Source organism: Nesoenas mayeri (assembly GCF_963082525.1).
Source record: "Nesoenas mayeri genome assembly, chromosome: 21".
Classification (NCBI taxonomy): domain Eukaryota; kingdom Metazoa; phylum Chordata; class Aves; order Columbiformes; family Columbidae; genus Nesoenas; species Nesoenas mayeri.
In genome coordinates, this window is record NC_137571.1 from 6,343,296 (window position 1) to 6,484,852 (window position 141,557).

A 141,557-nucleotide genomic window follows, 5' to 3' on the forward strand; every position below is an offset into this window, starting at 1 on the left:
GCCACATGTCCCCCATGTGCCCAGCTCATGGATACGTGATGTGGGTGAGACCAGCACAACTCAGTGCCCACATGGAGAGGAGATCCAGAGCTCTGCCAGCCCTTCTTGTCCGCTCTCTGCAGGAGGGCAGGATGTCTGCTCACCCTGGACTCCCATGCAGGATGCTTGTGCATCCACCCACCTTGTCACCTGCCCCCTTCCCTGCAAGACAGACCCACAGACACCCCACACTGCAGAACTGTGGATCCTGGCCTCAACACCTGCTGCCTGGGGCAACTGTTCCATGCAGCCGCACACATTCCCTCGCTGGTGCTGTTATTTCCCTCGTTCTTTTTTTACTTTTTTCCCCTTGGTTTCTTTCTTGATATTTTTTCCTTGTTGCCCTAATTTTATATTTTTTTTTTTTTTTCACCTATAATTTTCTCCATTGACTTTAATTAAGCTCTCCCCAGGCTCGCTCTGTAGGCAGGCTTCCCCGGGTCTAATTAGACTCTCATCATAAGTAATCTACATGGAAAGCAAACATGTGTGTGTGTGTGAGAGCCAGCGAGATTTATAGAGAGCATGCAGGGAGCAGATGGGTGCGTAAAACACTACAAATAATTCTGGTGCAGATGCAGAAAAGGCAGACGCTATGGTGGGGACTGGAGTCTTCCCCACATGCTCCCATAAGTCAAATCTCTGTCTCTCTCTCTCTAGGTATCACCACATTTCCCACAATAAAATCAATAGTGCAGATCAGAGTAAATCATCTTTGACTGGGAAAGCAGGACTCGTTGATAGCAACGATTCCCAGATGAGACTTAAGGAGATGTCTCACAATGATCTGTTTCTAACCATGTACTTAAGACCCAAGGTGTATGCTGAAGCAATTACCAGGGATAGGCTGCCCATCGTGAGAGCTCCGTGCTGTTTGCTCAGGGGTGGAGAATGGTTTGGGATGGGGGGCTGAGGTGCCCGGCACAGCCTCACACACCTCCTGACTGCCCTAAGGGGGAAAGGAGCTTGGAAACATGCAGGTTTGAGGCTCAAGAAGGGAGATAAAATACCCACCAGCTGGAGGGTCAGGAGTTGGAACCACCCTGGGATGTGCTCTGTGCCCCAGGGGCTGGCCACGCAGCTCTCTGGTGTGCTCCATGAGCTGGGCTCACTCTTTTCCCACTCTCAGTGTGACAATCCTTTCTTCCTTAGCATCCTCATCATCACTGCTAAGAGATTGCAGTGCTGGCAGACCTTCCAAAACCTCTTAAAAATCTAGACACCAAAACCACATCCAACCTTCCAGTATGTGCCTCAGCAACACTTTTTCGCGTGGTGTATAATTAGACTGCGAAACTCATTGCCACACTACGTCATGAAGACCAGAAATGTAAATATCTGGAGGGGAAGGTTAGACAAATTCCTGGATGATAGGGCCACCGAGGGACCTACTGGACTGACCCAAATACAACGTGCAGCTCTGGGAGGCGAAGCCCAGAGAAACACCGTGGGAAAGGATGGCTCAGTGCTGGTCTTGCATCTCTGAGCACCTGCTGCTGACCTGGTTGGAGATGGCCCAGGGGTTGGATGGGGCTTGGGTCCAGCACAGTCCAGCCACTCTTAATGTCACTGGGTGTACGGAAAGAAAGGTGAGACTTCAAACAGCCAAACACCAGCTCCTCCCAGGCAGATGGGTCTCTTGGGCTGCTCATCCCAGGCTCTTCTGCAGACACTAGAGACAAAAGGGCATTTCCAGGACATTAATTAGCTTGTCCTGAGCTACTCGCATGCAGCAGGACATGTGGCAGCTGGGCACTCGGGTATGAACTTCCCTGAGCTTGCAAACAGCTGCTGACACATCTCGCACTTCGGGAGCATGAGTATGTGGATATTTAACAGAAGAAGACTTTTTTCTTTTAAAACTGACCATGTTGAGAGGATACAAAACCAAAATCCACCTTAGGTGGAGTGGAATAAGTTATTGCAGGTGAAGTCAGAATATTTCACTATCATGGAAAAACAACAGGAAGTTTCTTATTTGATTTAAGACTAACCATTTATCTTTAGTTTTGCCTTTTGGTCCCAAACGGAACATTATAGGGTGGTGACTTTCTGTAGGGACTTGAGACATCCCAGATTGCTGACGATGCCCCAAGACACCTCTGCAAGGAGGGATATTCCCATCTCCAGCATCTCTTGGGTCTCAGCCTTCACTCCCTCCATGGTGCAGGACAGTCCCTGCCTGGTCCACACACAGATGGGGAAGGACTCAGGGTGAAGGACACAACCCCAAAGCCTCTCATGTCACCTGTACCCATCAGCTGCAGGGCCCATCCATCCCAACTGCACCAGCCTCTCCTGTGTCGGTCTGATAAACCACACATTGAATATTTGTTTCAGATATTTAAATACATCTCAGGGTTCAGATCACAGCTTCTCAACAGCAGTTAAATAAGTAACACATTCATATTTTGTAAACTGTTTCTCACAGCTTGTTTATTTAGGGTTATAACTCGATTTGGGCTCCTTATGGAAGTGTGACTCATTGTTTAATGTGTCAGCTCATTAGCAATACTTGTTTTTGCCTTATATTTCTGTGCTACCACTAATTGCTGAGCCCACTGTGAGCTTCAGCTTCCAATGACACTGTGGAAAATGCAAGAAAATAGATCAGTTACTGGATAAAAGGCAACAGAAATAAACAAACTCATGAACCTGCAGAGGAAGCTTTTTAGCTGCTGTGATTTTAATGCAAGGAGAGACCTACCTTGGTTGGGAAATTGATACCACCAGCTCCTGGGCTCTTCTGTCAGGAGGATTTCAGCAAGGCCAAGCTAAGGAGCACCACATGTAAAGAAAATGCATCAGGGACACTTTTCCACATCAGCACAAGTGGGCTGGACACCCACAGCTCCAGAACCACCAACCTCGGTGCCCTGGGAAAGGAGAAATCCATGGGCTGGAGGTTGAGCATTTCCTTAGTGCAATTTTATGTCTTCAACACACAGTCCTCAAGGGCTGGGAACTTCCCTTTGGCAAGAAGACAAGGTGGCCCAAGGAATATCTATCAAGGTCCTTCAGAGTCTTGTGCGAACAGCAAACCATCCTGACCAAAGCGTCCTCTCCAGAGACGCTGCAGGCAAAGCTGGGAGCAGCCCAACCGCTGGAAAAGGCATCGCAGCAGGAGAACAACCACTCCAGGGCTGCATGCACAGGCTCAGCATCTCCTCCTCCATGCCGATCCCCCTGGAAAAGTGCATTGGCCACCGGAGCGGTGGTTTCCACCTCACATTCTCCTGCTCAGAGTCTGTAGTAATTGACAATTGGAGATAGAAGAGCCTATTTTTGTCATTTAGATTTCATGGGCTTTCTGGAACAAGCCTAGAAAATGCTGATGTTCATGGTCAAACTGTCTCTAGCAAAGCAAATGTTCTGGACACATGAAACCAGCCCTCCTTGTTTGCTTCCCAGCTCGTTTCCTTGCTTTCTTTATTCCTTCATTTTCTCTGCATCACTCAAGCAAGACTTTTTTTTTTTTTCAATTTTCTGGCACAAGCTTCTTTTTGAGAAGAAAACTGCTTCTAGTTTCCTACATAATTTTATGAGTTTTCATGAAGGATAAACAGCCACTGAATGAAAAGCATTTTATGGAGGAGAGAAGGAGGGGAAAAAACCCACAAAACTGGAGAGGTCAGTGCTGATGACAAAGAAAGGGGAGAAGAGCCAGACTTGTCTGATTAATGTGTTTAACTTTTTCCTCTTTGCCTCCGGGGAGCGTTGCTGGGAAGGGGTTGCTGGAAGGGGCTGGTCGGGTCCGTGAAGGGTTCAGGCTGGAAGTGATGCTCCCTGGTCCATCCTCCCACTCCATCCTGCAGCCCCAGCATCTCTCGTCCCTGCCAGGAGGATGGAGCCCTCGCAGACAGCTCCTTCCCCGCTGGCACAGCACGGTCGGTCACCCAGCCGGCCCCTGGTGGCACTGGTGGCCCTTGCTGTGTGTCACCAGCGAGCGCCGGGTCCAGATTTGCCATGGGTGGCTGTAAGGTGGTCGCAGGCAGAGGAGACACCAGCACAACGTGATTGGCCTCAGGAGCAGCATTTCAATTAATAACAGGAAGGCCAGGGAAGGCTAAGTAAACTCAGCCTTTCCAAAGAATGTTGCGGGAGCCAAAGCTCCAGGGTTGTATTTCTGGCCAGAAGAGCTGCAGGTTTGGAAAACGTCTCCGTTGGAGCTGGGGAACATCCAGCCTGGGGGTGTTTTGGGGCTGGTTTCAGCGTTTGTAAGAGCTGCTCCTGGTGGAATCAGTGAAGAATCGGACCCTCTCCTCTTGAAGTGCTGTGCCCAAAGTTGGCCAACACCCCCCCAGCAGCACCAATGCTTATCTGCTCGGTTTGGGATATGCCATGGCTGCATGAGGTCTTTCAACACCACTGAAAAATGTGGTTTTAAATACAATTGGGAAGCTCCCTGCTACCTTCCCAGAGCAAAATCCATCTCACCAAGTGCCTGTGCTAAAGCCTGACCGCCCAGCTGCCGGGACAGCGCGCCCAGTGCTCCTCTGGCTCCGCAGGACAGACAGAGGGACACCCAAACCACCTCCCCCAAGACACGCTACCTCTGTCTCTGCTCAACACACCAGAGAGAGAGAGAAAAATTCATTGTTTGCTAGATGTAACAGGGCAGAATTGCATTTCCCAGCTCTGAGGAGGGCTTTGCAAACAATGGAGATTAAAAAATAAATAAAAGCTATAAAAAGTGCTTGACAATGTCCTTTCACATTATTTTTTTTTTCTGAAAATATGCAATAAATCCTATGCAAGAGTCATAAAGGTACCTGAAATGCTCTTAGAAAGATTTATGGGCATCTTACCACTAGTCTCAATAAAGTGAATATGCTGCTTCCAAGATAATTTCTCATCACCCATACTTCAGATTCCTGAACTCCTTTCAGTCAGCCTATCCCAAGAAATACTGTAACGTCAGGCTGTCTGAATTCTGAATTACATCTTCTTAGAAATAACCGTTGTATCTGATTTATACGTGCAAGCTGGGATCTTTCTCCTTCATCCACGTTACTGAATCCAGTACTTTTTAGCTTTGAGCAAGTGCCAATGAATTGTCCCTGTAACTTTTCCAGAAGGTTTGTCATCCCCAAATAATCTAATTGTTACCTCAAAGTGGCTTGGAAACTCTGCTTTTGAGATGATCCCTCCTGATACGGAGAAGTAACGGGTTTCTAAAACATGCATGAAAGATGTTTGCCAAGAGAGGTGCCCAGGAGAAGGTGGGGAACAGCCTTTCTCTCATTACGGAAATGAAGGTGTCTTCACTAGATGGGTCCAACCACGTGCACAAAGAGGGATCCTGTTCCCAGGACCACCTGCCATATAAATGGAGGTCATCCCATCACCTTGTTTCTTTGCCCACAGTCCTTTTTGCTGCTTTTCTAATGTGAGAAGGTTTGCGAAATTAAGCATTAGCAAGGGGAAAATTACCAAAGAAACACCTAAGGAACAAGGCAGATCCCATTTGTCCTGTGGTAACCAGAGCCTGACACAGGGACGTGGAAAATAGCAATCCGCTAAAGCCTCCTGAAAATGGAAAAAAGATGGGAAATGATCATTTGAACAACAACAAAGGTAAAATTAAAGAAAAACACAGTCATGGGGGTTTTGGTGAAATGATGAATTCTTGATAAAGGATAATTTTTGTAAATTTCTTGGCACAAAAGTGTTGTTCTCATAGGCATCCGGAGAAAACGGTACCACGTCTCCTGGTTCGGCAGCAAAACCTTTTTGGGAAGATTTACCTTCAAGTCAGTGGGGTCCATCCCCACCAGGACAACATGAATCTCGCTGCTGACTTTGTTGTGCAATTTACTGCCGACATGTAGCGGCACAACGCAAGGTCGATAACTCAAAACGCGGAGGCAACCTCACACGGAGACAGCAGGTGAGAACTCCACCATCCGTCATTCAGTAAGTTCATCATTTGATAATGAGTTACCTTCTTGCTTTGAAAGATGCTGTTGTCTTGGATCTCTGTTGCTGAAGCATGCACAAAAACACACATGTGCATGCATGTATGCTGCAAATTGAGTTCCCGCCAGCTGATTGCCATTGTAGGAGCAGCTGGAGAGGAGTGCATGGGTGTGAATTTCCTTGCAGATGCCTTTGACAGAAGCGGGGAAGGCTGTGACGAGCACAGCATAGCCCCATTGCCACCGGGAGCACCAGGAGATGAGGGTGTCTGTCCCAGTTAGACCAAGCCCAGAGCTCCTTATGCTCCAAGCAGCCCCTGCCCAGCCCCACCATCTATCAATAAGCCTGGTCCAGGTCTGATCTCAGGGTACCCCCGACCTGATCCTGCCCTCACCCTGAGACTCGACTCGATTCATCTCTAGGAAGCCTGGAGAGTCCTCTGCTTTCTGCTGGCGTGCCCGGAAAATCAGCCAGTGCCCACTCAGAATGTAAATTCTCAGAAAAGTAAATAATAAAAATAATAACCTCATTGTACTTTCACATGTTTCAGATTGCCTTTTTTTTATTCTTTAATGGCAACTACAAAGTTGGAAACAATGAGGCAGAGCCAGGCCTGGGTGTCAGTGTCACACAGAGATGGGGAAGGAAGATGGTCCTTGCTGCATCTCCAGCTGAGGCTGCATCTGAGCCTGTGTCTCCTGTCAACATCTGGGCAGGGGTGAGGGCACAAAGGACACAGGGGTGAGGGCACAAGGGACACGGGAGTGAGGGACACAAGGGACACAGGGGTGAGGGGCGCATGGGACACATATTCACCTCCTGGCTGGAGAGTCTGCCAAAGGCACAAACATCCTCCTTGCCCAAAAAGCTGATGACAGCCTCAGAAATCAGCCTTTTCAGCACTGACCAAATATCTCGGTATTGCAAGCATTGAGAAATGTACCCTCCAATTTGGGGACATTCTCAGATGTCCAGTCACACATTTCAGTGGCGCGATTTGGGCGTTTGCTTTTTGCATTGGCGAATAAATCCTTCCCTACAAACATGTTTATTCATCTCTAGTGATGCCTTTGTGAGAGCCCCAGATCCGTCTCTCAGCCCCTGCAGGAGCCCACATGAGTGCCCTGTGCTGCTCCAGGGGGGTCTGCTCTGAACCAGTTCATCCCATGTGCACCAGACAAGCTTCCCAAGATGATGCTGCGGTCACCCTGGGGCCAGAGCCCCGGCCTGGACAGGGCTCGCCTTGACCTTGAAGCACTGGTGCTGGATCTGGGGAGCGATTTTCCAGCTGGTCGCCCACGGCTGCTGCAGCCGGTGCTGGAGCTGACCTGCAGCGGGAGCTGCCAGGGTGATGCTTGGCTGGTGCTTGCAGAGACTAAACACAGAAATAACCAGGGAGGAAAAACCCAGTGTGGAGATGAGATGAAGGACGGTAGCACATGGTCTCTGTTTTGATAAGAGGGAGGGAAAATCAAGGATTCAAATGCTTCTGGCAATTAATTGGTAGTGTGATGGGAAGCATGCACTGACTGCAAAAGCGTCGCTGCACTGGATCGTGTGGCTGGAAGCACAGACACTCGTGTTTGCACAGCAGTGATGGTGGGTTGCTCTCACAGGATTTCTTGATGCTGTGATCATTTTTCTGCAACATTGGTCTACCTTAAGGACACCCAGCTGCCCCACATCTTATCTAATTGCACCTCCAGACCCACTGCTACAAGAGCATCCTTTGAGCTCTGCCCAGCTGCTGAGGGACCGGCACCTGCTCAGCCTCACACCCCATCCCTCACAAGGGCAAGCTGTGCCCTTTAGTGTGGAAGTATATAGCATAAAAAGAGGAGAAAAAGTCAGTTGGGATGCTTGATGCTGAACAAGCTGGTGGGGTGAGGGCTGACTGCCACCTTTTCCCTGCATCCCTGCCTTGCTCCCCGTCCGATGGTGAGGAAACGTGACTGCTGCCAGCGCCAGGACAGAGGCTGTGAGTGCTGCGGAGAGAGACTCTGGTGTCCGCCGTGGTCCCTCGGGGATCCATGTCTCTAAGAATAAGTGTCTGTGTCTCCATGGCCTCCGGAAAGCCAATCAACAACACTCGTTAGCTGCCATTTGGGCTCCCAGTGTCTCCAGCCTATAATTCAGTGGCTTGCATGCATTAATTGTCAAGCTTGGAGTGCTACAAAGATGCCCAGCCTGGCTTTCTTGTGGTTTGTACTGGCGCCTCTCAGCACAGGCTCGCAATCCTTCAGCTCAGCTATTTGGCAGAGCAGCTTGGGCCTGGGGCTTTGCTCTCCGAGTTCTGTCTGTGCTCCTGACCTCGGTGCTCTGGCCCCAGCCAGCTGGGATGTCTCTGGTCTGCTCGGACCAACCGCCCTGGTGATGTTCTCACCCTTCTCACCTCTCTCTCAGCCTTCCATGCAGGTCTGCAGAGATTCATCCATGACCAGGGACCTATCCAGTCCCCTTTGAGAGCAAAGCTTTAACTTCCTGATGTCCTGTGGTGCTCCCAGCTGGTGTCTCTGCGCTTCTGTACATCAGTTGCGGGATCGTCCAGTTGCAAAATGCTATGTTGTGTTTTGTTCTTTGGTCCTCTCATTTCGCTTGCCTTTTGGACCATCACTGAGCCTTGTACCGATGGTTTTGTTGCACTCTCTGTGGTGCTTCCCTCAGTAATATGAGCTAATTTAGAGTCCATCCTTGCACAGATCTTTGCAGCCTTGTCCTTCCCCATGCGCGTTGCCTTGTATTCAATTCCGCTGGATTTAATCTGTGGTTTTATTTCCCAGCTACTCATTGTTGGATTCACCTCTCCAAACTGCAGCCACACATGTGGTACCTGGTCACCCAGGTTTACCCAAGAAAGAACAAGACAGCAGCACGTCTAAAGCTCAACTCATCTCATCCAGAGAGAAGCACCTAGAACACGGCAGCAGCTGTTCCGCCCCAGGGGCCGAAGGTTAATGACCAGCTTGGGTAGAGGTTGTTCTGGCCGGGGATGCGGGTAGGTGGCTGGTAACACAGTCACACAGGTCTGTACGACACCAGGCTCAGGGTGGATGTAAAAACCAGACCATTGCAGTTCAGGAGTTCAACTGGATTCTCAGATCTCCAGAGTTAAACCCACCTCATTCTGGTGATTTGTTCCTGTTTCTGATTGATGTTTCAGTTTGAAATACTTCCCAAATCCCCATCCCCAAAGCACCGCTCTGGCACAGGGATCTCGTGCAGATCTCCCTGAGAACGATGATGCAGATAATTCATCTGTGTGACCTTTTCCTTGTAGAGTGTTTCTCTTACATCTTCACCATCTCTTGGCCCTGCAGTCTTTTTGGCAGGCTCTTTGCTTCTGATATATTTGAAAAAGCTTTTATTACCAGCTTTTACACCATTAGCAAGCTGCTCTTCCAAGTCTTTCCTGGCTTGATCTGCCAGGGTTTAATATTTAGCTCACTTGCCTTTGTGCCACTCCATTACATGCACATGCTGGGGGAGGCTGGTCACCTGCCTCCTGTCCCCACACACCCCCCAGGCTCTTGCATTCCCAGAGCAAAAACGCTGGGCAAAACCAGGGATGGTGACTGCAGCACTGCCCTGGGCAGCCTGTTCCAATGCCCCACAGCCCTTTGGGGAAGAAATTGTTCCTAAATCCAACCTCAACCTCCCCTGGCTGCTCCCATCACACTTGTGCTCCAGCCCCTTCCCCAGCTCCGTTCCCTTCTCTCAATCGCTCCAGCACCTCAAGGGCTTTCCTATAGTGAGGAGCCCAAAACTTCCCCCAGGATTCAAGGTTTGGCCTCACCGGTGGCTGCTCAGACAAGTGGCGATAGGTCCACAACTTGCCAGTGGCAGAGGGTCCCCTTCATGTCACCTACAGGGGACAAATTGCTCTGGTTTGGTGTGCAATGAAACAAGCATCTCTCCTCCATGCTCTGCACACTCACCCACACACCCTATGAAGGAGAAAGGCTGGTGAGGTGACAGGGGAGACGTAGGGTCTCATCTGGATGTTAGCAGGATGCAAAGGCTGATGACAAGATGCTCGAGCCAGGTGCTGGCAGGACCTGCCACAGGCGTTCGGCAGCACTAGTGTGACGCTGCACAGAGCCACTGATTACACACAAGCCCTTCAGTGGGGAGGCACATTACAATCAATAAGCAACTCTGGATATTATTTAAGAAGTCAACAGTACCAGCTTCAGGACTCTCTCATCAGATAATGGAACAGCTGGGGGAAATTCAGATAACACCACTGTGGGAAGAGCAGGTTAAGAGGCGCAGTTGTCTCCGAGCAGCGCAGACTGTGTGTTATCTACTGAGGTGCTACCACATTTCTCCGCCAGGTTTTGAAGCTTTTAATGATACAGCTTGAAAAATGAAAATAACTTCTTTAAAATAATATTTGGTGGCCTTTTCAGTCTTAGAATCTATCTTTCCAGTACTAGCTGAATGTCTGCTTCCATGATGCTCTCCATACCTAACTCTGATTGACCTCCCATTCCCTCCTGCCTTGCCCACCTATAATTCTGCCTTTTTCTCCAGCCCAGGACCCTCTTCAGCCCGATGGGGAGGTCATACCTTGCAGCCACCCACCAGTCCTGCAGATGTCTTGGGTACGGCATTACCCACACACCACGGGGACCTGCCTGCACCAACCCAGGGTGATGCCCGGGCTTCAGATTTCATCAGGATGGAAAGGGAAGCAAGATGGCACAAGCAGGTGTTGTGCAACCACGTAGTTACTCATGGTCAGATGCAGCACCCAGAACCTGCTTTTCATGCGGAACTTGACTTGCTAATGAGCTTGAATCTGGGTCAGGCATTTCCCACACTGGGGATGGGTGGACCCGGGCATCGGCACCCGACCAGGGAACCTGGAGACACGAGGCAGAGCAGCTGGCTTGTCTCTGGCTGTGACTGCCACGGGTGGATTTTTGCAAGGAGCCCTTTGGCTCCCGTCTCCTGCCAGTTTCAGCAGGCTGGGGTGTGTGTCTGCGCGGGCTGAGAGCAGCCACTGTTGTGAATCTGGCCCTGAGATCATCACAGAAACTTGGCTCTTAACTGAAGCAGCCTGATGCACCGTGGGTGCAAGTCCCTTCAGGTCCTGGCTGCTCCTGGCACACACTGAAGGTCACAGCCGCCCCTCTCCTCAGAGCAAAGCAAAAGGTGCTTTGGAGACAATGCATTATTTTCTTTAATGCAAGACAGGTCAGCTAGATTAGGTGCTGCCCTTCGTGAGGTTTTCCTGGGGTGACCAAAGCTGTGTACCTGCGACACAAACGCAGGTGCTGCCCCAGCTGAGCGGAGCAGATGCGGTCACTGCAGCGCCTGTTCGATGCTCTCCAGCTGCTGGGGTGACAGAGACTTTCCCTGACACCTGCTTGATGGTTGCTCATGAGGATCCTGCTGTCCCATGAGGTGCTCCAGCACCGGGCAGATTTTCTGAGTCCCCAGGGCTGCATCACCCCAACCATGGGGAAAAATCCCCAAGGGACGGTCTTCCCTCTGCTCCTTGTCCTGTGTTTTATTTCAGTGATGCTCTGCTCTATACCAAAATTTCAAAAATTAGGCACAGCAGCCTGTTTCATTCGTATGCGTGCCTGGGCATTGGATTTGAATATGAAAATGGTGCATTAAACAGGGGTTAAAGTACAGGAAAGTGGCTAATCAGATCTTTATATTCCATGTACTGACTGGGATGCCCTCGCCTGATTTGGAGGTTACTCTTACCTTGTAGTCCTTTAATTCCTTGATCCAGGCAGCACATTCAGTGAAAATCAATGTAAATAGCGCTCCTGCGGTTCTGCCTCTCCCCATCAGAGCCAAGGACCTGAATCAGATGGACCAAAAACTGCTCTCAGCCACTTATTTATTTTTTAAAACCAATCCAGCCTAGAGCAGGATTATGTGGATTAGCAGCTGAGCATTCCCCTGCCTACAAAACACACACAGCCAGCCAGCCAGATATTCGCTGATGAGAACTCTGTCCTCCAAGCATGACATGTATTTACATGGCCTCTTGGCTGCTCGCATCCGAGCCATCTGTTTGGCTGGTTTGGGGTCTGCCCGTCCTCCTGGGCTGCTTGGACCGCTGCCCCGGGGCGCGGGTGCCAGCCAGGCTGGTGCGGGCAGAAGATGCTGCGGGTTCTCTGTCTGCAGGGAAGTTCTCACTGACAGCATGCTGAGACAAAGCGGGTTGTGGAGCAAAACAGGACATCTGCTCAGGGCAGGGGTGCAGGGAGACGAGGGACCCAGCGCATGTCAGCAAAGCAGGTAGCATTTTTTAGCGGACCCTTCCTGCTGAGCTGCCTGCAGGTTTGGGGAGGAGGAAGCGTGGCCAGAAGTTATTGAAACAAAACCCAAGGATGTATCTGGCTGCAAAAGCACTGGTGCTTTGTCAGACCTCAGAAGGCACCTGAGCACCTTGTGTGGGAGCATCGCTGGGACATGGTGTCCAGCTCGTGAGGCTGCAGAAATGGGTGGGAGATCTCCCACCCGCAAAGAAATATCCCAGTGGGTCCTGCATGGAAGAAAACACCCCAGCTGCTGTCTTACCAACTCACTGATGAGCAAGGGAAGGATTTTTTCCCAAGCCTGAGCAGCCTGAAGGCCACACGGAGCAGCACAGAGAAGGAGCTGGAGACCACAGAGGGTCACCCATAGGTGCAGAACCATGTCCCCAGGGAAGGACATGTCTTCCAGTTTGGCACTGGGGGCTGGCATGTGGTTCTGAGTGCCCAGCCAGGTCAGCAGTGAGCTCTGTGAGTTATGGTGATACTGGGAGCCCCCTTGTCACAGGACCAGCGCGTGTGGCTCCGCATGGGGTGGTGCAGGCAGGACAGGCAGCGCGTGGGCAGGATGGCAGGAGATCCAGGAGTGTGAGCTCTTTGGAAGGGATTTGCGCTTCCTCCGCCTTTGCTGCTGGGAGGACGCTGAGCTCTAGAACACCCTTGACATCTGTGGCAGAGCCCGCTGGGCTGCCAGGTCCCCTGCGCCCTGTCCCTGTGTGGGGACCCGCACAGCCCTGAGCGCTGATCCTGCAGCTCCGCCGTGCCAGCTCTGCTCTGCTCCCTGCCCGCCTGGCATGGGGTACGAACCGCGGCACAACGGGAGCTGCCCAGACCTGGCCCCTGCGCCAGGGAAACCCGCTTGGCTAAACAAGTTTTCACTGACACCTTTTTATTTATATATTTCTTTTTCTTCAATGGAAGCCTTCCAACGATTTTCAGATTGCTGAGCGGGGCCACCTCCGTGCTGGAAGCAGACAGCTGGCTCCTGCCCCGCGCTGGCCCCCAGGCTGGGTGCCAAGCAGGCAGGACACGGGTCCCAGGCTCTTGCACGGTGGCACGGCCAGCGGTGCCCGCGCAGCTGCCCAGGGCTGGCATGGCTGCTCCAGCCCGGGCTCTGAACACAGACAGGGCTGCACTGGGAATCCCAGCCGGGACACGCGGGGTCTGGCTCAGAGCCCCGGCTGCAGCCCCCGCGGTCCCCAGCTGCCAGCACAGGGTCTGCCCAAGGGGCGGCACCGTCAGCCAGATGGCAGCGGCAGGTGGCACAGGAGCCAGGGACCTCCATCCTCTCTGGTGATGTCTTGGTGCAGGCTGCCTGGGGGCTGCATCCCCCCCACACTGCCACACGCACTTGAGGATGGACTTTTTGGCACAGCCTGTTGCGATAGGACAAGGGGTGATGGTTTTAAACTAAAGGAGGGAGATTCAGGCTGGACATGAGGAAGGAATTGTTGGCCCTGAGGGTGGTGAGAGCCTGGCCCAGGTACCCAGAGAGGTGGTGGATGAACCATCCCTGAGACACCCCAGGCCAGGCTGGACGGGCTCTGAGCACCCTGAGCTGGTGACGATGTCCCTGTCATGGCAGGGGGGGCACTGGGGGGGCTGGGAAGGTCCTTTCAACCCAAACTGTTCTGCGATTCTATGATTTTATAAATGCTCCTAAAGGAGCTTCCCAGGACCTACCCTTGGGACTGGGGAATAATTTCCTAGAGGAAGATGGGTGGATGGAGTAGAGGTGAGACGATCAGAGATGGCTGGATGGAGGAAGGCAGAAATAACCCTGCCACGTTTGGCGGTGTCTCTTGTTAATGCGTTGCTGGTGGTTCCTGTCTTGCTCCCAGCAGGGGTGACACAAGCCCCTTCCACCTTGATCAGCACAAGGCTCGGACATGAACAAGCCTGTGATTCACAGAACAAGCACCGAGGCAAAGAAACTATTGAGCAGCTGTGTCATTCAAGATGCATCACCCCTCCTTCACCAAACAAGGCAGGAGCACGTGCTAATAATCTGGGATCTCATAATTAAATACCCCGCAGCCTGAATACGTATAAGAAGGCATGGCTGTGGTTTCATGGGCTATCTCACTTATGGCATTTCTGTGGGTTGGAGTTGCTTTGCTTTGCAACTTCAGTGCTCGTGCAGGGCTTGCTGTATGTGGCACACTATCAATCACAGGTGTGAAAAATCCCCCAAGCAGCCAGAAAATGGAAACAATCTTGAGTGCTCATGAAGTGAAAGCAGAAAGCCATTCCCTAGACATTCCTTCAACAGTGAAATGGCTTTTTAAGGAATCCAGAGAGAAGATGTAATAAGGGAAAGGCTGTACAGAAAAAGAAATCCCCATTACCTGCAGCAACGCAGTATGATAGGAAAATTCAGGATGGACAGGACTCTGGAGGTCTGACCAGCCTGATCTGGGTGAAGATGTCCCTGCTCATGGCAGGAGGCCGGACTAGATGACCTTTGAAGGTCCCTTCCAACCCAAACTATTCTATGATACTATGATTCTACTGATGTCCATTGGGAGATCCATGACCAGATGAGGTATCTAGCTGCAGTCTAATGCACGTTGAGGGAGGTCCAAACACTTCAGCTCCTTTATAAGCACCTCCGACAGTGTGGTTGCATCTCCAAGCATGTCCTTTTCCGCCAAGACAGAGATGTGCACATGGGGAGGTGGCCACAGGGGGTTGTGTGGGAGATCCTGAGGACAACATCTGAAAACCCTGGTAGGAGAGAGCTGAAAGCATCATCCTCAGGCTGGCTGGACACACCAGCAACCAAAGATACCAACGCCATTTCCAAAGAAGCTGACAATCCAGGGAGATGATTTGTCCCCTCTGGGACCGCACCAAAACCACAGCACCTGCCAGCCCTCCAAAAGACTCCCCGGGGAAGCGGGAGGAGATGACACCAGTCAGGGTGGAGATGCTCGGTGTGGGGAAATCGTCTTGGCGGCAGCCGCTCCGTGGAAGGGAGAAAGTGCAGCACCACCCGCCCGGGCGCGGGGCCAGCGCGTCTCCGCACGAACAGGCAGATGGAGTTTGCTGCAGGGACACTGCCGAAGCATTTTAAGAGCTCCTCAGCCCTTTTGGGCTGCCTGGGACGTGTCTGCCCACTCAGGTGTACAAACCGTTGCACCAAAGGGACCTTGCCACTGTGATGGCCATGGGCTCAAACCCCTAATATTTGTGCTTGAGTAGTGATTGCTACATCTTTCCTTGGGTGCTCACACAGCTCTGCTTGCACCAGCTGTGATGACACTATCCAGGGTGCCTTTGATGTAAACTTTTGGGTAATGCTGAGATTTTTTTGCAGAAAGAAGTGCTTAATTCCCACCCCGATGCAATACATCCATCTTTCTTACAGGAGCAACAGTGAGAACATCCCCCTAAACCAGTACAAACTGGGGCTCCCGTAACTCTGCTCCGTGTGTGGGGAAACATCTGGGAGGCTGACGGCAGCTGTGCCGCTGGGGGGGGTCTGTGTAGATGAAACACAGTGCAGTGCTGTCGTCATCCCTGTCTAGGGGGTTACACACCACCTGCAGCACATACAACCCACTGGTGTTTTCTTCTCTGGTGTCCTCCCACACCTGCTGAAGGCTGTAACTATCTGCTGAGCTTCCTCGTTGCTCTCCCTCATGCCCCTCTCTGTGCTGCCTGTAGCTCTCAGCATGATGAAGATCATCCGGAGGACCCTTTGCTCCCAGTTTTCCTGATTTCTGTTTGGAGCCATCAGCTGGGAACCACATGCTGCGATCTCCTGGCAATTAGGGAGCAGGTGACCGCATCCATCAGGCTCCTCCGTGCAGGGTGGAACCTCCCACACTGGGACCCAAAGGCCGGGGACGTGCTGTTTGTTTGCAGAGCTGCTGCAGAGGAGCTGGCAGATGAGCACAGCCCCGTGTCAGCAGGGGTGGGGGGGCCAGGCTTGCGAAAGGATGGGTTTGTCTTCCGGGTGTCATGGGGCAGGTGCCTTGTGCATGGCTAAGCAACCAGAGCAGGAGATGCTCCCTGCTTTGGGGCATCCTGGGAGCTCTTGGAAAGCCCGGTGATTCCTCCTCCCCGCGGGCAGGGGCGGGGAACTGGATGTCCTCTCCTGTCCGACCTCTCCTGCCGGGTCAGCAGGTCCCCGCTGGCCCCAGCCACAGGAATGCTGGCGCACAGGCCATTTGGATGCTGCTAAACTTCAGCCCGAGTGCTGTGCTCGTTTAAAAATATCCTCTGACCAATACCTGCACAAACAGGGGGAAAAAACAAAACTAACCAAAACAAACACCTAACCCTTTTTTTTTTTTAAAGGCATCTGTAGTTTTCCACAGGAGGGACACATTATTCATCCTCCCTGCCCGGGGGCTGTTCTGGGTCCCTTGCCCACCTCCAGCCGGTGGGGCCTCTCCACGAACGGGGCCGAGCGGGGATGCCGGGGCGGGAGGGAGCGCTGCCAGCCCGGGGTGAGGCTCGCAGAGACGCCAGCACCCGCCTAAGGCTTCCCGGCAGCCTCTGGCACAGCGAGCGGGGAGCGGGTCCTGCGCTGACCCGCTCGGCCGCACCCTCCTCCCCGCCTCGCATCGGCTGTTCTCTGCTCGGGGTTGCTCCCCGTGCTCCAGCCGCTCTGGCAAAGCTTCCACGGGTGCTCAGCATCCAGCCGCCCTCCCACGCGGGCGCAGGTACCGCCCGGGCAGCAGCCGCGCTCCCGTGGGAAAGGGCCGCGATGAGCTCCTGGCCAAAGGGGGATGCCTGACCCCAGCTGGGGATTTGGCAAGTGAGGGCTGTTCTCAGGCATGAGCCTCAAGTCCAGGTGTGTGGTTTGGAGGTGAGAAATGCCTCTCAGACCCATTTCTGCCTGCTAAACCCCTGGCTGGGTGTTGTGGCACTTGGGCATGTGGGTGAGAGAGGTGGTGGATGAACCAACCCTGGAGACATCCCAGGCTGGACGGGGCTCTGAGCAACCTGCGCTGGTGAAGATGTCCCTGTCATGGCAGGGGTGGCACTTGGGGAGCTGGGGAGGGCCCTTCCAACCCAAAATATTTTACAGACACATGCTCCTGCTCTCTCCTTTGGAAATGCAGGTATTCATATGTGAAAAATGGAAGCGTGCTCATTGACCTTCAAAACCATCCAGCAAATTCAGCTTGGACCGCGAGCCCAGCCAGATGGCCCTTCTCAAACACCCTGGCCGTGCAAACTGGGGTTTCACTCTCGATTCCTGCTCCCGCTCCAAGGCAGGCTCGCGAAGCAGCAGATTCAGTATGTGCTCTGGGAAGGCAGCCACGCAGCCCCGCTCCGAGGAGGAGGCGGCGGGGACCGTGCCAAGCCGGGATGGGGAGGGACGATGCAGCCGTGGGCCAGCGACCGAGAGCCTTTGAGGTTTGTAATTGAAATGTGAAGCGCAGAGTTGCGTTTGGGGGATCCCAAACCAGAGGGAAGGGGCTGCATGTGGGTGGTTGTGGCTGCCGGCGCCGTTTCCAGGCAGGGCAGCCTCTGGGCGTGCGAGCAAGGCGGAGGGTGGTGGGAGACATCTCTGATAATGGTGGAGAGGAGCCTGCAGGGACCATGGGAACATGGGGCAAGGCCAGCATGAGTCCTGAACCCCAGGAGAGGAGAGAGCAAATCAAATAACATCACCTAGCAGAAGGGTTAAAAGACCTGTCAGAGCTGAGCCTCTCTGGAAACATGGGAGACAGCTGGAAAAGATTTAAATAACTCCTTGCTGTGTGTCTGCAAGCTGTGGGTGCCAGTGAAAGGTAGTCTTATTTCTGATAATATCTGGTCTGACACACTCAATGTGTTTAACAGTTTTCGGTTCACTCAGGCAGATGAGACTAACGAGGAAGCGATCATGCAGGGATTCCTGGATGCTGCATTAGCATGCAACCTTTGAGAGGAATGTTTTCGCTTCTAAATGCAAAAAGAGGCTGAAGCTGTTGAAGAAGCTGTGACTGATCTTCATCTGAGGAATTGATACTGCAGGTTCAGGGGCAACCGAGCCCCCGGCATGGAGGACGTTGTGCAGGGTGAAGCCCAACAGGGACACTGGGGACCCCCCTGGTGTGGTGCCTGGGGAGGTGCTGGAGCTGGGGTGTCCTTTTGCTTCCAAAACCGTCCTTGCTTAAATGCTGGGGGACTCTGCCTGGGGACACTGTGACAAGAGCCTGTGGGCTGTCAGGGTGATGCTGAGCCCAGAGGAACCAACACAAACTGTTGATGTGGAGACAGGGAACAGTGTCTTGGGCTGGAGAGGTTTTACTACCTTTGTGCTTGGCCACAGCAGCTGTGCCAGGAGGTGAGATTAGAGGGTTCATGAACTTGTTGCGTGACATACACTGATTTCTATTGAGCAAAAGTATATTTAATCACATGGAATTAGCATTGAAAACTGTTATTAAGCATTACTATTATTAAAGAGCAGATTTTTCCCTAAGCACTTCTCTGGAGCAAAATGTAATACTGACAGTGTACACCAGTGGTTGGTCAGAAATTTTCCACTCAACTCATATCACATAAGAAATGAAGCTATCGATCTACGCGAGACTATTCCTGAAGTGGCTTCTTGGATTTTCAGCAAAACTCCAGCCTTTCAAAATGCAACGATTTTGGTTTCAAACTGATAAAAAAAAAAACAAAACCCAAAACATTCTTGAATTTTCCCAAATAAAAGTATGAAAATTTAGTCCCATTACGATGCACTTGGTTTGATGTGATCATTAGCACGAACATGGCCATGAAGGAGGGGACGAACCCTGCTGCCGTTGGATGGCCTGTGCCCCTTTCCCAGACTAAGGGTTCAGCATCAGCCCTTGTGAGACACTGGAGAATCCAGCCCTGAGGTGCATGGGGGTTTGTCTGTCCCTCCCCATCCCTTTCCCAGCAGGATGGAGACAGATTTCCCTCCCCAGGACATGACTCGTGCGCCTGGCAAGCGGGTGACCCAGCTCTCTCCCGAAAACCTGCTCTGTGCTGGAAGAAAACATGGCCTGGAATGGTTTTCCATCAGAAAACAGAGGTTTATTGAAACCAGATCTTTCCCTGGGAACTTGTCGATTTTGCTGCCATTTTCTCCAGGAAGAAGCCTAGCAGAATCACTTTGACTTTCTTGTTTCAGCAGTGTCAAAATGTTTATTCCGATCATGTCAAAACACCAAGCTCATTTCGGGAAAGTAAGAATATTTCATTTTGACTTTATCATTTCATTCGCTTAACTTCCACTTTATGTTCCGTGAAAGTATTTTTTAATACGCTCCGCTTGAGCTCCTTTTGCACCGCAGCACCCAGGCGCTCTGCGAGGAGATGCCGCCGGATCGTCACACGCGGCGTTTCAAAGGCCCGAATTTGCATTTTGGGTGAATTTTCATTTCACAGGACGTGCTGCGCACGAGGCTTCGCCTCTCAATGCGGAACAGGCGCCTTGTGCGCTGCTGGGATTTGCTTGGTGCTCGTCCCCCCGGCTCCCTGCACCCCATGGGGAAACCTGTCTGCTGATCCCCGTTGGGATCGGGGGGTGGTGGGGTGGCCCGAGGGGACAGTGACGGGCTGTGGGGTGGGATGGGCACCCAGGAGCTCCTCCCCATCCCTGGCTGCTGCTCCTCCGGCCAGGCTGCAGTGCCATGGAGCTCCCTCGCAGTCGGGTACCCTGCATTGCGATGCTGAAAGCTGGTTTTTATCCTTGGCAGCGAGACAAATCGGTCACAAATGCAGTCCTTGGAGCCTGCTGGTGGTTTTTTGCGTGGGCACATATCACCATCTGCCTTCCAGTGGGGCAATGCCCAGCGTGGTCCCTCCTCAGCTCCCACAGCTCCATCCCCACCCCTGGGGCTCTGCGCTGGACCCTGGAGTGTCCCCCAGCAGGGATGGGGAAGGAGATGTGGGCTTCAAACATCCCTCGGGTGTAAATCTGGGGAGGAAGAGGGCAGAGGGGGATGTCATGGGTATCAGGTGGAAGAAAGATGGAGGTTTTGCTGGGCTGGTGGAACAGGAGGAGACACCAGCACCAGGCAAGGACAATCAAGGCCTGGCTGTGCCCAGAGCTGCAGAGGAGATGGTGGAGCAGGGGCTTGGGCTGCACCACCCTGCCCAGGATCCAGTCAGTGAGGAGATGCCCGGAGCAGCAGCCCTTCTCCTCCTCCTCCTCCTCATCCCACAACCAGCAGCAGGAACCAGGGGACACCCCGGGGTGTTGGGGAGAGGGGAGGCAGCTCAGTAACCCCAGATCTGCTGCCTCTTACCATAAAGTGACGGATGAGCAGCAGCGCCTGCTGCTTCACAGGGACAGTGGTGGCAGCCTGCAGCTGGTTAACAGAGATGCTCCTGCCTGCTGCCAGGCAGTTAAGTGATAATTAACCAGGTGCTCAGGAAGGTGATGCTGGAAGCCAGCCCCACGCTGCTGGTAGAGGGCTGAACACACACCTCTGTGTGCCCCACACCTGTAGGTGCTTTGGCTGGGGCCACATGCACCCAGAAACATGCTGCTCTGCACCCTCAGGCCAAGCAAGGAGAGCAGGGATGAGACCCTGGGTAAGCAGGGATGGGAGTATCGGGCAGCTTTGGTTGCTTTTAGGTGCAAGGAGCTGTGAAGTCATCCAACACCTGCCTGGCAGCTTCACCACAAGCAGCCACCCTTGTCTGCAAGGGTAAATACTGTTCTACAGGTGGGGAAACTGAGGCACCAAGTGAGCAAGACCAGCACGTTTCTGCAGAATTAGGTATTGATAAAGCACTGTGGAGACCTGGCAGTGCGGGCAGGGAGGTCTGAGTGCTGTCACACAAGGGGTGAGGTGGCTCAGGGTGATGGTGAGGAGATGCACCCACTGCAGCAGAGGAGGAGGAATGGTCAGGAGAAACCCATGGGAGCAGCACAGGGAGGGTTGTGCAGGCTGGGACCTCCCTGCTCGGTTTAGCACAGGGGAGCTGAGCCTGGGCTGGAACAACAAGGCTGGAAGAGCAGGTGAGAAATGTGGGAGGGCTTTACTAATAAAGACAAGACTGAGGGAAGAAATGCTGCTGAGCTCCAAGTGGGCAAAAAGGCTGCAGAGAGAGAAGGGAATAATCCTGCCTTGCAGGCCCTCAGGGATGGGGAAAGAGACCATGGGTGTAAAAGGGAATGTGGGATAGATCCCAGCAGAAATGCTCCAGGGAGGAGGCAGCACAGGGAGAGCTGGAGGCTGGTTCCACCCTGGGGTCTGGAGGGTCAGGGTGGCTTGGCGCTCAGCTCTGTTCCCAGGGCTACTCCTGCATCTCACACCCTGTGTGGCCACAGCCAGGCTGGCCAGGGCACACCTGGCACCCCAGGCACATCAGCCCAGCCCAGCAGAACAAGTAGATGTGGTGCTTGGTCAGCAGGTCCCCATTCATGTGGGACCTGAGCCCCCAGCCAGCCGGGATGTGTCTCCAGGGGCATCTGCAGCCAGTGCTACCGCTCGCAGGCTGTCTGAGACAGAGCGCGTGTCAAGTCCCTCCTGTATATTGTATTATATTTATGGTATTATATTATATTTATTAGATTATATTATACTTTATTATATTATTAGAGCTGTCAGGGCAAGCACTTCGAGGCTGGAACTGTCAGCTCATAGTTGCTTGGGTAACCTTAGCCCGTCCCCTTGGACAATGAATGGGGCTGCAGGAACAGTATCACATGTGACTGTGGCATTAGAGACACTGCTATGGGCACAATGGGTGGCAGCAAGGGTGACAAAGGCCCAGAGCGAGCCAAGGTGCTCGGTGACAGTGTCCCCAGGGCCAGCGAGGCACAGTGGAACCAGTTTGCAGTGGGAACCATCAGAGGGGGAAGCGTGGGGCAGACAGGGGCTGGTCACTGGAGGGGCTGCAGGGGAGACAGCCTGGGTACGTGGTGGGTAGGGGACACAGCTGCTCCTGCCACCCTTGTCCCCTGTGGGTGCAGGGGCGGGTGTGTCCCCAGTGGGCGCAGGGTGACACGTGTCTGTGCATACAGAGACGTTTGCACCCCCGTGGGTGTGAGGGGAGGTCGTGTCACCACCAGGGTGCAGAGGGTGCCTGTAGGGTGGCACCCCCAGCGTGTGTGGGGCCGGAGCTGCGAGCGCAGGGCAAGGCCAGGCAGACCCCCGAACTGCCCGTGGGCGCAGACCCCGCGGCGTGGGCGGGGCCTCGGGCTCAGGGCGGGGCTTTCTCGGAGCGGGCGTGTCCTCCGGGCAGGGGGCGGAGCCAGCTTGCGAGGGGCTCCCAGAGAGGGCGTGGCCTGTAGTAAAGGGGCGTGTCCGTCCGGCGTTGCCCGGGGTGACGCGCGGATGCAGCCGGCACCCCTGACGTCACCAGCGGGGCGGATCCGTTTCCCCCTTCCCTCTCTTTCCCTCCCCTTCGCGGAGCGTCCCGCCGGCGCCGAGCCAATAGGCGGGCGCGGGGGGCGTGTCCGTCGGGCACCTCCCGCCAATGAGGCGGCGGCGGCGGCTCGGGGCAACAATGGGGGGCGCCCGGGGCGCACGTGGGGCCGCCGCCGCCGCCGGGGGTTCGCGGCCCGGGGGCGCAGCGCGGAGCCGGGAACGCGGTGCCGGGCCGCTCCGCTCCGTCCCGCCCCGCCGCTGCCCCGCGCGGCGCTGGGGCACTCCCCTCTCCCGCCCTCCCCCCGCCCCTCCGGGCCCTCCCCCTGTGTCACGGCGGCGCCCGCATTCGGGGACGGGCACGGCGGAGGGAGGGAAGGAGGGAGCGGACGAACGAACGAGCGAGCGAACGAACGAGCGGCGGCCGCCCCAGCATGTGGCCTGCCCGCGCCGTGGCGGCAGCGCGGCGGCGGCGGCGTCGGCGGGCAGGTGCGCGGCCGCTGAAACGGAGCGGGGGGGCGTAGGGGCGGGGAGCCGCCCGCCGCCCGCCCCGCCGCCGCCCTCGCCCGGCGCTGTCAGGTGCGTGCCGCCCGCCAGCATGGCTCCGCTGCGCCGCCGGACTTAGCGCCGGGCCGCCCGCCGCGGCCCCGAGCCGCCCCGGGGGGAGGCTGAGCGCCCGCCGTGCCAAAGGCTCCCGCCCCCCTCCCCCCCCAACTCCATCCCGCTTCTCCCCGCCCAGGTGCCCCGCCGCCCGGCTCCGGAGTACGCCGGTTCCCGGTCGAGGATGCAGCCCGCCGCCGGTCGCTCCGATTCATCTGTTGCTGCCTGACCGCGCCGCCAGCCCGGTGCAGCCTCCGCCGATGGATGCGGCAGCCCCCGCGCCCTGCCCGCCCGCAGCCGCTCCGCTGCCTATTGTGCCGGGAACGACTTCGGAGCTCTGCGGCTGGTAAAAAAAAAAAAAAGAAAAAAAGAAAGAAAAAAGAACCCAAACCAAAAACCCCCCGCGTCCGGCCCGGGCCAGAGAGGCCACCGATGAATATGCAGCATCCCCACCGGCTCGTCTCTCCCGTTAGCCTCCGGTTTCCCGACGCGGAGCCGGGCAGAGCCGCCTCCTAGAGCTCCGCCGGACTTCGGGCTGCACCCCAGGACCCGGGCGCACGGAGCGGCTCCTCCTTCCCTTCACCCCCTCCATCCGAGCTTGGAGCCCTTCTTCGCACTCCTTTCCCTCCCGTGTTTTGTTTTTTTGGTTGTTGTTTTGCTTTTTTTCCTTTTTTTTTTTTTTTCTTTTTTTCGGTGGAAACCGACCGTAACTCCGGGGAGGAGGTTGTTGGTGGGGAGGGGAGCGGCGGGAAGGGGACCATGGAAGAAAAGCTCCAGGCGCATCAGGTGGAGATCGACCCGGATTTCGAGCCGCAGAGCCGGCCCCGGTCCTGCACTTGGCCTCTCCCCCACCCCGACTTCGCGGCGGAGGAGGAGGATGGGGGCGCGGCGGGGGGACCCCCGGCGCTGGCGGCCGGTGGCGGGGACGGAGCCGAGAACGCGGCGGCCCCGGCGGAGCGCAGAGCGGCCGCCGCCGCCTCCCTGCCGCCCCCCGGCGCGGACGTCGGGCAGCTCCGCAAGGCCAAGACCTCCCGGAGGAACGCCTGGGGCAACCTCTCCTACGCCGACCTCATCACCAAAGCCATCGAGAGCTCGCCGGAGAAGCGCCTCACCCTCTCGCAGATCTACGACTGGATGGTGCGATACGTCCCCTACTTTAAGGATAAAGGAGACAGCAACAGCTCCGCTGGCTGGAAGGTACCTGACTCCCCCGACCCGAACCCCAATGCAACTTTCCCCCCAGCTCCCAAAGGTGCACTGATGCTGGGATGCTTCCCCCTGGCTGGGGCCTGGGGGAATTCCTGCGTTCCTCACGGTTGGGGGGATAACGGCTTGGTCAAGTTTTAGGGAGAGCCGGTGCGTCGCGGTGCTGTGTGTTGGAACTGGGGGTGGTCTTGTCCCCAGCTGGCCTCGGGCTGGGTGGCACGGCAGAGCTGGAGCGCGGTGCCGCCATCCTCCCCGGGGAGGTCAAGGAGAGGGGGGTTGCGGCGGGGTGGGTGGTCGTGGTGTGTGAGCACTAGGGTACAGGGAACGGCAACTACGCTGCCATGGCTCCGCCTGTCCCTGCCTGCGGGTACCCCAGCGGTGTCAGGTCCCTGAGCGCCGCTGGCACATCAGGGAGGACAGCTGGAGGGAGAGCTGTCCCCAAACAGGTGTCTCCGGGCTGGCTTCTACCCAATTCTGGATAAAAAGATGCACTTTTAATCCAGTGCGTCTCCTCTGGCTCAGCCCTTGCCTTCCCCGGGGCCGCGTCTCCCTCCTGGGGGCCACGCAGGCAGCACACAGCCCCCACGGCTCCGCGGTTCCCCAGCTCTGCTCCCGCCTGGCACCGTGGGCTTGTTAGAAATCCCTGGTGCGGGCAGTAATCCCCTTCTTGCTCGGTGTGAGCTGGGGATGCATCGCATCAACCATCCCAGCACGGAGGATGCCGGGTCCTGGGGGGTCACAGCAGCCCCTGCCCCTCCGGCTGACGCTCACCCAGCTCCGCACTGGGAGGGGGAAGAGATCGCCCATGTCCAGATGGTGTCAGTAAAAAGGAGATGGTTTCTCTTAAGCCCTCCCCTAAGCCCTGTCACCTCCAGTGTGATTAGTGTGTAACGAGGCTTCGGGGGCTCTAACATAGCCTGTGCCCCTGGCACCATGTGCCCTGGCTCCAGTGTGTCCTGGCTCCGTCGGAGGTGGCCAGACCTGGTCTTCTTGGTTGCAAACAGGGCATTTTTGGGGCAGGGAGGCTGGACTTCGTCTGTGGCACCTGCGGTTGTGGGTGCTGGTGTTGCATGGAGGCTGGGCGTCCTCTCCGCCTTGTCCCGCTTGCGATGGGGTGAGCAGGGGACAGCCGGTGTCCCCCTGGTGCGGAGACTCACTGGGGGAGGTGTCAGGGGCTGCAGAGGTGGCGTTTGCGTGGGTGCTGATCAAACCTCCACCCGGGGTGAGACCTGTGTGGCCTTGGGTGTGCGCTGGGGGAGAAGGGTTTCCCCAAGGCTTGCGCCCATTGGGGACAGTGGGGAACATGCACTGGTGGGGTCTGGGGAGATGTTGGGGAGGTTTGTCAGTGCTCCAGGACAGTGGCCGGGAGGGCCGGGATGAGAAGCGAAGGGATTCCCAGGCAGTGTGTGTGTTGGGGGTGTGTGGGATGCTGGGGGATCCCCAGCTCAGTGTCCCTGAAGGGCAGTGAGGGGTACGGAGCCGTGTGCAGTCTGTGTGCCCAGCCGTACCGGGCATGAGCGGGGAAGGAGGATGCTCGTGTCTCATGGCGCTGGCACACGAGCCAAAGCCATGGAGCAAAGACCTCCCCGGGTGGAAGGATCCCAGCTGGGGACAGTGGGACCCGCAGCCGTCCTTGTCACAGATGGTGCTGGGGTTGGATCCACCTGCAGCTTGTGTGGGATGGAGGAGTGACCTGTGTCCTCTCTGGGCATGTCAGGGCGTGCACAGGGGACAGTGGCAACACGCGGGTGTGTCTGTGCGGGTGTGCAAGGTGGCACAGGCTTCACGTCCCGCCTACGGCAGCACCGGCTTTGGGCCCCTGGGTGAGGACAGGCTGTGGAGGCAGCGTTGTCTGCCTGCATCAGTCCTGGCAGAGGTGACTCTCGAGGGCGTCCTCCTGGGAAAGCAGGAGTGGCCTTTCTCAGTGTCATCTGTCACCCGGGGGTCTCTGATGTGTCCCAGAGCCACGGTTGGGCCAACACCTCCTGGCGAGGCCTCCACCAGAGAGCGTGTGGGAGCAATGCGGGTTGTTCAGCCCTGTCCCTTGCCACCATGCCCTTCCTAGTGTCCCTTGGGGTGTAGGAATGGTGTGTGGTCTGTGTCCCCAACCTACACTTCCTGGGGTGCTACCAGTGGAGCCCGTCACGCTGTGCGGGGTTTGGTGGTTTTCTCGAGGGGGCTGCCTCCCCGGATGCTGTGATGCGCAAGGGAGGACGTCGGGCTCGGGGTCCGGCTGCTGTTGGGCACGACGGGGCATTTGCAGGAGCTGCTGGCTGGGGTGGGCTCTCCGGGTGCACCCTGGGATGGGATGCTCCGCACCCCCCTGGGCTGTCCCTGGCTCCGGGCAGCTCCGCCGTGGCTCTGCCGATCTTCCCTGGGCTCCGCTGCCCAGGCTGCAGCGCTGCTCTTGCTCTCTGACCACATCGGGCAGGGCACCCTGGGGCCTGTCCTGATGCTGCAGGTGCCCAATCCCCAGCTGGGATGTGAAGGGGTGTGCGGGGACCCCGTTTGCTTGGCTGCCTCATCAGACACCAGTGTATCAGGGGTTAAGCATCTTCCCCACAGCCCCATGTCCCTCCTGGCTGTCCCCTGCCCCGGACCCCCTGGTAGCTCCCCACATCCCTCCCTGGGGCAGGCTGGCACTCCCAGTGCCGAGGGAGCACCCAGAGTGCTGGGCAGTCAATTTTGTGGTAACGAGCTGCTGGTGGCTTATTAAAGAGCCCCTGGAGATGCCACGTCCCTCCTGCCCCAGGCCTGGGAAAAGCATGGCGGATTTAAAGTGTTTCATTACCCAGCACAGCAGTGTCAGAGGGGAGTCTCGGGTAATGGGCTGCTCCTTTAATTAGCTCCTTTGCAGCCTCCCTGTGCCGGGGAGAGCAGGACGGTGGAGGTCCGGGACCACGACATCCCCACGGTGCGATGGCCGCGCTGCTGGTGGTCTGGCAGGACTTGTCCAACCCTCCCGCCTTGCTCCAGCACCGCGGGGACTTTCCCAGCAAGACCCCTTCCCGCATCCAACCGGCCGTGGGGATGCTGCACCCGCACCCGGCCGTGGTGTCCGGCATGACCAACACATCCCAGGCTGCTTATTTATCTCTCGGAGGGAAGGATACCGGCACGGGGCGCATTATGGGGTCAGGCCTCTCCTTCCCCACCAAGCTGTGGGTTGTATTACATGGTTTTAGGGCGAGGTAAACTGAGGCACAGTGTTGAAACACTGTGGCCGTGCTCAGCACCGGGACCAGGACCCAGCGCTGTCTAATGGGGAGCGGGGGATGCGCTGGCCGCTGCTCCCCGGGATGTGCACCCCCCGTACTGCAGCAGGCTCGGCCGGTACATTGGGCTTGTGCACCCGGACCTGCTGCTTCCCGATGCAGGGCAGCAGGCGCCTCTTGACTGACAGTTCTGCTTAATTAGGGAGTTGTTATTTTATCAATTCCAAAGCGCTTGAAGTTTTCTGCTCCAGCTCACGCTTTCCACTTGTTAATGGGAAACCAACACCCTCCGTCAAAAAGGCAGCGGCACTGATGCATTTTAAAGGTTTCTGCTTGCTCTGGTTTGACATCCAAAATATAACAATCAAGCAATCAGCTGGTGGATGCCTGTTTGATGTGACTCTGACAGTGCTGAAAACCTTAATTTCCCAGCCCTCCCCTTCACCTCCTCCTCTTTTATGTTGCTGGGTCGGTGGCGCGGCGGCTGCTCCCGGAGTGGGGGAGCGGGACTGTCGGGTCCCGCTGGCCCCGGAGAGCTGGGAACACTCGGGGCTGTCACACGGAGAAACCCCCCTCACCAAGTGCCACCTTCCCCTTGCAGGGCAGGATGGAAATGAATTAGGGAGAAAAAGGGCTGGAAAGGGTGTTTGGGTGGGAGCGTGTTCTGAGTGCCCCTTGCTGCCCAAGGGTTTGGGGTGCACTGGGGTGTGCTGCCTCCCCGTGGGGCATGGAGACCCCTGAGCTGTGGCCTTGGGGACAGAGCTGTGTCCTGGAGCACAACTGCACTGGATGCAGCAAGAGCATCCCGCTGGCTCTGCGTGCGCTGTCACTGATGCCACCGAACGCCTGCCCTTCCCCTCTTGGATCTGGGATGTTGCCCAGTGTGGCTGGAGAGGCTCGAAACCAGCGCCTGGGACTAACGGGGATGACACTCCCCGTGCAGAGGGCAGCGGGTGCCAGCGAGGAGCGGGTGGCGCCGCGGCGGTTGGCACAGCGGTGACGGAGGGAGCTGGGGAGGATGGCGTGACATGGCTCTGGGGTGACGTGACTCTGGGGACGCGCAGCAGGCTCGGTTCCGTTTGTGCTGGGATTAGCAGCGTGCTTGCCAGCCGGCCGGGGGGGCACAGCCCCAGGGCATTGGGCTGAGTGTGGTGCTGCCCACTCAGGGCTCCCATTGGGGCAGTTCGGCTCCGCTCACGTATCCCCATCTTCCCCTTATATGGAGATTTTTCCAGCAGCACGGAGAGCCTGGTGCTCCCCAGAGAGCTGCCTGGGGCCGGGAGAGCTCGGCTGGTTCCATTACCTCGGGGAAACTTGCCTGCTCCATCCCCAAACACCCCTGGATATCCACCGCAGCTCTCCTGTGCCCACAGGTGCAACGTCCCTGGTGTCCCCGGGATGCGAGGGAACCTCTGACCCTTCCCCGCAGCACAGGCTGGATCCCCGGGGATGCTGGGCTGTGGTACCCGACCCTTCAGCATCCCAGTGTGGAGCAGGGGACTCCTCGCCCTGTTCCCAACTCCATGCAGGGACGGGGAACCGCTCGCTCCCCCGTGAGCTGCCGTGATGTGCTGCTGGCTCTGAGGAATCCCCCGGGCTCCTCTCCTTCCTGCCTCATTTTTCTCTCTCATTTTCGAGTTTTTCATCTTCCTTCTAATTTTTTTTCCCCCCCTTCTTGTGGAATCGCTTTTCATGCGGCGCTAACTGCTGAAGTAACACAAACCTGCTAAATGGTCCAGCTTTATGATAGCATAAAAATGATACTACAGCAGTGAGTGGGGCTTTATTAAACCCAAGGGAAAGGCTCCAAATGAACAGCTTGCTCTGCTCTTAGCTTTCCTCCCCACACCCCCCCTTTATTTTTAATAACCACTGGAATATAAACTGCAGTTAAGATCCTGTGGACTAGAAGGGCGCTCGCAGCCCGCCGTTGTCTCCATCAATCCCCGCGCCCCGGTCCCTATGCACATCTATCCCTGTTTGCCCGGTGCTGTGATGGGGGGACCAGCATCCTGGGCTGGGAAACAAATTTCCTGGTGTTTGGCTTTGTGCTTAAAAAGCCTCATAAATATTTTGCAGGGATGCTGTTTCCCCCGTGGGTCAGGACAGGTGGGACACGGGAAAGAGCTGGAGCTTCCCGTCCCAGTGGGATCCTCACTAGGATGCTGCTGGCACTGGGATGTCCCCTGGCCTTTGTCACCACCATGTCCTTGCAGAGGAGCGCACGAGGAGGGGATGACTCTCCCCTCCCCATGGCCACAGCAGGGTCCAGGCACAGTCAGACCCCTCGCTCCATCCCCAGGGTCCACCCCAAGCCGTGGTGACACTGTGCCCTTGGGTCCCCCATGGGGATGCTGTGGAGCTGAGTGTGGGGTCTCCCGTTTGTCACCCCACTGCACCCTGTCCCTGCCTACAGGGACACAGCCGCCATCCCCCCTGCCGTCCCACACCCCTGGGCAGTGGGCTCGCTGCTCCCCTATCGCGGTGCTTTTAATTAGCCCAACGCTTCCCATCGGCTCCTCTCTCCCGCTGAAGGTGCCTGACGAGTGCGGAGGTGAAAGGCACTTTGGGTTACGGAAGGACACGCGGAGTGGCTCGCCTGTCTGCCGCTGAAGCTCATTTTGGACAGCATCTGTTCATTATTATGTGGTGCCTTGGCCGGGCGCCAGCCAGGAGAACTGAAAGCCCCGGCACAAAGCTCGCTTTCACCCGCTGCCGCGAGGAGGAGGAGGAGGAGGCAGCCAGCGCTGGGAGCGGGGCACGGGGACCCCCAAACGGGGCTGGTGCTATTCCTCCAGGACATTGGAGCATCTGAGCTGTCACTGGTTTCAGCCATGGGGTATCTGACCCTCCAGGACTGTGATATGGGGGGCAGCAGCGGGGGGCTGCCCTAGAGGGAGTAGCAGCAGTATGGGGTGATATTGGGGTCTGCATGGTTGGTGCCTACTTTTTTCGGTGTGGGGCTCATTCCTCCTCTCCCCAGCACCCGCTGGGCCGTGCAGGGGACTTGGCAGTGGGGATGCTCCTGGGGTCTGGTGCCCACTGGGGCACAGGGACCGGGGTTGGTGGCATTTTGTCCCTGGGGCCTTCAGGAAGGTTTCCCAAACAGCCCTGGGTGCTGGTGACAGGGGCACGCGAGGGGGTGGCTCTGCCAGCGGGGTGCCCGCTGCGGGCAAACCGCTGCCTGTGCCTGCCCGCGGGGCCGGGCAGAGCAGGGCGCCCACGGGCAGCGATACTGCAGGGCGGCCGCCGCCTGTGCACGCACGTCTGGGTTTGCACATGTTCCCTCACAGGCTTGTGCTCGTGCATTCGGGGTGTAGTGCGGGCACACGCGACACACGTGCACACGCAACACACGTGCATGGGGCTCGCCACGTGTGCTCCCACGCGTGCTCGTGCCTGCGTGCTGCAGTGAGATGTGCATTGGGCGTGCAAGGGCAGCGCAGGGAAGGACCCTTGAACATGCCTTGGGCTGGCTTGTGCCACTGCACGGGCTGGTGGCAGTGTCCCCATTCCCGGGTGAGCAGGGGACAACATGGCTTTGCCATGGTGTGGTGGGTACCACGGGCCTGGGCGCTTTTGAAGATGCAGGTGATGAGGAGCCCAAGCCAAGACATGGAGCAGCCACCTTTGATTTGCTGGGAAGGAGGGAGGGGAAAAAAAAACCAAAACCCCCCCAAAATGAAGAAAAAATACCAAGCTCAAGCCAGAGAAGAGTGGCGAGGGTTGTTGGGGCCGCCTGCCACCTGGCGCCATGCCAGCGCGGGGACGCTCCAGAGCAGACATGCCAAGCTGTAATTGCAGACAGGCTCATTTCGAGAGACGAGACGGTTATTTTTAACTCGCGTTAAGGTAATGCACTGATCTCCTGCCTGCTGGTTCAAAAGTTCAACCCCCCCCACCTCCCCAGGCCCCCCTTTGCTCGCCCACCCCATGCTGGCCGGGCTCCGGGTGCCCCCGCGCAGGCGCATCCCTGCAGCCCCGCGTTGGGCGCCTGGTGCTGCCAGACACCCTCACCCTCCCGGGCAGCCTTAGTGTCTCCCGGGGAGTCTGGCTGCTCTCCCGCGGGACTGGGAGGACGCTGCAGCCGGGGGCAGCCCCGAGGTGCGGAGGAGACGGGTGCTGGCGGGGCTGTGCAGCTCCGTGCCCAGCCTTGGCACTGCCGAGGTCCTCGAGGGACGGGGTGGGTGCTGCGTGCCAGGGTGCCACAGTGTCCGGTGCTCAGTGTCCGGTGAGAAAGCCTGGCGATGCCATAAGTGGTGGCACTGCTCGCTCTCTGAGGTCCCCAAACACTTTCTAGTGGCTGTTTCACGTGCTGTTGGCCGTGCTGCCCTGGGGACCAGTGGCATCTCCTCCAGCAGCCAGGCTGGCAGGGATGGTGGGATGCGGGGATGGTGGGATGCGGGGATGGTGGGATGCGGGGATGGTGGGATGCAGGGATGCAGGTCCACCCTCCTCAGGCTCCTGTTCTTTTTTTTCATAAAACTCACTGCAAAGCGCCAGGAGGGCTTGGGTGCTTTCTGCTCCTCGAGGAGCAGCTTTGCTACTCTGAGATGTCACTGGTTGCATGGGAACAAGCTGGGGAGCATGGAGACGAGCCTGGCACCTGCTCCCTGATCCGCTGCTCAAATCAGCCAAAGCGAAAGTGGAGCAGAAATGCTCCATGACATGTCAGGTTTGGACCTGGAGTAGCTGCAATTAATCCTTTGCCCCCCATGAGCTCAGCCACTGGGAGCCGGTGGGAACGAAGCCCGGGGTGCTCGTGAGCAGGAGCAATGTGTCCGTCCCCCTGTCCCCAAACGCCCTCTCGCCCTGGTTCGTGGCGTCAGCAGTTTGCCAGACAGCCGGGGACTCCCTGTGTGGCTGAGATGCCTTTTGTCCTCGGCCGTGGCGCGGCTGGGACCGCCAGCTGCAGGTGCCTTGCTGCTCCCGCTTCCCGCAGCCCCGGCTCTGCATTTCCCTCCCGTTGGATGAAGCCGCTTTTGGCAGGAGCGCTGGGGTTCAAGGTTTGGGGGCTGAGACCCAACTGGCTGCATTTCGTGGCGTTTTGCCACTCGCCCAAGCTCATCGCTGGCCCCGTAGCAGCGCATCGTCCGCCGGAGCCGATAAATCAGGGGGAGTAGCCCAGCTGCGTCAGCGGTGAATTGTGGGGCCATTATCTGTAATGAGTTCAACAAGGACGGCACAGTGCGAGCCGGGGGAGCCTCTCCGGGATTATTCCTGCAATGAGACCCTGGCAAAGCGGGGATCATCTCCCAGCCAGTGGGACGGCCGTCTCCATGGGTGTTACACAGAGGTGCAATTCGCTGCTCTGCTGTGCAAACCCGTGCGATGGGAAGGGCCGTGCACGCAGGGATGGGAGCAGAGGGTGACCGGGGTGTCGGGTGGCTCCACACAGGTGTCTGTCACTGCTGGCAGGGGTGGGCACCACGTCGGTGTGTGCTGAGGTTTCGAGCATCCCTGGAGCCTGCGCAGGCTCTCAGGTGTGTTAGTAGTGCAGGATCGGAAACATCTCATGCAGCGTGCAAGGGTGGGAGAGCTGCGGAGGCCACAAGTGGGACTGTGCTTGGGACCACACTTGGGACCTCTGTTAGCAGCAGGTCCTCTGGCTCCTTCCCCCTGTGGCTGCAGGGCCATGGGAACCATCCCATCTCTGCACAGCCGGAGCTGCCGACAGCTGCTAGCTTTGAGGAGGATGAGGATGAGGATGAGGATGAGGATGAGGATGAGGAAGGTCGAGTTCCATCTTTGCAGCATGGCCTCGAAGGGTCCCCACTGTCACCTCCTGCCTGCTGCTCGCCTGGTGGCACCCGTGCACCCTCCCTGCCCCAGGTGCAGGGCGCATGCAGAGATGCAGGGAAGGAATTAACAAGCTTGCAGAGCAACAGACTCATAAATTTTGGCTTTCTTTTTTCTTTTGAGGCTGTCAAACCTATGCCTGTCCCAGGGATGTAAGACAGCGTTTTATTGCTGCCTGCTTGATGGTTGTTCCCTTCTCCTCCGCGGCTATGATTTATTTCTGCACTTTGCGCTGATTGGATTAGAAGTTTAAATGCTAAGGGTGCATAACAATATATTTTTCTTATTAATATTAAAAAATCATTATTGGATTTTTTATAGTTCTGTTTTGAATTGAATCCCCTTGCTTGATTTATTCTCTCTCCCAGAGTAGAATTTAATGCTAATAGGAACAATCATTGCTTTGTTTTGAATCTTTGACTGTTTGGAAAACTTTCCCCGCAAAGGGAAATTACAGCATTATTAAGAGTCCATTAAAAGAGGATTTGCCCATTGCTGGCTATTACCTGCGAGCTGGAGAGAAAACAAAAAGCAAAGACAAAGAGTCTCTTTTGCAGGGATTTCTGCTGACACCCTTCCCTAGGTGTAATGCAATTATTGTGCCAGTTGTTATAATTGGCTCTATTCTATCACAGGTATTAATTGCAGGGCCCATTGGTTCAATTTCTTGGTGAACTCGTCTGCAGTCACCTGTGCCCGGGCACAAGGCAGGGGCGATGGGACCACGGGGCTGCTCTGCTTTGCGCTGAATTTCACCATTTTAGGGCAAAAATGTTAAGGCTGAGGGAGCTGGGGGGTTCAGCTGGAGAACAGGAGCTGAGGGGAGACCTTCTGATCTCTGAACTGCCTGAAAGGAGCTTGGAGCCAGGGGGGTCGGGCTCTGCTCCCCAGGAACAAGCGCCAGGAGCAGAGGAAACGGCCTCAAGTTGCGCCAGGGGAGGTTGAGGTTGCATTTAGGAACAATTTCTTCCCCAAAGGGCTGTGGGGCATTGAACAGGCTGCCCAGGGCAGTGCTGGAGTCACCATCCCTGCAGGGCTGGACATGGAATGAGGGTCTCAGGACATGGGGCAGTGCCAGGGGTGGGTTATGGTTGGACTCGATGATCTTGAGGATCTTTTCCAACCAGAATGATTCCATGAGAAGCAAATGGCAGCTCCCGGCTGGTGCCTTTCGTGTGTGTCCATGGGGCTCTGGGTACCAAGCAGTGGGATGGAGGATGCTGAATTTCCCCCCCGTGATGCCGGGAGGTCCTGTTGCAGCGGCTGAACGGTGTGTCTGCCCGCACGTGGGGACCAACCATCACCCACCCAGCGCTGTGCCAGCCCTGGGACCCACCATGTCTTTGCAGTTGCTGCCTTCAGGCAGCTGCCCGCAGCAGGCAGGGCTGGGCTTGTGCCCCACGGGCAGCCCCGGGGAACAGGGAATGGGAACAGGCAGCTGGGAATGGGGCAGGGCCCGGGGAGGGTCACGATGCCAGGCAGCTTGAGACGTGCCCGGGCTCCGCGCGGCGCTGGGGCGGGTGCAGCCGCGATGGGAGCTGTGCCAGGCTTGGCACGGGGCCGGCGCGGCTGGAGGGGAGCGCAGCCTGCCCGGGCACGGAGCGGAGGCGGCTGGGCTGGGGGGCAGCTGCTGGGGTGTAGGTGGGAGCGGCAGGAATGTCAGCCCGAGGCGCACGGGGTCCCACATCAGCCTGTACCTCCTGTAGCCCAAAACATGCACCTCAGAATCTGCGCCCTGCAGCCCAAAACCTGCATCCTGAACCCCACACTCTGATCCCAAAACCTTGCACCCCAAAACCTGCACCTTGCAGCTCAGAACCTGCACCCTGCACCCCAAAACCTGCATCCAGAACCTGCACCCCAAAACCTGGACCTAAAACCTGCATCCTGAACCCCAAAACTTGCACCCTAGAACCTGCTCCTTGCACCCCAAAACCTCCACCCTGTACCGCAAAACCAACACCCTGCATGCCACAATCTGGTCCCCAAACCCCACTGACCACCCTGTATCCCAGAAGCTGTACCCTGCATTGTGCACCCCACACCCCCAAATCCTGCCACTCTGCACCCCACCTACCCAGATGTTGCATTGCAAACCCGTACCCACACCCACCCTGCACCCTATCCCTTTTCCCCCCTGTGCACCCTCTACCCTGAACCCACACACCCAGAAACCCACCTGAGCTTGTGGGGACACCCCTCTGCAGTGATGGGGTGTGCGGGTCCCCAGCACACTGGCCCACGTGGGTGTGATGGATGTTGGGAGAGCACTCCCGCTCACCCCGCTTTCCCACCACGCTGCCAAGCCTGCAAAATAGGGTTTTTTCCAGCACTGTGGCAAAACATCAGCTCAGTGTAATGAGAAAATGCCAGACGGGTGCGTCAGAGGGGAGATAACTCGGACACGCCGTGGGGCCTGGCTCACCCCACGGAGGTGCCGCCTCGGACCCCTCTGGCGCTGCAGGATGGGGCCCCTCTGTGCGCGCTGTGAGGGGAGATATTAACACTGGCTCAGAGGTGGTCCAGCCAGCTCCCCGCTGCCGCTGGGACAGCACCGCAGGGCACACACGTGTCCCCTGCTCGCCCTGTGCTGACCCAGGGCTGCTGGTACCCACGCAGCATCCCCGGCTCCCAGGTGGCGTGTCCTCAGGTGTCCTCCTGCGTGCCAGGACTGTCTGGCCGGGGTTTCTCGTGCCCGTTAAGGGCCAGGCGGTGCTGGGATCCCAGCGGTAGGATCCGCTCGCCCTCTGTGTGTAGTTTTTGGCTGACCCTCCTCTTGTTTTTTCTCCATCCCGGAGCCAGCGTGCGCCAGCCAAGGAGCGGCTGTGCGGGGGGGCTGCGAGGCCAGAGGGTTTGCGGCAGTATCAGCCCCGTGTTGGGCTTGCAGTGGCGGCTGTGGGTTCAGAGGTGGGGGCCTGGCGTGGGGGGATGCAGGGGGTACCCCAGGATGCTCAGCAGGGTCCTGGCAGGTACCTCTGTGCCCATCCTGCTGCTGGTCCCCAGGAGGCAGGGACATGTGTCTGTGACCATACAGGGCTCGGGGGACCCCCAGCACTGGGGTTTGAGGAGCAAGATGGGGAGATGTGGGGCACAGTGCTGTGGGGAGACCGGGGTGCAGTGCTGGGAGATTTGGGGTGCGGGACTGTGCAACATGGGATGCAGGGCTGGAAAGTGTGTGGTGCTGCAGCCACCATGGGGCAGGGAGGGGAGACATGGGGTGGGCAGTGCTGGCCGTGGGGCCAGCCTGGCTCCCCAGTGCTCCCAGTTTAACCAGCAAGGTACCCAGCTGCAGAGGTCCAGGGTGGGATCCCATGCCCCCCACCAGCCAAGACTCACAGGTGGCTCCACAGCAGGGGGGCAGGATGGCCGGGATCCCCCATGGTGGCACAGCCCCAGGGACCTTGGTCCCCAAGATCCCTCTCCATGTCCCCAGCCCTCTCCGTGGCACGAATCCTCCTCCTGCCTGCATGAACAGAACCAGGGGGCTCCTGTAATTATCACTGCGCTCTGAATAATTAATCGCAACTTTACTCCAGCAAAGCCTCCCCCCACCCTGGCTCCCCACCGCAGCACCTGGCAAGCACCGGCTTTGGGGGTACCGTAAAGGGACAGGCTGGCGAGGGACAGAGGGGTGTCTGTCACCTGCCACCTGCTGCCAGGGGTCGGGGTGGCACAGGTGAGGGATGGAGGAGCAGGTTGGTGTCCCCAGTCCTCCCCACTGCTCCCCCACACTGCGTGCCTCAGTTTCCTCCTTGTCACGGTTCAGGGATGCTTGGATGAGCAGGACTGGCAAGTGGGTTTCACTGCCTGGCTCAGGACACCCCAGGCTTTAGGGGGGGTCCCTGCACAAGCACCCAGCACCCCGATCCCTCTGGCCATTCCTGCAGGGCTGGATTTGCCCCAAGGGGGTTAACACCCCATCCAGCTGGGATTGGGCTGCAGGGCCGGAAGCAGCAAGGGGTTAAACGCAATAAAGCTGGTGTGAAACTTTTGTCTGGGGAGCTGCAGGCAGAAAGTGCGTTTGTAGCCGCAAGTGGCCGCCTTGAAGAGGATCCAGCTCTGTCTGGGAGCCGTCTGCTGCTCAAACCCTCTGATCCACTTAGGCCTCCCCGGGGAGCTCCCTGCAGCGCTGCTGCCGCGGCCCCCGCGGCGACAAGGGCTGAGCTGCCAGACGGAGGCACAGACCCCCCACCCGCTGCGGGGGGAGAGCAGCCGTGGAAACAAAAAGGAGCTTTGGGACACCGGAGCGATGCCGCCAGTGGGGTGATGCGGGCTGGGAGCAGGTTTGGTTGTGCCTGGGCTGGATGTGAGGGATGCAGTGATGGATGGGGGGGTCACCGGATGATTGTCATGATTCTGGGGCAGGGGGGCTGGGTCACCGGATGATTGCCATGATTCTGAGGCAGGGGGGCTGGGTCACCGGATGATTGCCATGATTCTGGGGCAGGGGGGCTATGGTGCTGTCATGCAGATGGTTCATATCACCGATGGGTCTGCAAATCTGGGGGCTCCCAGCCCCGTGGCCAACCACCCTAGTGCACGGCTCAGCGTGAGGATGTACCCCACTCGACAGCCAGACCCACTGGTGATTTTGGGGGTGATGAGGGTCCAGAACAGCTCTACTCGGGCAATTGTGTCCTTTCTGCCTCCCTGCCAAGCCCCGGGAGCCGGTCGTGCCCTCCCAGGGCTGGGAAGGCAGCGGTGGCACATGGGGCTGCAGGGATGCTCTTGGGCACGTGGTTCCTACTCATCCTCACCCCGTACAGCCCCACAGCCCGGCTTTGTGGGGCAGGAGGTCCGGCCTCATGCCCAGCTGCACCCAAGCATTTGGGGTTCATTCCTATGTGTATTTGTACCTGTTCCCAGCGTGTGCGGTGTCGGGGTCGCTGTGCCGGCTGTGCTGTGCCAAGGCAGCGGGCATGGGGACGGCTCTTGGGGCTGGCGAAGGTTTGGGGCACGGGGAGCTGGGTTTTGAGTCAGTTGAGCAGTGTTGTCTGGTGAGGAGGTGTTTTCCACAAAGGAAAAGCAAATTTGGGTCAACCGGCCCGGATTGCAAATCGGCTGAAAGGGAAAGGCAGGAAAAGCAGCAGCACTGGGCAGCCAGGACACAACTCTCGCGGGGTTAAATGACATCTCGGCAGTTTGGGTTCGCTGGATTACTTTGGTTTTACTACAGGAATGTTTCAAGATCGAGAATCTGAAATAAGCTGCTGTACTGGACCTCAGATACCCATTTTCCTGTGGGTGTGAGGACTCGAAGTTCCCCTGCAAGGGGAAATGTCCCCGGGGACTGTACCCTGCGCCCCACATGCGGGCGAGTTAGGGATGGACCCATTAACCATGGGCTGTGCGTGGAGCAGGATGAGGCCGCGGGCAGGAGAAGGTGCAAAACATCCTTGTCCCTCCTGGGGATGCATTTGGGAGCTGCTGCTTTGGCAGGTACCCGATGCTGCCTGTGGTTTCGGAGATGCTGGGTTGTCCTGCCAGCAGGACGGCAGCTCCTCGGCCGCTGCCAGCAGCCCTGGCCGGGCTCGCGGGGAACGAAAAAGCCATTGAGGCAGCAATGAAGCCGTGGGAGAGGCCAGGGGACGGTCACGGCCGGGGACGGTCACGGCCGGGTCTGAGGGCACATGGAGGGGCCGAAAGGGTGGGCCGGAGGTGTGAAAGGAGGCGAGCGGGGAGCGAACAAAAGCCGCATTGAGCGGCCGCGCTGGCCGCCCCGCCGCCAGCCCAGCAGGAGCCCGGCCAGGAAAAACAGGGCCTGGAGCGGGGAGCACATCGTGTCCCTGGCTGGGGCCGCGGGGCCCTCGGTACATTCTGTAGCGGAGGAAGCTGGCGCGGGGACGGGCTGGCTCGCCGGCCGCCGCTGACCCCGCTGGGAGAGGCGCGGGGGCTCCCCACAGGTGCTGCAGCCTCTGACCGCATCGCTCGCTGGGGCTCATTTGTGTAACGAGCCCCGCTGAGACCGGCCAGACCCCCCTCCCAGCTGGGGGGGTCGGAGGCTCCGCTATTCTGGGTCAGCGCTGGGGGAGGAGGTGGTGGGGGTGCGGGGGGGACGGGGGCTGGCTCGCAGACAGCGAGCGGGCGCCGTGCCCAGGAATTCGAGGATGGTTTGCAGGCTGCTCTGCCCAGGCAGCAGCGTCTAATTCAATTAAAGCTCAGTGTCACGAAGCCGGGAGGCCGGCAGCGCGGGGGAGCGGGCGGGGGCCATCTGAAGGGCTGCCAGCTCCCCCGGGGAAGCAGCCCCTGCGTCACCGCGCTGGGGTGTCCTGTCCCACAACCTCTTCTGACAGCACCGACACACCGAGCGTGGGGTCCGGCCCGGGCTGGCACCGGGTAGGTGCCCACGGCCCCATGGAGCTGCCGGGGGTGTCACCGTCCACCCCATTCGGAGATTTTGGGCCATGATCCTGCGTGCTCAGAGCCCGAGGGTGGGCGTGCAGCTGGCAGGAGTTGGGAGCAGGTGTCTTGCTGCAGCGCCAGGGCTCCCACTGCTTCCACACCTGCAGCTCCCTCCCCGGCACCACCCCATCCACTCATCCCCCCAGCAAAAACTGAAAATCAACGACCGGAGGGGCTGTGGATGGGTTCAAAGCCTGCGGTGCAGGCGCAGAGCATCCTCTCCCTGCATCCAGAGCCCATTTGTCCCTGGTGGTGTGGGTGCTAGTTCCTCCAGCCCTTTTTTGGACATTTTGTGACCTCCCCCTCTCACTGGACACCCTCTTTTTGGGTGGTTTTGTTCCCAAGCATCTGATCCCTCCAGCTGAAAGCCAGGACCCTGCTGGCAGCATGGACCCAAGGAGGCTGAGCGGACGGATTGCAGCCAGGGCCAGTTTTTAGGGTCTCTTGCTCCGGAGAAAACCGTCAGCACTAAAAACCAGCCCTGAGGATGCTGCACAGCCTGACCTGGAGCATTCCCACCCTCCTCCCGGTCCCGCTGGCAGGAGAGGACGCATCCCTCATAGCCCAGTCTCAGGTGTCCCCGTGGGGCTGTGACAGCGCTGGGGTTGATCCAGCTCCTCCCTCCAGCAGCACCCAGACCAGCTGCTCTGGCTGATGTAATTTCTGCCGTTACAGGTAAAACTGCTCGGCCTCAGGTGGCGAACTCCTCCGAGATGGGCAGGAGGGGGATTGTTGTGTTGCTGTTGCTTTGCAGCACCCCGCAGGGAACGCGCTGCCTCCCCAGCTGTGGCTGAGGAGCCTCCTCCTCGGGCTGCCTGCGGTTGCTGAGTCATTTTTGGAGCGGTGCTGGGGGGGCAGAGGCTGCATTTCCCCCCTAGCAGCCCCCGGTGTGGCTCCACCAACTCTTGCCCCTGGCCTTGCTGGGTTTATACCTGCTCTAGACACATCCCCACAGCCCACCCGTTGCCTGCAGCTGATGCGTGTGCAAGCACAGCCCAGAAACCACCACGCTGAGCTGCGGCTGTGGCTTTCCTGGCACCCTGTGGGATCAAACAGGACTTGGGGCAGGGGGTGACACCCTGCCGGGGGTGATGGTGCATCCCTGGTGGGGGCGAGCAGCTGAGATTTACAGCTGGGAAAGTTTGGGTTATCAGGGGAAATCTTGGGGTATCCCCAGTGACTCTGAGCCCTCGAAGGGAAAAGCAGAGACTGTGATTAATGCAAAGGCAACCGGGAAGTGCTGCCCCTACCCGGGCTGGGGTTCCTGCCAGACCCCCGGCAGAGCTCTGAGGGATGGGCTGGCACTGGGGAGCTGCGGGCAGGGAAATGTGTCCCTGGGCATCGCTGTGTCCCTAGGTGTCCTTGGCATCACTGTGTCCCCAGGCATCGCTGTGAGCAGGCAAAACGAGCAGGCAGTGGTGGGGGACAGCAGGCAGTGTCGGGGGGACAGCAGGCAGTGTTGGGGGACAGCAGGCAGTGTCGGGGGGACAGCAGGCAGTGGTGGGGGGACAGCAGGCAGCAAAGCACTCAGGCAGAGATGGGGAGCAGCAGCTCCTCTTTCCGTGCTGCAGAACAGCCCCAGGTGGGGTGACAATGTCTCCAAGGGGGAAGCCCCCTCATCATCACCCTGCCAGCACCCCTGGGGGGCAGTGAGGTGCGGGCTGAGCCCACCAGGCTCCCCCAGGGCACGTGCCCACCCGGCGCAGGGCAGAGACCCCCTTGCAGGACGAGAAGGGAGACGAAGCCGGGGTGCATCACCGGGCCTCCCGCTTCCTTCCCCGCCATCGCTTACCTGCGGGATGTCACCGTCGTTTCCCTGGCAACGGCGATGGCATCCCGAACACCTCGGGCAGAGTTTCCCTGCCTCCCCTGCGATGTCATCCGCCGTTTCCCGGGTAACCCAGCATCCCGAGCCGGCTCTGGCAGGCAGGTAGGGGAGGACCTCAGCCCACCCACCACCTTCTGCTGTGCCCAGCTGTTCCCCACCCGAAAGCAGAGCACCGGTGGAAGGGCTGTGCCTGTGCGGTGGCCTGTGGTGGCTTTGGGTGGCTGTGACCAAGCGGTGGGCACAGGCTGGCAGGCCCCAGGGTTGCTCTTTGCAGACCCAGGGAAGCGGCCCAGCAGCCTTGGAGGAGCTTTGGCTTTGGCTGCATCACCTCGGACGGGGTCTGACTTGCTGTCCCCTTGCCCATGCTGCCTGCACCGAGGCCATCCCACAGCCCCATTCTGCTGAGCCCCAGGGCAGAGGGATGTCCTGGAGGGGGGATCCCCCTTTCCAAACCCGCAGTGTGCAAGCGCATGGATGCAACTGTGTATACGAGCGAGTGTGTCGGTGCGGGGTGACAGCAGGAGTCCGTAGGCTGCCCTGTGCCTTGTTTGGTGGCGGTGCAGGAGTTGCAGGGCTGTGACCCAAAAAGGCTCCACGGGTGCAGGGTCCTGGCTGCCTGTGCCCGCCATATGTGGGGAGTGTTGGGGTGTAGGAGCCTCCTGCCATGGAAGGTTTTATCCTGCGATGAACAGCACAAGCCCCCACGCTCACAGGGGCACAGGGGTGGCTGGTGAGCCCCCAGAGCTGATGTGAAAGGGGGGGCCTCCCCTCCTCCCGCCTCCCCGCACCGTGAGTCAGCGCAGGCTGGCGAGACCCCGGCACGAGGAGCGGCGGGGGCGGCGGGGGGGCCGTAATTAGCAGGTGCAAAGCAAGCTGCTGCCGGGCGGGTCAGCTGAGTCACCGCGCAGCCGGCGTGCGTGCCGGCCCGGGCGCCCGAGCGCGCGGGCGTGGGCGACGTGGGGCGCGGGGGGCGCGTGGGTATCGTGGGGAGGTGTTGGTGGGGGTGCACATGTGTGAGGTGGGTGCGCGCTGTGCCGCTGACGTGTGACGGGCGAGCTGTGTGACACCCCGCTGCGAGCTGGTGACATCCGCGATATCCTGCAGCCCTGGGCTGGTGGCTGCTCCTTCTCTGCCCTGGGAAGATGGAGCTTTTGCCATCTCCCCTCCAAGAACACGTTTGCTTTTGTTCTGTGTGCTGTTCTGGTGACCCTTGAGAGCATCTCCCTTGGGGAGACACGCAGGACCCCTGCCCCAGTGCCGTCACCCCCCTGGCCATCTCCGTGGGTCCTGCGAGCTGAGGGTCAGGACATGATGTCTGGGGAGGGCTGGGCTGGTCCTGGGGCACCAGCTGGGGCTCTGGGACACGGAGGTGGCAGATGGCTGGGACAGAGCCAACTCCTGGAGCAGTGACTGTGGAGCAGCTCTGCCAGCGGCTCCCTCTGCCACAGCCCGCTCGGTGCCTCAGTTTCCTCTGCTGCAGGGGGGCAGCATCATCCCTCCTTCCCGCAGCCGATGGGGCTGGAGCTGCAGAAGCGTCCCCAGGGTCCTGCAGTGACCTTGTTCTGATTGCGTGACTTTGGCTCGCGAGCGTGTGCTGGGGGATTCACAATGCGATGAGCACGTCATGTGGGATGCTCGGGGCGAGGGGTCTCCGGTTGCCCCCCCAGTGTCTCGCTGTCTCTCCTGACAGGGTCTGCGTGCGGCTGGGGACCACACGGTGCAGCCCCGGGCACAGACCGAGATATTTCGGCTGCATTACAGGCACGGCGGGCTCAGCCCTGCCAGGAGCTCCGTCCCGACGCGTCTCGCCCCGGGGTCCATGTGTGCATGTGAGCACACGGGCGGGCAGCCGAGCTCCTGCCTGCGTGGGACAAACAGGCAGCAGTTCTGTTGTCACCAGCACCCGCCTGCTCTGTGTGACCTGGGGGACAGGGATGTTTTGGAGGTGCTTGATGTCTCTCTGTTCCCCACAGCAGATGGTACCACACTTGGTGACATCTCAGCCATGCCAGCATCTCCAGGTTGTCTTTCCCTTAGCGGGGACATAGCGCACAGATCAGGACCTGGTGCCTTTGGGCTTACCTGGGCCAGGAGAGACACCAGCATGAGGACGTTTCCCGCTGTGTTTCTGGCCATGCAGGGACATGGTGACAGTTGTGACAGCAGCTCATACCCCTGCCTCCCTGTCCCCGTCCTCACAGGGTGCACCAGCGATGGCGCATTCAGCCCTGCCAGCTGGGCGACCACGGGGATCTCAGCTCCCTGCAGTGGCCAGTCCTGCCTGTCCCGGGTGGGCTGTGCCGGTGACACGGGGCTTTGTGCCTTCTGTGCCACATGCATACACAAAAATAACAAGTTGGAAGTGGAAAAAAGCGAGTTGTGTGGGTTTGGGAGGGATTCTGTGCTGCAGCATGTGCCGGCGCGGTGCTCTGTCTGGTGTGGGGTCGGCTGGTGCTGGTGGGGGGACAAACCAGCCCCTCGTGTCCAAGGGCTGCCTTGAGCTGTGTGTGTCTGCCCAGGGTTTGCTGCCTGTGCGGGGGAGTTTGCAGAGCCTGGGGAGCCCGTCGCAGCTCGAGCAGCCAGCACAGGGCTGCGGGGGTCCCGGAAGGGACACAGTGTTAGAAAGAGTTTGGCTTTGCTCCAGTGACCCATGACCAGAGCTGGAGGACTCGGAGCAGAGGGACCCGCTGCTCCTCCAAGCATTCCCGCCGTGCTGGTCCCCACGGGTGACGTGGGGCGACGGGGCAGGCGGGGAAGACCTGGGGCAAAGCGAGCCCTCAGGGGACATGTGTGCCCCTGTGCCTGGCTCCGTGCCCAGCTCTCCATGCCTGTTTGGGTACAGTCCAGCTCTGCTGTGCGTCTCAGGCTCAAAAGCAGGGCAGCCGTGACCGAGCAGACAGGGGAGAGGACGAGGCTGGATGTGAAACCCTCTGGAGTCTGGGGTTTCTGCTGCTGCTCAGCTCAGCGTGGTGCTGCACGAGGTCGGTGCATTCGGACAGCACGGTGGTACAAGGGTGACGTGTGACTGGGACCCGCAATCTCTCCCAGGTGGCCAAGTGACCCACAGACGGTGTTTGGTGGCACCTTGCAGGACGGTTGTCTCCCACGGGTGCTGTGCAAAGTGGGACGGTGCAGGTTGAGTCCCACCGCTTCCCTCATCTTCTTCCTGCAGGCGATGAAGAGGAGGCGGGTGGTTCCTCTCCTGGGAAAAACCATCTCCTCTGCCCGGCGGGGTTTGGACCTCCCCATGGGGGTTCAGCATCCTGCTTGGGGCACCTTCTGCATCCCTCCTGGGTGCTGAGTCTCCCTGGGGTCCCTCAATGCCGTTTGATCTGCCTTGCCTTTGGATCAGGAGCAGCTCTTATTTGCTCTGGGTGTGCTCAGTGCGGGTACAGGGTGCTGGGGCACACGTCCCCAACCAGGGACAGCCCCAGTACCGGGCAGTGGGGGGGGGCAGCCAGCGGGGAGTTAAAATGGTACCCGAGGAACAGGGAGCACGGCTGCTTTAATTATTTGGCTGCGGTGAGAACTTGGTGTGGAGGAAATTGAACCCAGGGGAAAAAATACTGTAATTTCATGCAAAAATTACATGGCAGCTCCGAGTGATTTACTGCAGCTATTTTGGTGGCCAGCTCTGGGGTGTAATTAGAGTATTATGGGATAAGTGGCTGATGGTGCAGAGGGTCTTTCCAAGGCATCTCACCTGGTCTCGCAGGTTGGAGAGGGGCCCAGGAGGGCTGGGAATGGAGTGCTGGGTGGGAGCGTGTTGTGTCCCCAAAGACAGGAGGGCTTGATGGTTCTCGGCTGGATGTCGGCACCTTGCAGAGCATCCTGGCTGCACTGGCACCTTGCAGCTCGCCAGCCCCCTTGGGACCCTTGAGGGAGGCTTCAGGTCTAATCCAGCTCTGGGGTGGCTTGTGCAGGCGGACGGCACGATCTCGCTGTGGGGGTCTCCTGTGGAAGGGGCTGTGTGGGCTCAGCTCAGCAGGACCCCGTTGTGCAGAGCCAGCCCCATCACCTTGGCATCGGGACACGCGGCAGCACCCACCCAGCTCTGCCTGTGCCGTGTCTCTGCGTGGCACTGGGTGCCGAGGCGAGCTGGGCGCTGCACCCACCACTGCAGCTCCTGCGGGGAGAAAGGCTGGGCTCCCCCAAAACCTCCCTGGCCAGGCTCAGCCCCATGCTCTGCACCCCAAAAGTGCAGCCCGTGCCTTTAGCAAAGAAAGGGGACTGTGGGGACAGTGACACCCTACCAGAGCAGGAGGGTCCCTGAGCTCCCCAGCCCTGCCTGCTCCCTGCCTGCTCTCTGCTCGTTATCTGCAGCCACCCTGGTGTGATCTAATGAGCCCTTTAGGGAGTGCATGAGGGGGGCAGGCGATGCTTGCAGGATTCACAGAGATGGTGGTTCTGCCAGGGATGCAGAGGGATTTACTGCATTACACCCCATCCCCAGGGCTCCTCCATTGCCCCTGCGGCCCCCTTGGTCCCCCCGGCAGAGCCCGGGAGCACCGAGGATGGACGGTCCCGGCAGGGGAGGCAGCAGGGGAGGCAGCAGGGGAGGCAGCAGGGGAGGCAGCAGGGTCCCCTCGGGGCGATGGCTTGGGACAGACACCACAGGGTGAAGGGACACCTTCTGAGGCTCTTCTGACCTCTCCTGTCCCAACCCAGCATGGGGAGGGCCATGGCTGGAGCAGGATGTGTCACTCTGAGCCCCAGCAAAGTCACAGCAGGTTTTGGGGCTGTGCTGGCCTCACCAGGAGAAAGCCAAGGCTTCGGCCAAGGGAGAAGCAAGCTGGAGCAGGGACTGTCTTTATGCAGGTGGAGGGAGCTGAATTTAACATCCAGGTGCCCCCCCAGCGCTTAAATCACCTGGTGCCAGGTGCTGTCCCCAACCACCCATCCCCTTCCCCCTCAGCTGGGGTGACCCATCCCCTGAGCCACCTCACTGGGCCCCAGTGGCTGAGCTGGTGTGAGCCTCACCAGCCATAGGGCAAAGTGGGGAAGGTGCTGGTGCTGCGTCCGTCTCCCAGGGCAGCGGGGAGAGGCCGTCTGTCCCATGGGGAGCAGGTGCTGTGGGTGGTCCCTGGGCTCTCAGCGAGGTGCCTGAGGATGGGGACAAGGCAGGACCCGCTGGGGTAGGGAGGATGCTCCTGGTTTTGAAGGGGACATGGAGTGATGGCAGCTGGCTAAAATAAACCGGCTGCCATGGCAACCGCAACACTCCCATTGCAGAACGTGGCAGCAACCAGCTGTTTGGCAGCAGCGGTAACCAGGGCTGGGAGAGGGATGCTCGGCCACGCCTGCCACCTCTGCTTTGGTGGCACCTCTGCTCCAGCACTGCCCTGGGCAGCCTGTTCCAATGCCCCACAGCCCTTTGGGGAAGAAATTGTTCCCCAGATCCAACCTCAATCTCCCCTGGCACAACTTGAAGCCGTTTCCTCTCAACCTGTTGCTCCACTCCTGCAGAGCATGAGGCTGGCCTGGAGCCCTCCTTTGCCCCATGGCACGGTGGATCCATGGGGCAGGACAAGCCTGGACCCCCTGCCCGGTCCCTGCTGGGCTCTGCCCCATGGGGTGGGCAGGGAAGTGCTGTGCAGGGTGGGGGCAGCCGCAGTATGGGGTCCCCCATTAGCCCCAGCTGCTCGTCTCCCCCCGCCCCAGCGCACGCCTTGATTAGCGGCTCCTAATGAGACGCCGGCTGGGCTTCACGCTGGCCGTGCGCCCGAGGAGGCGGGCGATGCTCTGGCCCGGCCACGCTGAGCAGCCTCCAGCTCCTTGCGTGTCAGCCACCTGCGATGGGGGCCTGGGCCGGACACGGCCCGTCACGCCGCTAATGGGCATTTGGTTCAATTAGCAGCACGTCAGAGCGGCTCTGCTCAGCAACGCGCTGACCCGAATACTCTCGCCTCCGCTCGGCAGCCGCCGGCGAGACCCCCGCGGCGGGGAGGCGGGTGCCCTCCCTCTGCCCCCAACGTGCCCTTCCCGGAGGCTGGGGCAGCCCCTGCGGCCCCCCCTGCATCCATGTCCTGGGAAGGATGTGCTGGGGAGGGGGCACAGCCCCAGCTCCCCAAGGGGGAGATGATGACAGGCTGAGAGTTGGGGTGTTCAATTGGAGAAGAGAAGCTCCAGGGAGACCTTATTGCAGCTTTTTCAGACTTAAAAGGGGACGATAAGAAAGATGGGGACAGACTTTTGAGCAGGGCTTGTTGTGGTAGGACAAGGGGTGATGGAAATTGTGGGGGATGCTCACAGCCCCCCTGAGCCTGGTGTGCAGCTGGTGCCAGGCTGTGTCCTGTCCTTGGGGAGCCCAGTGCAAAGCCAGAGGAACCTTCTCACGGATTTAGAGCCATCCAGCTGTCCCTCCTCAGTTTCTGGCGCCGGTGCTGGGCTCATCCACCCATGGAGGGCTGCGGTGGGTGCAGCTGATAGGGTGGTGGGGGTCTCATCCCACTCCCTGCCCCTGGCACGGCGTGGGGGTGCAGGTCCGTCCTGGTCGCGGGAGGTGCTGCGAGCATCTGGGGCACTTGGCATCCCTGTGCCGCGGCGTGCCAGCTGCCATCTGCTCGCAGGCAGGCGTGGGCCGTGCTCAGGATGTGGCACTCGGTGCCAGGGCTGGTGGGCAGGATGGTGACGCCACTGGTGGGGAGTAGGGCTGGCCATCCCCCGGGGACGGTGCCAGGAGGCCGCGGTGATGGCTGACCTGCACTTAAGCGCTGGTGCATGTGGGCAGCACCATTTCTTGGGTGAATATGATGTCTTCAGGGGTGTCACCAGTGACTGTCATTTGCCACTGCCACACCGGGATGGCATCCCCCATGATGGGGAACCACTGGGGCTACCAGCAGCCTCTGCCTCCTGGAATCTTTCCTCCAGCACCGGCAATTTTTATGTGCGAAAAGTGAATAAGCATCAATTAACCCCCGGAGCCATCCTCATGCTGCCGGAGAGCAGCCGGCAGAGCGCTCGTTAGTGGCCCTTTGCTGCTTCCTCCTGTTAACCACCCTGCAAACCTGCCAGGTAACGGGCTCATTAGCTGGATGGACCAGCCCCCGGACAGACGGACAGACCCCGACGTGGGGCTGGGACTCGCCGGGAGTGCGTGGGGTCTCTGCGAGCATGACCGGGCTGTGCTGCTGTGGGGAGGGGTGGGGTGTGCGACAAGGAGGATGGAGTCTGGGGGTTTGTTCAGAAAAAAATACAAGCGGCACGGGGACAGCAGGCAGGGGTGTCAGCCAAGGGACAGGGATGGGGACAACAGATCCCGCTCTCACTTGGGTTTGTTTCCCCCTGCCGTGCCCTCCTTGGGACAGGCAGGTGTCCAGTAAGATGCACCCTGAAACCCGCGGGCACCCCAAGGCTGGAGGAGCGGCCACTGGAGCGCTGCGGGCGGTGGGATCAGCAGGGTGCTCAGGTGTCACCTCTGTGCCTGGTGTCCATGGCCATCTCAGGTGTCCCCATGCACCCCACCGCTGTGCCAGGCACACCCTCACCAGACAGTGCCCGTCTGGTCAGAGGGACGCGGGAAACGCTCCCAGCGCAGCAGCATCATCACCATCATCACTGCCAGATGCAAATTTATAGTCAAGTCACTCATCCAAACAATGGGTCCGGCTAATCCTTTTACAATGGGACTAATTGCTAATCAGACCGATTTCACACTGGCTGTTCCCCTGACAATGAGGCTCCGTGGAGAAGGGCTCCTGGGGGGGTGAGGAGGCTCTGTGGGTGCCCACGGCTCCCACTGGCCCCCCACCCCCGTGCCAGGCGCTGCAGCAGGGGCAGCCCCCGGCAGATGGGCACCGGGATGGCACCAGGGTCTGCCAGGTTGGCAAAGCCTCCAGCAGCCGGTAGCCAGGGGCTGGCACGGGCTCCAGCCTCTCACCCTCCTCTTGGTGTTGACCAGAATTGAGCTGGGCTTGGATCCAGCTGCAACAACTGGCAGCCCTGGTCACCCAGTGCCACGCCTGCCATGAGCAGGGACATCTTCACCAGCTCAGGTTGCTCAGAGCCCCGTCCAGCCTGGCCTCTTTCTTATCAGCCCCTTTTAAGTCCAGAAAAGCTGCAATAAGATCTCCTGGAGCTTCTCTTCTCCAGGCTGAACACCCCAGCTCTCAGCCTGTGGTTGCTGTGAGAATTGGTGCAGGGCTTTGGGTCACAGGGTGCAGAGCAGTGCTGGAGGCATCGTGGGGACCCTGGACTGACACCAGCCTTCGCTCCCTCTGCACCCTGCCAAAATCCACCAGCCCCTGGGCCACACACCCCTGCCAGGCAGCCGCTGCTGGGGATGTTCTGCCAGCCCTGGTGTCCCCTGAATGTCACTGGCTGGGAGCTGAGCCCCACGTTTTGGGGTGTGCAATCCTGCGCTGCTCCCTGCCACCCCAAGTGCTGGGGGGCTCCTGGGGCTACTGGGGCAGTGATGGGTGAAGTGGGTCCCTGCCTGTCTGGTGTTAATAAGCTCCTGGTCCGCCCCTGTGCAGCCCCCTGCCCTGCGCCTGCACCCCCAGCCACCGGCCAGCCGAGCACGTCGGGGTGCTAATGAGGAGAGAGCCGGGCTCGACGCGCCTTGCGTTTAATTGCTGCTGTCTTTTGGCTCTTAATGAAGCTCTGCTGCGGAAGAAGCAGCAGCCTCCCCTTCCCTCCTCTCCCTTGGGCAGCCTGACCCCTCCAGGCTCCCCCCGCCAGCCCGGCCCTGGGTCCAAGGGTGACGCTGGGTGCCCTGCGCTGGGGCTGCGAAGCGGGAGGGAGTGGCGGCGGAGGAGGTGAGCGCCATACTGAATGTCACCCTCCTCCAGCCCTGCTGTTCCCAAACCCCCGAACACCGGCCCCTCTCTCCATTTTCGATCCCAGCTGTGGAGAGCTGCAGCATCTCCTGCCTGCCAGGCTGAGCAGACCCGGGGAGTGCTGGCAGTGGGGACAGGGCTGTAAAGGGGGTCCCCAATCGTGCGAAGGGCCCAGCAGCAGCTGAGCATCCCCCCAGCAAGCCCTGCTGGAGCATCCCCGGGTGATGCCTTAGCATGTGGGCTGGACTAGGTGATCTCCAGGGGTCCCTTCCAACTCCAACCATTTTGTGATTCTATGCGTCCAGTTCTGGGCTCCCCAGTTTAAGAAGGACAAGGAATCACTGGAGAGAGTCCAGGGAGGGACACAGAGATGCTGAGGGGTCTGGAGCATCTTTGTGATGAGGAGACACTGAGAGTTGGGGCTGTTGAGCTGGAGAAGAGAAGCTGAGAGGGATGTGATCAATGGATTAGTATCTCAGGGTGGGTGTCAGAGGATGGACCAGACTCTGCTCAGTGGTGCCCAATGCCAGGGTGAGGGGGAACGGGCACAGACTGGAACACAGGAGGCTCCATCTGAACATGAGCAGAAACTTGTTTGCTGGGAGGTGCTGGAGCCTGGCCCAGGCTGCCCAGAGCGGCTGTGGAGTCTCCTGCTCTGGGACATTCAGACCCCTGGGATCCTGCGTGATCCTCCGGTGACCCTGCGTGAGCAGGGGTTGGACTGGATGATCTCCAGAGGTCCCTTCAACCCAGCCAGGCTGTGATTCTGTGACTGATCTGGTGATTCTGTGATTCTGTGTGTGGGTGCCACGGGGTTGGTGCCACAGGGCTGAACTGGCTGGTGGCTCTGGCTCTGCAAGGGCGGTGATGGCCACGGGCTCTGCTTCAGTCCCCTGCTGCCTGCACCGCGACTCAGTCACAGGGAAGGGAACTTGGGTCATCCCATGGCTCAGGAGAGAGGAGTTTGGGAGTTGATGGCGATGAGCTTCGGCACAGGCAGCACGTGTCCCAGCCTGTTCCCTGAGCCTATCCCCTCGCCAGCTGTCCAGGAAGGGGTTAACGGCTAGCCCATACCTGCAGTTGCATTTTAAAGATGTGAAATTAAAGCCCGTAATTTATTCTCCCCACACACGAAGGAGCAATTAGTTCTAAACACGGCTTAATCAGTCAGCGCGAGATTGATTTCTGTAGACTTGGATTTGGTGGCTGCTGGCGAGGAGCCAGCCTGGGAGCAATCTCCAAATAAATGAAGTGCAGAGAAGTAAGCCATTACATAATATGATAGATGAGGCTGGAGCTCACTCGCCTCTTCATTAGTATTCCACTGTACGCCGGCAACGGCACCAAACTTTCTCCCCGGCACCGTGGTTTCTTCCTCCCCCTCGTCGCTCACCCTCTCCTGCAGATCACTGGGCACAGGAGGAGCCGCTGCCCTCGTGGCAGCTCCTGCTGAGCCCTGAGCCCGTGGGCAGTGCTGGAGCGAGGGTCTCTGCACCATGGACCAGAACCTCTTGGGATGCTCTTCCCTGGGCTCTGTGTCTCGCCTTTCCCCTCTGGACTGTGGGGAAACTGAGACACGGGGAGCTGGAGTGGCATCCCATGAGCTGCAGAGGATCAGCAGCAAGAGGCCTTAAAAGGGGCCGATAAGAAAGATTGGGACAGACTTTTGAGCAGGGCCGGTTGCGATAGGACAAGGGTGGTGGTTTTAAACTAAAGGAGGGAGATTCAGGCTGGACATTAGGAAGAAATTGTTCCCCAGATCCAGCCTCAGCCTCCCCTGGTGCAACTTGAGGCTGTTTCCTCTGCTCCTGACACTGGTTCCTTAGGAGCAGAGACCCCCTCCGGCTCCAAGCTCCTTTGAGGCAGTTCAGAGATCAGAAGATCTCCCCTCAGCTCCTGTTCTCCAGGCTGAACCCCCAGGTCCCTCAGCCGCCCCTCATAAGACTTGCACTCCAGAGGGGAGCACAAGTCCCAGTAGATGGAGCTCAGGTCCCCCATGATGTCCTGTGCCCCCTCCAGCCCATTGTCCCCTCGGCCCAGGGTGCTGGAGCCGCTGCTGACCGTCCCCTCTGTCCTTGTCTCCGCAGAACTCCATCCGGCACAACCTGTCCCTGCACACCCGCTTCATCCGCGTGCAGAACGAGGGCACCGGCAAGAGCTCCTGGTGGATGCTGAACCCGGAGGGCGGCAAGACGGGGAAGACGCCGCGCCGGCGGGCAGTGTCGATGGACAACAACAGCAAGTTCCTGCGCATCAAGGGGAAGGCCAGCAAGAAGAAGCAGCTGCAGGTGACGCAGGAGCGCGGGGAGGACAGCCCCTCTGCCCAGCAAGCCAAGTGGTCGGAGAGCCCCGCGTCCCACGCCAGCGACGAGTACGACGCCTGGGCGGACTTCAGGACGCGGGCCAACTCCACGGCCAGCACGCTGAGCGGGCGCCTCTCGCCCATCATGTCCAACCACGAGCCGGATGAGCTGGAGGAGGACGACGGTACCCCCTCCTCCCCGCTGATGTACCCCAGCCCCTCCAGCACCATGTCTCCTTCCCTCAATGCCCGCTGCTCCGTGGAGCTGCCCCGGCTGACCGACCTGACCGGCACAATCAGCCTGAACGAGAGCCTGGGGGAGAGCATGCTGGAGGACCTGCAGGACGGCTACAGCATGAGCCCCTCGCAGCAGCTCCCCCCGGCCGCCCTGCGGCAGCGCAGCTCCAATTTCACCTTCAACTCCAAGTGCTCCACCATGGGGGCTGCCACCAACACCTACTGCGGGACCATCTACAGCCAGCCGGCCATGAGCCTCATGCGCCGCCTGCCCATGCAGACCATCCAGGAGAACAAGCAAGCCACCTTCTCGCCCGTCAGCTCCTACAGGAACGCCTCGCTGCAGGACCTGCTCTCCTCCATCTCCTACGCGCACAAGGAGAGCATGGTCCCCGGGGACCTGCCCCTGCCCCAGGCCAGCCCCATGGTGCCGGCCCGTGGCCACAGACACAACCCGCTGCTGTGCGGGAGCGGGGAGCAGGGCTTGTCCTCCTACCCGTCCCACCATGGCTCTCTCATGAAGAGCAACGCTCTGTACCACCCGTCACCAGCCGGTCACCACCCTGCGGTCAACACCAGTGCCTTAGCTAATCCTGTCAGCCTTATGAGCTTGCCCAGTGACACGTGCAGCATGACGGCCATGCCGCACCATGGGCACCTGCATTCCTACGCTAATAACCAAGGGGCACACATGAGCTTGCTGGATTCGCTGCAGGGCCCCTACCCGGGGGCTGTCCACCCCCCCGTGTTGGGCCAAGACAGGTTCCCAGCAGACCTGGACCTGGACATGTTCAACGGGAGCCTGGAGTGCGACGTGGAGTCGATCATCCTGAATGACTTTATGGACAGCGACGAGATGGACTTCAACTTCGACTCGGCTCTCCCGCCGCAGAACGGGCTTAACGTGCCCGCGCTGCCCGGGGGTCCGCAACCCACGAACCAGAGCTGGGTGCCCGGGTGACCCCCGCCCCAGGTGGGGCTCGCCACCGAGAAGCCACGAGGGGAACATTGAGACTAACTTTTTTTTTTTCTCCTTTCTCTTCTGCCTTTGTTTGTTAAGATGGGCTAGAGCCATCGGTCTGAGCTTGAGGCCGAACATAAAACACAAACCGTAGGGTCAAATATTGAGATGGAGTAGGGGCCCCAGCCCCACGTGTGCCCGATCTGCTGGGTCCTCCCACAAGCATCGTCCGGAGGACGCAGGGCAGGCAGGCGGGAGAGGCAGCTGGAGCCAGGCAGGTCCAGGGAGGGGAACAGAAAGGAAAAGCCTTTCCAGACAGTCCCAGTGCCCCATTGTGATGGTGCCAGTTTGATTTGTCCTTGGGCTGGGTGATGGAGCAGTGACAGCCGGTGGCATGGAACCCCCTGCATGGGCACCCCTTTCTGGAAAGGGACCCTTTTCTCTAAGCCGCCTCAGAGTCCTCTGAGTAGAAGTGTCAAGAGCAGGGAACCCCCCAGGGCGAGGTGGGGCTTGTCACCCTTAAATCCTGGTGGAGATCTGAGCTCTGCCAAGCGCACACCGCGGGTCTCCTCATGTGGCTCCAGGCAGCAGCAATGGTTGGTGATGGAGGGAAGGCTGTGCAACCTGCAGCCCTGGGGACAGCATAATGACAGCCCAGTGCCCACCAGTGCCATGGTCACATCTGCCTGTGGGAGAACGGTGGTACCCTGCCCAGAGCAAGTGTGGGCATAACACCTAATGGGGTACACAGCCCAGCACGGGATGGTCCTGCTGGGAGTGACGAGCTGCTGGCCAGGGTCCCCCACGCTGGAGGCTCAGGGGGAGCTCACAGGGTCGGGGAGGGAGGCGTATTTATTTGATTTCATGCACTCTTTTGCCATTGAGTTTTTGCATTGCAAGGAAGAAAGGGTTGAGCTTAGGGAGAGGAAGAGAGAAGCTGTGGGCAATGCCGGGCGCTGCGCCCCATTGCATGTCCCATCTTGGCTTGGCCATGGCTCTGGGTGATGGATGATGGGGCGGAATTCAAGGGCTGTGAAGTGGGTTTTCCTTGAGAAGGGGCTGTGTGTGTGTGTGAGGAGGGGAGGGAGATGGAGGCCAGGCCTCCAGAGGCAACGTGGGGTCCCCCCTGCCCCAAGCCCGGGTGACCCCCGCTGCGTCCCCAGTGTGTGGGGTTCCTGGGGCAGTCACTGCTGGCTTCAGGAGTGACTCCGGCCAGCACCACTGTCCCCAAGGGCTTGCTGTCTGTCCCCAGGATGCCAGAGGAGCTGATCTGGGGTTGAACATCAGCAGGAGGGGTCAGCCCTGATGCCTGATCTGCCAGGGGCCCGTGCTCCATGGGGATGGGGACCACCGGTCAGATGTGGTCCTGGTGTGTGTCAGGAGCCCAAATCAGCCCCACAGTTCTGCACGGCAGGGGTGGACCAGGGACCCAGGGCCACCCTGCACAGTGGGGTGAGGGCTGCCCATCACGGGGGTAACAGGGTTTTGGGGTGGGGCAGCCAGGCTGGATGGGGATGGAGGGGCTGGGGGAGCTGCTGCTCTGGCCCCCCCGGCTCTGCACACCCATCTTCCCCCTGCACAGACTTTCTCTAGCCCCCTGCCCCTGGGTTGCAGCGAGGGTTAGTCCACTAACCAGCACATTTTCCTGGCCCAGCTCTTCCCGTCTCGCTCCAGCATCACCTCCTCTACCACGGTGCAGGTGCTGGGTCCCACCAGTCCGTAAGGGCAGCTCGGCTGCTGGGAGCTGGGGCAGGGGGGGACCCCTGGGTGGGCACCCTCTGCTCCTCCCCTGGCCCCCGTGTCTGTGGCAGAGCGTGACAGAGGAGCCCCATGTGCCACCGTTCACCTCCGCCCTGGGCACACGGCGGGCATAGTCTCTAAAGACATTATTACAGGTTAATTAATTATGTTTACATTATTTGATCATGTACAGAATTTAATATATTCTATTATATATAATCTTTCTTGAATGCTTTTTTAAAAAGGATTATTCTTTGGTCAGGATCATTACCGCATTCGTTTTATACACCACCTCTCGTTTCAGGCATATTTAAATAGTTGGAAACCAGTTGCAAATGGCTATTTAATCCCCGGCACCCCAGCTCTGCAGGCAGGGTGTGCAGGGCTGCTGGCGAGGAGAGGCAGGGAGGGCGGCGGGGGCTGCCCTGGGACAAAGCGGGGGCTCTGCCCCCCAAGCAGGGGAGGAAGGGAAGGGGTCCTGGCTCTTCCAGACACATCCAGCAGCACCAGCACGGGCCGGCTGGGCTATCCCGGCCATCGGGCATTGCAGGTGGGATGCTCGGGCACAGAGACCCCCCGAAAACCCCTCCGGTGTCGCAGATATGGGCTGACCATCGTGGCAGAGGGGCAGCCGCACCAGCTGTAAGAGAAAAGCCCCCCCTGCTTACACCTGCCCCGCTCCCCCCCACCTGCCTCCCCCTGCCCCACCGCGTGGTGCCCCCGGGGCACGTCCCATTGCCAAGCTGTCTTTGTGGTTCGTGACCGTGGGGTTGTCGTGTGTGCGGTGGAGTCGTGTTGGTAAAGCGTCGTGTGTACAGTCGTCGTGCGGTGCGAGGGACAGCGGGCGGCGGGCGGCAGTGCAGAGCCCCCCCAAAAGTGGCTGGGACCCTGGGAGAGGTGAGACGGGCTGGCCCCGCACGGTGCAGGGGAGCGGATGGCCGGGTGGGCTGGTGGTGGTGGCATGGGGGTGTCGGGGCCGTGCCCCAGCCCCGTGGGGCAGGCGGGTTCTGGGGGTGCCCCCTGGAGATGCTGTGAATGCGGGGAAGGGGAACCCTGGGCTTTATCTCAGTGGTGGCCAAGACGCCAGGTTCTCCCTCTGGAAACAGCTCCCTGAGCACAGGCCACCTCATGTCCCACCAAACTCAGCTTCAGCGCCCTCCCTCCAGCACCCCCGCTCCCTCCCGGCCCCCCCTGCCCCATAGGACAGCCCATGGGGACAAGGAGCATCCTCTGCTTCCAGCCCTGCTCCTGCGCGTCCCCAGCCCTGCCCGGAGCGAGGAGCTGGCGTTGAGGGGACGCCGAAGGGGCCCCACCAGTTTGCTTAATACGGCGGTTTTCAGTCCGTCCTTTCCCTCGTATTTATAACTGTACAGGCTGGGGGGGGGGTCTCTGACAGGCGTCATTCTCTCACCACGCATCTATCGTAGGCAATGGTAACTTTCTTGATCGTGCTATTAGAGTTTGTGTATGTGGCAATGTAAAGAACTGTGTATAGTGCATTGTACAGCATATTTTCATGAATAAAATTGTTTTAAATATTACAAGGTGTGGGTTTTGCCTTCAATGCTTACGTGTGCCTGGGTTGGGACGGGAGGGACAGTGCTGGGCCGCTGAAGCTGGGGAAAGTCACCAAGGAGAAGATGTGATGTTTGGTGAAAACGAGCTCACAGCCAGCACAGGGGTGGCTGGGCTGCCCCACCTGGACACCGACCTCTGCACATTGTGCTGGGAAGTCTATAAATATACCTATTTATTCACTTATACCAATATTTTCTGAGACTGACAATCTGCTCCAATGTCCCCACTGCCCAGCACAGTGGGGGTGACATTGTCCAGCTCAGAGAGGTGCTCGTGCTCTGCACCCACTGCCCCAAGCCCCTTGGCTCCCTGGGCGCAACTCCTGGCCACTGGCTTGGAAACCCCCTTTTTCAGCAGCTGCCACATCTGTTTAGACTGAAACTTCACTTTCTTGTGGGTGAGTTTGTTTCCTGCCCTGGAAAAAAAATACCAAAGCGATTGGAGGCTGCGGCTCCTATTTTGGGGGATGATTTAGGGTCTTGCGGCAGAGTAGTTTGGGAAAACACCTCTGTGGTTCAGGGCTCAGGTTCAGAGAGGGGTCTCTGCTCTAAGATCCCTCAGTCAGCCCCAAAAAGGGGATCCCATCACTTCTGCAGTCCAAAACCACCCCACGTGGTGCTTTGGGTTTCCTTGTTTTTGTAAGGAAACCTCACACGGTGCCCAGGTGACCCGTCGCTGCTCTCCATGTCCTTAGCAAACCCCACCACCTCGCCACGTGTAATCCTGGGTCTAAACTAAAAAAAGCCAACACACAACAGGAAGAAAGACGTCAAGTTAGTTTGACAGGATCTGTTTTCCATAAATCTCTGTTGATTGGCATTAATTATATCACCCTTTCTGATTCTTTATTCATTGCATTCCATATCAGCCGTTCCATTATTTTGCCTGGGATCAATGTCAGGCTGACAGACTTGTAATTACCCACGTCATCCTGTTTCCCCTTTGAAAAGATTAGGCCGACCTCCACTTTTCACCCAGGGCCCTGGAAATTCCTGTGTGCTCTGCCCCACACCAAGACCCAACGGCAGCGCTCCAGGACGTGCTTCAGCCACATCTCCTGGCCCACGGTTGTCCTCCTTGGACAACAGCAAACCCCCAACGCCAGGCATCTGCGCAGAGCCTGTATCTTTGGTCTCCATGGTTGTCCTCCTTCCAGACGCTCAGCAGAGCTGCGTGCTGACAGCTTCTGTCTGCTCCGCACGCACTGACCTTCTCCCAGAGCCATGTCCTAATGCCACCGCCGTCACCAGGAGCCCGGCAGGCTCAGCTCTTGGTTCACCGAGAGCCCTCATGCAAACGTGAGTGAGGGTGGGATTTGATGTTGTGCCAAGAGGTCGGACAGGATGGGTCGGTGGCTGCTATGGCCTGAAACGTGGTGAGAACCCAAACTTCACCTCTCCCACCTTCCCTTGACCTTACGCTCAGCCCCACTCATGTCCTCAACTCCATCTGCTCCACATGCTTTCGCCCTCCCAGGTCTCCACCTCCAGTTCTCTGTGCCCTGGCAGGTCTTCTGCTCTCCCCTCTTGTCATCTCTCTTCTCCTGTGCCCTTCTCAACCTCATTGCACCAGATGGGAAGATGAGCGTCACAACTGGTGAAGATGTGGCACTGGGGGAGCTGGGAAGGTCCTTTCAACCTGAACGATTCTGATTCTGTGATAGAGCATCTCCTGCTGTCCCCTCTCTCCGGCCCCACACCAGCTCCTCTCCACCCTGCGAGGCAGGGATGTCCCTGTGGGGCTAAGGGACACGTCTGGAGCCGTGTAGAGATTTGTCCCCATTCACAGGCTCTGTTGGGGAGAGCGGGAGAGTGCCCAGCAGCTGGGGCTGTGCCTCCAGCCCTTCCCACCCCATCCCGCCTCGGCGGAGCCGGAGCTGGTTTCATCTCGCTGGCAGTGGCTGCAGGCTTGTCCTGCGAGGATACTTTGATGTATTTTACTATTATATGAGATAACTGGCACTTGAGATGCTTAATTGGAGAGCTGCAAAAGCGCACCGCTTTCTGCTCCTTTGAAGACAGCAGTCCCTGCCTGGCCACGAACACTCTCTCCTTGCTCCAGCGTCCTCCCTGTTGCCCGTGTTTCGTTAACTGGGCTTAACAAAGCTCCTGGATGCGCCGGAGGGATCCAGCCCACAGACGCATCTCTGCTTTATCCCTGAGCTGAATGTCAGGTCCTGGGGAGGAGACATGGATGGTGGGACGGGAGCCAAGCGCAGCATCCCCCTCCCCGCGGTCCCACGGGCAGATGTATCCACAGACGCCCTTGAAGCACACGGAAGAGGATGAGGACAGAAGGCTATAGACAAATAAGGAGGAAAGCCTTCAGGAGCATGTGTCTGTCATAAGATATTCCCTTGCAGAAATCTTGGAAACCTTAGAAAGAGTTTTTGCTCAATGTTATTAATTAAGGCAAAAGAATCCCCATATGGAAAGAGAAACAGTCAAGTTATATTTTTGCTAAATACGCGGCACCATATGGTAACATACAGAAAATTGGCCACATAGGCAGCCTAGAATATATGTTACCATATGTTCATATGTACTTTATAATTTCTTTGTTTTTGAAAGAGGGCATTGTCTTGTGGGGCAAAAATGAGCAGCCCACCCCAGGGAGAAGGAGAAACATCACAAGCTGCTTTTGCTGAATTAAGCCCAAGGAAGCAACTCAACCACCTGGCCTGGGGGCTGCCTGCGCAGGCAGGGCGGGTAAGACGGCATGGGGACGGTGCGAGCTGCTCCTCCGCTCCGTCCCCACCGCAGCTCCTCGGATGGGCCGCGCTGCTGGCGACCTGCCTGCGCCGTCCTCAGGAAATCTTGATTTCCCTGCTGCAAAACAAGAGGGGAGAGAAGGAAGGATCTGCTGGGAAAGCATGGGGGACCTTGGAAAACACGAAGAGCCTCTGTCTGCAGCTCGTGCAAGGGCCAGGGCGCTGCTGGGCGTGCGAGGCGCGCTGCAGGAGCACAGATTGTGCAAACGTGTGTTCCCCTGGGGAGGTGGCTGTGGGAGGACGGATGTACATTTTGCACGGGGTGTGGGTGAGCCTGCACCTACACGTACACAACCTGGACGCTTTCGCGTCAGCCGTGTTGCGTTTCACAGCCTCCCGAGGGGGTTTTGCTGAGCAGCTGGGTCAGGGGCAGCTCAAAGGGAACCCGGGTCCAGTTGGAGCCATGGCTGGCGTGGAGGTCCTGGTGGCTGCGTATACCACAGCTGAAGTGACATGCAAAGGGTGGATTTGGGCTCAGCCCATGTATGCTGAGCTCTCACTGAGTTCATCCCCCAAAATAATTGGAGAGACGATCTCTGAACAGAATGTGCAGGTATTTGTACATGCGTGGGCATGTGCATGCACGGGGAGGTGCCGTTTACCCCGCAGGGAGGCTGTCGCAGTGGGACACAGCCCAGGGCACCGCATAATGTCCCCAGAGACACAGGTGTTCCCTGGGAGGACAAGGGTGCAGCACTGCCTCCCAAACCTCCCTTCAAGGGGACAACCCAGCTGTGCCCCAGCATTTGGCCCTGCTCACTACAGCCCTAATCACTTCACTAAATGTTTTGGGATTGGTTTTTTTTCTGCTCCAATTTCCCCTCCATCCACCCTTAATCCTCCTCGAAGGACGGGCTGGAGTTCTGCTGTTCCAGGCTGCTGCAGCGGGCACTGCACAGCGCTGACTCCCGGCCCCGAGCAGCCCCGGCCCCAGCAGCTTTGGACAGTCCATGCCCTGCGGCCTCTAACAAAGCCACAATTTAATCCCCAGCCCCAAGAGCTGGTTTCAGGGCTTGTGGCTGCCTGATTAATAGTCAGCGAGTCTGCGGGCACACGGTCTTCCTGCCTGCCCAGCACTGCTGCTGCAGAGGTTTGAATGCAGAGACTGCGGAGAGCAGCACGGGCGATGCTTTGAGGTGCTGGAGCGAGTAGAGAGAAGGGAACGGAGCTGGTGAGGGGCTGGAGCACAAGTGTGATGGAGACTGAGGGACCTGGGGGTTCAGCTGGAGAACAGGAGCTGAGGGGAGACCTTCTGATCTCTGAACTGCCTGAAAGGAGCTTGGAGCCAGGGGGGTCGGGCTCTGCTCCCCAGGAACAAGCGCCAGGAGCAGAGGAAACGGCCTCAAGTTGCGCCAGGGGAGGTTGAGGTTGGATTTAGGAACAATTTCTTCCCCAAAGGGCTGTGGGGCATTGAACAGGCTGCCCAGGGCAGTGCTGGAGTCACCAGCCCTGGAGGGTTGGACAGACACGTAGATGATGTTCTTAGGGACATAGATTAGTGCTAGAGTGTGGTTATGATTGGACTTGATCTTAAGGTTCTCTTCCAAGCAAAACGATTCTATGATTCTATGAAGCTATGTCCCAACAATGTCCTGGTCCTTGTGGGTCTGTTACAAGTCAGGACATTCTATCATTCTATGATCTCCAGCCAGACCAGGGAGCCAGGAAGGACTCTTTGCAAGGCAACCACCTGTGTGTCCCCCTCCCTAAAGAGCCATCGGGGGGTAAAAAGCAGGGTGCAGGGGGAACCGGGGCTGAGCAGAGCCCCCACACCCCTACTAACGCCCCATTTGGGATGGCAGGCGGGGGAAAGCCGCCCTCCCCTGCGTTCACAGCTGCCCGGAGGGGCCCAGGACCTCCCTCCCGGGCGGGCGGCTCTCCGGCACGCAGAGCAGCTGCGAGCCCTTTGTGCCGAGGTCTGGGTGGCTCCGGCCGCCCCGCCGAGCCTCCCCGCTGCCGCCAGCCGGACTGCGCACACGCCAGGGCCGGGCTGGCTTCCAGCCCCACTTCTGAGCCCCCCCGGCTTTGGAGGAGCTTCATTAAAAGGAAACACAAACCAGAAGCAGAAGGAAGCACTTTTAAGTTGCTGGCAGCTTTGCCTGTCTATGAGTTATGAGGTCTTGCTTTATTCATGGGGCAGAGAAAAAATGCTTATCTCCTCAGAGTCCATTATGTTTCATTTGGAGCCCGGGTGCAATCGGTGCTTTGGCAGAAATATCCCCCTGCCCCGCTCACCCTCCCGAAACTTTATCTCCCTATTTCATTACTGGGAGTTGCGCTCGCCCCGGTTTATCAGCAGTGATGGAGTGGATTGCTGACTTCTCTGCTGTCCTAGCAAAAATGAGGATGGAGACATTCTGCTCCAGGTTCCTGCTATTTTCAGAGACCTTGGCTGCATGATTTATTCATAAAAAAGCCATTATTTATGCCAAAGAAAGAAGACAGAATGGGTTAGCTTTTTAAGTGCTTATAATGCATTATATGGTACCTTAGCCTGCCAGACATCATTTATAATTGTAGAATCCCTTAACCTCCTTTTTCTCTTTTTCCTACCCTTCACATCAGTGCGGAGGGTGATAGCAAACTCGGTAATTAGCAGAAGTTGACAGATGTGGCAAGGAGAGGTAAGGTGAAATATCATCGAAGGAGACGTTTCTCCAGCACCTAAGTGAAGAAAGACCCTCCCTCCTCCCAGCCTTGATCTCCAGCACAGGCAGCGCAGGGAATTCAACGCTGCCACCAAGGCATTAGCTGATGGGGTCTGATGCTGGTACCCATCCAAGCCTCCAGCTCCAGCCTCTGCGGGTATACCAGTGGGTTCCCGTATTGAAAAGGGTCTTGAGAAACCCTCCCCTGCTCTCACCGGGATGCAGGGATGCTCCCAGGGAGCATCATCTTCAGGTGCTCCAGGTTCCCGCTGCTGCCACAAGCCCCCTGGCCACAGGGGCTGTGGTGGAGATTGTCCCAGCCGTGGGACACCCTGGAACTCACTGTGTCACAGACATTGTGAGGTCCTATCAACTGCTCACCCTCACTGCAGTCCCGAGGGGACTTCAGGCCTCAGTTCCCCCTTGCCTCTTGCACAATGAAAACTAATGTCAGGACAGCGTCAGTCACCAAAAAAACCCCAAACTGTAAATGTGATGGAGTCACAGAGCGGGGTGGCTGTGGGCTGAGGCTGGGCAGAGCTCGGGCCTGGTGCAGATGGAGTTTGGCCATCTTCTGCTCCCACCATAGCAGCCACACAATTTAGGGTTTTACTCCTGCAGCCAAAAGCACATTGGACCTTCTTGTCTGAGCTTGGCTGGACAGGACCCTTCCAGCCAAAATGCTCCTTCTGCATTACTTCTGCCATCAGCCCTGGCCACGCAGCAAGAAACACCGTCCTGGGCAGCGCCACCTGATCTTCTGTCTCCAGAGCTGGGGCATCTCACGCAAAACAAGGCGCTAAGGAGGATTTAAACATCGCTGTGTTTCCTGGGTCTCTTGGTCTCACGTAACCTGTGTCTCCACATTGCTGCTAAGGTCCCATCTAGGCTGAGAGCAGTGGGAAAGCGGATTATATCCCAGGTCTTTGAGACCATGGCATTCCCAGTGTGACCCATTCTGGGCTGGGTGCTGAGACATTTTAAGAAGCAACTCTAATTTGCAGGTACTGAATCCACTGTGCATTTGGGACTGGCTTAAGCAGCCACCCCGTACCTGGATCCAGTCTTTGCAAGGACAAACGAAGGGGAGAGGGTTGTCCCAGCAGCGTGGGCAGTGCTGGGGAGGGAAGGGGCTCATTCCCCAGGTTGTGGATGTAGGAACAGCTACCTGGTGATGTGATGGGTCAGAGCCCCCCAGCAGGTCACGCCAAATCAAGGGGGTCCATAATGCGCATGTTCCCACCCGGCGCGAGGTGCCCACGCTGGATGGCGAGACGAACCGCAGAAAAACAATTAACTACTTGGAGGTGAGAGGCAGCTTTCCCCTCTGCCTTCTCGTCTGAGCTGGTTTCAAGTAGGAGAAAATCCCCATTAAAAGGCAGAGCCATTTCCAAGATCCTCGAGTTCAAAAGCAGAGACAGAAATCTCGGCTCTGATTTTGCTTTTTAAGCCTAAGATAAATAAAAATGTAAGAGACGGGAAATAATGTAATGTAATCATCAAGGAGAAGAGAAACCAAAGGCTCAACTCTCACACACACACGCAAATATAAACACACACACAGACACATTTTAAAACCAATTAAAATCCCTTTGCAGAGAAAGCTCTTTCACCTACTCTCCAGGATACAGGCTATCTGCTTCCTTGGTGCGCCGTATATGAATAATTAAAAGCTAAACATATGTTAAAAAATGCAAACAGTACATGATCCTGGAAACTTCCCCTCCTTATTATTATTTCCTCAAGAAAGCTGTTAAATGGTTATAAAACTCGTGAAAGACGCCAACCTTGGCATCTCGAGCGATTCCCTGCTTTGGCCAGGAAAGAGTTAAAACCATTTGGCAGAGACTAACCCATTAGGCCTAATAATTATGAAATTATAGAGGTACTCAGGTGACTGTTAATTTCACACATACTGTTCAGCTCTGTGGCTAATGAGAGCCTGAAGAACTCAAGTGCCTCATCTTTCTTGTTGAATGGTGACCTGCAATTAATGAGCTTCTGCAAGAAAAGGCAGCATTTTGCACTTGGGGCTAATAAGATGGCTTTTGTGCAGCAGCATTGTGATACCAGGAGCTTTCGAATGAAGATTAAGAACTTTTCCCCTTATTTATTTATGAGCGCTACGCAGTCCAAGAGACCACACATGCAGAGAAGCGGCCCTGGTGTGAGTCTTGGAAGAAACTTAAGAGCACAGTTGCTCCGAGGCAATGGCAAAAATCCTCCACCTCCTGCGCTGGGGAGTAATAAGAGGGAGATAGTAGGGGAAAAAGTGCCGAGTGATCACCCGTGATGGAGAAGAACAGGGCAGGTTTGGTTCCAGGAAAAAGAAACGGAGCGAGACCCCGTTTGCCCCCATCGGCGCACACAGACATGCGCCCATCCCTGCGATCGGACCCCACAATGAGCCGGGACTGACCAAGCGCAGCTCCCGCCTTCTCAGGACCTGTGTCGGGACCCTGAAATCAGTCCCAGGGATTTCTAGGGATGCTGACACGATTCCTGCCTGTTTCCAGCCTTGCATAAGTGCTGCGCAAATTGGATGGCTGTGATGTGAGTGCGTGCATTCCCAGGACTAGAGCTACTGGGCAGCAGCAGCATGGATACCCAGCCAGCCAGTCCCGGCTCAAACCCACCAGCCAACTGCAGCTTTCCAAGCGCACACATTTGTTAGCAAACAGGATCTCCCTGCCCTCCCTCTGTCAGTGTTTGCATAGTTATTCTTGGTGGCAGCGTTATCGTAATCATTGTTATTAACACAAATTTTATCTTTAAATGCCTGCTTGCGTTGACATTTGCTTTATATACATACATATGAAGTAACAAACCCCTCCTAGCTGAAGGCAATGAGCCTTTTCAGGGTGTTCACTCAATCACCAGCTCAGAAACACCTCCTCCAACAGACCCGACCATCGTCCCCTCCTTCAAGTGACCGCCTGAGTGTTGACTGAAATCTGGTGTTGGCAGAAAGAGGAGAAGCTGGCCCAGGACACAGGGGATTTCACTCCATCGAGACATCCTGACTTCTCTGTCCCCATGCTTCAAACCCTTCATCACCAAACCAGAAGATCCCCACAAGCTCCTCTCCCACTGCATTTTGTCCGGGCAGGCTGCAGCGTCCGAGATGCTCGTACGGGAGATAGCCACGTCCCCTCGTCTCACATCCTTCCATCTGTCCCCTGTGTGACAGCAGCACACACTCCCACATCTCCATCAGCAGTGGCATGTCTGCAGACACCCATCAAATACTGAGATGCTGGTGTTCAGTCTCCTCGGGGTCGTGCTCCCCTTGGCTGCGGTTCGGAAGCCGCCAGACTAACCCAGCGAGATGCTCATCTGCCAAGCGGCAACCTGGGGTGGCACGAACTCATTTGCATCCCGTCGCCCTCCCCATCGCGACCTCGGCGAGATGACTTCCGCCAGCTGACAGAGAAAGAGCAGTGCGGTGGCAGGGGGAGCCGTGCTGACGAGCCGGGAGGAGGACGTGCGTGCTGTCAGGAGCTGGCACGCTGCTTTCCATGGGTGGCCTTCGGTTGTTTCGCCGCCTTATATTTAAAGTCAATCACGCGGCTGCGTGCGGGGCACCCTTCACCGGAATGAGGAGGAAGAGAGGCACTGACATGGATCTGACGGGGGGGTGACGGCCGCCCTCCCGCAGAGCCGTGGTGGCCTCGGATGAGCTGGGGGGATGAGGAGCTGCGGGGACATCTGGTCACTCAGCCCTGTTGGGATGGGGGGGCTGCGGGGCAGCTGCCTCCTCCCAGCTCGGGCCAGCATCCCCTCCTCCAGCCAGAGACAACCTCAGCACCGCCTGGCCCTTCTCCCCAGAGACGGATCCTCCCTGGCTGCTGGGGCTCTCCCTCTCCATGAAAACCCTATTCAAACATTTCACTCATTGGTGCGATGACAAAACAAGAGCACGCATTTGAGTTTCCACAAACATCTTGTTTTCTCTGTGGGAGAAAATACAGCGAGAGCAGCTTGCCCAGGCTCTGCGAAGGATCTGCGGCACCAGGGGCTCTTCCCGGCTTCGTGATAAACTTATTGGCTGCCATTTGGTCTCCCTCTTCCTCAGTTTCCCCATGGGCCATGAATTCTTCTGATGTAAAGGGGAATGCGGGGGGTGCTACCTTTAGCTGCAAAGTCCTTATACCAGGCAGAGCTGCAATACATGTTTATGAGACCAAGGAAGCAAATGCTGCAGAAGTGCAGGTGAGACAGGGAGCTCCTTCAGCTGCACAGAAACGCACACGGCAGAGGAGCCATCAGCCCAGAGCATGGGCAAGCCCATCGCTGCCACTGAAGGAAAGCCCGAGATGCTGCCCACGTGCAGCGGGATGGCAGCAGAAAGCCTTGCAGCGAGACACGCAGCTCCCAGGCTGCTCAGCTTATCAGAAGCGAGACCGAGAAGTGTTTTGATTGCAGCGTGTAAGTGCCTTCACAGGGATAAATCCCCAGTACTAAAGGGGTCTTTAATCTAGCTGTGAAAGACAGAGCAAGAACCAGCAGCTGGAAGCAGAAGCCACAGGAGTTATATTTAGAAAGGATGCACGTTGTTAATGGAGGCAGAGACTGGGGATGGAGTGGCCGAGGGTGACTCAAACCAAGGTGGACACCCCTTGGATGAGGAGCTAAACAGAGCAATGATAGGAAGGAAGTGAAGCCATGTAACACAGGTGGGGAAACTGATGCACAGAGCAGCAGATGTCTAAAACACATGCACACAGGTTCAGGAGGGCTGGGTATATGCACATATGTATCAGGTATCTATGTATTTAGGTGTGTCCCTTAGCATCACACAGCTGACACCCAGTGCCGTCTGAGACACCCTGGGATAGCCCACCTGGCCACCATCTGTCATGCCAGAAGGGCACAGGTTTACTGTAGAACCTGTGTCACATCTGCCAGTCCCGTGGAGATGTCCCGAGTCCCCCAGAGCTTCTTGAATTGCACCAGGCACCTCTGCCAAGTGACTGAGTTACACCCCTCATTTGAAAACCCTGCTACGGGCAGCGTAATTACTCTGCACAGACACTCCCAGCACCGCTCAGATGGGCTACACCGTGTGTCATGTACCTGTCCCCAGGCACTTCATTAAAACAGCCCAAGACGAGGGCAGCTCTGATCCAAACCCCCGGCAGGATCCTCCGGAGGGTGCGATGCGGTGCGGGGATCACTCGTGTGGCCGCTCCGCACTCAAGCGCAGATGTTGGAGTTGTACATCTGATACCAAAGGATTAGTTCAGTCGTGTAATGAGGTGCTTAAGGACTCAGGTAGCCCTGTCCCCTCAGTTAATCGGGGCTCTGAGCCCTGCAGGGACCCTGTGGGTCAGGCACTGCTGTGAAAATGGGGTTGGCAGGGGGAAGGTCCAGATCCATTAATGTCTGAAGACCCTTTGCATCAGTGGGTACTAGAGGGAAAAGTCATCCCCAGCCCTGATGCTGGATGTGCTTCCAGCATCCCAGGGACATGGGTTAGTGCTAGAGTTTTCTTATGGTTGGACTCAATGATCTTGAGGGGCTCTTCCAACCCAAATGTCTCTATGATTCTATGACTTTATGAAACCAGACCCTTGTCCAGCTCATCCAGGGCTGGACCAGCACAGAGAGATGAAGGCAGAGGCCACACGCGCTGCATGTTAGACTCAGCCTTCAGCCTGCCACGGCTCCAGCTCCTCCAGGCAGGGTGCTGCTGCCTGAACGGTGCAAACGAAGGTGCTGGTCCCTACGGGGGACACACAGGGGACAAGCCAAACCAGCTCTACTTTGGGGCTCTGTTAAGTTTAGAAGACAGAGCAGCATGCCAGTCTCACTTCAATTCCTGCCACCAGAGATCCCAGCTGATGTGAAAGGGTTCATGCGTGTCGTAGGACTGTGCTGTTTGAAGAAGCTGAATGCTGGGAAGACTTTAACTTTGTCTACTAAGGGAAGATTTGTGTGCTCAGCAGCCAGAGCGGAGCCAGGGAAACAGCAGGAGCCAAACAAAGGGCTGCGCGGTGGAAAATGTGCGCTCACGGGTACCAATTCACACCTGTTAGCCGCTGCGAGGGGCTGCCGGCAGCGCCAGGAGTGCCATTTAAGTGAACTTTGCACAAGCAGGTGTGCCATTTATCCATTGTCTGGAGGCACCGAAACACACGCACGTGTCTCTGCCTTGGCAGGTTTCCCACGTTAGCGGCTGCGTCAAGTCCCAGCTGGCGGCGGGGGGAGCGAGGGATGCCCATGGTGCTGGCACACCGGTCCAGGGAACGGCTGCTGTGCCCTGGAACCAGAGCCACTGATGGCCATACCAGGAGTGAGCTCCACAGCAAGCCCGGCAGAGAGAGCAGGTTATTCTCCTGTGCTGTCTTACAGCAGAAAAATGGGGATGAAGCTGTAAAAACGCAGGTAATCCCTCATTCTGCCCAGCTCGCAGTGGGCTGGGGAGGAGCAGCAGGGTCACAGGCTTGCAGGAGGTTTTCCAAAACCGTGTCAGGACTCGGCCATGTGTCACCAGCTACATCTCTGGCCACGGAGCTGGGAAGCCACCTGCCAGCCTGCCCGGAGGTTTGGGGACGTCGTTTCCTGGCAGGTGTCCATCTGCACAACCTATGGTGTTGACAAGCCCTGCTGAGCGCTGGGAGGGAGCCAGTGTCTGGCCGCCGACCATCTCTCTCCTCCTTGGCTCCAGCAGCATGAAAGGGCTGCAAATCTCCACTAAAAAATACTTGGTGTGTGTGCGTGTGTCCTCTGGGGACATCCTGTCACCTCGTCACTGCGGGACGGTCGTAGGTTGCTGCTCTGTGGAGCATCTTGTGCCAAGCATGTGCCTGTCACAGAGCGATGCCAAAGAGATGCCTGGGTTTGGCTGCCACCCTCATAAGCCTCCTCTGGGAATCCTTGGCTCCTACCCCAGGTAAAAAACCCTGTGACCAGGCTGGAAGACAACATTCCAGGCTTAACAGCCCTGCCAGAGACCTCTAAAACTGTAGCGTGAAGATGTCACCCTAGGGGAAGGTCTGGCAACCAGCAGTGAGTTACAGCTGAGAAAGGTAATTTTCCTAAAAACAAAAAAAAGGCGTTTATCAGATATGGGGAACAGAGAGATGTTGGCAGTCAGAACAGCATCGTAGCAAATCCTGGCGTGATCCTGCATGTCCAGCCTCCCGCCGGCAGGTCTGCCCCTGCATTCTCCTCTCTGGGGTGGCTGCTTTGATCCCCACCCTGGGAGAGGAGCTGGGTCATCGCTAAGGGCTCCTGTCCAGCTCGTGTTGCTGCCATCCCCTCCCAAAATACACTGGGTCCCTCCCAGTCCAGACACCAGCCCACTGGTACGTCCCCAAGCTCAGGAGCCCAGCTGGGTGGCATCACCTGTGGCCACCCAAAGTGAAGTTGTTGGTGGCTTTAGACCTCCTGGAGCAGCACAGAACAGGAGTTTTGTGCTGCCCAAAGCTGGGGGTCCAGCATGCAGCAGACCAAAGCTAGCTATAAACCATGTCTCTAAGAGCCTCATCTATACATCTTTTAAACCTCCAAGGCATGGTGACTCCAGCACTGCCCTGGGCAGCCTGTTCCAATGCCCCACAGCCCTTTGGGGAAGAAATTGTTCCTAAATCCAACCTCAACCTCCCCTGGCGCAACTTTAGACCGTTTCCTCCAGTCCTACCACGTCCTCGGGGGTCGAAGGGGATCACTGCCCCCTGCCATGGCAGTGTCCCCCCCTCCCCAACCCTCTCCCCAGGAAAATCTCACTTCACAGTCCAGAAAGCACTGGAGGAAACTGGGATTTGCAGGAACTGCTGGCTGGCCTTCCTCCAGCCTCATCAGCATGACAATTGCTCTCTCAGCCGCTCTGTTTTAGATCCTACCCTTAACATTTAACCACTTCCCATTAATTTCCGAATTGCCACACACATCGCTGAAGCCGTTTCTTCCCCACGCCGCTCTCAATGCGAAGGCTATTCCCAGGGAGCGGGTGTTGGAGGTGCCGGGGGGCAGACCTGGTTGTGGACCCTCGGTCCCAGGGGGGGTCTGGGAACAGGAGGAGAAGGGAGTTGGGGACCCGCCACTTGGCTTTGTCCTGCCACAGACACATGGAGCACATTAGCAGCCTTTCAGTGGAAGTTTGATCGATGGGGAAGGCTTTCTAACTGACTATCAAAGCACGCATGGTATGTGAGAAGCAGACACCAATTAGTGATGTCTTTTTAAAGGCTGCCTTGTTAAGAGGGGAATAAGGGGAAAGAATGAAATTGGCCAGAAAACATGGAGCTATTTAACCTTAATTAGAAGAAAGGTGTGGGCTTTGTGAAAAGGCCATTTCTGAAAGGGGTTTTTCTCCCTGGGTATAAAGAGATCCTGCCTACTTGTTAGAGACTTGTTAGAGTTTATAAGACTGGGCAGGAGGCTAACTTGTAGAAATGCCTTTTATGCCACTTGAATGTGTGGCTTGCTTATTATAGTCTGCCATCCTGCCAGGGTGGCTGGTGGAGAGGAGAGGAGAGAGCAGCACTGCCAACTGGCTATAAATTTCATGAACATCATAAATGTAAGTGCTTTCTGGAGAGCTGTACAGATTGCACATAAAAGTCCCCCTTCTGTCCCTGTAAACTAAAAAGAGGGCTTTTTTGGCAAATTAAAAATTGTAGAGTGTCTTCCATGCTGAGCTAGGAAGCAGCCAGGCTGCAAACCCACAGCTACAAAGTCACGGCCGCGCAGGGAGGTCTCCCGCACACGCTGGCACCGCCGTGACGAGGGACAGGGGACCGCAAGCCCAGGGGGCTGCGGACAGCAATGGGGACGTTGGCACCAGGACCTGGGGGGAGCTGCATCTGCCCCCGCCAAAAAGGCTCCCAGGGGAGGTAGACGGTGCCACCGCGGTGCTTGTGCTGCTGCCAGCAGACAGGGCACGGCAGAGCACGTTGCTGGATTGCACGCAGCTGTGGAGACAAGAGGGGGATTTTTCTAGGAGCCGTGGGACTAAGCGCTGCCCCTGGCTCTTCCCCCGTCCTCCTGGTGACAGCACCTTTGGGACTCGGTGTCCTCGGCTGGTCTGGACACGATGCCCGGACACGAGACGTGTTGCACGCAGGGCTCGCGTGCACCAGGAGCTCCGGCGCTGCGTGGCTGCGAGTGCAGGAGAGCCCTTGGTGACGGGCACACGTGCTCTTCCCCGCTGCGGACCCTGACACCGGATGCGATAAATCGGCACAGAAAGAGGCATTTTCTCCGCCGGCCAAACAAGCCCGTGCTTTATTGCTTTATCCCCGGCTGGGCTGTGCCAGGAACATTCCCCGCCTGCTCCCGCTGCCGCTAAACACACAGAGCTCGGCCCTCGCGGGGCTGCTGCGGGCGTCGAGGATCCATGTTCGGATGGCGCCTGCCGTCTGCATATCCAAGTGAGTTCAAGTTCTCGCTGCACATATCAGATATTATTTTTTCCCCTTGCTGTTTAATAAGGACCATAAATATCATCTAATGACTGCATGGAGCGGGCATCGAAAGCAGTCAGGACACACATGCATGGGGTGACGCTCCCGCCAGCCACCTGAGTCCTGGGGGCCACATGTTCCTGCACAGAAAGCAGGATTAAGCACTTGCAGCCCAGGCCAGCAGCTCCCCATGCTAGGGAGGGCAGGTGGAGGGGACACTGCACCTTTTTGGTCGTGCTCGTTGGTGTCAGCCACCCCTGCAGAGCTTGCTCGGGGTCAAAAATGCTTTTGTGTGGCATGGCCAAGGGGGACCGGCCAGGCGTGCCCTGCACAGGCACAGAGCGATGGAGCTCTGCCAGCACCCAGCTCCAGTGAAACAAGCTGCATTAAACTGAGCCTCCTTTTTAGGCTGCTGCCTGTGCACCATGGGCAGCTGCCGGGATGCTAAGCTGGGCCTGGCTCTGCCGGGGTGCGGTGGAGCAGGAGCGCAGCCACGGGCCCCTGGGGACACAGCAACTGCGGATCGTTCCCAGGTGCTGGGTCGGACTCCCCATCCCACTTTGGAGGTTGAGGGGATTCCCTGGCCACAGTGGGACTTGTGTTGTGCTTTCCCTGGCCTCAGTCTGCAGCAGCACCCCTGGGCACACTGAATTTACCACGCAGACACAGCCGAGAGGGCGAGCCCTGCGTCCGACCCCAAAGCAACGAGCCTGGGCTTGTCTAACCAGGGCTGTGCCAGGACGTGCCACAGGTGAGCGCGGCAGCACACGGCACACCTGCACGCCGTGCCGCGCCACCCACACCCCTCCCCAGCCCCGCTTTTGGGAAGCTCAGCGCTGGAGGGGACCATTCCCACCTCTGTGCTGATGCTCCCGGATGCCGCAGCCTTTATCCCACCCCAGTCTGCCCCGTTTATCCCGGGGCTGCATGTGTCCCGGGGGACGAGTGGGAGGCAGCAGAGGAGGGCAGACGCGCCGGTGCCAGCCGCACCCAGCCGCGGGACGGGACAGGGTGAGGTCCGTCCAGCCCATCCAGAGGCAGTCAGTCCAGAGGCAGTCATCCCCCACAGAGGCTGCTGAGACTTGCCAGGGTTTAGGGGAATAAACCAGCGCTTGCGGAGGGGCTGCAGTAGCCCAGCGTTCTGGGCGGGCAGCTGAGCGTGACCACAGCTTAGGACCGGGCTGTCACCAGCTGGGCTCGTGTCAGTGTGTTCCCAGCTCAGGAACACGCTTCAGAGCATCCCCAGGGGAGCACGGGTGCCGGGCTGAGGACGTTCCAAAACCGCAGCTGAAGCCCTGCGCAATTTTCCTGGGCTGCACCTTGCAGGCCTCGTGCACCCCAAAGCTGGGCTCAAGCAGTGAGCTTGGTTTAACCCGCTCCATGGACAGCTGCACGCCCCTGCGAACCCTTGCCGTGCAGATATAGGCTTGGACAGAGCGTGACCTGTCCTCAGATGACCGAAGCTAAACCAGAATAACCCTGGCTCAAGCCAAGTCGAACTGCCAGGACAGCCTTTTGCATCAGTTCCCTAAATTAGAATAATACTGAAGTGAAGCTGGCATGGGGACAAGCCTGGCGCTGCGAGGGAGGCAGGAAGGACACCAGCAAATTCCCAGGCCCCTTTTGCAGCGCTGGGTCGGGTTTTCTCCAGGGTGAAGAGGCTCCATGTCCCTGAAGATGGGGGACAGAGACCACGGCTGCGGCATAGCTGACATCTCCCACCCAGACCCCCACCCAGAGCTCTCTCCAACTTGGCTATTTCTTTGTGCCTTAAACAGCAATTAAGAATAAAAGTGGAGCTGCCTTTGCCTGCGAAAGGCTCTGTCTGACTCCTGTCTCCTCACCGCAGTGCTGCTCTGATTTCCATCTCATGCATATCTTATTTAACATTCTGGATACTGTTTTGAGTGCCCCAATATTTTAAAATAAATTGCTGCATGTAAAAGACTTAATGTCACATTCTGTTATTCTGACTGTTAAAAGAAAAGTGAAATCTTCAATGAGGCTAGTGGAGCAGAAGCAATCACACAGAGGGAGGTCCTATTAATGTGTATTACGTTTCATTATTCCAGCGCTGCATGTCAACTAGCTTCTCATCAGAACTCACGCAACAGATCACAGTATTAACTCCTTGCAACCAAACAGGGGGGCAGGCTTTCTAAACTCTTCCTGTGTTCCTCGCTTCCCCAGCCCTGTCTCTCTGATGCTGTTCTCGTGTCCCCGGCGCACACTCCGTACGCTCCTCGGCGCTGCCGCTCAGCCCGGCCTCCCGCAGCCTTCATCCCGCTGAGGAGGAGTGCGGGGTGGCAGCGGGCAGCCAGGGGGGTGGGAGAGGATGGTGGAGGGGGATGATGCGGGAGGAGCAGCAGGGAGAGGGTATGGAAGGTGATGAGGAGAGATGTGAGAGAAGAGGGTCCCCTGTGCCACCAGGGCATGTTAGACAGAATCCCAGCCTGGTTGGGGTTTAAGGGACGTCTGGAGATCGCCCAGTCCAACCCACCTGCTAACGCAGGGTCACCCGAGCCCTGTGGGCTATGCTGGCGTTGGTAAATGCGATTTTGCAGGGAGAGGAACCAGAGTAGCATTTTCCTGCTCACACAGTGGGTCCAGCCAGCCCCAGTATGAGTGGGGAGCACTGAGGTCCTGGCAGAGCCTCTGGGTACCAGCCTGCCAGTGTTGCTTCCCCACTCTCCTGCCCACAGGAGGAACAAATGTGATGGGTTTGCTTCAAATCTCCCCTTTTTTGGGCCGTTTTTGCCTTCCACAGCCCAGGGCCCAGCTCTCTATGGGGTCAGGCACCCAACCCTGCTGGGCACCCATGAGTTGGTGAGAGGTGACAGGTTTGTGGAGGGGGTGCTGGGCAGGACCTCATGTAGAGAACATGGGACACACATCTCTGCCTCGAGATACTCGCTTGCATTAAGCCTGGTCTATGCTGGGAAACCCCAGCTGTGTGTGAGCCCAAGAGTCCCTGAACAGCCTGGGCAGGGGAGCCTTGCCAAGTACCCCTACTCTGCAACAGATTGCAAAGCATGTGTATTTAAATCACACAGTGCAGCAACATCCTTACAACCCGTTTGGGGAGCGAGAAATCCCTGAAGGCTGGGACATGGCTTATCGAGGTGCTGCCCTGGGGAGCGTGGGCACAGAGTGGTCAGCAGTGACATGGGACCTGGGCCACAGCTGGTGGCACGTGTGTCCCAATCCTGGAGATCCTGCTGTCGGGAAGCACGCAGGGGAATTGGCAGTAAGGCTGTAACCCTGTGGAAATGGGATTTTAGGACAGCGGGAAGGGATGTGGGCTGGAGCAGGGAAGGCATGTGAGGATGCTTATGGGCAGGAGGTATTCACGTGTGTCCTTGGGACACAAAGGGTTTGAAAAGTCACAGGGGACAGTGCTAAAGCCCTGAGCCTTTGCTCTGATCCTTCTTTGTCTCAGTGGGCTTGGTCCCATAGGAGCAACAGGTGTCCTTGGACAAGCACATCACAGGACAGCCTCTTCTAGGGACAGACAGATCAGGAGATGGCTGGAGCAGGATGCACATCCTCACACAACACTGGCCTGGTTGGTCCATGTCTCTGCCCACACCGAAGCTCAGCGGGATGCACCACGTCTCCCTCCAAGCCACCCCCATGATGTGCACGACCCGGGACGCCTTCCATCTCCTTGTCCATCTCCAGCCCGGGCCTCAGGGACCCCTGGCTACTGCTTTTTTGCTCAGGGCCAGCATCGCCGCGGATGCCTCCTGTTGCTGAGCGGCGCAGGAGGTTGCGAGGTGACCCCTGACATTAACCTAATTGTTCCCTCTCTTTGATTAGATGCACCACAAAGCTGGTAAATGGATCAAATTAAATTTGAGTGGCGGCAGCACAGCTTTGGAACGCTGATTAGATTTGAAAATACCACATTTAAATATCTTAGCATTTGTGGGGATTAGGAGAGAGACCGGGAGCGTGAGTGGGGAGAAACAGAGGCGGAGGGGGGAGAGGCAGTGCCAAGCCCCCCATGCACACAGCTTTGCACTGGGATGCCCACCTAGACCTCCCACCGGCCTCTGGGCACCAGGTCTCCAGTTTGGCACCTGTGGGGTCGCTTCTGAGCTCCTGCATCAGACACGTTGATCCAGGTTCAGTCAACGTTCAGCATTGCGGGATGTGATGGCTTTGCCCCCCCACCTCCTGCCGCACCACTGTCCCCCCATCCCCACCCGCCTGCTCTTAAATGTCACCCAGCGCTGCTGAGATTTATGCTGCACAATGAACTGCGAACGGCAACGCCAGTCCATAAATGGGAAAGAAAACTGGAGCCCAGACAAGGAGACAGGTCCTGGGTCCGGATGCTGATGGTGGCAGGGCTGGCTCCCGGGCACCGAGCCCTGTGCCTGCGACACTGCGGGGCCAGCCAGGAATCAGCCCCTAGACCAGTCAGTCATGGGCCCTGATGTGCTGGGACCATGAAACCCCATCCTTGCTCCTCTACAACCAGCCGGACTCTGCAGCACTGTGGGGGGAAGCCCAGGGCTGGCGGACCCATCCTGGTGAGTGCTGGGACGGGGCTGGGACAGGGCTGATCCTGGGCAGGCAGCATCGCCCCCCAGGAGCCTCCTCCCAGGGCACTCAGGAGGCCACCTCTGGAAACACACAGGAAAATACTGCAATGATCTACATTTTATACCCTACTCTGCCCTGGTGAGGCCGCATCTGCAGTTCTGCGCAGGGATCTGCCCAGAGTGGGTGTGGAGTCTCCTCCTTTGCAGACATTCAAACCCACCTGGACCGACCTGTGTGATCTGCTCTGGTTGGACTGGATGATCTCCAGAGGTCCCTTCAACCCAGCCAGGCTGGGATGCTGTGATGCTGTGATTCTGTGTGTGTGTCTGGAGGGAGGGCAGGATGATGCCCCGAGGCAGCTGAAAAATGGAGGAAAGTGTCTGTGGCTAATTACTCCTTGGAAGACGCCAGGTGTCACAGGGGATGTCACCAAGAGGGGATTTTAGCCCACTCTGGCTCTGAGGGATCACAGTGATGCTGGAGCACGTGGAGAAAGACAAGTGAGCTCAGGAGAGGGAGACTCGTGTCTCCCATGTGCTCTAGAGTGACGGTGCCCGCTGGCACGTGTCAGGTGAAGCGCTGTGCCAAGAGGAGATGGTGACCAGCCCCTGCCACCATGCTGCAGTGTGATGGGCCAGAGGGGGACAAGGCTCCATTAGAGCTCGAAAACCTCTGCTTGGAGCAGAGCGATGTGCTCCTGCCCAGAACTGTGCCCTGCAGCGACCCGGAGAGCAGCTCTGGAGCTGCAAACCCAGGTGTGTGCACACACACATGTGCACTTGGATGCTCCCCGCTCCACATGCATGTGAGAGCACGTGCAAAGCCGCACACAAGCAAAGCCAGGCAAGGTGTGCGTGTCCCTGTGCCAGCGCATGGACCTACTGGCTTGTGCACGCTCACGTGTGCAACCCCCGGCAGCACTGTGCGCACTCGAGGTGCGTGTGGGTGGGAGCACCGTGGCGAGCGCGGCCGTGGCGACGTCACCGAAACACACGCACATCCTTCGAGGAGGCAGCCAGCGCTCTGCTAAGCAGAAACATCTGGGGCACATCTGGCTCCCATCAGAGGGATTCTGAAGTGTCTTTAGAAGAGCAAGGGAAAGAAAAGAGAGAGTAAAACTCCTGCTGGGGCATTCCTCTGCATCGCAGCACCCGCGCCGAGTCCAGCCGCTACCTGGGGCCAAGTCCCCGCTCGGCTCCTTCCAGCCGTCCTGCAGCCAGAGGAGTTCCAGGAAAGGGAGAAGTGAGATTCAAAAGGAAAACCAGCCTGGTGGAGTGAAGGGGAGGAAGGGAGGAGCAGCGAGGGTTTGCAAGGAGCTCTGTGCTTCCAGCCTCCCTGCAGCAGCCAGAACCGGAGCTGCTGGGAGCACTGGGAGCACTGGGAGCACTGGGAGCACTGGGAGCAGTGGGAGCAGGAGGGGGCTGGGAGCCTGTTTTGCAAATCTGGGGAAGGAATGGCAGCACAAGTCGGCTCTGCCAGGCAGATCTGGCCACCAAGTTGGTCAAAAAGAGGAGTGGGGTTCTACTCTGTCCTTACACTGATCACCCTCTGGATGTCCGTCTGCCACCAGAGCTCTCAGGTGGCCTTGGTACATCTCTGAGCATCCTCTTCCTCTTGGAGAGCTCTTGCCAGAGCCGGGGAGGACCCCAGGAGCGAGAAGGACTTTATGGTAATAGCAACAAGATGTGGGCGATTCAGTTGTCAGCAATAAACCCCAGCCCAGAGAGGACAGTTAAATAGGAAATGTCTCACTGGAAATTTTGACATTTCAACACTATGTCCATTCTGAGAAAATAATAAATGTTCAAATGTGCAGAGTCCCAACACCTCTGTGAGGTGTGAATGCAGGGGTGGCACTGAAGGACTTGACTTCAGCTAAACAAAATGCTTTTGTCTTCCTGAGAAGAAACACTTTCACTTCAAAACACCATGTTTTGAGTTCATTGCAGTCTGCAGTGGAAGACACTAGCTCTTCCTCCTGCCCCAGATAGGGACAGTGTGTCCAGACACTTTTTGGTCCCTCACAGATCTTTGCCCAGGTTGAAGGCTCCAGCTCTTCCACTCTGAGGTGCTGAGCCCCAGGGATGCCGTGTTTGTGAGCACTGCACACTGGGCAAGATTTATGGGGCTTGTGTGAGGTTTGTAGCCTTGATGCTGGCAGATCTGAGACTACCCGGGCACTGAAGGCTGAGCCGGGCTGTGCGGTTTCACTGCTGGGTGAGGCTCAGAACTTGCCGTAGGGGCTTCAGCTGCTCCTCATCCATCTCCGACCCCCTGCAGAGCCCCCGTGGCTGAGCCAGGACACCTTGCAGTGAAATTTATGGACAGACTTGGCTTCATAATCTCCTCCAGCACCGCTCCCGCCCCAGGCACACCGAGCCTCTCAGCACATCACCATGGGCTCCCACACTTGCATTGGGGCTCCCCCATGTCCTGGAAGGGCTCAGGTAGCACCGTGGGGACAGTTTGCAGGGGCGGGAGGGATATGGGACATGTGCTGGGGTTAGAGCACGGGGCTGTGCAGGCAGCAGGCAGGCAGCTGCCCGTCGCTGCCTGTGCGGGCAGAGCCCTTGCTCTGGGGCGATGTGCTGCCGTGTGGGTGCGGAGGGCTGGGTGTGCGCAGGGGTGTGTGGTACACGGTGTCTGCAACACCCCGCGTGCCCCCGGCCGGGATCGTGGAGCCCGTGGGTGGGACGTGCCCTGCACGTGGGGTGCGTGCCGTGGGGGGGGCTCAGTCACCCAGATTGGGTGTCACATCCCCCTTGTGCCCCACAGCGTGTGTCCAAATCGGCTCCACGAACCCCTCGGCGTGGGGTGGGAGCTGCTTGATAAAAGCCTGACTCTGAAACGGGAGGGTCCGACACATCTCCTGGTGTCCCATGTCCCCCAGCACCGTGCCCAGCCAGGCCACCCGCGATGTGCGGGAAGGGGCAAAGGCATTTCCAGGGCGAGCTGTGCAAGGCGCAGATGAAAAGCTGGCGGAGAGGGAGCCGCAGAGGCTGGGAGGGGAGCGGCGGGCAGACAGCAGAGTGGATTTCTGCTTGAGTGGTTATTATACCGTCGATTTGAAGAGACAGATGACGGCAGTGGCAGAGGAGGCAATAATTGAAAGCGCCATGAAACATTAATGAATGCCCAGGGACTGGATCAGGAGTTGTTAACGCTCACTTCGCTCTCTCTGTCTCGCTCTCTTTTTAAAGTCAAAATTGTTCCACTGCCCTCTAGGCGAAGGATTTTTTATTTATTTTTTTTTTCTCCCCGATTTAAAGGTGTAGGCGCCCACCAAAGGAGCCCTGGCTTGGTGGCTGCTCACATCTCCTCTCCGGTGGCTCTTCCACAAGGATTAGCACGGATCGCGTGATTACAGAGAGCGAACGGCAGCATTTGCATCCGTAATCAACAGGTTGGGTCGACACACTCACAGAGCTAATGGGAGAGGTGCAGGGGTCGGGGAGCTGAGCAGTGACAGCACCGTCCCCTCTGCATGCACACCTTTGGAAAGCATCGCATCCACAGGAGAGCCAGCCCTCCTGATCTAAGGGCTCAGCCTGCTTGGGGATAAATCCACCACCCCACCAAGCAAGCAGTAAGAGCCATGATGCTGCCCATGGGCTGTCACAGCTCGGAGGAGCTGGAAAAACAGCCCGGAGAGCATCTCTGCTCCTCGTGGGCTCTGCTGATGCTCTCCATGCTGTTTGCCACTTAGCGGGGCCTTGGGGGTTGAGGAACAAAGAGCTTTTAGCAGAGCTGTCAGCAGCACCAGGGAGGTCTCTGACCCGCAGGTACAGGCTGTCGCTCAAACAGGGCTCAGCCAGAGGCTGGGGGATCCCTGGGCTTTGCACCGAGGGATTTGACATCATTTAGTCCATGCCACTCTGGTCCTAAAAGGAAATTAAAAGCCCTGGCCTAACGGGAGGGTAGAGTGGAGGTGAAGCAGTAAGTACGTCCTCCTCCTGCTTTTCTCCTGGAACACAATATTCAAGATGTGGCCTCACCAGCGCAGAGCACAGTGGCACAGTCACTTCTCTAGTCCTGCTGGCCTCACTGCTCCAAATCTCCTCCAGCATCTCACCCCGCAGAGGCATCTCCACTGCTGTGGGGGCAGCGTTTGACTGTACAGCACAGGGGGAGGCAAACACAGCGATAACGATGGTAACCATTCCTAATGAGATGAGGAGACCAGGAGCTGAACCATCGCCCAGGTGAGGTCTCCGAGGCTCCGTGGTGACAGCGATTGGTGGTGACAGCGATTAGCAGAGCCCTGCTGCAAATCGGCACTGTCACCTCTCCTCACTGTCACCGCACACTGTGCTGGTGCGGCCCCGATTTGCGCGGGGAAGCTGTTCACACCCCGGCTGGGTCCCCATCCCCGGGGTCACACCGGTGTCCCACAGCTTTCCCATGCTGCGCGTTCCCATGCACCGGGGCTGGAACTATTTTTCTTGGAAAGTCCCACGTTCTCATCGCTCAGTCCCACCCAAGGCATCTCCATCATGGGAATCGGCGGTGGAGGGATGGCCTCGGGTCTTGGGCTGGGCTCCCGGTGACCACAGGAGCCAGGGAGTAGCGTGCCAGCCCAGAGCAACCTCGAGCCCTCTGACCACAGCCCACACCGCCTCTTCTCAGCCTCTGCCAGCAATAAAACCTTCAATGCGAAATCCAAGAGGCACAACGGAATTTTGCACACCCTCTTTGCTAGGACTGGGAGGCCAAATTGCTCAAGGGTCTCAGAGGAGCAGTTCATTTCTGGGGCTCTTCCCAGGGTGTAGTGCTGGGAGGGAGGAGCAGAGGTGGAGCAAGCTGTGCTCAGAGGCGCAACACAGGCACACAGAGATGTGAACAAGAATCACAGAATCATGGAGCCATTTTGGTTGAAAAGACCTTTAAAATCATTGAGTCCAACTGCTAACCCAACACTGCCAAGTCCACCTCTAACCCATGTCCCCAAGAACCTTTTCTACACATCTTTTAAATCCCTCCAGGGATGGCAATTCCACCACTGCCCTGGGCAGCCTGTTCCAATGCCTGAAAACCCTTTCTGTAAATAAATGTTTCCTAATATCCAACCTAAACCTCCCCTGGTGCAACTGGAAACCATTATCACTACTTGGGAGACCAACACGCTCCATGCTCTTACCTACAGCATCAGCCCCTCTCTTGCCATATCCCATTCACCATCGGAGCATCTCTAACCCTCTGATGCTGGTGTCACCCTGTCCTTTCCCAGCCACACAGAAGGATGGCAGAAGGGGAAAGGCTCCCCATGCTGATCCAGGCACTCATCCAGGAGCACACAGCCCTATTCACGTCCCACACCCGCTTCCCCACCAGCTGCGACTGTCGCTTCCCAGGGAGAGAACTGCCAGGGAGGTGCCGAGAGTATTTTTAGCTTTGCCGTTCGTGTCTGATAAGTGTTTTGACCTTTTTGAGCAGAGCTAATCGTGCCGTCTACTCCTCGCTCCATCTCAGCTCGTGCTTTGCCTGCCGGGGAGCTGCGGGAGGAGCTGCTGGCTCCCCACACCACCCCAATCCAAACGCGGGGGAGAGGGATCCTTCCCTGGGCATCCCAGCTCTGCACCCAGCCCAGCAGCCTCATACACGTGCCCTGGGAACAGATGCGATCTGAAGTCTTAAAGGGACTTTGTCCTGTCCCAGCTCACCCATGGGACAGGATGAAAGGTGCAGGGTGTGGAATCACAAGGGGTGGTCAGTATGGCTGTCCTGTGTCCAGCCAGTGTCCCTCCTGATAAAGCCTTGCAGAGAGGAGATGCAGGTAGGGGACTCTGTGGTGATGGGAGGGCGGCACTTAACTCCCACCTGGGACCTTCTGATGCAGCTGTGCCCCATGAAAATCCTTCAGAGATGACTGGGGGTGAATCCCTCATCTGCTGCTCCCATCTCCCTCCTGCTGCAGCCTGAGCATCACACAGAAAAGTTGCTGGTGCCTCCTGGAATCATAGAATCATTTCAGTTGGAAGAGACCCTCAGGATCATGAAGTCCAACCGTAACCTAACTCTAGCACTAAACCATGTCTCTAAACATCTTTTAAACACCCCCAGGGCTGGTGACTCCAGCACTGCCCTGGGCAGCCTGTTCCAATGCCCCACAGCCCTTTGGGGAAGAAATTGTTCCCACATCCAACCTCAACCTCCCCCGGCGCAACTTGAGGCCGTTTCCTCTGCTCCTGGCGCTTGTTCCTTGGGAGCAGAGACCGATCCCGACACTTGTTCTCCAGCCCCTTCCCCAGCTCCGTTCCCTCCTCTGAACTCGCTCCAGCACCTCAATGTCCTTCTTATGACGAGGGGCCCAAAACCAAACACCACATACAATGCAGGGGAACTTGCAGCAGCCTCCGCCAGGGGAGGTTTGGTGCAGAGAGGCTTCCTGAGCCTGCAATGCTCAGAGCTGCTCTCACACTGTGGTGTATGGACATACAGATCTGTGCACAGATTCCTTGCTCAGGGATCCCCCTCTGGGATGTGGGGTCAGGAATTGCCTTCTGGAGACACCACTTTTGCACGTCTTCTTTCAAGCCAGCGCACGGGAAGGAGGGCGAGGTGTGCTCCTGGCTTCCCCGGGGCCAGCCCCGCGAGCCGGGGGCGGGCTGCGCTGCGGATCGCGCCAGACGAGCCTCGAGCCCACACTTAATCTTGCTGCCTGGGAAATTAGGCAGAAAATGCTCCGATTGAGTGTGAAGGCCTCCGCTGTAATTTGGAGCGAGCAGATGACATGCACTCATCGTCGAAGGGAGATGAAAGCTTTTAGAGCTGGTGAGCACTAGCAAAATCTGTGAAAATCTCTTTTTTGTCAGGAGTGGTAGATACAGAGGCAGATGAAAGACAGAAGATAAAATTAGCCTGTATGCAAGAGAGAGAGGGGGAGAAACAGGGAGAGAGGGGGAATATTTCTCAGAAGACTCTTGGCAGAGAAGGTTTTTAACACCGGTGACTCAAAGGCAAAGAGGAGTCATATATATGTGTGTGTGTGCGCCCATGAGAATATACATGTGTGGCTGTATTTGGCTGTGCTGGGTGAAGATGTCCCTGCTCATGGCAGGAGTGGCACTGGGTGAGCTTTGAAGGTCCCTTCCAACCCAAATGATTCTATGATTCCAATTCCTGGTGAGGATACAGGACATCCAGCTGGATGATGCTCGTACACAGAGAGATGGAAGGAGGGGAAAACACTCCCAGGTCTCCTTGCTCTCTGCACTGGTGGGTATCAAGAACTAGAAGGGCCTTTTCCCCCAGCCCATGGCTTTTGCTGCACAAGGGCAGCATGCTGCCATCAGCACTGATGCAGATGTTGTACCTAAAGCTGGGTTATGGTCCACTTGGGATGCTGCAGCTACACCAAACCCACCTGCCGAATGTGAACACTCCCGAAGGGCAACCACCGTGTTGGAGCAGGTGCAAGGACCTCTGTGGTCCAAGATCACCCTCCAAAACAGCCAGACCCCACGGGCACCAGGGATGCCATGGTTGCTCCCTCTTAGCTCAGGGAGCTGAGACGGAAGGACTTCCCGTTGTCCTCACGATGCAGCCCCAGGAGCTGCAGCATCAGGAGACTCCCTCGAGTCACACAACACCCACCAGAGTGAGTCAATGTGAACATTAATAACAGAGAAATCCTAGTGCTTCCTCCCCCGCCTTTCTTAACGTTCCGTCTATTAGGACACGAGCTCACCAAGGATTCGCAGGATGGGGATTCGGGGCCAGGTTTGGGTCCTGCTTGCCCACTCTGTCGCCTCATTCCATGGGGATGGTGCTGTTGGGAGTGGGCTGGGGATGCAGATGGTCCCTCAGCAGGGTGGGCGATGGGGGGAGACGTCCTTGGCCCGGGAAGGGGCTGGGGACGCACGGGGCTCTGCGGGACCACGCCGCCAGCGTGCGAGCGCCCGGAGCAAAGCACAGAGCGTTGCCTGCTCAGCCATGCAGGCGGCTGAATGAAAGAAAAAAATAACCCAGCCGTGAAAAATAAGCACTGGCCAAAGCCTCCCAAGAAGCCGTCTGGACTTCCCAGCTGCAGTCCCCGTTCCCTGGCTCGGCGAACCCTCTGGGAACGACAGCAGGGACCGCAGCTCCTGCAGCCCAGCAAAGCCAAACACCTCTCCCTCTGCCCGTCCTCCAGGTGCTCCGAAATGCCTTTCACCAGCAGAATAATTAGAAATCTAATTCCTATTTCTCCTGCTCAGCTAATTGTCTGTGGACAATTTGATTGTAAGAGTGTCCAGTGATGCAGAATAACCATCTTATTTCAGCTAGACATTGCCTTTGCAATTAGCGCTATTGATTGCGTTGCTCTGTTCTCTCACCTGCCGGATCCCAAGGGACCAGGGGTGGTGGCTCTCACCTGGCTCATCCCTCCCAGGGTGACAGGGCCATGAGATCCCTCTCACAGCTCCGTCCCTTGGCCCCTCGTGTGCCATTGGGAGCACAGGAGGACGAGCTCTGCTCTCCAATGTGGCTCCATCACTGCTCTCTGCTCCTCAGGGGTGAACATCCATCCCCAGGACACACAGACACACATGGAGGGTCCCCCCAAAAATACCAGGGAGCATCCACCGAGGACAGAGCACATCTCCTCGCCCGCTGGGATCTTGCCTCTCTGGCTGGTTAGAGCTGAGGAGGAGGGTTTTTTTGGTAAAAAAATATAAATGAAAATTCAGATTTGACAACACCAAAAGGTTCTGAGGAGCGTGTCAGTTCTGCTGAACGGCTTCCTTGGAAGGGGGAAAAAAAAAGAGATCAAAACATTTCATTTCAGCATTTTAAGAGTGAAATGTTTTGATTTTTTTTCCCCTTCCACATAACTTTGTTTCAAAGTTTCCCTTAATTTTATTTTTCTAAGCATCAAAAAAACGCTGTGAAATGGCTGCGGTTGGAAAAAAATGTGTTGGCTTGGTCACAACAAAACCTTTTGTTTAACCCCCACCCCCCAGGAACTTCCCCCCCCGTTTGTTGGTTTTTTTATTATTATTATTTATTAGCATTTCCAGGGATTTTCGTTCGCGGGCCAGCTCTGAATTACATCTGGTTGTGCTTTCCCAGTCACGAACAAGTCACAGATCTGTCTCAGTGCTCTACACAGGGACAAAGGTGCCTTGGGGGCTGCAGACCTGCCCTGCCCATGGACCCCAGGCCTCCCTGCCAGGGCTCAGTTTGGGACCAACTTTGTCCCCCTAAATGTCTGGGGCAGACGCCTGTTTGCTGATTTCAGAGCCAACCTGGCTGTGCCAGCCCTGGGCAGCGCTTGGGGAGAACAGGGACTTGCTGATGCTTGGAGAAAGGAGCTGCCCCTGGGTGCCCTCCCTCCCCTCCCAAAACGCTGGGCAGGGCAGGAGCCTCCTGCCTGCACCGGGGATGCACCAGCTGCCCGCGCAACTCAGCGCATCCAGGAGCATGGAGGAGAAGATGCTCATCGGATACAACCGGTTGCATCACTACCTGCACAGCCACCAGTGCCAGGCCAAGGCGGGTTTGGGCTCCGCGGTCCAGATGGCTGCGGTAGCGAAGCGCTTTCCAGAGCGAGAGGAAATGGGTGTAAATAGCAGACTGTGCAATTAATTTCACCCACGCCAGATTCGCGTCCCCGCAGAGTGGGAACAGGCAGAGCGCTCCCCCCGGTCCTGCTGCCGCATCGCTGGACCGCACAGAGAATCATAGGATGTCCTGGGCTGGAAGGGACCCACAAGGTTCATCAAGTCCAACTCCTGTCCCTGCACATGACAACTCCACAGTTCACCCCTTATACCGTTCTATTACTCTGCATCCATATTAAGTTACTAATTGTGACCAGAACAGTAAATGACCTACGATGGCATATTTGGAGGCAATTAGAGGTTATTTTTCAATACAAAAGGACTGATTGTCTTGAACCTTCCATTTTTTCCATACAAGAGGTATAATTGTTCATTGGTCAGGCAGGGGTATCCTGGGTTTTGGCATTTTCAGAGGATTTTCTCATTGTGAAAAAAAAAAATACCATAGCAACAAAATGTGGTGTCATTTTTGGTTGGTTGGTTTCTTGTTTGTATGTTTCAAATTAAGACAATGTCATTCAAACTTCTACCACAGCTAAGAACTTGAGCTTTGTCAGGTCCTGGACCCACCTCCAATTCCTTCACAGCCTGATGCATCTGATGGCAACAGCCCAAGCACAGAGGCCAGCGATGCCCAGGGAGCACCCAGACGCCCAAATCTCCTACATCCATGATTTCCCATGGGCTGCAGGCATGGGACAGCCCTGCACTGGGACTGTCACCCGCCCCACAGCACGTGGGTCACACGAGTCCCATAGGGTGGGATGCTGCTGGCAGCCAAGCAGGGAGGAACAGCTCATGGGGGGAAAGGTGCTAGGAAAGGAATTAGTGCCCAGATCTATAAAACACTTGGTCCCAATTATTATAATGCACTGATTAGGGGAACTCAATAGTTCTGCTGGTGGTTAATGGCAGTAATTACCCAGATATGACTACAGTGGCAATATTAATAACTCTGGGCCATTAGTATTTGTGAGCAATGAGCAGAACACACATGTGTGAGCCTCTTGCTCGGGCTCTCATTCATTACAGCTTTAGCTGGGCTGGGAACGGGGCTGCAGCTTGACCGCAGATCAGAGCAAACAGCCCCAGGGCCTGGCTGGTGTTTGGCAGATCCAGAAGAGCCACCTGTGCACACATGGTGCTGGACACGCATGATGCTCACCAGCAAACCCACCCAGCATCACCCTTCCCAAGCCCTGAAGTGGAGCTTCACTGGCTTGTCGCCCCACAAAGGCAAAAGGGCTCCCACGCAAAATATATATTTGATGTTGCACGTTTACAAGGGGCTCAGGTGGTGGGAAGCCCTGACCTCCATCTCACCACCCAAAGCATCATCCCCCAGGTAGGTAAGCAGTGCTTGCGGTTGTCTCCTTGGCTTCCCCGCTACCTCCTCATCTGCGTCTGCCTCGCAGAGACAAAGGCTCCTACCCCCTGGCATCTGTATCCCCCCAGGGAAACCCATCCGACCGCATGGCCCGGCTCTGACTCCAGCCTTGCTCTGTGGTTTCTCAGCTATTTCTAGAGAAAAGGGGCGACTAATCGCTCCCTCATTTGCCCACAGCAGAAGGTAACTATCCCCTCCACCAGCCTCCGGGAGTCTGGCGATGGTCGAGAGAGCAAGTGCAAGCTCCTGGAGAGATGCTCAACCCCCATCCAGCAAGCGATGCTGCTGGTTCTCTGCTTCCAATGCTGCCAGTTCTCTGCTTCTGAGGACCAGGATTTGGGGATGGGGACAAGGCACCAGCACAAGGGAGATGCTCGCTGCCCCGTGCACTCTGCAAACCCACCCGCAACCTTGCTCCGAGGGCCGCGGGGAACTTTCCCACTCCCTCTCCCCGGCTCAGCCGTAATGATGGGAGTATTTAGCACACGGCACAGTGTATTCAAACACTGCGCAGTCAGAGACACCCTGTCACCCAGGTGACATGCCTCTTGCGTGCTGCCAATTTAGCAGCCGCGGCAGCGTGACGCCCCTGGAATCTGGGTTAGCGCTGGCAGCCGACAGCGGGAGGAAGGGCTGGGGGTGCTGGGCATCCCTGCCAGAGCACTGCCCCACCGACAGCCCCCGGCACACCGGCCGCGAGGCGTGGGGCCACACAGCCCCCAGTGAAGGGGAGATCAAACGAGGCAGATAAAACAAAAGGACAAAAAAAAAAAATCAAATCACTGGTTATTTTCCATTGCAAATTTTGTGAAGAAATCATCTTCTCCCTTTTCCCTGCATTGCCATCAGATTCCCCCCCTCCCTGCCAAACTCTTTCCTTTCATAAATGAAAAACCCCAAGCAAGAGCTGTCAGGACAGAACACAGTGAAGTGCCTGCCTTCCCAACAGCCAGAGCCTGATTTTCCTAACCAAGAGCAGGAACATTTTTTACCCTGAGAATTTCCACTTTCTTGGTTTCCTTTAGGAAAAAAAGGAACGATTTTCCCCAGATTAGCATTCCACAAAAGTCACTCAGTGAGCGACCGATGTTTTGACATAATTACACAGCGATTAAACTGTTTGCAGCGGTTTCACAACAGACACCAAAGGACAACGGCCTGTCCTGGGTACATCCCCCTGGTTCTTGTGTCCTGCCCTGGTGCAGGGGTCAGACCCTGGTGTTTGGGGAGACCCCCAGTGTTTGGGGAGACCGTGCTGGGTACAGGCACAGCGTGGCTTGCATATGGCAAGGACTGGACAACATGGTTCACCCCAATTCATCCCAAAGTGACCTGTCCCTTGTTTACACCTATGTACAGGTTGAGATGTATATGAGGGGAGAGGTTTGGAATCAGGGAGATTCCCATTTATCTTTTATTCACTGCCATTCCTGATGCACAACCTAAAATCAAGCACCTCACCTTCCCTTTGTGCTGCACTACCCAGCAGTCAGAGCAGCGGATTAGACCAGGGATTGTATTCCTGGCTTCACTTTGTTTCATTTTCAATTTTAAGCTTTGTCAAGGGCCCTTTTGGCCATTTCCTAATTCCCGCTGTCTTTTGATGTGTCTCAGCTCCAGCAAGGTCTGGGGAGTTGTTACACCTGAGGGTGTGAAGGTGGGAGGTTGTGGAGACATCTCCGAGCTCTCCTGCATGTGCACCAGGAGCGGGCTGGGATGCTGCAAATGCTGCATCTTCGTTTCCCACTCGGTGCCACGTCCATGTCAGTCCTGCAGCTGGGGCTGGAAAAGGGATGGGTAATTTTATGATCAATAATAACGTTGGTAGTTATTCTTGTCAAGAGAAGGTTAATTGCGCCTCCTGCCTTGGGGCACCAGCTGATCACTGCAGGGGCCAGGAAGACATTTTCCGCCTGTGCTCAGCATTTCACGACCCGCTAGGTTGCGGGATGCAGGGTTGAACCATGTGCTGAAGCATCAGGTGCTGCCATGGGAGGCAGCAGGGGGGCATTTCTCTGAGCCTGCTGTCAGATGGGACATTTGCTGGTGTCCCTTGCAGCGATGCTGCCCGGTGGGCTCATTGCCATGGCTACAAGACCACCCTGGGATGCGGAGGGAGAGAAGCCCCTGTGTCTGCTCCCAACACAACGGGCTGGTTTGGGGTCACCCTGGTCTCTCCAACCTGACACAGGAGCACAAGGGCCACCCAGCACCCCTGCGAGGCAGAAGGATGTGTCTCCCCAAAATCGTGGTGGGTGAGCTGCCCCCAGCCCTGGTGCAGCAGTAAAATGTTACGACTCGCGGCTGTCATGAGGATGAAGGCTGTTATGCGCCCAGCAGTGAGAACAGCCAGAAGCTGTGTAGCTGTGAGCATCCTCCCCACACAGATCCCAGCAACCAAGCTCCCATACTGGGCTGTGCTGGGCAAAAGGGTCAGGACAAGACTTCTCCTCCTGCACTGGACAGGTGGCAACGGAGTGACAAGTCAGAATGCTGCTGATGGTTAAGAAATACAGCAGAGACCTCTGTGCCTCTGCACAGCTGGTAGGGACATGGTCCTGCGTGTCTGTCTGCCTGTGAGCCCCTCTGTGCTCCCTCACTGTCCAGCCCCAGCCATCCCCATCCCCCTATCCCCCCTCTTCTCCCTCCTGCATTTCCAGCCTGTGCCCGTGGCCTCGTCTCCAGCCTCGCGTGTGACCTACTTACACGCACAGCCCCAGTTCCTGCCTTTTCTCTCCCGAACAATGATGCCGGCCGAGCTGCCATGCTGCGTGCTCCGAGCACAACGAGCGCGGCTCTGGCAGAGCCTTTGACCAAGCCAGTGCCGCACCCACCGGGACAGCATCCACCATCGCCGGTGGGTGCTGAGCAGCTGGCCTGGATGCTGCCCAGGGCTTCACCCCATGGTTAACACCTTGTGAGGAGTTTCCTCCGCAGCAGGGGAGAGCCACGGGGGCAGAACACTGTGCTCCTGCCTGCAGGCAGCGAGGGCAGCGGGGTCAGCGTGCTCGGGGTGCTCAGACAGGGGTTTCTCCCAGCTGTGCCCGGGGCCAGCCTGCAGCACCACCAGCTGTGCTCACCCCTGCGCTGATGCCAGCCTGACCGCTCCCCACCGCGAAAACCTGCAGAGATGCACATGGAGATGCTCCCCCTTGGAGACTTCTGCTGCAATGAGAAGCAAGTCCAAGCCCAGGGAGCTGGGATTGCCCTGCCATGAGGAGTTCGTGTTCAAGACAGAGCTGTGAGAGAGGCAGGTGCCATGTCTACATTATCTACAGTACTATTTTGGCTGGAAGAGACCCAAAGATAGAGTCCAACCACAGCAAACCGTTAACTCATATACATAACTCACACTATATGGGTCTATAAAATGCTGGTAACAGGTGGTCAGAGCACTGAGATGCCCACACTCAGGTCCCAACCCAGGCTGCTTGTGGGTACGTCAAGAGGAGGGGGCTCCCTACCTTAGCTAATGGGATTAATAAGGTAATTAGGGACTGTATAATCAGCATGAAGACAAGGCCTCGCTTTCAAACAAGGTATTTCCAGTTCTTTTCCAGAGTCACACACCTCCAACTGGTCACAGCATTTGCTTTAAGCAGGCGCACAGAGAGGCACAAAAACCAGCACGAAGAACAACTGCACACGTGGCTGTGGCCACTCCGGCCCGAACCTCCTCCCTTCACCCCAGGTGTGCGGGTTGGAGCTTTTATATGGGTTATTTAGCACTCTGGCAACATAAAACACACATCGGAATACCGGTTGAGGAGATTATTGGGGTATGACCATGTAAGAATAACGGGGATCCACAGTGTGCACGGATTTACTCACAAGAAACAAAGCCAGAGGTCTCTCACTCGAGGGTACCCAGAAGAAGTAATCACTTGCCTGGGGTGGGCGAGGGTTCACCCAAGAGTGTATCCAGCAGAGAAATGAATGCCACCGGAGGAGATGAGGTGCTCTCAATCCCGGGAAGTCTCCTTAGACAGGTCCCAATCTAAGCGGGGGCTCCACTTCACAGCCTCGCTGCTCCCAGACCACTCCAAGGGGGTCTTGGTGGGAACCCTGTTTTCCATCCTGCTCACATATGGCTGCGGTCAGTACAACATGGTCCAGAAGCTTCTCCAGCTTTTTTGGGCACCTCCTTTATCGGGGATGCCTGTCGATTAACCGAGGGCCCCACCCCTCCGCCCCCGCAGCTGGGTGGAGGTGAAATTAAGGTGAGGTTACCCTGCCCCGAGGTGGGACTGTCGGCGCCAGGCTGGGTGTGGACGCGGGGACAGACACAATGGGGCACAAAAGGTGCTAAAGACCCATCAACCGTCCTATTGAAGGTTCCGGATCCCATCGGGGCTGCAGCTGCCCCAGTGCCGGTCGCAGCCGCGCTGCGCTTCCGGGGGCTGCCAGCGCACGTCCCTGCAGCGCGGCGACGGTGGCACAGCAGCGCCTCGGCACCTTTTTACCTGCCACACTTCATCCCGGGCTGTTGGACCCCTGCTCCCACATACCCTGGGTTGTCCGTGACCCCAGGGTGGGGGGGAGCGGGATTGTCCCCTGTCCGTGGCCGTGTCGCCGCACCGCGCTGCCCCCCCGGCGCAGAGCCAGGGCACAGAGCGCTGACAGGGGCTGTAAATTGTCAGGCCTCGTAAAGCATTTAATGATTTTGAATTTATCTGCATCGATAAATACATGACAAGGTAACAGTCAAATAAATACCCATTAGTGCACTCGCTCTCTCTTTTTTTTTTTTTTAATTACGAGCTCGGGTGTAACCAATCATTTTCTGCTAAGCAAGCGCTCCAGGAAATCTTCATTAGCACCAGCCCGGGCCCTGGCGAGCTCTGCAGCCCGGAGAGGAGGGAGAGAGTGGCTTGGCCCCAGCTGCATCCTGTTCTCATCCTGCACAGGCAGAAACCCTGGCTTTGCTGGGTGTTCTGGGCATGGAACCCCTGTCGCAGCCACCGCTGTGCTGCGGGGCACCGAGCTCTGCGCTGGCACTGCCGGGTCTCCTGCCTTCCCCTGCCAGCCTGGGAAAGACCTGGAGACCTGGTAACGCAGCGGGGGGAGCAGGGGGCTCTGACCATCTCAGGAGGATGGTGGTAATACCCTCTCCTCTAGGCTAGGCCAGAGGTAATACCAAGGGTTTGGGGCAGTGATTCTGGCTGGGGGCTCTGCACACCCCAAGGGCAGTATTTTCTGGAGGCAGATGCCACGTTATCAAAACATGTGCAGAGAAGGGCGGGTGTCACTTATCACTGGGCCACCACTGCCTTCGGGCACCCCCCACCACACTGAGCAAGCCAAAAAGCGCTCGAAGGGGTGCAAACCACCCGGGTCTGTGTCTCGGAGCAAGTCTTGCTCTGGCAGGTGTGCTGGACTCGAGAGTGGTCATAAAAAAAACAACAATAAAAATGCTGAGAGACAGGACCGGGCAAAGCGATGGGCTGTGAAATCCCAGAGCCCCAGCTTTGCTGCTGCAGAACAACCTCCCACGTGAGCTGCGGGGCTGCTGCCGACAGTGATGAGGAACAGCAGCAGACGCGGGCAGGAGGAGCAGGTGACACGCAGGTGCCTGGCCGGGGTGGCCCTGGCAGGGATGGGACAGGGCCAGGCACAGGTCTGGGGAGCAGGTTGGTAAAGGAGAGAAGCCGAGGGCAGAACCTGCCCTGTCCCTTCCAAGCATCCTTTGCATTCATCTTCCCTCCATCAAACCGCTGGCTCGGAGAGGGGGCAGAGGGAGAAACCAGCTCGTTTGCTCTGTCTTATTTCTGTCTGGCAACATTTTTCCAGCAGAGCAGCTTTTAAAATCTGAACATCTCCTGGGAACATGTCGATCCTGATGATTTTTTTTCTATGGAGAAGTGTCAAATCAAATGATTTCAACTTTCACATTTTGTTTCAGTGTTGTCGAAAGGATTCTTTCCAATGAGAGATGAACATTTCAATTTGACATTATCATTTGATTTCATTCCATTTGGGCTTTTATATTATCACATTACTCCAAATCTACATTTCTATTCTATCTCGCGTTTTACTGTTTAATGATTCAGCAACATCAAAACCCAGCTAAACATTTTGATATTTCTGGGTGACATTTCCAACCTCTCCCTCCCCCCCCCACCAAATTTGTAGGTTGTTGAAAGGTCTGCATTGGGAAAACACCAGGTTCTCAGGGCAACGAGCGGCCATCTCGCAGCTGGCTCCAGCAAAGAGCATCGTGGCAGAGGCGGCAGCGATCCAGGGGCGCTTTGTCCTGGGCTGAAACCAGGGGAAGGACACCAGATGTGACCTGTTTCATGTCATACAGCCGTAAATAGTGAGTGGCTGGGCTGGCAGGGAGGAAAGTGAAGACATTGCACATGAAGTGGAGAGAAACTCATCAACAGGAGTTAGGAGAGATGATGCTCTTGTTACCTGGAGGAGCTCCAGGGAGTCATTTGTCCCTGGGGAGCAGGACAGGCTGGATGCAAGAGCCAGGTCTGTGTACCAGGGTTTCCTTGAGGGGTCTACATGGGGGTTTTGTTTGAGCAGTGATGGAGAGGAGCTAATTTTTCCCTTTGTGAACCTACCATCCTCCAAGGGCGGAGAAGGCAGAGACCTGCTTTCCCATTTGCTGGAGCAATGTTGGTGGAAGAAGGACTGCAGCTTCACCATCTTCTCTGGGCACAGACTGTATTTCTCCTTGACGAATCGGTGTCACAACAGTCCCCATACAGCTGGCGCTGGCCTGGAGCTCTTTCCCGGGAGGAGGCAGCATGGCAAGGTGTCCTCCCATCCCCGGGCACTGTCCTGGCTCTGCAGAGATGGCTCGTCCCGGGTGGGATGCCCGGGTGCCCAGCTGTCTGTGCACCACCTGCTCCCGCACGCAGCCTGCCAGGCTCCTGGCTCTGCCCACCGCCATCCCCGGTGTTAGATTAAAAGCTGGTCTAATGGATATTTATGATCCCCATCACAGTCTTTTACAGCCTGTCCTTTCGCATTACGGGTGCCCAAGCAGTGGATGGGGATGAAGTCTCCTGGTCTGCATGGGGGGGGAACTGGCTGCCTGGTGCCATCAGCATCCCCCTGGTGTAAGAAACTACCATCTTGCCGATATAATAGGCTCAGGCAGGGTCTCTCAGCAAAGCATATTTTATTAACGATTTTGCAAAACCAGGAGTCTTACCTAACGGCAAGCACACAGAACAGGGCACAGAACTGCTTATATTACCCTAATCCCAGCTGCAAATTCCCTCCCCTGTTCTCCATTGGTTGGGTATGGGACTCACAGACTACCCGACAGTCCCTGGATGTCCTGCCTCAGTTTACTTCTCTCACTACTCCAGTTCTAACAACCCTCCCCTTATGGATTTATTTCCATTCAAGGTATGGTTTCTTGGCTCTCTAGCTGACCTTCCCCCAGCTTAACTTTTAACCACAGGAATTAGTTTGCGTTCCACGATTAGTGCTAAGGGGCTTTGTTTTACATTCAGGGTCTGATAGCTGATGGCTCAGTCCCCACCCGCTGGGGTCAGGCCTCGGATCCACAGTTGTAAAACCAACATTCCTCCTTCCATGGCTCCTTAAACCCACAGCAAATGCTTCAGCAGACAGGTACCCCTGTGCTCATGGGGTACATCCACCCCACTGACCTCACAGGAGAACCGTCCCTAAGTGCCCCTCCATGTAATGTGGTTCCTACTCACCAGATGGGGAAACTGAGGCAGGGGGAGGAGTGAGCGGACATGCCGTTGCCATTGCCCCTGCTCTTCCATCAACATGCAGAGCTGGGCACTGGCACACACGTGTGGACGTGGGTCAGGAGATGTGCGTGTGGATCAGGGACATCCCTGATAGCGGCTCTGAGCAATAGCACAGTGGCGTGTGGGTTCTGAGCTGGGGGTCGGCAGCGAGGGGCAGAGACACAGCGGGTAGCGGCTGAGCTGTCAGTAAAAGCCAAGTCTGCGGGAAGCTGTCTCCATTGGCATTTGCTGAGCAGAGCCTGCTGCCTTTTGAAGCTGGTGATGCTCTCGGACTACATGGGAAACCCTAATTGAATCCCCAGTCTCCCTCTCACTGCCTCTAAATGAAACTCCCCCAGGATAGCATATTAAACTTGACCTGTGCACCACCTCCAAGATTAACATCAGAGGAGAAAGAATTAAAGGTCTGTGGAGGGCAGCGCAAGGGAGGGGGCGGGCATGTCTCTCCTCTGCTGCTCCGGGAAGGGGTGGAAGGGCAGCTCTCCGGGGGGATGCGCCGTCCAACACGCTCTGCCGAGCTGCTGGAGGAGCGCGGCAGCTCCAGCGCCACACTTGCTGGCAAGGAAAGTCGATGTTCTCCTTCCCCAGCTCCGTGATAACATGAACAAGGCAAAAAACCTCCCCTCTGAGGCAGTCAGCGAAACCAGGCATCGTTTTCTGTCCTGCAGCGCAGATGTTGCTGCTGGCCCTGCATGGAGTCCACGAGGCTCAGCAAACACTGAAGACATGGCTGGGGTGAGGAAGAGCGCGGGGCTGGGAGGAAGGTTTGCACCCTGCGGGGCTCTCACTCCCTCATTTGCTCTGTACAACAAGCCAGGCTGCTCCAGGGAGTTGTGCACACAAGTTGTGCATCAAGAATGGTGTAGCCATGAGGACCAGGGCAGTGAGTGTCCTCCTGTGCTGGGCACTGGTGAGGCTGTGCCTTGAATCTTGGGGTCAGTTTTGGGCTCCTCATGCCAAGAAACCCTTGAGGTGCTGGAGCGAGTGCAGAGAAGGGAACGGAGCTGGTGAGGGGCTGGAGCACAAGTGTGATGGAGACTGAGGGACCTGGGGGTTCAGCTGGAGAACAGGAGCTGAGGGGAGACCTTCTGATCTCTGCCTGAAAGGAGCTTGGAGCCAGGGGGGTCAGGCTCTGCTCCCCAGGAACAAGCGCCAGGAGCAGAGGAAACAGCCTCAAGTTGCGACAGGGGAGGCTGAGGTTGGATCTGGGAACAATTTCTTCCCCAAAGGGCTGTGAGGCATTGGAACAGGCTGCCCAGGGCAGTGTATTATCTTAATGGTCTTTTCAAACCAAAATAATTCTGCAGTTCTATGATTCTATAAGCTGCCGCCCCATGGGCTGCTCATCAGCCACATCTGTGTCCCATCCAGCCTGTTTTCTGGGAAGCTGAGACCCAGTTCTGTGTAGATATGCTGCAGAAGGAAAGGTCTGTCCATGCTGGGCTCAAAATGGACCTTTGTGTGGGTGGGAATCTTGGGCCTGATCCTGCTCTCCCGAGCCCTGCCAGTGAGGGAGGGAGCACTTTCGCACCAGCATCCTGCTCACCCCATCAGCGAGTTGGAGACACCGCAGGCACTTGCTGCTTTCAAGAGCTGACAAGCTTGTGAGAATGAAAAGTTCAAAACCAGTGCTCGGGACGTGTAAGTGTCTGCAGAACTAACTGCCATTCGGGTCGGAGCACGTGTGCCAGGACCCGTCTCCTCCCGCACGGCGTGTGCCTGGAGAAAAGGTCACCCTTCAGCAGGCTGGAGCCACCCAGCCTCCGCGGCACCGGGGACGCAGCTCTTGCTCCTCTTAATGAGGTGACCTTCGCATCGGCGGACGCGAGCAATTCCCCCTGAAGAGTCGACAGGTCAAATTAAGCAGATGTTTTATTTGGCCCCGTCTCCGGCTGTCGGAGATGGGAGCGAGAGACGGACAGGAGCTGAAATGATGGTGTCGCTTGCTTTCCTTACTCCCTTGTTATTTTATAGCTGGTAAATGACTGGCAATTTTCTGAGATGCTTTGTCTCAAGGCAGAACCCACCCAGCTCCAGCACAGGGGTGCAGTGTGAGCATGTGTGTGTGCTGCAGTTAGGAAGAGCTGTACAAAGGGGGGTACTAGTGCTCCCCGCCTCTTCTGCAGTCTCCCAAGTGCGTGTATTGATCTCTGAATTGCTGCCACTGCTGGGAAGATTTTGCCACTTTGTCAGCCTCACCAAATGCCAGGGCCCTTTGTAGGATGTTCATTCTGCCAGCAAGTGGGGTGTTTGCAGCCCCCAGGGAGGGAAGAGATAACAATCATGCCGAGCAATGATAAAGGAAAGTTCACGGGACACAGTGTTCACTGGGTATATTGCGAATCTGGCCAGATCCTAGACACCAGTCTAAGGCAAAGCATGAATAATGAAAGATAAGAGCAAGGTAAGAGCATCAAGACTAGTTTCTGACCACACTAAAATAAGTTTCTAGGATGACTTCCTGCCTCTTACAGTGAGCAGGGACCTGTCTTGGGTTTAATGCAGGTCTGACCAGACAGGTCTCTGCTCTGAGCTTGTGTTTGGCAGGGGAGACAGAGAGCTCTGCACCTCTGGCCAGAGGCTGATGGAAAACCAGGCTGCAGTAGCAACATGGGGACATTCAGGCTTTGTGCAGGCGTAAACACTGGTAACAAGGTACTCTGGAGTCACAAAATGTAGATGCTCTTCCATCCTTCATGAACATCCACAAAACCTCAGGATGCGTCTCCGCAGCCGGGCAGTCTCAGGCCAAACCAGAGACATGACGGTGACACCACAACCAAGGCGAGGGACAGCCAAGCATCAGGGAGCTGGGGGGGATAGTGAAGCTTAGAGCAACGAGGGAATATCTCATTTGGGGAGTGTTCATCACACGCTCTCCAACAGGGCACATTTCACTGAAGGCCCATCGTGAGCATCAGCCCATCATGATGAGGAGACCAGCCCAGTGCTGGAGGCCACACTTGAGTGGGAAGAGACCCAAAGACCTGCTGAGGCTGGCGATGTGCAAACAGGGAGTGCAGCCAAGTACAGGGTGCTATTATGCTGGTATCCCCAGAGCAGAGCAATTTCAGCAGATCGATTTATCCTGCCACAGATTCCCCCCACAGCAGGTCTCCGCATCCTCTCGAAACAGTAATGCCATTTCTCAGGGGAGAAAAACACTGAGTTTACAGAGTCCAGGGCTGGAAAATGGAGCCCTCCCTTCCATGGATGCATTAGTGGAGCCCCTGGGCGCTGCCAAGCTGAGGAGCCAGCAGAGACAAGTGATGGAGGGGAACGGCTCCTCCCTATTGCCCTGCATTGCAGTGGGGCTCTCCTGCCAGGAGAAGAAAATCAAGACAATTCCTCAGAGAGGTAATTCTGGAACTGCCAGTGCCCGACCCATGGGGCTTCCCACACAGCTTTTTTTTGTTGTTTCGCTTTGCAAACATGCATTGAGTGTGTGGCCAGTCTTCCCGAGCAAGGAATGTGGACCCTAGTCTGAAAATTCTGTTTGCAATGGGTTGGTCGTGCCAAGTCGCAGAAGAGTCAGAATTGCCAGAGGCCCCGTGTAGCATTTGCATTGGCACAACCCACCTGGCATCCAGCAGCAAACAGCTCCGTTATCTGCTAAACTTCAGTGCCTCAGCTGAGCCCAACTTCAAAGCTGTGAGTAGAGATATTTGCAGGGCTGGCGCAGCGCAGAAAGCCGATCTCCATCCAGTGCAATTCCTACAAAGAGAGCAACAGCTCCTGTCCCTCCTCTACCCCTGCAAATGTGATACCTAAACTTAGGTACCTGTGTCTAAGCCAGTACCTTGTATCCTTGGGAGAGGTGGGATGTGCATGGTGCCTGCTCTGGCTTTGTCACCAGCTGTAGGAACCTACATAATAGCATCATCTTGTCAGAGAAGAGACAGGGACATCCCTCCGGGCCCTGGTGAGCGCTCGCAAGAGCCAGTTTGTGCTTCTCCCGCAACAGCAGTCAGGGTCGAGATGAAAAGGACTGGGAGTAAAGCAGTTCGGGTGTGTTGTGGTGTTCCTTCCCAAGGGGGTGGCTAGAGGTGCGGGTGAGGAAAGGCAAGAGACTGCAGCAGCAGCCAGAGCAAATGGTTCTGTATTTTATCTCCAGGATAAAAAGGAATACGGAAACCAGGTTCCTAAGATGAGGTGCCTTCATCTCACTGCACAGCGTTTGATCATTTTCGATGTTTTACAAGGAGGTGTATGGTTGAATTATCATTAGAGGAGGCGATGGAGCTGAAGAGTAACAGAAAACTTCCCCCGTGGCGACCCAGACTCACGTTACGTGCTTGCAGGGAGAAGAACAGGAGATCACAGGATCGACGCAGCTCTCGAGCAGGGACCAGGAGGCAGGAGCATCTCCCGAGCCCCGCGGCACAGTCCGTCTGCGCTCGGCTGACCAAGAGCATTTCTGTTCTCTGCACGCTGGGAGATGGGTTTGGGACTTTGCAATAGCAGCCGTGCCACAGCTTTCCAGCTCCACATCTTGTCTGGGGAAAAGGAACACAACGTGGAAAAGAGATATATAACCCAGGGACATCAGAGCCTGCAAACCCAAGAGAGGCTAAAAGTAACAACCAGCATGCTGGTATGGTGGGAAGTTGGTCCTATAAACATATGTCAACGTTGTCCATCAGAATATGGATGATACTTACACTGAATGCAAAACAAAACCTCTAATGGCTTTCTCTGGCCAAGCCAGGATTCCAGGCTCACCATTTTGTGCACCAGTTGGTGCTAAAGATTCCAGCAGTAGATGCGAATGAGAGCCACTAACGTTAGGACAGGAGAACAGGGAAGCTACACAGTCTCCAAAGTACATCTCTGTTAATATGACTTTTCCTTCAGACATCTGAATATTTTACTCTCCTCAACAATTTATCCTTCCCACTTTACCCTCACAATGGTAGATACGTGCTGTCCAGGCTCAGGCACCATTTAGAAATGCTCTGGGTTTTGATGTGAATAAAAAGATGTGTAACCATGCCGGCTGTGATGATGAGGCCACTGCGCTCCTGAGCGGGGGGATCCCGTTGGTGGCTGGGGTCCAGAGCAGCGGCATGTAGCACCGAGGACAAAGGGATCTCGGAGCCAAGGATCCTGGGGCTGGGAGCACTGGCATTCCCGTCAGAGCGGGAATTCTCTCCTCTTTTTCCGCATCAGTGCCCCTAATCATCCATCCATCACCCATCCCTTCTGTCCCGAGTCCTCCCGCAGGTGTGAGGATGGATGGCGTGCCGGAGGTTGCCAAAGCCTGCTCTGCGTGCATGCTTGCTTAGCAATGGAGCAAGTGCCATTTCCAGAGCCTCATTAGTATTTGCATTGTTGCATGGCTGTCTAAGAGAAGTAGCAGCTAAGTGAGCCAGTCAGATCTTGCTAATTTGCATGTTAATGAAGCCCACAGAACACAGCTTAGAGAGACTGGCAAGTAGGCTTCCAATTGATAGATCTATACATGCAGCCTGTATATGCTTTAGAGACACAGCAAACACTGTAGGCAGACACCCAGATGGTTAGAGAGACAGACAAACAGATGGCTACATACAGACGGACTGGATGTGGGGAGAAATCTGTGGAGAGACATGGGGTGAAGCGCTGGAGAGAGGAGGGAAGGAGGAGGAATGGAGAGAGGAGTGATGGATAGATGGATAGGTAAAAAATGTGAGCGGAGAAACTGATTGTGAACATGCTTGGAAATAAGAATCTAACCATGTTTCCATGTTTGGGGTTTTTTTGTTGTTTTTTTTTTGTGGGGGGTGTGTCTCTTTTGTTACATGGGGTCTGGCTGCTTGGTAGGCGACTGCCCAGCCCCAATTTTGGAAGGAGCCTGCACAGCACACAATGACCGTCCAGACGTGCACCCTCACCATGCATGGAGGATCCCTGCAGGTTTGCACAGCCATAGAGGAACAAACCTGGACCCACCAGCCTGGTGTGTTTTATATCCTCATCCAAAGATGTTGGAAAACTGTGTGCATCTCTGAAGATATTTCAGGCTTGCTGGGAGAGGAGGGTGAGCCCCAGAGTGCAGCAGTTGCTCAGGGTTTTAAAGCAGGGTGCCCTGGAGCCCAAGCTCTCTCGGCTTGCATGGCTTGTGTGGTTGGAAGCCAGGCAGGGCTGGAGCTAAAGGCACCATGCTCAGAGGCCAGAGCCTTGTCCCTGCTCTCAGGTAGACTCAGATGCCCGTTGGGCTCTCTGGGACAGGGATGCAGGAGCACACAGGAAAGGGGCGAGGGACCATGCAGGGTTTGGTCAGCCTGGACCAGTCCCCATCACCGATACTGGTTTTGCATGCTCAGGAATTACAGGGGGAGAAGGAAGAGGCAACTTCTGCCTCGGACGGGGCTGTGCGGAGGGCTGGCACACAGCTCCGTGACGGCGCTGCCAGGTCTCACACAGCTTTGATGTCTGACGCGTCAATCAGCACAGCCGGGCCCCTGCCATGCCCATTAACCGCAGCGCCGATGCGGATCAGCCCCGAGCCCTGACAGCCCCTGCAGAGGAGCATGACAGGGCTGAAAGGGGGATTACAGATGCTCCCACCGAGCCATGCACAGTCCCTTCAGAGCATCCCTGAACTGGGAGGGACTGGGGACAGGACCACAGCATCTGGGAGCATCCCCGCCTTGCAGCACTCCGAGCTCGGATACCTCCTTCCATGTCTGCATCCACCTGGCTCCTCCTCATTAGTGCCTGCAAAGTGCTTCGAAACCTCCAGCTGGAAATGCCCATAGACACGCAGAACATTATTAATTCATGGCAATGATTGTTTCAGTGCCCTCGGCTTCGCATCGCAGTTCTCACACCCCATGCTCTCCGGGGCCCAGGGAGCCTTGGACACAAAGTCCCCTGAGCTATCAGAGCCACGTCGCATAATCGAGGTGATGCCTTGACAATCCGTCCCTATTCTGCAGGCGGATTTGTATGCAGCAGGGAGGGCAGAGCCGGGCGCTCCTGTGGGAGTCGATGGCAGCGGATTAGAGACCATTGAGGGTGGGTAATCACCCCACACCACAATGCAGGAATTTCGCTGTCATTGCTCTGCTCCTCCCTGCCTTTTTCTTTTGGAGCATTTCAAAGGGTCCCTGAGAGTATTAGAGGAGACATCCTGCACTGTCTTTGGGCTGTCCCTGAAGCAAGAACAAAAGAAGGCAAAATAATGGTGAAAGGACTTGGCCTGATCCAGCCCTGGCCACAAACAGCTCCACACCTGTGTCTGTGGGAGGGAGGGAGATGTGGCAGGTCCACATGTGTGACCCTTGGCCATTAGGCTGCTGGTGAGTGGTGCAGAGCTGGGGATTCCTCCTGGGCATTCAGAGCCCCCACCTCTGTTGGATTTCTGGGGCATGGTTTGGAGATCCTGACGTTTGTGCCTGGCAGGAAACCTGAGGTGCATCATCCCACCAATGGAGCCAGGCTTTCAGACACAAGTGTGTCTAATTATTAATTAGCTGATGAGAGTTTATTAAACCTTAATACAGCTCTCCCGTGGCAGTGGTAAAGAAGAGGAGGGCTTGGTGCTCCTGTTGCTTGCACACATGCAAGCACTGCTGTGCAGGGACAACTGATCTAGAGTATGTAAGTTCTTGTTCCATGCTGGCAAGTGGGATCAGAGCTGTAACGCATCCCACAGCGGGAAAGCCCAGCCCCGTGCTGGTTTTCTGTCCCTGCTCAGCACCGTTCTCCATCCGCACAGGCTTCAGCACATGCAGGGTGCCTTGGCCACATCACTGGGGTTTCTCCAGGCAAGGATGAGCCTGAGGGGAAATAGAGGAGCTGGTGGCCAGACATGTCCTTCTCCTGGCCCTGTTCCACAGGAAACCTGCTCCCAGATGCCTCTTCGCAGCTATGGAGGGAGCTGCAGTCCAGCTGTGCTGTGGTCCCCATGGCACAAGCTGCTGTCCCCATTCCTGGCAGCTCCCACCTCTATGTCAGCCCAAGGGATGTGGTCCCTGCTGCCATCTCAGCTCTGCTCTAGAGGTGCCACTGCCACAGCCACCGTGTCTGGGATGACCTGCGCTGCTGACTCAGCCCGAGCGGGGCTGCTGGCACGGGCTGGCAGAGGGAAGGGTTAAGCGCGATTGGGAGGCTCTGACATTTTGCTAATGTGCTGTGTTAATTGATTCGCTCATTTCCATTTGTTCCTGTTAAAGAGAGACAGATGAGAGTGGTCCTGCAGTGCAGTGACTTGGCAGGGAGCGTCTCCGCTGTGTGCAGATGTGCTCCTGACTCATTTATTACCATCAGGCCTCCGAGCTACCAGCGAGCCCGAGCATCGCGTGAGGCGGCTTTCTCCAGGACTGAGAAGAACAGAGCCCTGGATCTCCAACAGCCTTCCCGGGGCACCCAGGCCACATGCCCCATCTCAGCACAAGCGGCACAGACCGAGCCCTGCTGGGGAAGGGCAAGAAACTGCTGAGTTTGGGAGGAGAGAGAAAGCCAAGCGAAGGGACAGCAGCCTTCCACCCCAGTGCAATCGGACAGCTGAGGGTGCATCTTGGGGGAAGTGTGGGGGGGTTAGAGAAAAAACCACCCAAATTGGCACTACTGTCAGAGCACAGGGCTGCTACTCCCAACCTCTTTCTGCATCTCTGCTCAGGGGTGGGAATATATGTGGAGAGGATGTGAGAGCTCGCATCCATATGAAATCTGCCCCAAATTTGCGCTGCTCCAGGTCTCATGAGGCCACTGAGCTGTGCCCACGTCCTGTGCAGATGAGCTCGGAGCCCCCTCTCCTCCTCCCCACGGCTGGAGAATGCACCTTCCTCTGGGCTGAAAGCTGGAGAGCAGCTGGATCCCGCGAGCAGGGGAGCGGGGGGAGCTCCAGCTCACCAGCGCAGGGAAGCTGAAACATCAGGGTTTTTTCTGTCTGGTTATCCCCTCAGCCGCGGTGATGTGCAAGCCCTGAGGCCATAGCAGTTTGCTCTTAGCGATGAAGGAGCAGGGATTTCTCTGGAAAAGCCCTTTGTTGGTGTGTGGGTTGGAGGTGGGGACCTTTTCCACCAAGTGTGGGTGGCACAAACAAGCAGCAACAATTCCCTGCTGGCAATGGCCGTGGCTGCTTGGCCACCAAGTCCCGCTGCCTTGCTCCTCCTGTTAAAACCAGCACCACTGCCATGTCTCCGCTTGCCCTTTGCTTTGCAGTTACCTTCTGCCAGCCCTCCCATCTCTGGTTGTTCTCCTAGGAGACCCCAGTTTTCCTCCTGGGTCAGCTTTTGCTGGGCTCTTCCCTCATTTAGCATTTCTGTTCCTAAAGTCACTTTAATCCGAACGGAAGAATAATTGCCTCTTCCATTTAGCTAAAATGCAAGACCATAAACTTGCCCATCAGCTGCAGCAAGGTCAGGAACTGCCTGTAAAAGGCAGAAGGCATTTATTGTTTCCAGAAGAGCAAATTTCACTCCCTCTTGTTTCTGGATCCCCACCCTGATGCCTCCAGTGAGATCTCACTAGAGCTGGGTGGATACAGCAGGATAAATTGGCTAGAAGAGGATTTTTCTTTTACTTTTAGGGCTAAGTATCCCCAGACAAGATTCGTGCTGCACAAAGCTCTGCATCGCAGCAGCACATTTTGCTGTCCGCTCTCGCGGTGTATGGGGGGTCAGGGTCATCCCCTCTTGGCACGTCTGTTCCTGACTGGAGGAACTCCTGTGTTTGTAACCCAGGGCTCCAGAGGCTTCACGGATTGCAAAATGCTGCTGTGACATGGGGAAGGCTCCATCATAAGGGCATTTTGCTGGAAAATGGACTTCTATGGAGATTCACTGCTAACAAGAACCAGCACTCCCAAGGACATTGACTTGGGGAAAGTCTCTGTTGCTTTTCTCCCACGTGAGGCTGCTTGGTAAAAAGTTACTCATTTTGAAAGGAAAGAAACATAAAGATGAACATATTATCTTAGTCAGAATTTTTTATGAAATTAAATGCAGCTTTTGGGGGTTTAGGCTTTTTTTTCTCCCACTTCAAGCCTTCTCCCTTTACACTCCTTTTTCCACCCCAAGAAAAGATGAAGGGGGATGAAGCGATAACAAACTACCAAGCTAATTTTCGTCCTCATTTTTTGGAGGAAAATTGTGATCACTCCATCTGGGAGGAGGAGAGGAGGTAATATTCCACTGCTGGGTTGAAAACATTTCAGCTCTCTAACAAGTTGAGATGGAAAAATTTGGTCTCCTTGACTTTGATGCCTGGTAGGTGTCACTTAAATAACATGACAGACGGAAGCAGACTCCTCCTCCCTCCCATCCACCCACGGAGAGCGGTCCCTGTGCCAAGCATCCCAGGAGGAACAAATCGCGCTTGGGCAGCACAGCCCTGCGCCTGTTTTTGGGAACAGGCGGACATCCAGGATTTGGAAAGGGACCATCAATCGCATCCCCTGGGCAAACAAGCCCGCAAAGCCACATGTCTGCCACAGCAGGTGTGCCCGGCTGCTTCCCAGCCAGGCAGCAAAACCAGATGCATCTAAACTCATCTGGGAGATGCTGGGGAGAATCCTCCAGCCTGAACTCCCGAGGATGAGTGAAGCAAAGGCAGCTGGTGCAGGGAGGGAGAGATGCCCACGATTGTCCCTGCCCTGCAGAAGGGAGATGCCACCAGGTCCTGCACCCAGCCCAGCGCACGGAGCTCAAACCGTGCACCCCTCTGCCCTCATTACCCTGCACAGTCCCTGACAAGGATGCTCCAGACCCAGCATCTCCACAGGTTCCTGCCCCCACCATTCCTCACGCTGGGCTGCACCGGTCTCTGGGTTCATGCTGAAGGTGGTCTCGGTGCCGCTGCCCATGCCAGAGCTGCTCCTCCTCCTCTGCACCCACCTCTGCAGCAGTGACCGAGTCCAAGCCCAGGAGGTTGGCCCCAATGAGCGCGTCTCTGCTCTTTGTCTGTCCCCATCATGCCGAGGTCAGATGATTCGCGTGATTCATGTGGCATGACTCCGCATACACCTGCTCCAGCATCGTAAGATGTCAGTTACCATGGAAACATGATACAACGCATCCTGGCATCGCTTGGGCGAGGTTTTCCAAGCTGGCAGGGTGGGGAGGTCGTCGTCTCCCCTGCTTTTCGAGGAAACTCGTCATCCGGGCAAGGACACAGTGGGAGATGCATTAATGAAAACCTCCTGCCACCCACATCCACCTCCCTCACCCTCCTGGAAAGGCCCCTGTAGCCAGGGACCACCTGCCAGCCACGTCCTGCCTGTCCATGGCAGCTCCACTAATCCAGCCGAGGTCTCCTGCTCCTCCACCACTGAGGGCAAGGGCAGAGCTTGGCCCCGCGACACCATCTGCATGGCTTGTGCTGCAGGAATCTTCATCTTGGCTGATCTGGAGAGGCCCTGGGTGCATCACAAAGAAACCATGCCCAGAACAGGTCCCCAGAGCAGAACCACTGCTGGGGAAGAGCATCTTCCTGAAGCTGTGTCCCCTGCTTACCCCAGACCTCGGGATGGGCAGGGGCAGAGAGCATGGTGTTGACCAACACCTGGACCTGCATCCTACATGCCAATGAGTCCCCAGATGCTGGTTGTTTCTGGGTTCCTCTTCAGTGCTGTCATTTTCAATGGAAAAAAGCCTGGTTTTCATCCCAGTGCTGCCTGGGGCTGATTTTGAGGTTTTCATGGGAAGGAATGGTCATCTTCACCCCAGCATGGCTCAGCATCTGTAAAGCTGTTGCTCTGGTCCCTCGGAAGTGGCTCCACAGCAGGCAGCTGCCTGAAGAGCTCTCAGCACAGTGGAGACAGTTCTGCCAAGACCTGAGGAGGACAGAAGTGGGGGGTCTCAGCATCTGCCCACTGTCTGCCTGCTGGTACAGGGATGCACAGGCTGGGCAAAGCGCTCCTGTGGGGAAGGGACTTCAGCCAGGAGTGATGTGACACTGAGGACAACGCCACCCCAGAGTGCCTATGCACCACAAAGAGATGCTGTGCCTCATCGGCTCAGGGAAGTGCTTGAATCACCATCCCTTCAGGGTTTTAAAAGACACGTAGATGAAGTTATTGGTGACATGGGTTAGTGCCAGGGTTGGGCTAATGGTTGGACTCTACGGTCTTGAGGGTCTCTTCCAACCAAAATTATTCTATCATTCTGTCATACCATGGTTCTACCTTCTCTCCTCTAAAGCCACCCCAGACACTGCCTACCTCAACATAATTTCCTTGGTGTCCTTCCCTCCGGTGCGGCAGAGGCAGGCTGGGCGGCTCTGGGGAGCTGCACATAGTGCTGACCCAGGCGGAGGCTGGGACGTCAGCTCTGGCAGCAATCACCGCGTTCCTGCCACGTCGCTGGTCCCCGGGGAGCAGAGGTTAGTGGGCAATGTCTATTTATAGATCCCTCGGAGCAGAGCAATCATTTCCCTGGAGTCAAGAGCAACAGAAAATGCCAAATGTGTCAAGGATGAGCATCTGCTCCTGCAGCCCCTCCACTGAGCACTGTTAGCACCCAGTGCTGGGTTCATGGGCCTTGTTTTAACGCCTTTTGGGGTGCTGGGAAACACGCCAGCCTGGGAGAGTCACACAGGACCCAGGCAGATGGGTGTGCTGGGTGCCTGGATTGAGATGAGGGCTCATGGTCCCCACGCATCTCCAAGGGCTCTGAGACAGCACCACCCTGCTCCCATGGGGGTGACCCCCCTACCTCCTTCCAGGGTGCACAGCTGGCCCCACAGCTCCCCACACTGAGCAGAGACCTGGCAGGGACCTGAGCGTGTGTTCAGCTCTCAGCTCATCGTGAGCCAGCCCTGATTATCAGAGGTGTCAGCAGCAGAGCTCAGCGATGGCGCTGGGCTCCCACTACGCTGCTGCTCCGGGACTTGGTAACGATGCCACAGAGAGCACAGCCCAGACGATGGCTGTGGGTGCAGGTGCTGCTCCATGCCAACCTCCAGAGCTCCATCTTCATGCACAGCAAAGCAGGATGGGGGCTGCTCTCCCTGGTTTGTGGGAAACAGAAGGATGAGCTTGGATGTGCCTGTGAGCACTTAAGGGGTGTACGCGGCTCTCCCCGCCAGCTCTGTGGGAAGGGGACGCGCTGGCAGGCATGGGCGAGCATGTGCCACCTCCCTTCTGGCTGTTTACACGCGCAGCCAGCGTGCGGATGCCACGGCCGCCCGTGCCAGCTCCCGCAGCCGCTCTCACGTGTGCTGGTGCTCCCGAGGCAGCGCCGCGTGGGGATGGGCAGAGCTGGCACCTGGGGCAGAGCTGCCTCTGCTGGGTCCTCCTGGGCACCCAGGCCAAGAGTGGGGTGTGCTGGGGCCAGGCACACATGGTGCAGCCTGAGGGATGGGGAGACGCACAAACGCTCTGAAAAGCTGGTATGTGGGAAGCCCGGCACCAGGCAGGCACTGTGAAGCTGTGGGCATCAGCCCATCCACAGGTCTCCATCCCTCACGGGAAGGCATCTTGCCTCACCTCTCCTTGTTCATCCCAGGGGCATCCAGGCTCTCCACCAGACTCCTTCCAGGAGAGCTGTGCCAAATGAAACTTTCCTTGTCCTGGGATTTTGTGCTCCTCTTTGGGGAGTCTGGTCTGTAAAAGAGACTCTAGCCAGTCTCATCTGCCTGCTTCATCATATCCAGAATATGCTTTTGCTTTCCCAAACAGGAATCATAGAATTATTTTGGTTGGAAAAGACCAGCATGGGGATCACAGGGCTTTGCTGTGGTCCTGGTGAGTCCATGCAGCAGTTTTGCAGGATGTAAACGGCCCCCATTGCACCCCAAGCACTGTCTCCACTGGGAGGAGGCTCACGGAGGGCTCATTAGAGCAGAAAAGTGGATGCTTTCGATGCAGGTTGGTGATGGGTGTGGGGCTACAGTGCTGTTGGGAAGACAGGGCTGGGCAGAGCAGATGTTAGAGGCATGTACCCTGTTTCCTTGAAAATAAGACCTACCCCAAAAATAAGCCATAGCATGATTTTTCAGGATGTTCAAAATATAAGCCCTACTCTAAAAATTACCCCTAGTTACAGTTCATTTTAAAAAGTCAATTTAAATAGTGTTCAGGGCAGCTATATATGTACAAAAGGGCATCTTTTGGAGAAAAAAAGAATATAAGACACTGTCTTATTTTTGGGGAAGCAGGATAGGCAGCAGGGCAGGGACCACACGGGGCTGGTCCCATGTCACCTCCAGCCCTCTGTCACCAGCAGCGGGGCCAGGGACAGGCAGGCGGGGCGGGAGGACGCCGCTCTCCTCCTGCCCACCCGGTGTGCTCCCGCGGGGCGGCATCGCCGGCAGCGGCACCGCGGCCTCGCGAGGGGAGCGGCGGAGATGGAGAGCAGAGCCCTTGGCTGCTGCCACTTCACGGCACCGTCTTCATGATGCCGCGTTGCCTTGACAACTGCAAAGGGTCTTTTACTGCCTGTCGGCTGCTGAGACAGAAAGCAGGGAGGAATTAAAAAAAAAGAAAGAAGAGAGGCGGGAGGAAAAGAAATGAGCATTAAATCCCAATTCCTCAAAGTGGTTTGCACCATGGGAGAGGTGTCCAGAGTGTGGGCAAGGCTCAGCCATGGCATCCCTCATCCCCAGCTGGCCCTGGGCACTGACTGGCCTGGCCAGGGAGCCCAGTGGCTGCTGGTGGTCCAGCACTGATGCATAATCCCCAGCAACGAGTGGGCTCCCATTCCTCCCCCTCTTTGTGCCTTCCCATGACCTTGTCATCAAGCAGGAGCTGTGGCCACCTCGTGGCATGTGCAGCCTCGGACCAGCGTCTGAGACCAGCTGGGCTTGTCAGCTTGATCGATCAGTCTGCCCTGCGATTTGGGATTCTTGCTGTCCGCCCCCCTCAACACCCAGCACGCTTCGCCTTGCTCGTGGCTTTTCCCAGGCCTGGGAATGCTCCTTCCTCATCACCCTGCAAACAGCCCAGCCAGGATGGGGCTGCCCCACAGCTCCACGCCCAGGATCCCATGGCGGAGCAGAAGGAGCCAATTTGGTTCATCTGGGTCAAAAAAGCGACATGGAGGAGATGGACAAGGAGTCAAATAATTGCACGCAGAACCGAAGGTTCCTAGGGATGTAGGCTGTGATCACCTTGCCTGATTTCAGGCAGCTCAGCTGGAATTACAAGTCCCAAACCAGAGGATCAATACCAATAAACAATTGCTGGTAGAACAGACCCATCTGACCTACTTTGGGCAGCCATGGGCTGGAGGGCACCCAGCAGGTCCCGCCATGGACGGACGGCTGTCTAGACGAGGAGTGCCGGCAGAGAGGCTGGGGACTGCAGGTCTGTAGCACAGAAAATCCCAATATTATTGACCCTTTAACGGTGTTAGGGAGGGCTGTTTCACCCCAGGGCAGTGGGGCAGAACCCCTCGTGTCCCAGCATCTTTCCCCAGAGGCAGCTTTTGTGAGCAGCTTTTCCAGAAACATTCCTGCGCTTAAAAAGCCTGGGAACAAGCACAAGTCCTTCTGAAATTGGCATCCTGAGCAGAGAAGAGTCTCTGCTTTCCAAGGTCATTGGACAGAAAACATGTACTAAGCCGAGCCTTAAACACAACACCGTTCTGAAGGATCCATGAGCCCTGGGGGTCCGTGGTTGCAGGTAGATTCATGTGGCTCCAGTTGAGCCCTGTGATTTCCCAGCCAGGTTCAGTTCCTAGACACATCTGGAACGTGCGAAAATCCAACTGTGAGCTGGAGCAACCCCCATGGCTCCTGCAGAGCCCCTGGGTGCAGCAAAGCTCTTTCTAGCCCTGGATATTAGTGTGGAAGGGTTAAAACTGTGCTGCAGTGTGACAAAGTACCAAGGTTTCTGGTGGCTCCGGTGGGCGCTGGCAGCTCTCCAGCGGTTCGGCCACCTATGGCAGCTGCTGCCTTCTTCAGGTGCTGCTGCTATTGCTTTTAAATTGATGATGCAATTGGGCCTTATTTAAAGCAACAGCTCTTTTCCTTCCAATACTGCTCCGTGATGGATATTGGCTCTACTTCTCTCCCTCTCTTTCTCTACCTCTTCATCCAGACTCTGAAATGCCCAGGGATGCGTGCGGAATGACTTTCTACCCGTTGTCAAGCACTTACAGTACCCCATAAATAATCTACTACTTGTTTGGTCTAAATGTAATTAAGATCCTTACTCCATGCTTCGCGACACTGACCGGCCATAGTGCCGGTGATTTATTGTGTTGCATTGTTTAGGGCTTTAATTGCATGCTGTAGTTTGGCACTCCACTGACAGCTTCTCCCAGGAATGATATGTTTACGCCGCAGAGGAGTTTGGGGTGATAACTGTATAAAGCAGTTTAATAACGAAGAACACACTTCTAATACGGAAACCTGTTGAAGGTGTTGCTTTAGGAGGCTTATTCCAGGAGCAGAGTAGGAAGTTCCCCAGAGAAAATCAGCTCCTTTTCATGCACAGAATATTTGCAAGCTGCTTGCAATTGTAGTGATTGTTACAGAAAATTGTGTGAGAGTTATATTTTCTTTCAAATAATTTAACTCTGTGGATCCCGTGGGTATTTAGTGTGGGCTCTTTGAGCTGTGCTGGCCACATGGCAATCAGTCACGTTAAATCACATGGCTCTGCTGCCAGGGTTGGATTGGAGAGCGCGCTGGTACTTACTGCGAATATTCATGAAGGCGACTTAGAAATTCAGTCCTCCTGGGCACGTGTGTACGCAAGTTTGGTATTGCTTTTGTGCCAGGGAACCGGTGTGGCACGACCGCTCAGGTCTGCGCACACAAACCCACCCGAGGAGGAGCCCTGGCGCAGTAACTTGCTGCAATGCCGTTGTGGTCTCCGGCCACCTCCCCACCTGCTCAACGCTGTAGCACCAACACACGCGCCTCCCCGCATTGCCATCCACACGTGGGCAACTCGATTCACCCGTTTTCAGCAGCACAAGGTGTTACAGAGCTCACCTGGGGAATGCCTGGGGTGTCCTCAGCTTTGCAGTTTTCCTCCGCTCTCTCCTGCATCCTCAGCACTTCCTCCCATCACCATCGCTCTCCCTTATCGACAAATGAGGACAGATGCTGTCCTGCTTCTCTGCTGGGCTGCTGAAAAGCAAACCAGCTTCTCCCAGTCTTCCCAGGTAAGCAGGATTAAAACCCTTGCTTATTACTTCTCCACCCGAGCAAAGGCAGGAGGGACAGAAGGGGGGTCCTTATCTTTTTCTTATCTCCGTTGCAGCTGCTTGTCTCTGGCTGTGGAGCAGAGATGCCCCCAGACCCTGCTCGCCTGGACACGTGTCTCTTCAGTGTCTGACAATGACCTTTCTTGTATCAACAGGGGCCTCTCTCCTGACACCGGTTTCTTTATAACTGCTGCTGAGGCCTCTAGGGAAAACCTTCAGATACCTGATTGCGAGAGATATACCAAGGGAAAACCACAGCAACCTTGATCCTTTTTCCTTGCATACATGCAGACAGATATGCTTAGAATCATCTGAAAACCACAACACATGCTGCTCTTGAAGTAATGTCCCTTTCTCTCTGTTATAGATCAACGTCCTGGATGGCTCAGCCACCGACACGGGGGTACCTCAGTCATGCTGTGCCCAGGAGGAGAGGAGGTGTCGGGGCTGGGCAGTGTCCTGGAGCTTGGCTGCTTCTTGAAGGAGTTGTCCTGTCATCTTGACAGCCTTGAGAATGACAAATTCACAGCTGCAGTTTGCAATGAGTTCATTAGCTCACAGGCCAGACCAAAGTGCTGGACCCTGGCACCGTCGCTCCCTGGGGAGGGCTGAGCATCCACCCAAGCCCTGTGGGATGGGGCTGTGCCCAAGCTTCAGTAGTGTGGAACTGCTCCGTCTCATTCGATCACCCACTACACAAAGGGATGGAGAAGGAGGTGGAAAATGCTTCCTGAAGCCTGGATAGACTGGGGGATTCACAAAGACCACCAGCTCCCACTCCATCCATGTGTACATGGGGTACCTGAGCTTTGCATGGGACTGGAGCAGTGAAGGGATCTGCGATATCTCATCACTCGTGTGACGGAAACCTCTGATGACAAGGACCAGGATGAGGGACTTCACAGCCCTGAGCACCCCCAGCAGCCCAAATCCTGCCCTCACACCTGGGTTCCAGCTCTCCCCTCTCCCTCCCTGCCGTACATATTAAGGGATTACACTGTGATCTTTTCAATCTCTCTGTCAATAGATTTTTTGCCAGCCGATTTTTTTCCAGCTAGAACTCTTTCACTTCATTAATGCGCCCAGAAGGGAAGAGCAGCTGCCTGCATTGTCTGTCTATGAAAATTTCTTGCGCTGCTGGATTTGTAAAACAACTGATTAAAGACAATGCAATTAATTATTCCTTGATGAAATAGTGGAAATTATCCTGAAAAATGAAGAAATTTAGAAGTGGAACATTAAATCCCCATAATTATGTCATTTCTACAAAGGGGGCAGGGAGGTGAAGTATAAAAATAAAATCCAGCCGCAGTCTTTGTGCCGCGTTTTGCCGGTTGCGGTGGGACGCGGTGCCCTCCGGCTGGCTCCTGCCTGGGGTGTCTGCCATTCCGGGCACCCCAGCACCCCGGGGAGACCCCTGCAGAGCCCTGGCACAGGCCAGAAGCACAAGCAAAGGGTGGCTGGTCCCTATTGAGCCCTTGTATTTTGGTCCAAGACACCTCCCATGCTCCAGGCGGGGTGTGAGCATCCAGCTGTTCTCACAGCTGCCTCCATCACGCAGAGTCCAGGGTGGGGTTAGGGATGTGCCCACACCCTGGTGGCACCGCCACCAACCCTGCTGGGACAGCCCTGGAAAATCTGAGGTCCCTTGGAGAGGAAGCCACGACCCGACCTTCCTCATCCTCAGCCCTGCTCCTCGCAGAGGGGATGAGGCTTCAGCTCCAGCTCCTCCGGGACCCCGACACCCACGTCCTGCCCTGTCATTGTGGGCAGCACCACGTGCAACCACGGGCACCCCAGGGATGTGCTCAGTCCCTTTGTACTGGCTGTACCTCAGCCTCTGGGGTGTCCCCCAAGCCAGGCTTTTGGAGTTGTCCCCTCCATACCTCCCCAGCATCATCTTCATCCACCCACCTCCTCCAGCATCCTCTGCCTCACACTTTCCTTTGGCTGTCTCTCGCCTGTCATCACTCCACGGGCTGTCCCCTTTCTCACCACCAATTCCCAGCTCCTTTTTCTCTCACTCGGCTCCGCATCCTCCTGCCACCATCCCTCTCTGTTTCTCCCACACACTTTTCCCCTCTGCCTCTTACTGTCCACATCCCTGCCAGACCCGTGACCCTGGGAGCAGATGTGACCCCAGGGTCCGTGTGTCCGTGCGCCACCCATGCTACCTCTCCATCCTGTCTCACGTGAGTTTGTGTGCTGATGTGTGGTGCTTGTGCATGTGTGTGCGGTACCCGAACACCATCGGAGCAGGAGAATCCTCACCACGGGAGGAGAGGATCAGTGCTGAATCACAGCCCCAGCGCGGGGGAGTGCGGGAGGCAGGGGGAGCACGTTGCATGGGGAGAGGATATGCCTCCTCCGCACTCGCAGCTGGGGACTGTTGATTTTATTTATTTATTCTATTCTGAGATTTATCAAACGTGGGACTGGAGCCTTCCCGAGCCTGGTGTGTGTGGAACGAATCCAGGCCCCACATACCACCTGCTGAAATGTAATTACCAGATGCGTTAAATGAATAAATCTTCCGGGCACCGTTTTCTGTTAGTGCAGTTAAACCCACGGGGAAACTGCCGACTCTGCTCCGAGCTGCCTGTGCCACCTCCAGCACCCCAAGCCTCCAGGACACAGGGTCTGGGATCTGGATGGGTCTGCACCGACATCCACCGGGGTCTCACCTCTGGGTCATCACCATCAGGTCATTTGGGACCAGCTTTACGTGCCACAGCATGACGGGTGGCCCTGCAATGGAGACCCTGCCCCCAGTGTGGACGCTGTAGCTCTAGGAGGGGTAAAGCGAACAGATTTGGTGGTTTATAGAATCACAGAATCATCTTGGTTGGAAGAAACCCTTAAGATCATCGAGTCCAACCATAACCTAACACTGGCACTAAACCATGTCCCTAAGAGCCTTTTAAACGCCTCCAGGGACGGTGACTCCACCACTGCCCCGGGCAGCCTGTTCCACTGCTTCACAACCCTTTCCATGAAGAATTTTTTCCTAATACCCAATCTAAACCTCCCCTGGCACGACTTGAGGCTGTTTCCTCTTGTCCTGTCACTTGCTGATAGTGAACAGAGCTCAGGCGTTCTCGGGGAGGCTTTGCCTTCTGTTTATCGATGCATTTCAGAAAGGTCTGCTCTTTCTGTGAGCATCAACCGCCCTCCTTTTAGAGCTGTTAGCTAGAAACAAAGCATGAAAAGTTCAACTAATCGTGCATTGGTTAATATTTTTCAAAATCCAGTTAAAAAGGCAATGGTGGAAATGTAGGTTTAAGGAGCCTGGGTGGGGAGGACAGCTCGTAAAAATTGTTTTGCACCCATTTTCTGACCATTTCTACTAATCACATACCATGAAATGAACAGTTTGCAAACACCCCATGGGCTGAAATTTGTTTGCATAAACTATGCGGTGAACACTTGCAGATAACAAATTCATTTGCAGAAATCAGGATCAGCTCGTAAATGGGAAATACAAAATAAAACCACCCTACTTCAATGAATCGTGCACAAGGAGCCGCTTCCTGCAGGACACGGTTGTCCTGCCGGGGACGCAGATGTTGTTGGTGGTGGTGCAGAGGGCTGTGTCAGTTTTGGTGCAGCCAGGAAGAGCCAGGGTTGTTTGTGGTGAACAGTTTATGGTGATTTTGGTTTTAAACATGCCACGGGTTGTGTCAAGAGGGTTCCCAAGGAAATGGGCAAGGATTTCAGAGTCGCGGATCTAAGCGGGGTATACAGGAGAGGAGCTGAGCTCCCAAGGAGTCTGTGCATGATACCGAGGGGATTAGGTTGTAAATGAGACCTTTGCAACACAATTCTCTTTTGGTTTTTAAGTAGAACGGAACTATTGGAAACTTGACTTTTTTGGGGTGCTGACAGCTGGCAAACCCAGCTGTGGCTCCTGTGGAATGGGACCCTCTCTTTTGCTGCTTCCCCGGGGCACCCATGCGAGGAACAACATAGCCAGTGGAGACTCCTGGTGAGGATGGGGTGAGCAGGGCTCCGAGGGTCCCTCTGCACCCAGGGAAAGCTGTGCCAGAAGGTTCTGGCATTTCTGTTCTTGCAGTTTCCTCGTGCTTCCCGCAGGTATCCCAGCTCCTGGAGCTGTTCTGTGGTTTCTATTTAAGAGTGAAAAATGCAACTGGGTTAGCAGAGTGTGCAGCTATCCCAAAGCAGGCGGATCGAGTACAAAGAAAAGTTTCCAATCATAATTTTTCCTTAAAAAACAAAAGGGACTTTTTTTTTCCCTCCAATGAGGAAAATTTGGCACAACAAGTGATGCCTCAAGATGCCTCCCAGTTGCTTCTAGTGACCTCAGGGTGGGCAGCAGGGCAATGAGGGGACCAGAGATGATGTCAGGGCTGAAACCAGACGACACCCCGAGCACCAAGACCTCTTTCCTCATCCTCTGCCCATGGTGGCCCAACTGGCAGGACTCCGGATACCTGCAGAGAACCCACCTCCCTCCATCACAGCGGCTCAGACTTTCCAGGAAGGAACTGAGCTCCAGGAATTAAAAGCTTTGCAGCGAGAATTGACAAAAAGGAAGAAAACGCCTTCAAACGCGCCTCCTTCATCTCTCCCAGCACTTCACCTTTCCGTCGGCTTCAGTTATTTCACAGCCCCTGGAAAAGAAGAAGAAGGGGAAAAAAAAGGTGGTTAGGAAGTTGCTGAATAAATCATATCCGTTCCCTCCCCCACCTCCCTCCTTTCTTTTGTGCAAATCAAAGGCTGGGAGCTGCCAGGAGCTGACAACGGTGCCCCCAGCACCCCCTCCCCGTTCCACACGCCCCCCCACCCTGTCCTCGGGAACTTTGGGGGAATAGGCAGCGGTTTCAGGGCTGATCAAGCTCTGACAGCCCAGCCGGAGGGACGGAGGGGATGGGAATGGGGATGGATGGGGAGGGATGGGGATGGATGGGGATGGGATCGGGATGGGGATGGGGAGGAATGGGGGTGGATGGGGAGGGATGGGGAGGGATGGGGATGGGATGGGGATGGATGAGGAGGGATGGGGATGGATGGGGATGGATGGGGGTGGGGAGCGCTCGGCTGCTGTCGCTCCTGCAGGCGCTTGCGAGCTGCTCCCCGTGGGTCTGCTGAGTTTGGAAGCAAGGTACTGAACATGTGGGGAAGGCTGATAATCTCCAAAGTGGCTGTGATTAAGTGAAACCGGTAAATTGAGATGCTTTAGACAATTAGTAATCTTGGCGTGAAAAAAAAAAAAATCCCAACAACACAAAACCCTGGAAGAATCAAAGAAGAACGGAGGGATTCAGGGTTATTTTTATCTGGTTTTACTTACTTTATCCCTCCCTCTCTTGTCTTTCTGATTTCCTAAACTTGTTCCAGTTAGATTTGAAGCCGGAGTGCAGGCAGATGAACCCCCTGCCCCAAAACCTCCTGCCCACCACCAGGCTCCCCTGCGAGGGCCGTGCTGCTGGTGTTGCGGAGGTGACTGGGGCAGCTGCAGCCCGCGATGGGATCCAGAGCCTTCAATAGGGTAGTGGATGGGTCTTCAGCACCTTTTGTGCCCCACTGTGTCCACTGACAGTCTCATCCTCCCCAACTTCACCTCCACCCGGCTGGGGGGCAGGAGTGGTGGGGCCCTCGGTTAATCGACATGGTCCTCAACAAAGGAGGTGCGCAAAGAAGCTGGAGAAGCTTCTGGACCATGTCGTACTGACCACAGCCAGATGTGAGCAGGATGGAAAACAGGGTCCCCGCCGAGACCCCCTTGGAGTGGTCTGGGAGCAGTGAGGCTGTGAAGTGGAGCCCCCCCCCTTAGATTGGGACCCGTCTAAGGAGACTTCCCAGGATTAGAAGCTTGGAAGCAGCTGTGTGTTTGCAGGACTCTCCTAGAGCTGGAGCTGCCCTGGCTTCCCAGGCTACGCATGGGACCTGCCACCACCCACACCCACCAACCCTGCCAAAAAGGGAAGAAGGGACAATATCCCATCACTACAAGGGTGGGGAGTTGCTCTTCTGGGAGCTTCTGCCCTCAAACCAAAGCATCTAGTGGGAAATTCTGGGTTCACCCCAACCTCCTGATGCTATTGAAACGCAGAGGTCTTGAGCATGCAAAGAGGTGCCTCACTGTCACCTACAGCCGCATTCCTGCTTGCTCAGGGAAGCTCTGTGCTTGCAGCAAATGCACTGGAAAGCTGGACACCTTCCTCACCCTCACACTCCTCTCTTTACCTGACATGAGTTTTGCCCCTTTGCAAAAGCACCCTTCATGATGCTAAACTTCCTCTTCTCAAAGGCAGCTCAAACAGCCCTTTGTACATCACTTTTTGACCAAGTTACATTTCTTTCCCCTTCATCTCCTGTCTCTCTATTTGTTTAGAGTTTTATCTCTGGGATTCCAATTCCTCCTCAGGAGGTTGTTGCATAAGTAGCCTCCACACTGATTGCAAGGATTTTAATTTGGTAGCTTTCATCTTAAGCTGTTTCTAAGGCACTTCCACATTTGTTTAAAATCACCCTGCCTAAAGCTTTAGAACTATTTTTCTGGCTTGATACTTCCCAAAGGGCTGTAGGAGTTTAATTAGAGTCCCTGCTCTTCTGTGGTTCGGTGACAGTTGTCTGGATTAAGTTGAGAGTTGCCACTCGTGTGCCCCAGACCTCGCTTCGCAGCTCCGACATTGAGACATCTCTGATGCAGTTTGGATCTCTTAACACGCAGGTGGCTACAGCCACTTGTAACTGTTCTCCTCATGGCTCCAAGTGAACTCCTGGCCCCTGGGCTACCTGGCTGTGAGATCCAGGGGACTCAAAACCCCAGAGAGCAAGGCAAGGCTCTCAACCAAGGCAAGGCTGGGTGCTCAGCCTGATGGAGCCTCTGGCTTTTTCCAGACCCAAAGGGAATTGGGCTGTGAGGGTCAACCCCAGGCCAGCTCTGACATCCTTCTCAGCAGGGGTGTTTGCCTTAGCCCCACCTCTGGTTTACAGGATGTGATTTATGCTGCTTTAATTGGTGTTGGTTTAATTGGCTCACCCAGCTCCCATATGTGTTGGGAAGGGGCCAGAGAGAGCATTAAAGGATCATTACACATTACGGGTGGCTTTCTCCATCTCCTTGCTGCCACTTCTTCTCCTCCCTTATATTTTAGGGAACCAGGACACTCCAGCATGAGATGGGAACTTTTTCTAGGAATCCCGACGAAATCAGACAAAATGGTAGTTTGTGCTCGAAGCCACATCTACAGTACCTAGTGCTTCACCTTCCCACCCATCCTCAGCTTCATGTGGGGAGGGACATTATACACTTGGGGAGCATGAAGGGAGCGTCAAGGATTCCATGTGCTGTCTGCCCTCCAGATACCTGATTTCCAGGCTGTGCTGTCACACCCCAGCCCGCTGAGCATCACCCCGATGCCAGATGCCCACATCCCAGGGCAGAGCTGCCTCCTCTGCCAACTCTCAGCTCTGTCAAAGTCAAGTGCAAGAAGTGCCCCGGCCCCGTGTGTCCTGGTGCTGCTTTGAACACCCTGCAGCAGTGCAGATGTCTGCCGAGCTAAATAAGGGATTCAGTCGGAGCTGTTAAGTTCTGTACCCTGTGGATGCTGCAGGGAAGAAAGTGACAATTATGTCCATTAAAGTGGGAGCCCTGCTACGCCAGGCACCGCACGGGCACCGAGGGAGCAGCTCAGCCTCAAGGCATTCCCACCATTGCTCTCAGGCACCGAGGTTCTGATGCTGGGCTGCCTGGGACAGGGATGCACAGGTCCCCGAAGGGTGTGGTGGGCAGGGAGCAGAAGGTTTGGGCCTTTCCTTCAGGGTTTTGGTGGGGACACTCCATGCTTATCTCTGCAATTTAAAGAGAGGCATGACACAGTGATGAAGCTCATGAAGGGTCTGGAGCACAAGTGTGATGGGAGCGGCTGAAGGACCTGGGGGGTTCAGCTGGAGAACAGAAGCTGAGGGGAGACCTTCTGATCTCTGAACTGCCTGAAAGGAGCTTGGAGCCAGGGGGGTCGGGCTCTACTCCCCAGGAACAAGCGCCAGGAGCAGAGGAAACGGCCTCAAGTTGCGCCGGGGGAGGCTGAGGTTGGATTTAGGAACAATTTCTTCCCCAAAGGGCTGTGGGGCGAGGAGAGGAGAGGGAGCTGGCTGGGAAGCCTGGCCATGCTGCCAACTTGGCACGGCTCTGGCGCAGCTCCAGTCCCAAGCCACCCAAGCTGTTGGGAGTGGGTATAAAACAGACCCCGCTGGCCGGTCCCCAAGGGGAAGAAGAGCTGGCTTGGGCAGGAAACATCATCGCTGACATTTAAGAGTGGGGGAAAAGTGCCCAGTTGGCAGGCGGGGAGAGCAGCACCCGGCGCTCCAGCAGCCGTCCTCCCCTCGGGCTGCAGTCCTCTTTCTCATGCCTCACCACTGGCTCCATCTCACACGGCTGTTTCTCTTTCGGATCTACGGCTGCCACACTCCTGCCATCACTGCTCACCATGACCGGTGGAGAACCGCTCGGTCCTGGCCATCCTCAGCCCCCTTGGAGCAGAGCCATGTCTGTGTATTGCAGCGTGCCAGCTATGGGATCATAAAATCATAGAAACATTTTGGTTGGAAGAGACCCTTGAGATCATCGAATCCAACCATAACCTGACTCTAGCACTAACCCATGTCCCACCCCACACCAGCCTGGGCCATGCAGGGCAAGGCTTGGTTGGGATGGCAACTGCACTTCCAGCTCACACCAGGTCCTGGGGTGGGTCCCCTGCAAGGGGACAACTGGGAGAAGTATGCCATGCACCAGTCTGGCTGTGTTTATGGAGAACCACAAGCTGAGGATCCCCCCAGCCCCTGTTGCCCCATCCCTGCAAGTAAGCACATGGAAAACCCTGTTCCACCAGGCTGGGAGCCAGGGCAGCCTCCAAACTTGGGTCCTGGTGGGCGGCTGAACCTGACTCAGTAGGATCATCATCTGCAGATGGCTTTGGCTCCGTCGGGGTGATTCACCCTCCTGCTGCTGGAGGAAGGGCTGGGGTGAGCAATCACGGCTTTACCAGGCCCTGCGGTCAGGGCAGGAATGTCTGCAGGGCCATGAGCCGCTGAGGACCAGGGAAAACTTGGAGTTTGGGGTTGTCCTGTGCAGGGACAGGAGTTGGACTCCATGATCCCTGTGGGTCCTTCCAACTCAGGACGTTCTATGAAGAGACAAATGGGGATGTTACCTGAACCCACAACCCCAGAATATTTGTCCCAGCTGCAGGGTCTGCCAGCAAAGCCCAGCGTGAGCATCTCTCGCAGTGCCCCCTGTGTCGGGATGGAGCGTGTACCTGTGAGCACAGATGGTAAACTCCAACAGCAACAGAAATGCAGAGATCATAATTATCTGAACATAATGAAGGGTTTCATTAAATACACTTGGAAAACAACTCAGCAGCGGCACAAAGTTAAACTGCTGGTCTCAACTCTCCAAACTATTTAAAATTTATTAACTTCCCCTGCGGGTCTCAGGCTTTTAAGTACCAGAGAATTCTTGAAAACAAGATATTTTTTCCTTTCTTTCCCCCCATTTCTTTCCAGTGTTTTTTTGGCCTCTCAGAAGTGTCTGTGGGGGGGAAGCACCAGCCCCTGCTTTGTTGCTCCCTCCACCCCTGCAGACATTTTCCCTCCCACCTGTCTCTTGTCACTGCTCCCCCTCTTCCCGGGCTGCTTTTCACTGGGGCTGCAGAGCGCAGCGTTTCCAAAGGGATGATCAAATCAGAGACACCTGCACGCTGATCCCTGCTAAATCCCGGGCTCCAGACTGCAGGTGGTTCTTGTTGCAAAGGGATTAGTGGGAGGCTGAATAAACTTGGGTTTGATCTAGTGCTAACTGGCATGGGGTAATGCCCTTGGCTAAGATGAGATTTACCGAGTTGTATCTCTTCATAATGCGTGAGGGGAGGCAGTGCTGGGATGATGCTCTTTTCTGCTTAGAAAGAGAAATTTCTCATTTCTGAATAACAGCAATGACTTGGTGCTGGGAGAGGTGCTGGGCTGTGCTCAGCAAAGGCCTGGCTGCACACAGGGGCCAGGGGATGGCCAGGGGCTTTGTCCTCTCACCCCATAACCATGGGGAAGCGTTTCACATCTGGAGAGGCACAGTCTCCATCATGGGCCTGGGAGGGAAGAGACTTTGGTTGTTGGAGCTGATGGTGGGAATGGGGCTGGTTTCTGGTGCCAGTGAAGCACCAGGTGCTGGGCTGGAGCCTCATCTTCCTTCTAGGAACGACTGCAGGTGGTGATATGGGAAAACTTTGTGGCCTTGCCACTGCTTTGGTGAAGCATTTGTGCTGAGGAAAAGCAAGGTGTGATTATGTTTTTCATGGGAGACCATCATGCTTGGTGCCAGGCTGCTTCATTAAAATATTCTAATTTATAGCCCTTGGTTTCAGGCTGGAAAGGAGCTTCAAACATAGGGATGATGCAGTGGGATCAGGTGTAACTTAATATTTCTCCTCCTCATGCATTGGAAGCCCCAGGAGCTGTCTCTGACAACCACGGTACTCTGTTCTCCCACATTTTTGGAAATAACAGTGAACTAAGAAATTTGGGTTTTGACCAAGCTTCTAATGAACTCTAATAGCATCGTCCTGGGACTGCACTTGGCTGTGAAGTGAGATCAGCAAAAGCTGCTGGGAATGCAAAGATATCGGCGGGGAGGGAAGTTCCCAGCATCATCGCGTTGGAGTAGGAGAAGAAAATGCATCTCCCCTTTGCTATCGCATCTCCAGCCTTGCTGTGCATCTGAACTCTTGCTGCCCAGGCTCCAGCCCCCAGAGGCTGCTTTACCTGTTGCTCACAGCTGTGTTAATCTGAGCTCTCCCCTGCTCGGTCAGCTTGGAGAATGCATCTGCCAGCAAGCAATCACGGAGAAATACTGTAAAGGACGTGTCTGCAGGGCAGCGCGGGGAACAAGCTGTGTGCCAGGAGCACAGGGAATCGAGCAGCGCTTGCACAAAGCCAATAACAGGGTTGTTAAGTCAGGAGAGAGCAGGGGCCAGGCCTTGGAGCGCTGCCTTGCTGAGCAATCCGTTCGGGGAGAGGCTGTGTGATACAGGCATATTTGCAGTACGCTCTGCTGAGGGTTGGGGAGAGATAAAGCAATTACAGGTGAATTAAAATAAACCCAACTGCCCAGTGACAACCAGCAGCTGCTTTAGACCTCAGCAAACCAGGGACAGGAGGAAGGGTTGTCTCCCGTCCTCTTGCAGCAGGACAGCTGTGGAGTTTCACAGCAGAGCAATATGGAAAGTCCTGAACATCTTGCAGGACAGAGACAGATGGGGCCAGGAGGAGACGAGGAGTCCCAGCAGCAAGGGAGTCTTGTGTTTTAAAGTCATTTTGAGCCCTGGAAAAGGATGTTTGAGGTTGATGTGACCACAGGGAGGGTGGGACAGTGAGTCTGATTTCAGCCGTGGGGCTGCTGGTCTGGTTTGGGGGACAAATGGTGGACGTAGAGAAGAGATGTGAGCGAGGAGGGGGTTGGAGGGCATGCTGCTGCCTTCACAGGGCTTGGGCTTTTTATTTCTGGTGCCCCACATTGCTGCCTTGCCCGGGGCAGCGGACCAGGAGGAGCAGCACACATGGAGCAGGCAGCTGCTCCCCCAGCCAGTGTCCCCCGGGCACTGTGGCAACAGTGGCACGACGTGGGCATCAGGTGCGGTTCTCTGGCGACAGAGACGGCTTTTCCTCTGGGAATTAATGCGGGAGTGAGGCCAAGGCGCTCGGAGTGCTGATGAGAGGGGGCTTGGCTGGGATGTGACGTGTAATCCCCTGCTGCACATGCAATGAATTGGCCACTCTCAGCCTACTCCATCCCATAAAAGTGGGACAGCCGACCCTATAGGGATGGCCAAGGAGAAGTCCTTAGAAACTGGGCTTGGTCTCGCTCACAAAAATAATTGTCCCGCAGTATGAAGGTTCTGCTCAGCACAGAAGATGTGATGCATGTTCTCCCAGTTTTACTGTCCATTCAATGTATGTGCTCCCTCTTTTGTGGGTGCCCCCAAACCAGCAATTTCTCCTTCCCCTTTCAAAATGGCTAGATGAGAGGAGTTATTTCTTTCACTAAAAAAGCAGCTTCGTACAGTGGCCTTGGCAATCTTCTCACTCAGAAAGGGCAAGCGATGGAGACGGACGTGAGTCAGAGGCAGCGAGTGGGCAGGAAAAGTGCCGGCATCCCTGTTGGGTGGTGAACCGCACAGGGCAGGAGCCCTGCCCGCAGCTCGGCTCGTCAAAGCCACTCTCCTAAGTGGAAAGGGCAGCTCAGTGTGTAAGTTACACACTGCCCCGAGCAGGGCACGCATCTGCAAGCTGGCACTGCTCTTCGGGCATGGCCTTGTCACCGCACCAACCGCGGCCACGTGTCCCCGGCTGCCCGGGCACGCGCGAGAGCAGGGGGGTGCTGAGGCTGGAGCTCATGTTGCACCCCAAGAGGAATTTGCAGAGCTTGGCTGGGAAGAGGGAGGGATTTGTCCCAAGGCAAGGGGTCTCCAAAACTTGTCAAGATCTGGGAGCAGCAGATCAGTCCTGTTGATGAACCCGCGGGAGATGCAGCGGGGCGCATGAAGGCGGAGTGCTAGCGCAGCTTGGCAGCTGCATCTCAGCTGAGCGCAGATGCTTCAGCAGACAGCAATGGTCTTTCCTGGCCCAAAGGCCTGTTGTCTCATCTGTTCCCATCACAGCACCCTCTCTGGAGGCCATGGGCAGTGCTGTCGGCACTGACGGGTGGGCAGGACAAGGGACCTGCAGCCCAAACCCTGCCAGGCTTCGTTTTGATCTGTCCAGAGCCAAGACCGTGGCTGGTCAGGGACAACACGTATGCTCCAGGGCAGAAGTACGAGCCCTGCTGTGAGGATGGTGCAGCCGATGGCTGCTTGGTACCTTCTATGAAGGTGGTTCACACCACAAAATTCCTCCTCTGCGTCCCACCAAAGGCTGCCAGGGAAGGAGCTCGTCTGCATGGCTGAGTGTGGTGCTTCCCGAGGAGACACAGGCTCTGTTCGCCCTCAGCTGTGCTGCTGGATCTGCTCGAGGGACGGCCTGGAAAGGTGGATTAGGAGGGACACCCAGCTGTGTGCCGGGGGGCGGCTGCAGCGGAACCTCCGAGCGGCTCCAGCTTCAGCTCCCAGACGGAGCCGGGGGGTCATGGTCATAATCTGTGCCAGTGCACACGAGTGGTCCGAGTGTGCAATGCCAGGGCTGTGCACGTGCCTGTGGGGAGGAAGAGGAGAGGGGTTTATTTTCCAGCTCCATCAGCCCTGTCTCTTTAGTGAGCTCTAACAAAGGCACTGTGGCTTTTCATGCTGCTCTTGATCTTGGGGCCAGGAGCAAAATCCTCCCAGCAGGTCCCTGGGCACCGTTCCCTCCTCTCTCATCCTGCAGCGATGCTGCAAACACTGCAGGCGGTACAAACGGAGGGCAGCATTAACCATGCAGAGCGATGCAGAGCCAAGGGGGAATCGTGCTGGGGGAGCAGGGAGCCCTCCCTGCCGCTGCCCCCGTGCCACGTCCCGGTCCCCACAGCCAGCACCGGGTGATGGAGACAAGGACCAGTGCGGTGGAGGTAGCTGGCTTGCGGGGATTGGATCAGTGTTTGCCTCTCAGATGAGTAATTCCCATGGTTAGAAGGGGTGCCCCATGCCGGTAGCACGCAGCAGTGGGTTTCTGGGGGTGGTAAGGCAAATTACCGTGCAAGGGACATGGGTTCTGTCCTTGGTGACCTTGGGGGAGGCTCCTTCTGACTCCACAGCTCTGATGTTTCTCCTCTTCACCGGTCCTACCCAGGCAGGGCTGGGGGCTGTGTTTCCCTGTCCTAAGGAGCAGTTCCAACTCCCCAACCAGTTCCTACATCCTCATCCCCTGGGACACTCCTGTTGATTTTGATGAGGAGCCATTTCCCCTCCATGCTGCAGAATAAAAAAAGCATTTTACTTATTTTTTGTTGTGTTTGTTTTTTTTTTTTTCCCTCTCTATTAAGTCTGTGACTAGAACATTGTGGCTTTTAAGTTTATTCCAACTGTTTGATATTTTACATAATCGTATTATTTATGTGACAAGATTAGAAGTACTCTGCATGCTGACAGGCAACCAGCGCACACGCAATTTCTTGCCAATCCTTCACGAATTTGCATTGTATTCCTGACTTCTTAGAGTCTGTGCAGATTGTAGCGTCAGGTGGAGTGAGAGGTATGTAGAGAAACAGAGGGGGAAGGTGAAGAAGATGGGAGGCAAGCTGCTCATCCGAGGGCTGTTGGCTCCCTCCTGTCCTTCGAGATTATTCGGCCTTTGCAGGGTGGGTACCCAGCGCCTGTCACACTGGGGCTAATGGAAATACCTGGCCAGGCTTCAAACCCTTGGCCTCTAACAGCAAGTGCTAAGCACACAAGGGTGTTTGGTTTAATATCCCGCTGCTCGCCCGTGGGATACTTGATTTATTCTATGCCTGTAAACATTCATTTCACACCTAAACAGGGGCAGGTTCATCACTTCTGCAATCATCATTTATTCATGGCGTGAAGGTTGCAGGAAGCAGAGATAAATGGATTTCCGTGAAATTGGTGCTCCAGGCTCCTCAGGAGCCTCCATCCCTCTCACCAGGCTCCAGAGCAGGCTGGGAAGGTTCTTTCTCCAGCTCCTCCGCCCGGGTGCTTGGGCTGAGCATCCTCTGCAGGGCCGGGTCGGGATGCAGTGCGGCTGGGGGGCTCTGACCCCGACACCAGCCAGGGGACACTGGGTCCCTGTCACAAAGTCTCAGCCACGCTCAAGGGACAACATGCACAGAGATGTCTTGCTGTAGGTCCTTACTTCACTGGCTTCACACTGCTTTTTTTCCTGTGCATTAAGACAAGCATTTGCTAAATATCCTTTTTGGAAGAGCAGGTAATACCCACCCTTTTCCAGAGGAAAAATCCCTTCTTTTTGTGCCCCAGGCAGAGGACAAGTGGCTGAGAGGGGCTGGTGATGCTCTACACCTCACAGCCAACCTGGAGGCCACACACTTGGCACAGAGACTGGGACTTTCCTGTGTCCATGAGGGCTGGAATAAAATCTCCTCGGTGCCTACAGGACATCACACCCCTAATGGGAAAATCCTACATCCAGCTGGCCCTCAGCCAACTGGTGCTCCCCCAGGGCACCCCAGGATGGCAGAGCAACCCCCAAACCACCAGAGATGGATGTGCCTTCCCTAAATAATTCATGGCTCGAGCTTGTGCTTGGCCTCCTTAGTTATCTCGTTAGGAATGAAAAAGTGAATCAAGATTAAAGAGCTCTGGCTCTGTTTCCAAATTTATGGGCATTTAAAATGCGATGTTTGAGTCTGTTTCTCCTCCGACTGCTGTCAGGCTGATGCAGAGCAGAGCAGCGTGGGCACCGCGCTCCCAGCCAGCCCCGGGCATCGCCCTGCTCACATGTGTCGCACCACGGTCCCGCGTGTCCCCAGGGATGGGTGGATCCAGAGAGCGCAGGAATTTGTGTAGCCCCCATGGTACCCATCTTCAGCATCACATCCTCATCATCACCACCTCTGTCCCACTGCACCTCCACCCTGACACCTTTATCCCTCCCAAACGACAATCTCCACCTCCGAGCATCCCGCCTCTGGTGCTAAGCTCGTAAACCCTGCACTGCTAATTGGCTCTGACTTCACTCTGCTCTGCAGAGGCTCATCTTCTGGAAGTGACCGTTTCCCTCTGTTCAGCCTAGAGGGAGCCGAGAGGGCTGACTTAGATTTAGACCTTGAATTTCTAAATGTCTGAAATTAGGTGAGATGCTGCACACCTTCCTCTCCGCTTGCTGCAGCATTGGTGAGCACCAGGTAAAGGCAGGTAGTGCCGTTCATCAAGGACAGCGATGCCATTGATGCTAATGATGGATGCTGAGCCAAGACACACCCCCCACCCCCCATCAGTTTTTATCCTAAAATTAGCCTTTACTGGCAAGCAAGGTTTGTGCTCTCATCCTGCATCCATGTCCCTCTGACAGGGGATGGAACCGACTCAGAGATAAAGAGCACAGAGCAGACAGGGCGAGAGGAAAATAGCTCTAATGTAAAAATAAACGGTGTCCAGCCACCCACTGCGTCCAGCTGAGCTCCCAGTGGGGTCTCACATGCCTGACACACAGCAGCAGCTGCCCTTTCATTAGCAGCCAGCTCATTTTCTCCCCCTACAGCTGAATTCCCTTGAATCAAAAAAAATAAGACACAAAGTGACAGGAAGGAGAAAGAGACCCTGACTCCAGGGCTGTGAACCCAAAGCGTCTCTTGACTGTGGGAATGTGTCGCTTGGGTCCTGCCCAACGCCTGCGGAGGTGGGAAGATCCTTTGGATGTGGGATGGAGGGACCACTTGTGTCCTCTTCACCCCTTCCACAGCTTCTTCAGGGCCACTCTGCTCGTAGGGGGCTTCCAGGGCTCTGCTGCACGTTGCCTCACCTTCCCAAAGCCAGAAGTTTCCTGTGCTTCTCCTGGATTTGGGCTGCTGTGTTTGTCCCCTTCTCAATGGGTGTCTCCCAAGTGCAGGGGACACCACTGACTCCATCCCTCCAGATCCAGGGTAAGTGGGGTCACCCCAATCCTCCTCCAGAGGCACCATTTATGAGCTCACACCTCCTGTGTTGTAGGAGCTGGCAGGACAAACATCTGGGAGAAGGAAGGGGAGGATTTCAGAAGTCTCCTTGTCCTGGGTTTATGAAGAAATCAGTTCAGCGGCATGATATGGGTTCACATCAGCCTGAGTTGGGTGCATGAAGAGTGCTAAGCTCCTCCAACAGCATTATACTGTGCTAAGTGACCTTAAAAATCTGCTGCCTGGGGTCTCTTCTGGCAGTGGACACAGGTTTTCCTTCTCTTTCTGGGTGCTGAAGCTCCTGTTCGGTTGCCCACTGTGTGAATGAGGCCAGGGAGACATTGCTGGAGAAGCCCCTGGTGCTTGGCTTTGAACTTCAGATCAATAGGGCATGTCCTACTGCCCAGATGTTCACCAACGCTGAGCAAAACCCTCTGCACCTTCACATCCAGCCTCAGAGCCGCTGCCCTGCAGTGGACCTGTGTCCACGTGCTTAAAAATGTCACCACATCTCTGGTGGTGACACATCTCAGACCCAGAGTCCCACCTGTGCTCCCTTTGAAGCCCCAGGGAAATGATCGTCCTGACCCTGCAACAGCACAAGGAGCAGCTGGTGCAAATTTCCTTGCACTATTAGTGAGTGTTTATTCCCGTGAACCGTCCCCATGCATGGACAGGATTGCTGGTGCTAGCAACTGCTCGAGTATCTGAGGAAAGGCTGAAGAATACAGCCTCTGGAAATGCAGACGGAAGAAGACCTTTAAGTCTTTCCAAGATACTTTGCAGAGACATAAGAGCTCAAATTTCCTGGTTTTCTCTCTCTTCCTGAAAAACCCACAGCAAACCCTGCAACGCAGAGGAGCTAGGCACAATAATCTTGCTTCAGCTTCCCGAAACTAGCCAAGCAGAGGAGAAAAATGATTTAGATGATTTACAGCACTTCGGAAGAGTTGAAAAAAAGTGAAGTAAATAATAAATCAAAACCAGCAAAAAGAACAAGAATACATCCATCTTTTATGAGCTCTATTCACTGCTGTATGTACAGTTCAGACATAAAACAAACGCGCCGTGCAAAGTTGCTGCTGCTTCAGAAGTGTCTGTGCCCAGCAGTTTCAGAGCTCTTCCCAACTACATAAAAGCGGAGGCAGAAGGAGGCGCAGGCATCGTCTGCAGAGCGCAGGAAACCATCTCCTATTCCCTGCCTCCTTATCAGCCTCCTGCATAACCCAGCGTGGGGGTGATTTCAGCTAGGAGACAGGGAGCACAATGAATCCACAATAAAAATGATTTCTTCCAAAAACCCCTCATTTTATCTTCAGGGTACTTGCCCCATATAAATTGCACCTGATGTGTTCATGAGCTGGAAAGTATCCTCTCGCTTTTATCACAAAGCATCACAAATACTGGTGTCTGAAGGATGCCCAGGATCCCCTAAAAGGTCCCTCCATCCACCGACAAGAGCTCCTTGCAATACTTTCCTCGGAAAGGGCTCCTCCTCCATATATCCTCTGTATCGAATCTATGTCAAACTATTCTCCAATAGCTCTCCTTGCAGACTGAGTCCAAACATGGAAAGCATCCGCTTCAAGGTCCTGAATAGAGACAAAATCCTCCAAAGACACTGATCCAAGACTGCTCCTCATTAGGGCTGAAGTGTTGCAAGGACATGGATGTGAATCCATCTGAATCCCAAAGAACCAACATTCTACCTCCTTCGCACCAAAAAGACGACAGCCTGATGTGATGTGGCCAAGCCCAAGACCTGGACAGAGCTTTTCTCAATGGGGGCATAAGAACCAGCCTTAGCATTCAGGATGTCTCTGTTCACCTCTCCAGCCAGCCCTTGGCATCTTCTGGAGGGCCTGAAAGTCTATGCCTGAGCAGCATCCATAGTGGTGCCACTAGTTCTCAAGGGAAATAATAGACAAGTTTGAGGCTCATTAGCTTTGAGGGACTCTCTCCCGGTCTGTCCAGCCCGGGGGTGAAGAGTTCCAGATTTGTTCACATCCTAACAGGTTCAATGCAACAGGACACTCTCGATTGCGTGGGACTGACAGGGACCACATGAGTGAACTTTGCTGACAACTTCATCAGCTTTGATAAGTCATAGCAGACGTGTCAGGATGGGGCTGGTCACATCTGGGCTTGGTAGCTGCTCGCCCACATCAGGGACTGGCTGACATGACCTATTTTATCTTGCTTTAGGCAGGAAATGTGAAAGACCAAGGAGGAAGGAGCCTGAGGCTCTGCCCTCATCCAGGATGCTCCGGGCCCCCACAGCTGTTTGTCGCGAGGTTGGGTCTGGACTGGCTGAGTCATGAGCCCGGTTTCTGGCTCATCCTGACACAGAGTTCCTACCTCTCACATTTCACAGGCATCTGTGGCCTCTCTGGAGCTGGCAGGCTCCTCGCAGGGTCCCATCCCACCGGCTGTTGGCTGTAAATCTGTCTCCTGGCTCTCTTGCAGGATACCACATCAGCCTGTCCCCTCAGTCCCAACGGCAGTCGTGCTTTTGTCCACTGGGCAGACCCCCTGTCCTGCTCTTTGCTATCAGCAGCAGCCACAGCTGCCTTTGAGAGGGGCTCTGACCCAGGACACAGGTGGGCTCCTCAAACAGCAGCTGCCAGCACCACCTTTCTGCTTCTCCAAGCTCCCCATAGAAAAAGCTCTGGAGAATCAGACTCACCACCAGCCTTCTGCACTCTAAACCCAGCTGCACCTCTCTGGGCTCCAGCAGGAGCAGGGGGATTTCTGGAGAGCCCCAAGACTGCATTTTCATCACCACCAACCTCCAACAGCCCTTCTGTGGAGGGATTTTCTTTTCTCAAAAGCAGCAGCTCATGGCAAGAGTAATTTAACTTCCAGCCCTGTGAAATCAGTCCCCATGTTTCTGTTCTTCCCCCACCCCTGCAGAGCAAGCGGTGCTGCGTGCCCTTGGGGTGCCTGGTACCTCCCTTGCAAGCTCAATGCCAGAAGCTGCCTGTGTCCTTGTGGTGCTGGGTAGCTGGAAATGGCCCGTCTGAAGCAATCTGCAATGCGTGCTGCTTTTAATTAGAAAGGGCTGCACGCCCACCTGCAAGCCGCTGTAAATCTGGTCGGCGTTGTAAAGAATGTCCTGGATTTAAGTTGTAATTAGAACTTCTATTGACGGTGCAAAACCTCATTTTTCATGTGGAGCTGCTCGTTGCTCCCAGTCAAGAAATCAATCTGGGCCCGTTGAAGAGATGGGGCCGTCAGATTTGCAGGATGGATTGATGGTGGAGAATACAGACTGTCTTAACCCCTCTGCTGCCCTGGCTCCCACAGGGGTGGGAAGGGACAGTGGGCAGGACCCAGCATCCTCCATCCAGCTGGAAGAACAAGAGCACTTAGAAGCTATTTCAGCTGTATCCCGCAGTCAGAGGTGCTTGCAGCATCCTCCCAGCTGAACGTGTTACCTGTATTTCACCACTCCTTGGGAAAAGCAACGCTGCAGTTCCCAGAGGGCTGCAGGGTCACTTCTCAGGGACGTTGTTTTCTGTTCCTCTGAGGACGCTCCTTGTCACAGATCCTCAGTCCAAAGCCAGAGCTGTTACCCCTTGTCCCCTTGCTGGGCCCCGGAGGAGGTGCTGGCTGCCCAGACATGCTCAGAGGCTGCCTTCTCCTTCTGCACACGCTGCTGAGACTCTTGTTTTCAGCTGGAGCAGTTCGCTTTGCAATAGCAAAAGTCACCAGGCAACAACCTGTGCTTCACTGGTGCTTTGCCATAATTTAACACGTTGCCTGTCCCTGGTGGAGGGGGATACCAGGGATTAGCAATGCATTTGTCCAAGTCTTTATGCTGCTGCAGACTGATTAGAGTTGTGCCCACTTAATTACAGCATATTATGAGCACCTGCTAGAGCAGGGATGGCCCAGCACTATCAGCTGGGGACCTTACAGTGCAGAGAAAAGAAAAGAATAATTTAGGGCAGCAATGTCAGCTTTTTTTTTCTCAGCCAACCTCCCTGGATCTGCACTTTCTGTTCCAGCAGCCTTTTGGCACCATGCTGGCCTTACCATCCTCTGGTGCAAACCTTCGGACCTTCCTCAGCACCGCTGCTCAGCTGGGGCCAGCATAAAGGGCTCTAGTTGTCCATGGCAGCCTGAACTCGTCAGTGCTCTGTTGTGCTCTCTGATGAAGCCTCTTGAGCATCACTTCTCTCTTCTTTTTCTTCTTGTTCTTTGCCAGGTGAAGCAATGTCCCATGGAGGCATCCCTCCTCATTCCACAGACCCCTGAGGGTCTTGCAGATGAACCCAGAGTGGGGAACCTCCCATTCTGAGGATAGTTTCACAGTTGTATAAATACAAAATGTTGAAAATCTGGAGACAGCCTCCCAACAGAGGGTCAGGAAGCTGTAAAGAAGGTGATGTGAACTAATCAGAGCCGACACAAAGCTGCCAAGGCTCGAGTTAAGCCCACAGTGGATTTGGATTCACACTGGAGATAAAGAAGCAGTTCTCGGAGAGCTGGCCTCTGGAGCTGGTTCAGATTAACCTGGATTTTCAGAATCATTTCGTGCTATTCCAGTCCACAAATCCCGGTGGCTCTGCCAGTGCATGCCGGGCTGGACGACAGAGCCCTGCGGGGACACATGGCTCTGCCACCCCCTGCCAGCCCAGCACCGGGGGCCTGTGCCATGACCTGGTGCTGCTCTCCCACAGCACCTTTTTCCTTCCTGGATAAAGCAGGTGAGACTAAGGAGACTCCTAAGCTGTAAAACTCAAGGAAGGAGCAACGCTGCATCCCCAGACACAGCCTCGGCGGGTGTGTGCAAAGAGCCAACAGCCCGTGGCATCGCTGCACAGTGTGACTCGCATCCCTGCATCCCTCCGCAGCCCAGTCCCTGCCGTCACCTCTGCTGTGCGGCAGCCTCTCTGCAGGACTGGCCTTGCCTGCGTTAATAAATCCCCCATGGAGAGGCAAAGCCCGTGGCAGTTTTCCTGCCAGTCCCCTCCTGGCATCCTCAGAGAGACGCGGTCCCACGTGGGCTGGTTCCAGCAAGGCTGGCGTTAACCCCAGCCCTGACGCGCTCCCTCCTGCCCGCCTGACTGCATCACCCCATGGACGTGGCACCTCTGGGGGTGTCACGCTGGGACTGGGATGGGGGTAAGGCTGTCCCTAATTGGGAGGCTGGCACAAGGCGCCTGCCTTATGAATTCCCACCCTGGCTCCCAGCTGAGCAGAAAGAGCGGATTAGTCATCCTTTCCTCCAGTGCCGAGCTGGCTCTGAGCTCCCACATGCTGCTGCTAATGCATTGGCTCCACTCAGGCAGGCTGGAACTCCCGATTCTGCAGCCTTCAGGGACATGAGAGCTGTGTGAGCAGTGGGGTGTGTGTGATACAACACCCACCTGCGAGATGTCCCCTGGCTTTGGTCTTTTTCCCCAGCTTTGTGTAGCAGCATTAAATATGATCACAGAATCATAGAATCCTTTTGGTTGGAATAGACTCTCAAGATTGAGTACAACCATAGTGTAATTCTAGCACTACCCCATGTCCTGAGACCCTCATCTCCATGTCCAGCCCTCCAGGGCTGGCGACTCCAGCACTGCCCTGGGCAGCCTGTTCCAATGCCCCACAGCCCTTTGGGGAAGAAATTGTTCCTAAATCCAACCTCAACCTCCCTGGTGCAACTTGAGGCCGTTTCCTCTGCTCCTGGCGCTTGTTCCTGGGGAGCAGAGCCCGACCCCCCTGGCTCCAAGCTCCTTTCAGGCAGTTCAGAGATCAGAAGGTCTCCCCTCAGCTCCTGTTCTCCAGCTGAACCCCCAGGTCCCTCAGTCTCCATCACACTTGTGCTCCAGCCCCTCACCAGCTCCGTTCCCTTCTCTCCACTCGCTCCAGCACCTCAAAGGCTTTCCTGCAATGAGGGACTGAAACTGAAGAGCAAGGTGGGGATACATGGAGTTGTGAAAGGGGGAACAGGAGCAGAAACAGGCTGGAGAGTGTCAGGAGGGAGAGGAGGGTCCCCACATCCCAAGTATTTCTGGATGCAGCAAGTGTAGGCTCCCTTTCCCCTGTATCCCTTTGCGGGTACCACCCTGGGGGGGCTACCGTGTGTTCTCAGCTGTCTCTGGAGGGAACCTCTCCTTCCAAAATAACCTCATCTACTGCCCAGCTAATTAAGAACACATACTACAAAACCTCCTTAAAATAGACTCCAGGAAGGCTTCATCTCAAAGCCTATTATATGCACTGAATACCAGATTAGTGAGCAAAGCCCTCCTTGGGCTTTGAAAATTCTCTGCTAAGGAGGGATAATCATGTCATTGAGGCCCTCCAGGAGCCACCATGGAGGAGCTGGGGACAGCAGTGACCTCAGCAGATGCTTTATGTAAGGGGGATCAGGGGAGAGGGGACATGGCACATCAGTTCAAAGGTTGCTTCCTATGGCCACCTTCAAGAATCACCTATTTCTCCACATCCTGAGCAGCCACCACTTGTTAGGCTGGCAACACTCCCCGACATCTCCCACCCTCCCTCCCAGCCCCACCAAGAGCTGCTGATTTGACAGCAGTGAGGCAGGATGAGCATCGGTGAGGCAGGATGAGCATCGGTGAGGCAGGATGAGCATCAGCAAGGCAGGACATGCCCCAGCAGGTAGAACTGCAGCAAACCCCCATGGCACAGCTTTCCTGTGGGTAGAAGGACAGAGGGTGATGTGCCCCAATTCAGCAGATCCACGTGGATCTCCAGGTCTCCCTCTGCATCCCACAGCAACTCAGGGCTGCTCGCTCCTCCAGCTCTGCCCGTATTTCTTGGGCTGCCTCCTTCCCTCATCTCAGGGTGCTGGCAGGAGACCAGCCCACTCCATGCACTTCCACTCCCACTGCCAGTCGATTATGAAGTCCATTAGGGGAAGGAGAAAGCAGCGTGGTTCCCAGTGTACTTTCCTTCCCTATCTCCCCATTGGTTTCTTGTGCCAGCCTCAGGCTGACATGTTTAGCCTGGTCATAACATCAGCACATTCTCTTAATGCTGTGGAATAAGCAGAGCAATGACTTACCGACAGGTGACTTTATTTCAAGTATGGGAGATGCCCCTCCCAGTCAGATCACATCAGCTGTGAGCAAGCAAGAGCCAAGCTTCCACTGGGCCTCGCTAAAACCATTACTCATAACGTGTAGCTAATCATGGGATATTCCTGGGATTTTTGGATTAGATCTCCGTGCTGCATCGTGAGCGTGTGCTGGGATTTATTAGATGCTTTACAGGTTGAAAGGAGGAAAAGGAGAAGCCTTTACTCTTTATGGGGCAGCTTTTATGCTCTGTAGTTTCCGCGCTACGTTTTTACTGCTTGCAATCCTAAGCCACATGAATCCAGAGCAAGCAAAGGGAAAGGCTCAGGGGCTCGATGGGACCAGGCAGCAAAGGCTACTCTGCAGCAGGTGTGGAGAAGGGGGATCAGTAGGATCAGGTGTGATTAATTGCATGTATTGCAGTGACATGGGCAGTAAAATCCCTATTCCACCAGCCTGGTGGACCCCTCATGTCTTTCCATGTCCTTAGCTGTGGGCAGCAGATGGCTTCACACACATCATAACGTTGCTTCTGAGATCAGACAATTTGCTCCACAACCTCAATGCACATATCTTATAATATTTTGTCACCCTTTATCACTGCAATTTCATTGCTATCATGGCCTAGTGAATCATTATTGATAGACTCTTAATATCAGCGTCGTTCCTTCAGAGGAATGTATTTTAATGAATTTTCTTCTCCCCCAGCAGTACAGCTGCACTCTGATATGGTTCAAGGGGCAGGGCTGTAGCTGTAAAGCTCAGTACAATCCGCATGGTGTAGAGGTGACCGTGCTGAGCTACCCTGTGCTTTATTATCTGGCACAGTGTGTGATTCCCACAGCCAGTGGCTGCAATGTAGGGACACACTCATGATGCTCAGAAACTCTCATGCCTTGGGGTTTCCACTGCAGCTCCACACCAGCTCAGATTTGGCTGTGGAAAGGTTTTCTCTGAACTGTTTTCATATGCTTTTTTCCTTTTCAGAGGATGAACAACCCTAGGACATTCAAAGCAGGAGGTTTGCTCCGCAATGCTTTCTTTTCACACCCTTATTTTCTGATTCTGCCCTTGAAATACCTCTGCAGGTGCAAAGCACATCATTGCCCCATCGACTGAGCCACATCGACCCGTTATAGGGCAGTCACACTCATCCAGGAACCAAAGGGAGAGGCAGAACCAGCAACGGTTCTGAAGCTGTGGAAGTGATGGATGGCTCAGCCAAGAAAAGGAGGTTTAGGCTTGGACTTTGCTGGGATAGCGCTTCTTTGGACACGTCTGTGGAGGTGTCCTCTCTGCAGAAGTCAAGGGAGCCTCCCCGGGCAGTCTGCAGCCCTGGGTCTACGGTGCGTGCTGCCAGCGAGCAAAGAGGGCAGCTGGCCTGCGCATTTAATTCCTGGCCTGGTTTCAACTCCAGTATAAGCTGAGCTCATCCTCATGCCTCGCTTATGCCACGAGCCCCCGGTTCAGAAGGCAGGGTGCTGAGCCCTGTCTGTCTCGCAGCTTGTAAAGTGGCTGTCACTCCAAGACGGTGACAGCTCGACGGGCTGGATGCACAGAGCTTCTGTCTGCTCAGGAGAGCGGGGCTGGGGGCTGGATTGCAGTGACAGCTATGGAAATACGGAGGGTTACGAGCAGTCAGTCCCCAGCAGAGCCAGGTGTCAGGTTTGCAGCTTTTCCTACTGTGGGACCTCCTGAGCCCAGCTCAGTATTTCTTCTCTGGCAATGCAAACTTGTCTTAGGGCAGAGCAAAGCAGTTGCTTCCTTTTCTCATATTTGCTCATAAAGAAGTCACTGAAGTGCCTGGCTCCATTCATCTGCTTTGTGGAAGTGGCTGAGGGACATGGGAAGGGACAAAATGAAGGGTCCATCCCCGCAGCCCGAGTGGGGACCTCTGCATGTGTGTGACACGGCAATGAGCCGTTGCGCTGCTTAAAGGGCTATAGGGCACCAAGCAATGTGAGCAGGAGCGTGACCTCCTTGGAGCCCCGCCACGTTGCCAGGAATAAAATGAGCCAAGAAAACACGCTGAATGGGCGAGTCAACAGCCCCTTGGAGCCAAAGCCCTCCAGAAAGGGCAGCTGGACAAAGTTAAACAGTGCTTTGCTCTGTCTGCCAGCCAAAAGGGAGGCACTCGGGAGGTAACCCAATTTTCTGACAATAGCTGGCTCTGAAGTACTTGATGGTTTTAATAGCATTCAGTGAACTCGAGCAGAGGAGATTGTGAAACTGCAGCACCAGCTCCTGCAGAGAGCTGCACTTCACGTGCTAACGAACCCCTGAAAGAGATGTTTGTCACGAAGAACACAAAAAGGAGGTGAATGCAGAGAGGAGCCTGTGGCTAACCTAGCCTGGGTTCTGCCGTTTTGGGAATGGTAAATGGGTCCTCCAATAGGATGCTGAGCTGCAATGGGGAGCCGGGACACAGCAATGGGATAAACCACTCGAGTTCCAGAATGAGCTCTTGAGAAATCAATTTGAGTTCCCCAAAGAGAGCAAACGAGGCAAAGGATGCGCGGTGCTCAGGCAGGGAGGTCGTGGTGAGAGGACACGGCACGCGGGCGACCTGGAGCTCATGTGTCCAGCTGTGAGACATGGTGTGGGATATCAAACACACAATCCAGAGCCATCCCCAAACTCCCCTCGCCTACAGCAGAAGGTGGGCTTATGGCTCTGCTTAGCCTGGGATGCGCAGGCAGAGCGACAGAGCGAAGGTACTTGCTAAACACCATGGGGGAAGAAAAAAAAGACTCAATTATTCTCATGCATATAGACACAAATTAATTAACTGAGTATGTCACAGGGGGACATTTCCCATGACCCACAGAGAAGAGTTTCGGGGAGAAATGGCTGATGATTAATGCTCTTCTGTTTGTGCTGCATCAACAGCATCCTGGGAAGGGCTGTTTGAAAAAGAGGAGGCTTTATACACCATAAGTGTGCCTGTTGGGAGACACCATGCATTTAGGCAATTGTTTGCTGTTACTTTTTGCCAGAATTTCGCAACAATTTGTGGTGGCACCGAGACTGGCATAACTGATGTTTCCATCTCTGGAGTAACAGCAGAAAACGTGACCAGAGTGTAGAGAAGTTTCAGAAAGAGTCAAAGCCCATCCAGCTACTGTATTAGAGCTATGTGAGCCAAAACACCAGCTCCTAATCTGCAAATAACCTGCCTGGAAATAAATTAGCATCACAGAGGATGTGGGAAGGTGATAGCTGAGTTAAACCCCTCACCAAGGTGCTTACGTGGTCATTTGAAGAGTTCAAAAATCAACACGGCTAATTGATACTTCACAGGTCCTCGGTGCTATAATGATAAATGTAAAAAAGGGTTGTCTCTGCTTGCTTTTAAGAGAATATTAGGGCAGTTCACTTACCACCAGGCAGCCAGTCAGGAGTCCAGCAGCTCACATGCTGTAGAATGAACAAAAGAAGAGATGTGAATACACGACAATAACAATGAAGTTCATGGTCATGGTAACTGGTATTAAGAATTTCATATGTAATCATTAAAGCTGATGGTGTCAAACACTCCTCACACACAGAATGCATAGATTTCAGCTACAAAACACAATATTTATAAATTGCATGCTCACCTGGAGACAACCATTCATTGGCTGTGGGGATCTTCCAGAGCATTAGGCAGAGCTCAGGAGAGCAAAAGCCAGGGACAGGGTTTGTAGGTGCCGCTTTGATAGGAAAAATTCTGTCTGCTCTCCCCAAAACATAGGCTCTGATTGACTGCATTGCTGCTTTGGATGTTCACTCTTGTTTTCCTGGGGTCAGATCTACTAGATGATACTACTGCTAGAGTGATGACCACGGCAACCCAAACCATCTTTGCTAGACAAGGGACACCCAAATGAATGCTGTCCTACAACATGCGAGAGTGTATTTGGCATGGATTGAACCAGTGCAAAATGAAGCCTGAGTAAGGACACATTGTCACTGCACACTGGACAATGCAGTGCAGATTGTCTGTACTTAATAGTGTCAAAATTGAAACTAGTTTTTAAATCTAAAAGCGGCATCAGGCTCTGATCCATTCTTAACTCTGTTAAATTATAGAACACCAATGAAGCATGTGTTGTCACCTGCTGACATTTTATTTAACAGATATATGAAAACGAGGATGTCTTCCGTGTTGGAAGCTGCCGTCAGAGCCACTGGGGACTTGGGGATGCATAAAGAGACAGACAAAGCAAAACAAACAGCTCAATCTGCCTCGCAGCCCCTGGAGCTGGCGGTGCTTGGGGAGGTAGCTGGTGTGATTGGTGCCCATGGCAGAGACCAACCCGGGGCTGCCGGAGCATGGGTGGGCTGGTGTGCAATTTCCTGCCCGGAAAAGGTGGCCTTGGAAACTCATGGGGGTCCGAGATGCCTCCTGTCCCAGAGCATCTCTCAGAGCCTCTTCCAGCAAGTGCTGGAGGGGCAGGTCACTTTTTGGAGGTCCTGAGAGGACAGCCAGCTTCATTTCTGACTTAGATCTAACACAGACATCCATGTTGTAAGAAATTATCATCTTGCCAATCTTGCCAATTAACGATTTTGCAAACCCGGGTGTTCTACCTAAGGTAGGCACCCCAAACAGGCTCACCAGGGGGGTGTCACAGCCCCAACCTGACAGTGTTCAAGAAGAGACTGGACAACGTCCTCAGACACATGGGGTGAGCTGTGGGGTGTCCTGTGCAGGGACAGGAGCTGGACTCCATGGTCCTGTGGGTCCTTCCAACTCAGGACATTCTATGGTTCTATGACTTTGTTCTGCACGAGATGTACATCCACAGTGTGAGAGCCCAGAAACCTCCTGCTCCCGGTTTAGGTTCCTCCGTCCCATCCAACAAGGTTCCTGGAAAATACATCATCTTCATCTGTGTCCTTATGGACACTTTTCCCTCCATTCGACCTCAAACCGTGGTGCCAGGACCCTCCTTCAGGCTCCGTGGTGGATGTGGCCAAGGCCTCACCCTGGAGGAACCGCTATGTTCATCACCAGTGCTTTGGAGCACAAACTAAAAACAAAAGTAAGGATTTTCAGAAGTGCTATGTGAATTAGGGGCCCCCAGCCCTACCAACAGCTAACCGTGGGCAGTCATGCGGCTTCTTTTGGATGAATACTTTATTCATCAGAAAAAAAAAAAAAAAGAGATATTTTGCTGTGAGTTAATCTGTTTTCAAAATTCTGTCAAGTAACAGAAAAGTTGAGTCATTTTAGCAACAGGAAATTCTAAAAAGTAATGAGGTTTTGATTTCCCATTTTAAATCCTAGTTTTTTCTTTCTGAAATCATTCACATTTAATAAAAAGAAAAGGTAAATAAGCTTACCTGTTCACAGAAAAAAAAAGAGTGTTTGGTCAACCAGTTTGTCATACCCTCAGTAATTCTTAATTCCTTTTTCAGTTTAACTAATGAAGTGAAGAATCAATTACTCTCACAGCTTCCAATCTGTGAAGATATTAAGGTAATCTGAGGCCGGATTCACAGAGGTATTAATGTGCCTGGCATTGTAGAGAGGCACTTGACAGAAATCACTGAATGCGTTTTGCAGATATATTGTTTTGCACTTTTCCAAAGACACTCATTAAAAGTCTGTGAGACTTGTGCTCAGATAAGTCCAGATCCTTCCAG

The 141,557-nt window shown here is 56.0% G+C and overlaps 1 protein-coding gene across 1 annotated transcript; it reads left to right on the forward strand.

Annotated features, from left to right (window-relative positions):
• Positions 1-23,250: 23,250 nt before the first annotated feature.
• FOXO6 (forkhead box O6) lies at positions 23,251-53,995 on the forward strand. Its single transcript, XM_080357647.1, has 2 exons — positions 23,251-24,334; positions 52,455-53,995. The coding sequence occupies exons 1-2, from the start codon at positions 23,897-23,899 to the stop codon at positions 53,865-53,867; spliced, it is 1,851 nt and encodes a 616-aa protein (XP_080213773.1). The 5' UTR covers positions 23,251-23,896; the 3' UTR covers positions 53,868-53,995.
• The last annotated feature ends 87,562 nt before the right edge of the window (positions 53,996-141,557 follow it).

Excerpts from the sequence above, each read along its gene's own strand:
- FOXO6 (XM_080357647.1), top strand. The coding sequence starts at position 23,897 with ATGGAAGAAAAGCTCCAGGCGCATCAGGTGGAGATCGACCCGGATTTC. Across the intron at positions 24,335-52,454 it reads ACAGCTCCGCTGGCTGGAAG|AACTCCATCCGGCACAACCT; the intron begins GTACCTGACTCC and ends TTGTCTCCGCAG.